The sequence below is a fragment of the Leopardus geoffroyi genome, chromosome C3 (assembly GCF_018350155.1).
Source record: "Leopardus geoffroyi isolate Oge1 chromosome C3, O.geoffroyi_Oge1_pat1.0, whole genome shotgun sequence".
Classification (NCBI taxonomy): domain Eukaryota; kingdom Metazoa; phylum Chordata; class Mammalia; order Carnivora; family Felidae; genus Leopardus; species Leopardus geoffroyi.
This window is the reverse complement of record NC_059338.1, coordinates 87,253,505-87,375,400: the sequence shown is the minus strand read 5'-3', so window position 1 is coordinate 87,375,400 and position 121,896 is coordinate 87,253,505. Positions and strand designations below refer to the sequence as shown.

General features: G+C 39.1%; 2 protein-coding genes, 1 long non-coding RNA gene and 1 pseudogene across 7 annotated transcripts; 1 reads left to right on the top strand and 3 right to left on the bottom strand.

Annotated features, from left to right (window-relative positions):
• Window positions 1–612: 612 nt before the first annotated feature.
• ATAD2 (ATPase family AAA domain containing 2) lies at window positions 613–69,749 on the bottom strand. Of its 3 annotated transcripts, XM_045453753.1 has the most exons (29): window positions 69,199–69,675; window positions 58,763–58,911; window positions 54,234–54,283; window positions 52,718–52,883; window positions 52,036–52,138; window positions 51,614–51,701; window positions 50,012–50,188; window positions 49,275–49,392; window positions 43,114–43,221; window positions 39,870–39,978; window positions 39,531–39,646; window positions 30,852–31,026; window positions 29,927–30,015; window positions 23,339–23,498; window positions 22,507–22,597; window positions 21,533–21,847; window positions 21,021–21,153; window positions 20,240–20,426; window positions 19,325–19,510; window positions 12,595–12,730; window positions 11,393–11,589; window positions 10,689–10,848; window positions 7,858–7,980; window positions 7,589–7,732; window positions 4,682–5,077; window positions 2,958–3,091; window positions 1,989–2,117; window positions 1,207–1,258; window positions 613–764 (listed from the first exon to the last, which is right to left on the bottom strand). In XM_045453753.1, exons 1-28 carry the CDS (start codon window positions 69,364–69,366, stop codon window positions 1,214–1,216), a joined length of 4,152 nt encoding a protein of 1,383 aa, XP_045309709.1. In that variant the 5' UTR covers window positions 69,367–69,675; the 3' UTR covers window positions 613–764; window positions 1,207–1,213. The 3 variants fall into 3 exon arrangements, with proteins under 3 accessions (XP_045309709.1, XP_045309708.1, XP_045309711.1); XM_045453752.1 differs by having other exon boundaries at window positions 613–1,258; window positions 69,199–69,749; XM_045453755.1 differs by lacking the exon at window positions 69,199–69,675 and adding an exon at window positions 65,910–66,032 and having other exon boundaries at window positions 613–1,258.
• LOC123585506 lies at window positions 35,523–37,306 on the bottom strand (annotated as a pseudogene).
• Window positions 69,750–79,223: 9,474 nt separating the features above from the next.
• LOC123585504 lies at window positions 79,224–80,003 on the bottom strand. The gene is made up of 2 exons (XR_006706243.1): window positions 79,909–80,003; window positions 79,224–79,549 (listed from the first exon to the last, which is right to left on the bottom strand). It is a non-coding gene; the product is annotated as an uncharacterized LOC123585504 (long non-coding RNA).
• Window positions 80,004–80,022: 19 nt separating this feature from the next.
• Window positions 80,023–100,160, top strand: NTAQ1 (N-terminal glutamine amidase 1). 3 transcript variants are annotated; one of them, XM_045453751.1, is made up of 7 exons: window positions 80,060–80,274; window positions 83,036–83,109; window positions 85,443–85,542; window positions 86,861–86,911; window positions 93,302–93,450; window positions 94,350–94,474; window positions 99,214–99,500. In XM_045453751.1, exons 2-7 carry the CDS (start codon window positions 83,036–83,038, stop codon window positions 99,321–99,323), a joined length of 609 nt encoding a protein of 202 aa, XP_045309707.1. In that variant the 5' UTR covers window positions 80,060–80,274; the 3' UTR covers window positions 99,324–99,500. The 3 variants fall into 3 exon arrangements, with proteins under 3 accessions (XP_045309705.1, XP_045309707.1, XP_045309706.1); XM_045453749.1 differs by lacking the exon at window positions 83,036–83,109 and having other exon boundaries at window positions 80,023–80,274; window positions 99,214–100,160; XM_045453750.1 differs by lacking the exons at window positions 83,036–83,109; window positions 99,214–99,500 and adding an exon at window positions 94,969–95,072.
• The last annotated feature ends 21,736 nt before the right edge of the window (window positions 100,161–121,896 follow it).

The following is a 121,896-nucleotide window of genomic DNA, read 5'->3' as shown; positions in this document are numbered from 1 at the left end:
AAAGAGAGCAAGAATATGTGTGTGCGTGTGCGTGTAGGCCTGCGCGCAAGCTGTGGGAGGGAGAGAGAAAGAGAGAGAGAGAGAGAGAGAGAAAGAGGGAGGGAGGAGGGTCTGCAATATCCCAAGCATGGTCTGCACTGACAGGGCAGAACCTGACGCGAGGCTTGATCTCACAAACCATGAGATCATAACCTGAGCCAAAATCAAGAGTCGAACGCTGAACCAACTGAACCACCCAGGTGCCCCTGAAACTGTTTTAGAATTCAGAATCTCTCATATGAGATCATTATCTCCTATTCCCCTCTAAAGAAGTTTCCAACTATTTTTACAAACTAGAATGTCTCTTTAAAAGAACAAAACAAAAGAATATGCACGGTAGTGAATAGTTTTATTGCTTTAAGAAAGAAATGTATTTTTGGTATCATTAATACAAAATTTATAATATTTATCTTTATATAATTGTATATAAAAGCTATCTATAGAATACAACCTAAACACAAACTTAGAAGGATATAAAGAGTTTTCAAATATAAAACTTTTGTTCTATTAAAAAGATATTCAACAAAGTAATTATTAATACATTTGTGTGTATAATCATAAAAATAAACCAAAAATATTTAAAATCTTTATTAACCCAAATTAGAATTATAAAAATGTTTATCTAAAAAGCATCAATTTTGACATTCATGTACAGAAGTTGTTCAAGGACCTTCCCACAAAGCCAGGACTTGAATCCTGGCTTTTAAGTAACTGGGCAAAGAAAGCTAAAGGAAAATGAGAGATGGGAATTAAAAAAAAAAAAAAGAATGGCAAAGACACAATGATTAAGTTTCTAGTCTGATACAAGAAACTATTTTTAGGAAGGAAAAAACTTAAAAGTGCTCAAAACAAAAAATATCAATGTCACTAATTACTCTTAAGTGCCATAAAACATTAGTTATCAAAATTACTTTTATTAAGAGTTGGCCACACTTCATATGCTACAGAATTACTATTACTACAGTGCCTTTTTCAATCAAACTTTCAATATTTATCAGTTATCTCTGTAATTTATCTTACACATGTACATAAATACCAAGAAAGCTTAAATATTTTATTTACTATTTTAATCTTTTCCTTAAAGATGCAGGATTTCATCTCGCACCAGTTATACGGACACAACAAAGGTGAATTAAATAGGAACTGAATATAAAGAATATTTGATACCAAGACATCATGATCTGGAACAACTGAAGTTTTCTACCTCTTGCTCCATTTTCTAGATAAAGAGTAAGAAGGAAAAATAATAATTTTCAATATGAAAAAAGCTAAAGAAACATTACATCTATTTTGTCAACCTCAAGAATATTATTAACCCATATATGATAGTGAAAATAGAAATTTAGTTCAGTATTTAGGACTATCACACAAACTGATATTACCAATGGGACTTCATTTAAATCCCTTTGAAATGAGTCTGAGATGCATTCGTCTTATGTTAAGTTCAAATAGTTATAATCAAGGCACTAGTGTATTTCTAGGTATTAATATTTCATATTTTGTAGGTACTAACGTTACATACATATTATGCTATTTAGGTACCATGTTATACTTAGTAGATATACTAATTACTAAGTATATTATATACTAGTAGCTATATTAGTAGGTACCAGTAGTGTGTATAGTATATTATCATCCAATATCTATTTTTAAAAATTAGTACCAATGCTCACTATAAAGAGTAGGTAAAGACATACAGATTGATCCATCTTAAGTCTTATCTTTAAAAGAGCTTTATATCTTCATCAATACACACACAAAATAGATTTTTTTCTAGTCTTCTAATACAATAGTTGCAATGTTTTTTGAAGAAACACAAACTAGTGAAGTGCTAGATTTCAAAAAGCACAGAACTTGGCTGTGTCTAGAAATAGTCCATAATCCACATATTAAAAAATGGTCTTTAAAAATTCTTATCATCTTATAATTCCTTATATAGATTGGTTTACCTGAATAAGTGCTGTTTTGTCATAGTCCATGCGATGCTGATAAATACATTGGCTGATTACTGCATATAAATTCTCCAACTGAAAAATATTGTATTCTCGACTTTTTTTAACAACAGTCTTCAAAAGATTCTAAAAGAAAACACGAGTGTTTATATATATGAGAGATAAATTCCATGAGACAAGATACTATATTTTTGAAGATGTGGGGAATTTTTAGCATATAAGCCAGAGTGAGGGCAGATCTAACTATTTGGTGAGATGTGGTGACACTGCTAGTGGCTCTGACAGTTAGCAACAGTTAACTCAGCATCATCGTTCTGTAATCCTGGTCTCTGCCCTGGGGAACTCCCACCTAAAAACTGTACCTGAGGAGGTGTCCAATTGCAACTTTAGCTAGAAATCTCTACGGACAAACTAAAATCTGTCAAAGAAATCTCAAAGATTAATAAGCAAAAAAGCAACATTTTTGCAGGGTATTTTATGGCACTGTAGGTACCTTATAAAGTGAAACAAAAAGAGAACATAAACGGTGAACTACCTCACTATTTCAGTTTTTTTTCTTATACAAAGGCTTTTTCATATTTGCTCAATGTTTTTTCTTATGACTGGAATGGACTCACTGGATATCTGTGATGCTTCAAGTCTGGCCCTACAAGAATATGCCATGACCCCTCAGTTAACCAAAAAAATGCCAGTAGAGTTAAGTAAAAACCAACTAAAATGCTCACTGGTGATGGCCATAAAAACAATGTATAGGATCAATAATGCAGACAAGTATGTTAAGAACTCCAATATCAATACACTAGCCATCTCTACTGCTTTTATGAAAGTTATTCCATACCACGTTCATCCTTTCATAAAAGGTCATTATTTATTGCCAAATTGATAAAATATACTATTACAAGTCATTTTTGGTGGGTTATGTTACTAATCTGCACAATGAAAGCATTACGATTTCAATTTACATACTTTTAATCGCTCCTGGTCCACAACAAGTGAGGGTGTAGGCTGGGAAAGAATTGCCAAAGCCTTTTCAACACTGATGAGTTGCTGTTGCTCTACCTGGGAACGTCTAGCTCGAGTCATTCGCAGAATGCACATTTCTAGGATGAAAAATGAACTATTATTTGGTTCACAGACATTATAATGCTTAACATAAATATTAGGCAGATTACCTAGCAGGACATATTTACTAAATACAGACACTGATTCTGGTTGATTCGCTTTACTGTAAAATATAAGATACTGCCACTTACACACTCAAAAAAAGAAAAAAAAAAAAAGGAGAGAGAAGTACTTCTCAAATTGAGTTTTTCAAAGCATCCTCAACAGGTTGAACTATACTATACTTAGATACAAGATTCATAGACTTTAAGAGCTGGAAGGGACCTCAGTAATCTAAGAATTGCAAACTACCACACATAGGCCTAATCTGCCCTACGGCTATAAATAAAATCTTATTAGAACTTATTAGAACACAACCATGCCCATTTTACATATGTATGTCAATGTTACTTTTCTAACAGAGTGGACTAGTTGTGACAGAGGCTGTATGACTATTTACTATCTGTCTCTTTATAGAAAAAGTTTGCCTATCTCCAACCTAGAATAACCTACTCACTGATGGATAGGAATAATGAGGTCAAGAGAGGTGAAGAGACTTTTCTAAGGTCAACATACCTAATTGTTGTTAAGAGCTAGGACAAGAACCCAAATCTGCTGATATGTAAACAAGTACCTGTGCCCCATTAAATAGTATCCTTTTTAAAAAGATGATAAAAGAAAAAGAAAACTCTGAATCCACATAAAACATACTGCCTCATATAGCCAGAGGACTAACACCTAAAATATCCACACTGGAAAGGCTATATCCTAGTCCATTATGCTATGGTTACTCAAACACACTAGAACTCATTTCAAGGAATTGCTTGATAAAAGGTTTCCCTACAGCCTATAAGCCACTGGGAAAAAAAAGTTTCATTAACATTATCAATACTTGTTTTTGATCAAAATGAATTTTGACTCTGTTACCCCTCTTTTTGCTTTTTAAGACTAAATAACGTTTGGCTTTTCCAAAACCCAAACAAATCTACTGCTAAAGATCCAAGAAGATTCAGACAGAAGACAATTCTAAATGAATAACTTTGGGAGCAGGATCATTACAATAAATAGAAATAATCTTGGACTTAACCTTTAAGAGAAGCAGAGGAATGATGGGGGTGAGTGATGTTCTACACCACTCAGCTAGGATCACAGAAAACGGCTTCTCTTGCTTAAAAAGAAGAGGGTATCCTGCCAGTTTTTAAAAACTGTGTAGCCAAGTACTTTGCTACATGCTTTAGATGAATTCTTTTATTCAAGTCTCAAAGTATTTCATTACCTGACTACCATCTACCCCAACTTTGCTGATGAGAAAACTGAGACTGATAGGACAAGACCTTGCCCAAGGTCACAAGCTACTAAGTAGTGGACTAGGGGTTCAATTCCAGGTCTATATGATGCCACACTATAGTTTTAGCAGTGATTTACAAGCTAAATAGCAAGTAAAGTTAATGCTAATTTGTTTCTAATTAACACCTGCATTCTGAAAGAAAAGGAAAAGGAATAAACTGAAATGGTAATCAGTCATTTAAGAACTTTGAGTGAAACATCTTTTAAAATTATAATTAGTAAGTTGCTTGAGAAAGCCTTACCTTTAGCTTCATTTTCATCAGAAATATCTATTATCTGCGAGCCAGAAGCATCTCCGTTGCAAACAATTCTATCTTTCCTCAATTCTGTGCATGCTGTAGTTTTCCCAGATTCTTCAAGTTCATGCTCAATATCACAAATACTTGAGTTATTATTCCCCAATTCTATTTTGCTTTCAGAGGCATTTTGCTGTTTCTCATTTTCTTCCACTGAGGACTCTCCTGTGTTTCCAGTCTCATTGTGGTCTACACTTGTGTCTTGATTTTCCTCTGTATCACTCTCAATTTTGTCATCTGTGACATTTTGGCTCTCATCTTTCACCTGTGAAATCCTCCTTCGTTTTGTTATGGTGCCTAAGTACCACTTTGACTTTTTGCGGATTTTCCTCTTCAACTGAGCTTCAAAGAATTTAAAGAAAAGAATAGAAGAACATTCAGCAATTTTCTAAAGTCCAAGTAAGTGGGGAAAAAATACCTCCTGATATATAAGAGGGTAGAGAGCTTGAGAAGCCACTACAGTCTTGTATGATTGGAACACAGAAACAAAGGTAGAGAGCACTGTAAGAAGGAGGCCAAAAGAGGGCAATCACCTGTCACCCTAAGGAGCTTGGATTTTACCCTGAATAATTTTTTAAAAATCTTGAATAATTTTAAGAAGGTCAATTATATGAATTGTCCAATGACTGTATTACAAAAATCATTGTGGGAGGAGTATGAAGAATGAACTGGAGGAAGGGAGGGCAAGACTAAAAATAGCCTATATTTATAGTGCCTACCATATAGTGGGAACTCTTCCAAGTTTTTTTTTTGTTTTTTTTTTTAATTTAAATCCAAGTTAGTTAACACATAGTATAGTAATGGTTTCAGGAGAATTTAATGATTCATGACTTATCTAGAACACCCAGTGCTCATCCCAACAAGGGCCCTCCTTAATGCCCATTGCCCATTTAACCCATCCCCCTACCAACACCCCTCCAGCAACCCTCAGTTTGTTCTCTGTATTTAAGGTCTTTTATGGTTTGCCTCCCTCCCTGTTTTTATCTTATTTTTCCTTCTCTTCCCCTGTGTTCATCTGTTTTGTTTATTAAATTCCACATATGAGTGAAATCATAAGATTATTTGTCTTTCTCGAACTTATTTCGCTTAGCATAATACCCTCCAGTTCCATCCATGTTGTTGCAAATGGCAAGATTTCATTCTTTTTGATTGCTGAGTAATACCTTCCAAGCTCTTTATGTGTGTACTGACTCACCGAAATTCCACTTTAACCTGATCAGGTTTGCGACCATTATCAACATCACTTTACAGCTGAAGAAACTAAAGATATACAGAGATTAAACATTCTGTCTGGGCTAGAGGCAGGATACCTACACTGAAATATTATTATGCTTGGGAGATGCATCCATACTGTGGCACACACTTCAAGTTTAGTCATTCTCACTGTTGTACAATAATTCATATTTCCCATTCTATTGTGGCTTTTTTAGTATTTATTTTTTATATATATTTTAAATGTTTATTTATTTTGAAAGAGAGTGCAAGCGGGGAAGGGGCAGAGAGAGAGGAGAGAGAGAGAGAGCCCAAGCAGGCTCCACACTGTCAGCAGAGAGCCCAATGTGGGGCTCCAACCCGCAAACCAAGAGATCATGACCTGAGCTGAAATCAAGAGTCAGCCAGGCCGCTCAAAGGACTGAGCCACCCAGGCACACCCCCATTCTATTGTTGATGGACATCTGGATTGCTCCCAGTGTTGGACTATTATGAATACTAGTTCCATGAACATTCTTATACATGTATTTTGGTGAACATAATGTATGCATTCCTGATGGGTATATAGCTAGGAATGGGTTGTTTTAAAGAAGACAAATTTCCACGTCCTCAATTTCCACACACACACACACACACACACACACACACTCAAAACTCATTTGACCAAGAGCATTCTGGTAGGTCAGCTCTCTTGCTGGTTTGCCTTTCTCATCCTCTTTTTCCCAGCTGCCTCCTCACATTTTTACAAAAGAAGGGGTTACTCTATCTCAAATCACTTACCCCAGGATAGACTAACCGGCAATACAATAAGGGAACATCCCAACCCCTGCAAAACACACACACACACACACACACACACACACACACACACACAGTTTTAAAAATTTTGTTTAAAAGCATCTGAGAGGGGCGCCTGGGTGGCGCAGTCGGTTAAGCGTCCGACTTCAGCCAGGTCACGATCTCGCGGTCCGGGAGTTCGAGCCCCGCGTCGGGCTCTGGGCTGATGGCTCAGAGCCTGGAGCCTGTTTCCGATTCTGTGTCTCCCTCTCTCTCTGCCCTTCCCCCGTTCATGCTGTGTCTCTCTCTGTCCCAAAAATAAATAAACGTTGAAAAAAAAAAAAATTAAAAAAAAAAAAATAAATAAAAAAAAAATAAAAGCATCTGAGATCTAACAAGGCACTGAGGAATTATGGCACCAGAATCTGGGAGAACAAACGAATAACTGAGAATCTAAGATCTGAGGAGAGTCAGACATTTATGGGGCTCAAAGAACAAAAACTAGAATTAAAAAGAGCCTTCCAAGGAAGGGAGGCCCTGGGAAAACCCATAGGATTTGGATTAGTGCCTGGTGGAGTTATACCCTAAGAATAAGGAGGAAAGGGACACAAACTGGAATTTACAGAAATGAAATTCAATTTCAAATCAGTCAATCCTGCAATTAGATGAAGGTGAACTGGGACTACAAGTGGTATATCACTATAAACCTGGATGTATTTCAACAATGCAAAGTTGCTTTAATACTAACAAAATCAAGGTAATTCACCACATTAATATAAATAGAGAAAACTAAAGAGAAAGTAAACCACACCAGTAGAGAATAAAGGCTAGTTTCATAAGTAAAAATTACCCAAGTGCACTTACCAGGAGTACTGCAAGCCACAGGAGTACTGGGTGTCTTTAGTTTATCATTCTGCTCTGATTCTGATCTTTTATCACCAACAGAGGTGGAATTTTGCTTTGGCATCACATGATAGTAAGATGGGGCATATTTGGAGGAGCTACAACCTTATAAGTAGACATGGAATATCAAGTCAAATGTCCAGATCTCAAAATTACACGAAGGATTAATTAAAAGAACTCAATACACTAAATGAGAAGCATCTTTTTCTGATGCGAAATCATTTTCCTACCTCTCTTCTTTCTAGATTCCTGAATTTCTTCACAAAGCTGCTCAAAGTCTTCATCAAGTTCTTCTTTAATTATTGCATAGGCAGTATCTCTTAAAGCACAGGCTCTATGCCTAATTAGACGATCTGAGAAATGAACAAAGAATATAATTTTAAAATTTCTTTTTAATAATTTACCAAAAATAAACTCAACATGTTGGGCTAAAATTGTGGGGGGGGGGGGGGGGGAGGAAGAAAAAGAAAAGAAAATCAAAATTCCTTTTTTACTTTTACCAGGAAGACTAAAAGTTACTGGAATTGTATTGTTCTGTTTTTGCTATTAATCTAATGTTCTGGATGTCAGATTTAATTCAGCAGACTAACCCCAAACAATTTTATTGCTCTGTCCTATCTAGCTCCCTGTGAAATATCAGAAAAAAATAGAAGAATCAATCAACAGCAAGACTATATAACAACAGGACAACAACAAAAACAGCAAGGAAGGCTGTATCATTAGTGAGCCAGGGATGTAAAAGAATTTTAGAAGATATAGAGACGATGTTACTGCATTGACAGAGAAACTAAACAGAAAGACAATTAAATAGCAACTCTATACAGGAAACACTGGAAAAGCCCCCTAAACTCAGAGTCCAAGCACTAAAAACTGGAATATGCTTTGAGGCAGACGGCAGGTAATAACTGAATGTAAAATTGCTCGAACACCTGGATCAATTCCCTCATAAGGCAATAGGCAATATTCACACCCAGGTTAAGAGTTGACAGCAATAGCTATAGTATCAGAAAGATTCCTCAGGGGATTTCTAATTCGGGCACAGGCAAAAGTCTAAGCACTGATTCCCCAACTACAGTAGCATGAGCATCACTTGGAACCTTGTCAGAAATGTAAATTCTCAGGCCCTACCCTACATCTACAGAATCAGAAACCATGGAGATGGGGCCCTACAAGCTGCATCTTAACAAGTCCTCTAGGAGACACTGATTGCCTGCTAAAGTTTCAACACCACTGGTCTCAAGTAATTTTAGATTGTCACGATGGATAGAAGCAGCAGCAGCAGTATGACTGCAATGAAACAGACAAAGTCCTCAGCCTTCACTGTAAATGCTTTCTTCTTTCGACAATTAAGAGGTGTTCTCAGGTTGGTAACCTGTTTCCCAGGGTTCACCTATAGAATTGTGAATTACAGTGAAATGCCTAGGGAAGATAAGGGTAAGGACTGGGAGGGGAAGAACAGAGAGCTTTTCAATTGATGAACAAACTCTCAGTAGGTCCCTGTGCTAATCAGGCCAATTTATAAACACTTCCAATTAGAAAACAGAAAGCCAATGTACTGGGGAGAGAGTTAACAGGACTATTAAACCCCCCCCCCCCAAAAAAAAAAAATTAAAAAAAAAAAGGGGCGCCTGGGTGGCATAGTCGGTTAAGCGCCCGACTTCAGCCAGGTCACGATCTCGCGGTCCGTGAGTTCGAGCCCCGCGTCAGGCTCTGGGCTGATGGCTCAGAGCCTGGAGCCTGTTTCCGATTCTGTGTCTCCCTCTCTCGCTGCCCCTCCCCCATTCATGCTCTGTCTCTCTCTGTCCCAAAAATGAATAAACGTTGAAAAAAAAAAAAACAAAACCCAAAACTATCCACTGAGGGTAAAGGACACTGGCCACAAAAGAAAAATAGGAAGCTAAGAAAAAGAAGCACCTAAGAAAGAATATTTTTGGATATGAGTAAGTTTATATCAGATATATAGATAGATATATTACATATATGAACAAGTGTCATTAAAAATTCCTTATTTTATAAATTTTATTTATTTTTTAAAGACTTTGTTTTTAAGTAATCTCTGCACCCAATGTGAGACTCAAACCCACAATCCCCAGATCAAGAGTCACATGCTCTACTGACTAAGCCAGCCAGGTGCCCTTACAAATTTTATTTTTTAATTGCCTGTGTAGGTGAGGACAGAATGGGTATATGTATAGAAAAGATCTAAAAAAGTTATCCCCAAACTTAATAGTGTCCACCTTTGGAGAGAGAAAATGGGCAACTTATTTTTCATTGAAGTGTAGTTAACTTATAATATATTAGTTTCAAGTGTACAACACGGTAATTCAATATTTATATACATTATGAAGTGATCACCATAATAAATCTAGGAGGCTTGGTTTTAAAAATATAGGGGCGCCTGGGTGGCTCAGTTGGTTAAGCGTCCGACTTCGGCTCAGGTCATGATCTCACGGTCCGTGAGTTCGAGCCCCGCGTCAGGCTCTGGGCTGACCACTCAGAGCCTGGAGCCTGTTTCAGATCCTGTGTCTCCCTCTCTCTCTGCCCTTCCCCTGTTCATGCTCTCTCTCTGTCTCAAAAATAAATAAACGTAAAAATAAACGCAAAAAATTTTAAAAAATTATTAGCAAGTATTATATATTACTTTTGTAATAAAAACTGCAATGGTCTAAACTAAGAAAATTCTTTTGAACCTTTTTTATTACAGGGTGTTTATTTTCTACTTCGAGACAGAACACTGATAAACAAATGAAAGAAGTGAGGTTGTTAGTGATTCTGTGTCTCATTACACCTCACATAACAGTTAATAAATACAGGCATTTTGGCATCAAAGAAACATGCATTCAAATTTTGCCTCTGTCACTTCCTGGTAGTATGATCCTGAATAAGTTTTCTAACCTAACTTCATTTTCCTCAACTGTAAAATGAGAATAATGCTGTATTCATTGGCATTGTGAATGTAAAATGTTTATAGTATATTACCTGGCATACAGTCAACCCTCACTAAATGTTAGCAGCCCCTGTTCCTGCCCCCTCCCTGGGGAAAAAACCCACTAATGCTTACCTCCAGGATCCCTATCCGGATTGTATTCTAAAGCATTACTACAGATCAGATCAATATCACTCAAATAGTCTTTCACAGTCAGATACTTGTGGAGATCAATTTTACTGATTACAGATGAAAGGTCCATTGGTTGCTTTATCACAGTGACATAATCAGGAACCTAAAATTCAAGCAAATCACTAAATGAACTCTGAACATAAAAACACTGGAGTCTAGTTGCTCTGCCAGGCAATACAGGGGTGAGAGAATAAATCTATAAGAAGTAACGATAATATATTAATATTAAACCTTTGACTCTATTTAAAGCTGGTTTTATTTTGTATTTACTCTTGGTCTTGGGCACCCATATCTCCAGTAATATCTTACACCTCTTTCCTTGTCCAAACGCCACCCATCCTTCAATGTCAACTTAAGATTTCACTTATTCAGCTTATTATTATTTCAGCTCATTGTAAACCGTGTAGGTTACAATAATATCATGTAGCATTAAGTCATTCTTAAATCACAAAGTTCATTGGCTACTCTCTGGAGGAAAGAAAAATGTGTTACATAGTTCTTAAGTCTCCATGTGTGTAGGACACTACTCCATATATTCCACACAAAGGAAAGAAGTTCAGAGTGTAGACAGGGAACCACATAAACTATTCAAATATTCTCTAATAATATAGTTTAGAACACATTTGATCCAAAGATTAAATCAATACCTCATCAGGGTCAACAGGTTTAGTAAATACTCTGAATCGCTTGTCAATAGCAAGCCTATGTGTAACATTTCTCAAGAAAATCCTCAGTTCTCTAAATGTATCTTCTTCTTGTTCTTCTAGTCGTTTCACTTCTTCTGCTGTCAGAGGTCTTGGCTCAGGTGGTGGTGCCACAGGGAGAACCTCCAAGGCCTGCAAAACTTCACATGAATGGAAGATTTTAGTTACTACTCTCTCATCATATCAAGGGCGACAAATAATTTGGTGCACACAGTAGCCAGGCTTTCAGGGGTTATCCTCCTTATAGACCCCAGGAATAGAGGATTTGAAACGCTAAAGTGTTACCATAATCTCTATCCCTACAACCCTTCCTACAATAATTGGTAACTTGTAATTTGGAATGCGAATTCCTAAGTCATTACCTCTTTTCCATTTTAAGATCACTTATGAGGCTATTAAAACTTTGAAAATGCATTATTTTCAGAACAAGAATATTCTACTAAAAAAAAGCTTTTTACTAGTTAATTTTTAAAGTAATAAAAAATTGTGTTATGTTTCAAATGTAACAAGTTTAATTTTGTCTAAACAGATATGTACAAGGATTAAAAAAGGAGTATGAGTGCTGCCCTAATAAACTGGCAATCTACTAAAGGAGTAAGTAACAGATAATTATCACATCTCTGTAATGTGATATTAGTATGAAAAAAGTACAGTGGGTCATAATGATAGAAAATTAATTTTGCCTAGATATGTTAAGGAGTGAAAAATGAGTTACAGTAGTAGGACAAATGGGTCCTTAGGGAGAGATAGGCAAATGGGGATAGAAGCATTACTGAAAGGGAGCAAAAGAATGAATGGAATTAGAAAAGGCAGGAATATGTTGCATGTGGTGTAAAGTTAGAGTGCTTTGCAAAGAAGGAGTGGGGGAAGGAGGGGAGAACGGAAGTGCCGAAAATGGGCTGGGGCTTTACTATGAATTCCAGCTGCAATTCTACATGGACTGGGAGTATACTAGGAAAGAAAGGCCTTGTATGCTTTAAGATCTTCAGTCTACTTTAATGGGAAGCACAGAGATTTATAAGCAGTAGAGGTATCAACCTAATAACTGGGGTTTTGAGTTTGTGTTAGAAGATGACGATGCTATTAATATTTTATTCCCACTGTCTCAGAATTATTATATATTAAACTTTGACAGAGAAACTAACCTGCTTTCTTTCTTGATACAGGAGGCTTAGCAGCTTGCTTTAGAATTAAATCTTCAAAAAATTTTGTCCGTTCTTCTTTACCAGGTAACTGGACATTAAAAATTTCTCCATAATCACGGATAAATAATTCTTGCACCTTAAAAGAGAAAATACATGCATTATATATGTGAATACACAATACTGTGTATGTATTAATCAATGCAACAGTAGGTTATTATACACATATTTTTAATAACCTGAACTATGCAATAAAGAGATGTTTTTAAAACACAGATCTTTTACGTATGCTGGAGTTACATATAAATCATGTATGCACAGATTAGCAACTAAAAAATATGGGATCTTCTTTAAAACTCAAGACTCTGAAGTTCACATGGTAACTGACATGGAAATGTTTTATTTCCAGAGTTTTGTTGAGATTAATTAATTCACTTTCACAACCCAAAGTGAGATAGGAGAAGGAGTGTTGTTCAGTAAAAATAAAGGCTATAACTTTGCATAGGGTATCTGGGTGGCTCAGTCAGTTCAGTGTCACGTGGACTCTTGATTTTGGCTCAGGTCACGATCTCAGTTTGTGAATTTGAGTCCCATGTCGGGTTCTGTGCTAACAGCACGGAACATGTTTGGGATTCTCTCTCTCCCCCTCTTCCTCTGCGCATGTGTGCTCTTTCTCTCTCTCAAAAGAAATGAATTTTTAAAAAAATTGAAAAAAAAAAAAGGCTAGTGGGACCTGGCTGACTCAGTCAGTGGAGTATGCAACTCTTGATCTTGGGGTTGTGAGTTCGAGCCCCATGTTGGGTGTAGAGAGTACTTACAAATAATAATAAAAAAAATAATAAAGGCTAGAAATTAACAAGTGCTAGTGAGGATGTGGAGAAATTAGAACCTCTGTGCTGGTATGAATGTTAAAATGGTGCAGCCATTGTGGAAAACACGGAGTTACCACGTAATCCAGTACAGAAGAATTGGGGGTAAAAAAACCACCACGCAACCTGATACTTGTATACCAATAATCATAGAGGGATTATTCATAGTAGGCAAAAAGTAGAGACAATCCAAATGTTCATCATCAGATGAATGGATAAAAATGTGATACATAAAAACAATGGCATATTACTCAGCCTTAAAAAGGAGTGAAATTTAAAAAATCTTTTAACGTTTATTTATTTTTGAGAGACAGAGTATGAGCAGGAGAGGGGCAGAGAGAGAGGAAGACACAGAATCTGAAGCAGGCTCCAGGTTCTAAGCTGTCAGGAGAGAGCCCGACGCAAGGCTTGAACCCATGAACCAAGAGATCATGACTCGGGCCAAAGTCGGACACTTAACTGGCTGAGCCACCCAGGTGCCCCAAAAGGGAGTGAAATTTTAATGCACGCTACAACACGGATAAAATCTGAAAACATGCTAAGTGAAATAAGCCAGTCACAAAAGGACAAATACCGTATTATTCCACTTACACAGATATGTAGAATAGGTAAATTCATAGAGACAGAAAGTTATTATAACAGAAGTTACTGGGGGGGTTTGGGAAGGGAGGATATGGGGAGCCACTGGTTACTGGGTATAGAGTTTGTTTGGGATGATGAAAACGTTCTGGAAATGGATATTGGTGATGGTTGTACAACACTGTGAATGTACTTAATGCAATGTACTTTGTCACTGAACTGCACACTTAAAAGGCGCTAGTGTACAGTTCAGTGACAAAGTACACTGCATATTTTACTGCCAAAAAAAGGGCAAAAGAGATCCCCAAAGGATGTTTCTAGCCAATCTCTCCCTTTCCAGTATTATTAGAGAATAATATTTATTCCTTGTGCGATGCTTATGCACTTTGTTTTGTGTATCTTTGACATCTAGAAGTTTACATTCATAGCTTTTGCATGACCTGATTCGCAGGGTCTTCCACGCTCCCATATTTATGAAAATGTTCCTAGTATGTTATATGAAACTTTCCTCCTGTTGTCCCAACGTCATTTATGAAAGGTCTCTATTTTTGTTAATTCATTTACTAAATTACTATGTAAACAAGAGTCTATCAGTGGACTATATTACATTAATTTGCCCATGCTGGCCCGAATTCCACAGTTTTAATTTTTAATTTTGTGGTATGCTTTAATATTTGATGGTCTTAGAAGCTCCTCATTGGTTTTTCAACATTTTCTTGGAAATTCAAGCACTTATTCCTTCTCTATTGAATTTTAGAATCCACCTATTTTGTTGGAATTTGTACCCTTTCCCCCTCTCTCATGGCTTGTAAGTTATATGCTGTATTTCTATTTTTTATTGTTATAACTGTTAACAGAAATACCTAAGTTTCTTTTTTCTAGCAAACTGTAAGGTTAATCAATATCTAGATATCAGACAAAAATCTGAATGTGCTTTTATTTCCTTATTCTCCATTGCTATATCCTTCTTGCCATTATATCAAGTTCAGACTAAGACCAACTTAGATTTAGTTTCACATTCCTTAAAAAATTTTTTCTATCACAATTTTGTGACAATAAGTTTTACTGTTTTCTTTGTTCACTGCTTCTTATATGCCACTTCTACAAAATAAAAATCCAAGAGAAATAATCCTTTAATAATTCTTTCAATCAAGGGTTTGAGTCATTGGTCATAGTTTCTTAGGCACTGCATATTGAAAAATATCTTTGTTTTGCTCTCTCATTCAAATGCTAACTTTGTTGGGAAGGAAATTAAGGTTTAAAATTATTTTCTTTCAAAACTTTGAAACTATAGCTCAGTTGTCTCCTTAGTAGCTAGTGTTACCAATGAGAAGGTAGAAGCCATTTGATTTTTAGTCCTTTCTAGTAGTATTTTTTCTCTCAGAAGATTTAAAAATTTTCCTCTGTACTTACATTTTCTCTTCTACATTTACTTTCCCTTCCCTATCATAAAGCCCATTAAACAGGTGTTAGACCTGAATTGATCTCCTATATTCTAACTTTTTTTCCTGATTTTTCAAATCTCTGTCGTTTTGTATCAGATAGGGTAAGAATTCCCAGTGTCACGATCTCCCATCTTGCTAATTCACTCTTTATCTGCGTCTGCTCTTTTTCAAAAGCCTCACAGAGTTTTTCCTTGGGGGTGCGGGGAGTTACTTCATTTATAACATCTCCATTTGGTTCTTTTCTACAACAGTCTGTTGGTGATACATGGATATGATTATTCATTGAGCTGTCCTTCTCAAATGCTTATTTATAAGCTCCTCTTTGCCTGCCTTTGAATTCTTGACTGTCCATAGCTGTCAAGCTATTCTAGCTTCTACTCCCAGTGATTATATGAAGAAGCTAGCCTATACTAGAAATAAAATTTACCTGTAATTTGCTTTCTGAGCACAGGGTTTTCCCATTCCTCCTGATCAGCCACAGATAGTCACTGTTCTGACACAGTAGTCTTTGGGCCCAACCTCACTGCTCTAGCTGAGGATGAACAGCTTTGCTGACTTCTGCCTGGTATGGCCAGAAGTGAAGAAAACTAATTAACTGAAAGTTGTCCAAGGGCTCTTTCAATTCCTTTCCAGCATTGCCTCAGCGCTAGAAACCATTCCCATCTTGGAAAGCAATCCTCTCATGCACATGCTTTGAACTGTGGTAACCCTCATCAATCTAATCCCCACTGCTCTTTCATGGGTTCGTGAAAGTTGCTAATCTATTCAGAACATTCCTTCTCATTTTTCCCATGCTGCTAAATTGTTAAGGGTTCACTAGTGCTCATGGATATAGGTACTCTGACTACAATTCTGAGATGGACAAGCTCCAATGTAGCTAAAAATGGTACACAGTGTTCTCATTTATTATATAGCCCAATGCTATACAGACAGTATCAGTGAACCACTAAAAACTATATAAGGCTCAAAGTGGACTTGCTTATTTATAGCCATATAAATTACATTATTCATTTTTTAAAATAAGCAATCCATGGTCCTGTGCCCACTCCACCCTACCATGCAGTGTGATACTGGGATGCTTTACTCAGTTTACAATTATATGCTTAAGAAATATTACCCCCCCAAAACAGAGAAGCTATTCTTCAAAGAAAGATCTTTAAGTGCAGAATTCCCACATTCTTGACAAAGTTATCTCAGATTAAACGGACTGCAGATTTTCAACCTCCCTACATCCATATTAAGAATGCTCAGCTATTTTGTCTTGTTATCAAGAGTATAAAATTATCTTTCAAATTTCAAAATGATTAACAATGTTTTAACTGACAGTGAGTACAATAAGCCAATGGTATAATGTGGCTACTAAATAGTAATTCTTCTTTACTTTGTTAAGCAGAACACTGCTAGAGTACTTAATTCATTCTGGGTACAGCTTTTCAAAGGGAATATAAAGACATTCAGGAGAGCGACAGAATTCTGAAGAAACTAAAAATATGTGATGTGTGGCAGAGCCTATTATCAGGCCCATGTCCTCTTCTTCTTAGGCACACTGCTCTGTCATACTTCCTAGTCTCCCTTGCTGTTAGGTACAGCCATGTGAGGTTCAGCCAATGGAATGGGAGAGAAAATGATACATATCTTTCGAATCAGGCACATAAATGGGCCACTCCTTTCAGTGGGGTGGAGTAAAAGCAGGCTGCAAAGTCACGTGATGAAACTGAGAAAGTTCTCTCAGCCTGAATGTCTGGAATGACTACATGGGAGGAGGCTAAGACCTGAATGTAGTCACCTGCATAGTAAAGCGAGTGAGAAATAAACTTCTACTGTATTAACAACCCTAAGGAATATACTGTTATCACAGAAGAAATGTTTAGTGTGAAGAAGTTTGAGTCAGAGTGGGGAGATGCAAATAAACATAATAGAGCATTCGAATACACAAAGAGTTGTCATGATGAAAACAGACTTGACAGGTTCTAGATAGCACTCAGAAAACAGATAAAGAAATGGAAGCCTCTCAAAATAAGTTGATTTTTTAGGAACCAGAGCTAACGAACTGAATAGTAAAGAAAGTGTTTCACCAAAAGTGGAATATCCACATAAAAGATCAAGTATAAAGGAAGAGTCCAGAACTAAATTAACTAAACAAGAAGCCATTAAGAGTCTATAACATACACTTAATATCTGTTTCCCAGCTTGCTCAAATTCCAGCTGAATACCTCACAATTAACTATTAAAACAGGGCCATCAGGGACATCGTTCTTGTCCTTGGATAACTCAATCTCATTTCCTTCTACTCTGCTCTCCATTCACTTGGCTCTAGCCACCCTGGTCTTCTTAAGCTATTTTTCTAACACATCAAACACACTTTTGCCTCAGGGTCTTTGCACTTGCTTTTCTTCTGCCAAGAACCTTTGTCCCTCAGATACCCCAAATGGGTTACTATTTTACCTTTTTCAGGTCTTTGCTCAAAAGTCATCTTCTTAGGCCTTACTTAAGACTATTCATTTAACACTGTGACCCTACCACACTCTCTTGGCATTGCTTAGCTAAATTTTTCTCCATAGCAATAGGTTAATATACATTTTATCTATTTATTTTTACTTTCTCAACTAAGGTGTGTGTGAGCCCTAGGAAAATAGAGAAATTTTTGTATTTTTCAATGCTATACTCCATTACCCAGAACTATGCCTGACACAGAATAAGCACTCAATAAATATCTCTTTAATAAAATATTTGAATTTATCTTCCTACTCACGTTCTAAAATATGCAAACCAATTTTGTCAAAGATATGGAAAACTCATTAAATTCAGTCATTAAAAACAAAACAAACCACAGAGAAGCCTACAATATACTTATTATGTACTCTGAGAATTGAAAGGTGGAAAAAAAAGTCTCTTCATGTATTTTACATTTCACTAGGAGACAGAGAGGCAAACATAAATATTTAATGGCAAGCAGTGATAAAAACAAAATACAGTAAGGGAAAAGAGAGTGATGGGCAGAGGAGCTAATCACTATAATTGAGAAACTGATCAGGGAAGGCCACTCTGAGGTGACACCTGGGCAGAGACCTGAGAAAAATAAAGGATCACGCCAGGCAAATATCTAGAACAGTATTTCAGGCAGAAAAAGCGTGAACTTTTGTCCATGGTAGTTGTCTAAACAGGCACTAACTTGAAAAAACAGTAATTTGGTACAAACAAAAATTCTAAATGTGCATACTCTTCAACTAAGCTACAGTTATTCCACTTTTAGGAATGGATGCTAGAAAAATCCACATAGTAATGCTCATACAAAATAAGCTCAGGGGCACCTGGGTGGCTTAGTCATTTAAGTGTCTGACTCTTGACTTTGGCTCAGGTCATGATCTCATGGTTCATGAGATCAAGACTTGTCCCTGCTTGGGATTCTCTCTCTCCGACCCTCCCCTGCTTATACTCTCTCTCTCAAAATAAACATTAAAAAAAAAAAAAAAAAAAAAAAAAAAAAAGCCCAAGGACGCTCACTCTAACAGTTCAGTAGAAACAAAAACTAAAAAACAACCAAAATACCTATGAACAAGAATCTGGATAAATTTGGGTACATCAAGACAATGGAAAAAGCCATGCTGCTTTTAAAAGGAATGAGACTGTGTATTAAAAAAAAAAAAGTGTGTGTGTATACACACACACATACACATATGTACGGCAAGTTGCAGAATAGTATGCATCATATAACCCCGTTTTTGGAACAGAAAAAGATTTATAATGCAGCCTTACTATACACACATATAAATACACCCACCATCCTTCCCAACAAGCCCATATATCATATGTACAGTGACTTTCCGCTCTACAAATTACCTCTTCTGGCAGAGCAGAATGGGGTTTGTCAGAAGTTGCAAGTAGTAAAACTGGAGCAAATGAAGGAATATTCTGTAACAATGTAATAAATGTGGCTTTCAGTGTTGGTCCAACTATTTCCCACCACAAGTGGATATGAGGAACATATACTATACTTGGTGCTGTTCTCTTAGCTTCACGAATCATCTAGTACAGAGGGAAAAAAATTATATTCAGTTAAAGAGTTAGTATGTTAGTAATGCTCGCTTTTTATTGGTCTGGAACAATGTTTAACTTCCCAGAATTATTATATAAAACCCTCAAGATTTTAAAATGCTTTCCTGTTTCGGTCTTATTTTTAAATGTTTTGTAAAAGTCTTGTAAAGTTCTAGTAAGAGGCAAAAGATTTATGCGATATGAAGAGAAATCAGAGTATTAAAAGCCTTATTTTTAGGAAAACATAATTGCTTTAAGCAATTAGGAAGAAAACAGCTTAATACATCTAGAAGACTTCTGTTAAATGCAAAAATAGAAAACTTACATTTGAAAAATTTTAATATAAAGATAGCAAAAACAGAAGCAGCAGAATATCTGAGTGCTTACCATGCAGCAGTCACTGTTTTAAATACTCTACCCACTTAATCCTCACAGCAGCCATACAAGGTAAATACTATTATTATCTCCATTTTTGCAAATGGGGGAAACAAGGCAGAGATCTAATAACTTTCCTAGGTCACACAGATATTAAATGGTACAAATGTGATTTAAACCCATACTCTTTAATGACTAAGCAATTACATATAGTTCTATTTCATAAACCTGGAGGTAGAAATCAGAAAGATAAAAAAAAAGTTCAAAACGGATAAGTAATTCTAGACTGTGTCTCTGGAAGACTGCTTCTCTTACAGCTTACTTGTCTGGGCAATAATGAATTACCTGGGCACACGTTTCTTCAGGAGATGTAGCGCTGACTCCAAAAAGAACAGGAATGTCTAAGGTATATACTGCAAATTTTTCCAAAGCGTGGATGACAGCTGGTGCCAAATGAGAACCTTGCCCAAATCCTGGCTCTCCCACTATCAATATTCTTGGTCGAAAAGACATAGGTTGATAACATGCATTTCTGAAAGAAATTAGCTGTATTTTAGAAAAAGCAAAAGTTAAAATTTTCCTCCTAAATTACCAATTTTTAACTTTCTTAAGGCAAAATTTTTGACTATATGGCTGGTCAATCTATAACAGTATGGTTCAAGTGGTCTTTGGAAAATATCAACCTCCACAGATTTTAGGACTACTTTATACAGTGTAATTTCTATTATGGTGACAACTGTAATACCAAAAAATTTTTGATATTTTAACCTAAAAAAAGAAGATCAGTTAGCATTCTTGTATTTTCTTTTTCTTTTTTTTTTTTAAATTTTTTTTTCAACGTTTATTTATTTTTGGGACAGAGAGAGACAGAGCATGAACGGGGGAGGGGCAGAGAGAGAGGGAGACACAGAATCGGAAACAGGCTCCAGGCTCTGAGCCATCAGCCCAGAGCCCGACGCGGGGCTCGAACTCGCGGACCGCGAGATCGTGACCTGGCTGAAGTCGGACGCTTAACCGACTGCGCCACCCAGGCGCCCCGCATTCTTGTATTTTCAACCACCATCTTTTAGTTTTTAGGAATTTACACACAAGAAATTATATATATTCATTTGCAAGGGAAATATACCTATTCAAATGAAGAAAATTAAAATTTTCTTTTGCCTTATTAAAGGATTTTTGAGAAAGCCCATTTTCATATACGGATGGAACATCATCATCACTGTATGCCAAGTCACTTTCTAGCAGAGGACAAGAAATATCTACAAAACAAAAAAAATTGTACATTAGTAACTTTTCTGGATTGCAAAAAGCAAGCGTTTATGTAATGCATTAGTTAGCAAATCAATGTCCATGAAATGTACAACAAAATTTAAGAATCAAAAACATTTGTGTAGATATGAATAACAAATATAAATGCACTTCAAATTCAAACAGAATTAAGGGCAATCTTTGAAGTAAGTTTCCTTCAAACATCCAGGCAAGGCAGGACTAAATTCCTTTCAAGAGGCTGTTTTCTAAAAAAAAAACCAAAAAAAACAAAAAAACAAAAAAACACAAAAAAACCAACCACAAAACATTTCTGGGATGTATAAAACATTTAGTTTTCCTGATTATTAAATGGCCGATCAAGTATCATACCTGAGTCTAAAGCTTTATTTGTTCTGATTTCTGCATGTGGAAATACTCTCTGCAGGGCTTCTAAGATCTGGTGAACAGTACTTTGTAGGAGTGGTTTCACAACAGTGGACAATGCCTGCCCAGGTGATGTCACAGCTCTTTGGGCAGCTGGTATCATCTTTTGCATGGCTACCTCAAAATCCTTAGCTGAGATGTTAATTGAAGAGAGATCCAACTGTAGTTTCTCACTAGTGGTATAAATTTGTGGGTAGCGTCGACGCAGAGCACATAAAGCGGCCTCAGAGCATATTGACTTAATATCTGCACCACAGTATCCTATCCAAGGCAACCAAAAAAAATGTTTTAAAGTAAATCATCACCCTATGAGCATGACTATGGTTAAAAGAAAATTAAAACTCAACATAGAAATATAGTAAAATATTCAGAGTAAGGATAAAATCTCTCATCCACTCAGTAAACTTGTAACAGTTAATAACCATCAACAAATCAATCAACTTTTGCAAGTGAAATGTACAAACACTAAAGGGAGCACAGTGGTCAAGAACAAGAGTTTTAAAATGACAGACTAAGTTCAAACTCCAGTTTTTCATTTACTGCACATATGATCTTTGGAGAATCATTTATGCTCTTTCAGCCATTTCTACATCTGTAAATTGGGGATAATGCTACCTGCAGGACTGATGTGAGAATTTCTCGAAATAACATATATAAAATGCTTAACAGAATGACTAGAAAATGTAAACAGCAAAAGATAGCTATTATTATTATTGTCTAACATTGTTCTCAAATTCCCCAATAGCCAATTCATCAAATATCTCTATTTAATATCCAGGATTTTTAAAGAAAACATGCCACAAATAAGAGACCAGAAACAAACAAAATCTGTATTGCTTTAAACATAACCTTGCCCAAGACTACAACTTAATTTCTGAAATGCATGCATTTTATCTTTTAATGCCTAAAGCAATGTTTACCAACACAGTTTTCTGCTAGTTCTTCTAGAAATATGTCCAGTGGTTTAGGATTCCAATCTCTTGTATGAATCTTAAGAATTTCTTTTCGAGCCTGTAAATAAGAACAATTTTAATTTTTTTATAATAAGGAGCTATTCAGATTTGAATAATTTCAATTTAAAAGTTTTATCTAAAAATCATAAAATCAATACCTACTATAACAAAAAACAGTAAAAGTAAAAAGAAAAAGATGCATTTGTAAGCATTTAAGGAATTTATGTTAAAGAAGATTCGTATTTCTAGTGCTTAAGTTCTAGGCATCATAAATGTGAATGAGAAAAATTAATAATGATGGAACTATTGTTCATTCTGGTCTATATTAAGAATTGTTTAAGAGTACTGACAGCACTACTCATGTTTTCCTCCTTGGTTCTCAAGAGATTAAGTGGCTTTAAAACAACTAGGTAGGATTGTATGGTAGTGTCCATGGCAAAAGTCAAGGCTAATAAACTGACTAAGGATTAACTGTTCATTATTAGGCTACATGCTCTGAAGCAAAATAAAGTCATATGGTAACATTCAAAGGCTATGCTCAAATTGAGAAAAATGTAAAAGTACATTTAGGGGGGCATTATTTTAATTAGAAAAAAAAAGAATTAAAAAAATCCATATTCTTTTCTTTAAATAAAATAAAACCTCCCTAAGAATACATACATTACCTCTTTGGATGTTAATCACATTTGACTTTGCTTCAGAACATACAAAACTCAAACTTCAAATTTTCACTGTGCCAAGATTTCCTATGATAAGAGCAACATAGTCTGTCAAATTCTGAATAATGTTAAATTCCTACATCTTTGTCAGGTAGGCTGAAAAGGAATTCTCTGTCAAAGCGACCAGGCCTTCGCAAAGCAGGATCGATAGAATCCAGTCTGTTGGTAGCACCAATGACCACAATTTCTCCTCTGCTGTCCAATCCATCCATAAGAGCTAGCAAGGTGGAAACAATGGAACTAAATGTAAAAATAAACGACAAGAGATTAAACATATGATGCTGAATATATTATTCCTTCTTGTGCTAAGACTTAATACATTAAACATGTGAACACATATTCTCAAAGCATGCCATTACTTCCCACAGATTTAAAAACCTTGTAAAATAACATACTAAATAGCATGTAGAGGTTAAAATCAATGAAAAACATAAATGGTTTTTAGAATGCCACTAATGGAAGACATTTCATAAAGCGTAACTTCACATAGGAACTTAAGAGTTCCTCAAAAAGGACACTTCAAAAAAAAAATACTAGATAAACTGTATCTAAAAAGTGGTCCATTGTATACACATTATCAACAAAGAATGCCCAAATAAAATAGAATATACGTAAAGCATTGAAAGAAAAAGAACTTTAATTACATTTTAATTATGGAGAGAGAATAGTAAAACAATCTCCACATCTTCATCACCCCTTTTTAATAAGTATTAATGTCCTTTCAGGGCGCCTGGGTGGCTCAGTTGGTTAAGCATCCAAGTTTGGCTCAGGTCATGATCTTACGGCTTGTGGGTTTGAGCCCGGCATCAGGCTCTGTACTGACAGCTCAGAGCCTGGGGCCTGCTTCAGATTCTGCGTCTCCCTCTCTCTCTGCCCCTCCCCTGCTCACACTTTTTCTCTCTCAAAAATAAGTAAGAATTTAAAAAAAGTTATCAGTGTCGCGTTTTTATGACTTCACCCAATTGTGTTTTTCTCCATCCAACAGATTTTTTTTTTTTCAACATTTATTTATTTTTGGGACAGAGAGAGACAGAGCATGAACGGGGGAGGGGCAGCGAGAGAGGGAGACACAGAATCGGAAACAGGCTCCAGGCTCTGAGCCATCAGCCCAGAGCCTGACGCGGGGCTCGAACTCCCGGACCGCGAGATCGTGACCTGGCTGAAGTCGGACGCTTAACCGACTGCGCCACCCAGGCGCCCCTCCATCCAACAGATTTTAAAGAAAACCCCAAAAACTTTCCACAGATCACTTAATCCATAAATATTTCATATTAAATACTTCATGTATTTATTTCTAAGATAAGGACTTTTAAAAACTCCCACAGTACTAGGATACCAATGGAAATGACAGTAATTCCTTAATATCACCTAATATTTAATTTTCCTAATTGTTTCAAAATATCTTTTCTACATTTGATGTTTTTAATTTTTTTTTTTTCAACGTTTATTTTTGGGACAGAGAGAGACAGAGCATGAACGGGGGAGGGGCAGAGAGAGAGGGAGACACAGAATCGGAAACAGGCTCCAGGCTCTGAGCCATCAGCCCAGAGCCCGATGCAGGGCTCGAACTCACGGACTGTGAGATCGTGACCTGGCTGAAGTCGGATGCTTAACCGACTGCGCCACCAAGGCGCCCCTACATTTGATGTTTTTAAGCCAAGATCCACACACCTTGGGGTCAAATGTTCCTCAATTCCTTAACAGTCCCCATTGAACCTTCTTTTTTTGCCTTCATGCCTTTTATTTGTTGGAAGAAACTGGGTCTTTGCCTTGTAAAATTTCCTTCCCACATTCTGGATTAGGCTAACTTGTTTCCTGATAGGGTCATTAACTTGTCCTATATCGTTCATATTTCCTACAAACTGGCAGTTAGATCTAGAAGCTTAATAGATGCAGGTTAAACTACTTAGGATAGCATATATGATAGGAGTATTCCATGTACTTCCTATTGTATACTCAGCAGGTACATAATACCAGTTTCTCATTTAACATCAGGGGATTGGGTTTACATGAGGGGTTATCAGCTTACTACATTCATCCTAAACTTCGCCATCAACCTTTTTACTTTACTGTTTTTGTAGCCACTTAACAATTATTGCTTAGATCAAGGTTTCTCAATCTTGGCACAAATGGCATTTGGGTCAGGTAATTATCTGTTGTACAGAGCTGTCCTTGGCACTGTAGAATGTTTAACAACATCTGTAGTTTTCACCCACTAGATGCCAGTGATACATCACTCACCTCCTCCAATTTGTCACAATCAAAAATGTCTCCAGACATTTGTCCCATGGGGGGCAAAATCTACTCTCAGTTGAAAACCACATGGCTAGATCTACTATGTCATAAGGGGTTGCAAAATGGTGATTTTCTATTTCAATAATTTCCTCTGTATTTATTACCTATGATTTCCCTATAAAGAACAATGTTACTTCATCAATTATTCTCAATCATGGCATGAATCATAGTTACAGGACAGGAAAAAGAAATGCCTGATTCATTTTGTTTATCAATTTTCAGAGTAATGAGTCACTGTTTTAGCACCCTTTGGAGTGACCAATTAAGTTTTTATTTTTTAAAAAAAGATCATTAAAAACTGACAGTTTTTATGTATTTGATGCTTTTCACTCTATTATAAGCATTATTATTTTTTAAAAAAATTTCTTTTGATGTTTTTATTTATTTTTAAGACAGAGCATGAGCAGGGGAGGGGCAGAGAGAGAGGGAGACACACAATCCAAAGCAGGCTCCAGGCTCTGAGCAGTCAGTACAGAGCCTGACGTGGGGCTCGAACTCACAGACTGTGAGATCATGACCTGAGCCGAAGTCAGACACTTAACCGACTGAGCCACCCAGGCGCCCCTATAGTCATTATTATTTTTGATGCTCTAATTATCCCATCTTGGCTAATGAAACTTTCAAAACTGACTATGTCATTCTGATATGACCCTAGTAGTTTTCAATTGCTTCTTTGCTTCCAGGCATTACAAGATATTCCAGGCTAGTCTTGCTTATTTCCAAATTCATTTCTATTATCCACCATCTCTCCTCTAAGTGCTAGTACCACATTTTGGGTGCCAGGGGTGTGAACTGCTACTGGGTTGTAGTAACTCCTAGGCATTTTTAAGTGTCCAGAGCTAGAAACTATTTTTTCTTAAAAAAATTCATCCTGAGAGGCACCTGGGCGGCTCAGTCAGTTAAGCGTCTGACTTTGGCTCAGAACATGATCTCGTGGTTCATGAGTTCAAGCTGACAGTGCAGAACCTGCTTGGGATTCTCTCTCTTTCCCCCCCCCTCTCTCTGCCCCCTCCCACTCTTACTCACTCTCAAAATAAATAAAGTTAAAAGTAAAAAAAAAAAAAAAATCAATCATCATGAATTCATCATATTGATACTCCCAATTCAAAGTAAAGATTTTTGGGTTTTAATTTATTTTATATTTATATCCTTTCTTAAGCTAAAAATCATATTTTCTACGGCATTCACATACTTCCTTGTATTCTCTTTCAATATTATTACTAACAGACAAAAATTACAGTTTAATAATGTTCAATGTGCTAACTTTTAAAAATGCTTAATTTAACAAAAATGTTTATGCTCAGATATTTTAAGTCTTTGGTTAAAAAATTGCACATTGGGGCGCCTGGGTGGCGCAGTCCATTAAGCGTCCGACTTCAGCCAGGTCACGATCTCGCGGTCCGTGAGTTCGAGCCCCGCGTCGGGCTCTGGGCTGATGACTCAGAGCCTGGAGCCTGTTTCCGATTCTGTGTCTCCCTCTCTCTCTGCCCCTCCCCCGTTCATGCTCTGTCTCTCTCTGTCCCAAAAATAAATAAACTTAAAAAAAAAAAAATTGCACATTAAGTTTCTCATATCAATATATAAGCCACCCAGTTTCCCAACACCATTTACTGAAGAGACTGTCTATATTCTTGTGTACAATATCCCTACTGCATATTCCTGCTTTTATCAGAGATTAACTGATCATATATAAGTGTGGGTTTATTTATGGGCTCTCTATCCTATTCTATTGATCTATTTTTGTGCCAGTGCTATACTGTTCTGATTACCATAGTTTTGTAGCGTATCTTGAAATCCGGGATTGTGATACCTCCATCTTTGCTCTTCCTCAGGATTGCTTTGGCAATCTTTGAAACTGGACCATTTTCTTACACAATTCACAAAAACAAACTCAAAATGGATTAAAGACCTACATGTGAGACCAGAAACCATAAAACTTCTTAAAGAAAACATAGGGAATAATCTCTTGGACACTGGCCTTATTAGCAACAGTTTTCTAGATGTGTCTTCTTAGACAAAGGAAATAAAAGCAAAGTTAAACTATTGGGACTGTATCAAAATAAAAACCTTTTGCAAAGCAAAGGAAGGTATCAACAAAACAAAAAGGCAACCTACTGAATGGGAGAAGACCTCTACAAATGATGTATCCAATAAGGCATTAATATCCAAAATATACAAAGAACTTACACAACTCAAAACCAAAAAAAAAAAAAAAAAAAAAAAATTACCAAATAATCTATTTAAAAAATGGGCAGAGCACATTCTTTGAAAGAGCAAACACTTTTCTAAAGAAGACATACAGATAGCCGAAAGACATGTGAAAAGATATTCAACTAGCCATCAGGGAAATGAAAATCAAAACCACAATAAGGTATCATCTTATATCCGTCAGAATGGTAACATCAAAAGACAAATAACAAGTGTTGGTAAAGATGTGGAGAAAAGAAGACCCTCATACACTGTTGCTGGGAATGTAAATTGTTACAGCCACTATAGAAAATAGGATGGTGGTTCTTCAATAAGTTAAAAATAAAAATACCATATAATCCACTACTGTTTATTACCCCCCCCCCCCCAAAACAAAAACGCTACCTGGAAAAGATACATGTACTTCTGTGTTTATTGCAGCATTATTTACAATAGCCAAGATATGAAAGCAACCTAACTGTCCATCAATAGATGATAGATGGGTAAAGACGATGTGCTATATATGTATACAATGGAATATCAGCCATAAAAAAGAATGGGATCTTGCCATCTGAGGCAACCTAGAGGATGTTACACTAAATGAAATAAGTCATTCAAAGACAAATAACAAATTATTTCAGTTATATGTGGAATCTAAAAACAAAACAAATAAACACCACAGAAACAGAACCATAAATATAGAACAAACTGGTAATTGCCAGAGGAAGGGAGATTGGGGGTGTGGGCAGAATGGGTGAAGATTAAGAGGTACAAACTTACAGTTATAAAGTAAGTCATGAGAATGAAAAGTGTAGCACTGGGAATATAGTGAATATTGTAATAATGCTGTATGGTGACAGATGACAACTACACTTACCTTGTATGAGCATAGCTTAATATATAGAATTGCTGAATCATTATGTTTTACACCTTAAACTAGTAACACTGTAGGTCAACTATCCTTCAATTAAATACATGTATGTACTTGAGAAGGCATGTGCTTCCCAAATTATAATTTTTGTTGCTAAAATTTCTAATTCCTTTTAGAACTATTCCAAAACATAGTACTCAATTATTTGGTTGCAAAGTAATGGTAGTATTGTTAAATATGTTTGATCCTACCAATACAATGAATACAATATGGCTGCTGATGAAATTTGTCATATATAAAAAGTCTGTATGATTACTGTAAGTTATTGCAGACACAACTATTTTTACCATAGCACTTAACATTTTGATTTACTAAGAGCAACAAATGAAATTGTATATAGTATCACGTCAAAGACCACCAGGCTACACTAAATATTGTTAGCTGTTAAGAAAATAAAAACCTATTTCTCACATTATTATGTCTTATTCCTCTTCATATTATTTATAATAAAAAACAATACTGGCATATATGAAGACATGTAAACATTTGCTTTAGAGTATCCAAAATTAATTAAGCAATTACAGATAATACTTGAGACAATTTGAAAAGAGGGTTCTGAAAAACTGAAGATGAACTAGGATTAAAATTTAGATTCAAGTTGAGGCAGTGTCACTAAGGACAAGTGCCCCCACCTTGGCAGTCAGTTTATCATAGAGGAGATGCATTCTCTCGTTCTGAAAATTAAAAAGTTGGGCTAATAACCGAATCTCAAACTAGTAGTCATGCACTAAGACATATTTTGTTTGGCCAAAGCAGTACCTTAAAAAGATCTGAATTAGTCGGCAACATTTAAAAGATATTTAACACAAAAATTTGAATATAACATTTAAGAAAGTGCAAATTTATTTTTCAAGTCTGAGTCAACTTCTGCACTTCAATAATAGGTTTGGGCTAAAAACAACTGGCTATGCTCTTATGATTAGATGCTCAGCCACACTCCAAACCATAGTCCCACTCTTACTACTGGCTTGCCTCACTCATTTCATTTGCCTTACACCTCACTAGCCAGTGGACATTTAAGTTTGTATCATGAATTAAACCTGTAACCAAGATTTTAATACTATGCTTGTGAATACCTTGCCATGCAGAACAGGTTCATTTTTCTTTTTGTACTATATATTGGGGTTCTACCAAGAAGAGGAAACTGCTGGTTTGTGAAGTATCTTTCACTATTTTAATATTCTATCCCTTATGCAGTATCAGTACAGCTCAGAATACAGGAAGAAAGACAGAAGTGCTATTAAACAAATTTTACCTGTGAATCTGATCTTGCCTGCTTGATCGTACAGGAGCCAGACCATCAATTTCATCAAAAAAAATAATGGATGGGCGCATCTGATAAGCCTAGAAAGCAGGTCCAGTGGTTGCATGTTAATATGCAAAACTTCAAATATATAGACTTAATATGAACCATTTTAATCTGTTTTCATTCTAACTTGCTTAGGAGAATTAATTTCTAATTTGTAAATCTAAACATAAATCTAAGAACTATATTTTAAGAACTTACATATCCAAAAATATCATGCAAACAACTTAATTTTTTTGCATTCTCCATTGGAATTATTCAAAATACATACTCCACTGGTCATATACCTTGGGTTTCATATAGCTATAGTTATTGGGACACACAAAATATATATTTAAAATCAACTGCTAAAACAAGACAAAGAACAGAAGACAATGACGTAGCCTTCCTCCATGTCAGGATGGGAAAACACTTAGCAAGATGCCATATTTTTTTTTTTAAAGTCTATTTCAGTTAAGTTAAAGAAACTCAGTGTGTTCTATAAAGAGATTTAAAAGCATCTGCAGCAATATGCCTTAGTAGATCAGAATGTATTATCTTACAATGTGCTGTCAATACAATCTGGGATATGAAATTGAAAGCTACTCTAGGGCAGAACTAATCTTCAACTCACATACTGAGACAACTCACTACTGTTAAGTATGAGACTACCAGCCTCTCTCTGGATATGAGACATAAGACTCCAAAGAACTTAGATCTTATTATTCCTTTCTCTTCTTCCTATAAAACTGTCTATCATAAGTCAGTATTATCTTAATAAAGAATATTTGGTCTAATTTTTCTGAAAAGTGATTAAATGCCACACCTATCTAATCCTTACATACTTACACCCGCATTGATTACAGATCTATATAGTGAAATTTTAATATCATACCTGATCAAATAGCAATCGTAGCTGTCTTTCAGACTCTCCTACCCATTTACTCAGACAATCAGCACCTTTCCTCATGAAGAATGCTACTCTTTTATCCCCTTGACTGCACTCATTGGCAAGTGCTCTAGCAACCATAGTTTTTCCAGTTCCAGGTGGGCCATAAAACAAACAACCTCTATAGAAGAATAAGTGTTATTTTAGTAATACATTAAAAAGTAGACTCTTTAAACTAAATTAGAAACCAATTTCATGAATACAAATTAGTGAATAAAGTAAGATAACTATTGTTTCAATCCACAAAGCACAACTTAAAACCTGAAAATTAATGCTGATACAAAATTAATATTGAAACTAAATAAAACCCTTTATTTGAAACATTTTCTTTTTTAAAAATTTATTTATTTATTTATTTTAAGAGAGCACGTGCACATGTGTGAGCAGGGGAGGAGCAAAGGGACAGAATCCCAAACCAGCTCCATGCTCAGCACAGAGCCCCACATGGGTCTCAATTATGACCCAAGCTAGTATCAAGAGTCAGTACTTAACTGAGCCATCCAGGTGCCCCAAAATAAATTTTCTTTTAGTCATTCATCATGCCCATCATATTACTTTACCTTGCATAGAAGTCAAGCTTAAAAAGACTTGATAGTTTACTTTTGTGACATATCAAGGGAAAGAATACATTTCATCTACAACCTTTGGTCTCAGCGTCAGTAACACAACACCAAAAGTTGTGCAAGAAAACACATTGAGAATGAACAGAAGAGAAAGTAAAGTAAAAAAGAGAGAGCTTTAAGAAATACTTGTGGTGTTTAGGTGGTAGAGATTAGGACAATGTAAATAATTTGACATCATTCTTGGTGACATCACTGTCATGGGGTAATCTATAATTTTTCATTTATTTCTAAAGTTATTCATTGCTCTTAGGATAGAATTCTTTTAAAAAAAATGGGCTATATCCATAACTCTTTTTTCAAGATTTTTAGTATTTATTTTTGAGAGAAAGAGACAGAGTGTAGTGGGGGAGGGGCAGAAAGAGAGGGAGACAAAGAATCTGAAGCAGGCTCCAGGCTCTGAGTTGTCAGCACAGAGCCTGATATGGGGCCCAAACTTGTGAACTGCGAGATCATGATCTGAGCTGAAGTTGGACGCTTAAATGACTGAGCCACCCAGGCACCCCTATACTCATAATTCTTGTTAGAAATGTAAAAAGTATATAGAAATAGAACATGTCATGGATTAAGTGCTACCAAAGTAACATGAAATAATCAATTTCAGATCACCATATAACTGCTCTTGAAAAGAAACACTAAGGATAAAAGCCATATATGAACGACCCAACGCTATTATCATCCTCAATGGGAAAAAACTGACAGCTTTCCCCCTAAGGTCAGGAACAAGACAGGGATGTCTGCTTTCGTCACTGTTATTCAACATAGTATTGGAAGTCTTAGCCTCTGCACTCAGACAACCCAGAGAAATAAAAGGCATCCAAATCAGGCAGGAGGAGGTCAAACTTTCACTCTTTGCAGACGACATGATACTCTATATGGTAAACCCAAAAGATTCCACAAAAAACCTGCTAGAATTGATTCATGAATTCAGCAAAGTTGCAGGATATAAAATCAACGCACAGAAATCGGTTGCATTCCTAATACACCAACAATGAAGCGACAGAAAGAGAAATCAAGGAATCGATCCCATTTGCAATTTACACCAAAACCCATAAAATACCTAGAAATAAATCTAACCAAAGAGGTGAAAAATCTATACACCGAAAACTACAGAAAGCTTATGAAAGAAATTGAAGACACAAAAAAATGAAAAAAGATTTCCATACTCCTGGATAGGAAGAACAAATATTGTTAAAATGTCGATACTACCTAAAGCAATCTACATATTCAATGCAATCCCTATCAAAATAACACCAGCATTCTTCACAGAGCTAGAACAAATAATCCTAAAATTTGTATGGAATCAGAAAAGACCCCGAATAGCCAAAGGAATCTTAAAAAAGAAAACCAAAGCAGGAGGCATCACAATTCCAGACTTCAAGCTATACTACAAAGCTGTAATCATCAAGACAGTATGGTACTGGCACAAGAACAGACACTCAGATCAATGGAACAGAAAGAGAACCCAGAAACGGACCCACAAACATAAGGCCAACTAATCTTTGATAAAGTAGGAAAGAATATCCAATGGAATAAAGACAGTCTCTTTAGCAAATGGTGCTGGGAAAACTGGACAGCGACATGCAGAAGAATGAACCTGGACCACTTTCTTATACCACACACAAAAATAAACTCAAAATGGATGAAAGACCTCAATGTAAGACAAGAAGCCATCAAAATCCTTGTGGAGAAAGCAGGCAAAAATCTCTTCGATCTTGACCGCAGCAACTTCTTATCGAACATCTCCAGAGGTAAGGGAAACAAAAGCAAAAATGAACTACTGGGACCTCATCAAAATAAAAAGCTTCTGCACAGCAAAGGAAACAATCAGCAAAACTAAAAGGCAACCGACAAAATGAGAGAAGATATTTAAAAATGACATATCAAATAAAGGGTTAGTATCCAACATCTACAGAGAACTGATCAAACTCAACACCCAAAAAACAAAGATTCCAGTGAAGAAATGGGCAAAAGACATGAATAGACACTTCTCCAAAGAAGACATCCAGATGGCCAACTGACACATGAAAAAATGCTCACCATCACTCATCATCAGGGAAATACAAATCAAAACCACAATGAAATACCACCTTACACCTGTCAGAATGGCTAACATTAACAACTCAGACAACATATATTGGCGAGGATGCGGAGAAAGAGAATCTCTTTTGCATTGTTGGTGGCAATGCAAGCTGGTGCAGCCACTCTGGAAAACAAGATGGAGGTTCCTCAAAAAATTAAAAATAGAACTACCCTACAACCCAGCAATTGCACTAGTAGGTATTTATCCAAGGGATATAGGTGTACTGTTTAGAAGGACACATGCACCCCCATGATTATAGCAGCACTATCAACAATAGCCAAAGTATGGAAAGAGCCCAAATGCCCATCGATGAATGAATGGATAAAGAAGATGTAGTATATATATATATAATGGAGTATTACTCGGCAATCAAAAAGAATGAAATCTTGCCATTTGCAACTACGTGGATGGAATTGGAGGGTATTATGCTAAGAGAAATTAGTCAGAGAAAGACAAAAATCATAGGACTTCACTCACATGAGGACCTTAAGAAACAAAACAGATGAACATTAAGGGAAGGGAAAAATAATATAAAAACAGGGAGGGGGACAAAACAGAAGAGACTCATAAATATGGAGAACAAACTGAGGGTTATGGGAGGGGTTGTGGGAGGGGGGATGGGCTAAATGGGTAAAGGGCACTAAGGAATCTACTCCTGAAATCATCGTTGCACTATATGCTAATTTGGATGTAAATTAAAAAAAATAAAAAACAAAACAAGTTAAAAAAAATAAATACATACATTAAAAAAAGAAAAGAAACATTAAGATTCCAGAAAAGCAGAAATGGTGGGAAAAATTTCACATGTGATGGATGAAATCTATTAGAAGTTAAGAATAAAATATAAAAGAGGGGTGCCTGGGTGGCTCAGTTGGTTCAGCATTTATTGACATTGGCTCAGGTTGTGAACTTGCGGTCGTGAGATCAAATCTCCCACTGGGCTTCGAGCTGAGTGTGGAGCCTGCTTGAGATTCTCTCTCCCTCTCTTTCTGACTCTCTACCCCTTGTGAGCATGTGCACACATGCACTCTGTCTCAAAAATAAACAGTAAAAAAGAATAAAATATAAAAAATAGTAAGAAATTGACATGATCAAATGCAGAGAGAAAAAAAAACAAAGCAACTGTTTAAACACCAAACAAATGGAATAAGTAAATGAAAATTTCAACATACAAAAACGAAGGCAGGAAAAGAATTTAAGAATGTGTGTACTGAGCTAACAATGTTATTTGTGAGGCTGTATCTTAAGAGGTAATTGAGCATTCATACAAAAAGGAAGCAATGAGATATTCATATTAACATTTGTGACAATAATAAAAAAAAATCTACATAGTCAGCAATAGCAGAATTGATTTAAAAAAATGATATATCCACATTATGGTATATTATTCAGCTATTAAAACAGAAAGAGAACCACATGAAAACAGCAGGTTAATACAATTATAAATTTATTATAAGGGGAAATGTTTGTTGTAAGGAAGGAGAAATGAGAAAACATCGGGAGAGGTTTTTTCAAATTTACTAAATTACTCTTTTTTACAGTAATGCAGTATTTTATTCCATTAATAACTAACATTTGAGAGCATTTATAATATTAATGGAACTTAATCTAAGAGAAGTTCGACTTACTTTTCTTTTTAAAATTTATTTTGAGAGACAGAGAAAGAGAATGGAAGGGGCAGAGAGACAGGGAGAGAGAAAATCCCAAGCAGACTCTGCGATGTCAGCACATGATGTGGGATCTGAACCCCCGAAGTGAGGGATCATGACCTATAGACTTACTTTTTAAGGTTTATTTATTTATTTTGAGAGGGAGGGAGAGCAGGGGAGGAGCAGAAAGAGAGGGAGAGAGAGAATCCCAGGCAGGCTCCATGCTGCCAGCACAAAGCCTGATGTGGGGCTCAAACACATGAAACTGTGAGATTATGACCTAAGCTGAAATCAAGAGTCAGATGCTCAACAAACTGAGCAACCCAGGCGCCCCTTGACTTACTTTTTTTTACATTTCAATATCAGGTATCAGTAAGAGGAAAAATATGGTCAAAATTACTATGTCAAAAACTTACAATAAACGCTTGATGTTAGTCTAAATACAATTCAGTTTTTGGCATAAAGTTCTTTGGCTGCAAGGAGAACATTTGGTTTACTTCTCTAATAGGAATATCCGCATTTAATGCTGGGATAGCTTCTTCTTGGTATTTGTTCTGCTGTTGATTTTTAGCACAGTTATTTATAATTGTATGAATGGAGTGGAGAGAGGTACTCATGATATCATGAGGTACTCTAAATAAGAGTATATAACTATAGTAATGAGGAGGCAGACAGGCAATGCGACTGCCCTGTATTTTTGAGGCCAACAGGTTAAACCTAAGGAGTTTACTCGATATTCAGGAATAAAAGCCCACACAAAATATAGTATGAAGCCAAATTGGGAGCTTAAGAAAAGAAAAAAGCCATAAATCACTCTCTGTGGCAATGGCAATGATGAATTTTCCACCATTTTCACTGTGACTTCAGACAATCTTGGGTCCCTGAAATGACCACTCAGGCCCCTCCTGACAGCTTGGCCACCTCAATGGTGAGTCCCCTGTCCAAGCACCAACAAGGAAGCTGCAGAAGGGGTTAAAGAGGGAAAACTGAGGAACAAGCTAAGTCACAATGGCACCCCTCTTCCCACTTACTAAATTACTCTAGGTGCTTCCAATGCTTCTTCTAGAAAGCAAATGCTATTATTTAATATCAGTATCTTTCTAGTTAAAAAAATTGTTTTTAATTCACCAATGTGTAACTGTGATCGATGTATGCTACATAACTTTTATAATGGAAAAGCAACAAAGCTTACCAATCTAAAAAAGTGTACTTAAATTAACATTTCTATACAGGTGATTCAGGAAAAGTTGCACAAGGAAAAAGGAATCAAGGACTAGGGTTTATAAAAGGGTGGGGGAATGTGGGTAAACAGGTGATGGGCATTAAGAAGGGCACTTTTTGAGATGAACACTGGGTGTCTTATGTAAGAGACGAATCACTGGGTTCTACTCCTGAAGCCAAGACTACACTGTATGTTCACTAACTTTAAATTTTAAAAAATGGGTTAATAAGTGAGATATAAACACTAGAAAGAAAAGGACCAAAATTGGGGCCCTGGGTGCCTCAGTCCGTTAAGCATTTGACTCTTGATTTTGGCTCAGGTCATGATATCATGGTTCAAGAGATCAAGCCCCAAGTTGGGCTCCACACTAACAGCGTGGTGCCTGTTTGGGATTCACGGTCTCCCTCTCTCTCTGCCCCTCCCTCATGCGCTCCCTCAAAACAAATAAACTAAAAACAAACAAACAAAAAATCACTGAGACCACCCTGATCCCTTTTACTACTCCACACAGGCAACTTGCTTGGATAGTTTACTTTCTGGTATTGCACAAGATGAGATGCTGCAGAAATCAAGTTAAAAACTCCATACTGGGGGCGCCTGGGTGGCGCAGTCGGTTAAGCGTCCGACTTCAGCCAGGTCACGATCTCGCGGTCCGCGAGTTCGAGCCCCGCGTCGGGCTCTGGGCTGATGGCTCAGAGCCTGGAGCCTGTTTCCGATTCTGTGTCTCCCTCTCTCTCTGCCCCTCCCCCGTTCATGCTCTGTCTCTCTCTGTCCCAAAAATAAATAAACGTTGAAAAAAAATTTAAAAAAAAAAAAAAAAAAAAAAAAAAAAAAAAAAAAAAAAAAACAACTCCATACTGAAGAGGAGACTACTAACCTTTGCTCAGGCCTACTGCTAAAATTCTGGCAGCCAAGCTCATAAGCTTCCAAGAGAAAACTGGAGGATTGGTCTCTGGGGGGAAAAAAGGCCCGACTAGATACTGACTTTGAGGACTTCTGGTAAAAGAATCAGCATCCATGGGGGCGCCTGGATGGCTCAGTGGGTTAAGCCTCCAACTTCAACTCAGGTCATGATATCATGGCTCATGGGTTCCAGCTGTGCTGACAGCTCAAAGCCTGGAGCCTGCTTTTGTCTCCCTCTCCCCCGCTCACACTCTGTCTCTCTCAAAAATAAATAAAAAGTTAAAAAAAAAAATCACCATCCACCAATCACCCTAAGGTGAGGCCTACAAATTAACAAGCCCTACTAGTGAGCTTTTAAAAATAAATTAAATATTAACAGAAAGCCAAGGATCACTAGACACAGAAAGCCCCTAAGATCAAGAGGGATGAAAACAAGAAAGAAAAAGAAAAGTACATTAATCTAGAAAGTCCAACAATCAACTGACATGAATTGAGGGAAAAGGAAAAATGGAGCAGAAAATTACTGAAGAAGTGATACAAAAAAACCTTCCCACAAACCAGACATTTTTCCAGACCGTAAAGGTATATAATAGCACAATGAAAGCAGGAGGGGAAAAAGATGCATCAGCAGAGTGTGGTTACATGACCATCCTCAAAAAGAAAATAAAAATAACCTCTTGTGCACTCTTTTTTCTTAAGATATTCCCAGATTGTACTCCATCAAAACACAGCTGTAAAAAAAGGTCGTAGGGCACCTGGTTGGCTCAGTTGGTGGAGCATGAAACTCTTGATCTTGAGTTTGTGGTTTTGAGCCCCATGTTGGGTATGTAAATTAAAAATAATTTTTTAAAAATCTTAAAAATAATACTAATACTAAAAAAGGGGTCTTAGTTGAATCCAGGAAGCAGGGAATCCAGCACTAAAAGATACATAAAGGAAATCTCATTGATGGTGATGAGAAGTCCCAAAGTTTAGTTGTGCTACAAGACTAAGAATAACCCGTATGGATGGAAGCAAGAGGACAAAAGCTCCAACAAGATGTGTCTAGAAAAATGAGGAGTCAATAAATTATTTGATATGTTTAACTATACTGAAGAGTTTTCTTTCTAGCAAACTCTGTGGATGAACTGATAATCACATATAAAATTATTTTAAAAACTCTATAAAGAGCAAAAAAAAAACCCCTTACCCACAGGCAAAGAGTATTAACGCTGAGGGGAAAGAGCAGGGTTGTAAAAAAGAGAATAGTCATGATATACTATATATGGCTCAACTGTAAAAAAAACATTTACATTTACATAATCATAAAGCACACACGGAAAATTGATTCAACACTTATATTTGTGCATAAAGAAGCTACTGGGAGCATATGAGGACAGGAAAAAAATGTGTATATATGGAGAGTGGGGAAAGCAAAAGAACCAAATAGTCACTATTCATGTTAGAAGCCTACAGAATTCTAAAACAGAAAAAAACAAAAATTACAGTATAAGCATATTATTTAAATCTATATAGGTAAATACCTAATAGCTAAAGGAGTTGAAAACAGTTGGCTCTGGAAAGTGGGAATTGAACTGGAGGAGGAAGAGTAGAGGGAGGACTACTCCCACTACCATTTTTTCCTTCGTAAGACTTACAGTACTTATGTGACTTAAAATTATGTACGGGGCGCCTGGGTGGCTCAGTCGGTTAAGTATCCGACTCTTGATCTGGGTTCTGGTCATGATCTCATGGTTCATGAGATTGGGCTCTATGCCGCCAGCATGGATCCTGCTTGGGATTCTCTCTCTCTCCATCCCTCCCCCGATTGTGCGCTCTCTCTTAAACAAAACTTTAAAAAGTATTAAAAGTATGTACATATATTACTTTGATACAGACCTGAAACAAAGTTGTAAAAGTGAAAGAAAAAACTAAAAAGTATAGGAGAAATTTCAGTAAATATATGAAAAGCATTGGAAATTATTTTTCTTTTCGTGAGGATCAATTTTGAAACCATTTTTCAAGTTAAACATTAGAAAAGTAAAAATATTCGAAGTACCCAGAAAAGCACAATAAATTACTGTAGACCTAAAAAATTTCAATGGAGAAATGTTATCTTTCTGGACAACAGTAGCACAGCCCACATTCTGGCTAAAATTATTAAATTACCTTGGAGGTTGAATTTTGAATTTTTCAAAGACTTCTGGATAAAGTAATGGAAACACCACCATCTCTTTTAGAGCTGCAATATGATTAGACAGGCCACCAATGCTATCAAATCGTACCTGATAATGGAAGGGAAACATGGACATTCTCAGATTTGGAATCAAAATTAAAATATCACTCCATTTCTATACTAGGCTCAACCTATACACAGCCAACTGAGTAACAGCATTTTAGTTGTAGCCTGAAAAAGTCTGTAAAGTTTCGGATTTAAAGAAAAATTGGTTAAACTTTAAAACTAAATTAAAACAGTATTTAAGTTCAAGCATACAACATTGTACTCACTGAAGAATCTAGTTGCATTGGATCAACATCTGCAAGACTTGCTCCAATCTTCATTCTATCTTTATAAATTCCTTTTAATTCATCTTTCCGAAAATTTAGTGGGAGGCACCTATTTTTAAAAAATTAAAAAGAAACACCCATTAGGGTGTTGGGTAGCTCGGTTGAGCATTCAACTTTTTTTGTTTGTTTGTTTATTTTTGAGAGAAAGAGAGAGAGACAGAGGGTGAACAGGGGAGGGACAGAGAGAGAGAGAGAGGGAGGGAGACACAAACCAAAACAGGCTCCAGGCTGATGTGGGGCTTGAACCCACGAACTGTAAGATCATGACCTAAGCTGAAGTCTGGAGCTTAACCGACTGAGCCACCCAGGCACCCCAAGCATCCAACTCTTGATTTTGGCTCAGGTCATGACCTCAAGGTTGTGGGATCAAGCCCATTTTAGGCTCCATTCTGGGTATGGAGCCCACTTAAGATTCTATCTCCCTCTACCACTCATGCTCTCTTTCTCTCTTAAAAAAAAAAAAAAAAAAAAAAAGAGACAAATAAATAAAAATAAAACACCTATCAGTTCACTTTCTCCCCCAAATTCTATGTCAGAATATGGACATTTTTCCTAAAAATTTAAAAACAAGTTGGGGTACTTGGGTGGCACAGTCAGCTAAGCATCTGACTCTTGGTTTCAGCCCAGGTCATGAACTTGTGGTTTGTGAGTTTTAGCCCCCACATCAGGCTCCATGTTGGCAACGTGGGGCCTGCTTGGGATTCTCTCTCCCTCTCGCTGCCTCTTGCCTGTTTGTTTTCTCTCTCTCTCAAAATAAATCAATGAACATTACAAAAAATAATTTAAAAAATTTAAAAAGTTAAATTTCAATCAGCAACTGTGAAATTATGTATTTCAACTTCATTTTCTTTATAGGTTGAGAACTTTAATGTTAGAAATATTTATACCTGAAATTTTATTATCAGAGATATACAGTCAAACGAAGTGCCAGTGTTCAAGATGCCACAGCATCATAAAGTAATTCATGGTTAGCAATTCAGACTGTATCAATATACTTTATAATGATTGTGCTTAACATATACAGAGTATTTACCACTTGTCAGGCTGTTTTAGGTGCTTTATATGTAATAGTCCATGAAATCCTCAAAACAGTCATTTATTGAGTAGCTATTATTTCTCCTATTTTAAAAGAAAACTGATGGGGTGCCTGGGTGGCTCTGACTCTTGGTTTTGGCTCAGGGCATCATCTCGCAGTTCATGAGTTTGAGCCCCGCATGCTGACAGCATGGAGCCTGCTTGGGATTCTCTCTTTGCCCCTCCTCTGCTTATGCTCTCTCTCTCAAAATGAATAAATAAACCTTAAAAAAAACCTGAGGCACAAAAAGATTAACTGAAATGCACAAAGTCACAACTGGTTAAGTGTCAGTTCCTGGACTCAAACCAAAGCAGTGTCTCCAGACCTGCAATAACTCTGCTACAGTACCTCTCAGCAAAATATTCATAGTCCACCAAGCATCTTGGATCCACATCAACCATCTCAAGCAAGAATGAATCACTACTTTCCTAACTACTTTCAAAAACAGTTACAGTAGATTATAAAAAATACACCTAGAAGTACCTGCTTGTTTTATAGATGGAGAGTGGAAACTGCTTATGTTAGAGGTTAAGACACGTTGGAATGCCTAAGAAAAGAAATACAACTAAACACAAGTAAAAGCACACCAAACTCACCCCAAGTGACAAGTCTTGTATCTCCAGACTCCACAAGGAATTTATACTGTGAAATCTAAGATGAACACGTTTTCAATAGTGGCTTTTTAAAAGGTATTTCTCAAATAACTTATTTATTTATTTATTTATTTATTTATTTATTTACATTTATTTATTTTCGACAGAGCATGAGTGGGGGAGGGGCAGAGAGTGGGAGACAAAGAATGTGAAGGAGGCTCCAGGCTCTGAGCTGTCAGTGCAGAGCCCGGTACAGGGCTTGAACCCACAAACCGTGAGATCATGACATGAGCTGAAGTTGGACGCTAACTGACTAAGTTATAATTCTTAATAGAAATATAACTGCATGATATAGAAACTACAGGATTAGATGTACATTTCTATGAATGAAGGCAAAGAAACATCAGTCTAAGTAATACAGGTTTTCGATGATCTAACTCACTGCTGCCAACAGAAATGAAATGTAAGTCAAAGATGTAATTTAAAATTTTCTATTAGATACACTAAACAAAGAAAAAGTAATAATATATTTCACTTACCCCAACATATCTAAAACATACCATCTCAATATGCAAAATAAATATTTAAAAAACTGAGATATTTTACATTCTTTCTTATACTAAGTCTTTGAAATCCAAGAATGTGTTTTTTTTTTTTTTTTTTTTTTTACAAAATTTTACAATATTTCTCAATTCAGATTAGGTACATTTCAAGTGCTTAATAGCCACATGTAACTAGTGGCTACCATACTAGGGCAGAGCTAATGTGGTAAAAGAATAGAGCTTAGGATACAAAGAATGGTTGGTTTGCATGTCCCTTCAATTATTATGTTTCTAATTGTTTCACCATGCAGTTTTTACTCTATGAGAATATTACTTTATTAGGATACTGCATTTTTTCACTCCCCTGACCACATCTGTAAAATGGGTATGATCCTTGCTATAAACTTATATATGAACTTACACGAACTTATATTACAAAAAGTTATGAAATAAGTAAACCCATTTTCCTAAAGAGTTCTATAAGGATGTATTATTATAATTATTATAAACAGAAAAAAATGTATTTGAAGTGAAAAAATTTCAAGTTTCCTCAAGTCCATGTTTGTCAAGCACCATTTGAGCTACACAATGGCTGTAAAAGAAAATGTTCTAATGTATTTTAAGTTTCAAATATAGATGTTTCAAACAAGATGGCATTCTAATTTATACATTAACTTTTTGTATAAATTTTTACATGTTTATTTATTGGGGGGGGGGGCAGAGAGAGAGGGAGAGAGAGCATCCCAAGCAGGCTCTGTGCTGTCAGTGTCGACCTGACGTGGGGCTCAATCCCATGAACTGTGAGATCATGACCTGAGCCGAAATCAAGAGCCGGATGCTTAACTGACTGAGCCACCCAGGTATCCCAAAATTTTAAATTTGGTCAAGCTGTATCTGCTCCCAAATTATTCAGCCTTCTCACCACTTAAAAAAAAATAGCTTATAGTATTAAAAAGCATCAGCAGAAGACTTACCTGTTGATAGCTCTATTGCGGCTCCTTTTTCTCCGTCTCTCAAAGTGCTGTTCATCTTCAGAAGAGGAAGATGAAGTAGAGTCACTACTGTGGATTGCATGCCTTCGCCTAAAGTAAAGAGGAAAACTGAAATCATGACGAAGGAGGGCAGGAAAAACAGAGGCATAAGATGCAAACATCAGAATTACCTAAGGATCCAAAAAGATTTATCAAAAAATTAATACATTTGCTGAAGCAATGAAGTAGGCTTTGATGGTTCAATCTTTTGGAGGGAATAAAATACATGGATAACTGAGAGGACGGTAAAGAGATAGGTGGCTGTGATAGAGCTGACAATCAAATGTTCGTTATGATAGAATACGGTCCAAGCAGAATGACTTCTTAGTCTTGATGTAAATCAGTTATCCTCAAAGAGAAAGGTGGGAAAAAGAGGATATTAAACTCTTTGGGACTATAACTTCAGAAAGCATTTTCAATATTATACCACATATAGTTTCACATTTGTAATATTATACTATACATAATTTCACCTTTTGAAATATCAATCTTAAAAGGAGAACAGGAGAATTTTTATGCAAACCAAAAAGGATCAAGAAGAGTTTAAAAAATACTAGGAATACAGTGAGAAATAAGATGACCTTTTATCTACAGTATCATCACCTGTAAATTTACAACTGTCATTTACTGCTGTGTCAATATGGATGTATTACTTAACCCATATAAGCCTTAATTTTCTCACAAAAAGGAGGTAAGGATATAATCAAATTCTTAGGCTGGTTGGTAGTACTAAATAAGACACCAAGTGCTACAAATACTGAAAAAAAATTTCAATCACTTCTACCTTTGCATTTGTTGCAAAACACCCATAGGAAAAACAAAGAATCTAGCTGGGAAAACCTTTAATCATTGGCTCAGGGTCTAGAGCTTTTCCTGAGTCAGAGTGCAATCACAGTAAGTAGATATTTCCAAAAATATTAAAGGTTCACAGTCTATTATGTCCATAACATAGGTGCAGAATCTTATACTCTGAGAATAAGTTTTTCCACTATTCACTTACCAGGATCTGAAATGTCATAAAGATGGGGGGGAGGGGAAAATGGGTGATGGGCATTGAGGAGGGCACTTGTTGGGATGAGCACTGGGTGTTGTATGTAAGCCAATTTGACAATAAATTATATTCATTAAAAAAAATGAAATGTTGTAAAGGAAATTCAGTCTCTATTTGTCCCACTTACTATGATTATTCATATGTTCTGCTATTACACATTTGACTAGGCAGTGCTGGCCCAGACACTCCTAGAGATGTTAATGTTATACATTACCTTTGTAATTCCCCCTTCACCCCAGTCTGAATTATGAAACACAAATGGCCCCACAGGTTTTGGATAAGGGGTTTCTCACAGATATTTAAATGAGAAAATAATCCTCCAATGTCCACCTCCCCAAACATGCCCAAGACTATTCTTATGATTGGCTTGAAACTAAAACTATCTAGTACAAGTGTGCAATTTTATATGAAAGACTAATTTATTTAATATTACCATTAATATTACAAAACAACTCTAACCTGGAGGCACATAATTCACATAACAGTAAGTGAATTCCGTATGTATTCACATAATGAAGACTAACTTCACAATAAAAAGGACTAACATTTATTAAATGCTTCTTGTACCAGATAGTAGATATATTATCCCACCGAATCTTAATTAAAGCTCTGGACAAGTACATATCAGCAGGCTCACTTTAGAGTTGCAGCCAATGTGACTGGCTCGTAGTTTAAATAACTTGCTTAAAATATTAGAATTAGGCAACGATGGTGTCAGAACTCAAACCTTTGTCTATTCAAAAAACCCACTTTCTATATACACTGGTAATTTCCAGTTGTTTATTTCACAAACCAAAAGAATTATAAGCAAACAACAAAACCTGTGGACTGAAATAAATTTTCCAACGTTTGATCTGAAAAGGAATTAAAAAGAAAATTTTTTTAGTGTTTATTTTTGAGACAGACAGAGTGTGAGCAGGAGTGGGGGATGGGGGGGGGGGCGGCGCAGAGAGAGATGGAAACACAGAATCCGAAGCAGGCTCTAGGCCCTGAGCTGTCAGCACAGAGCCCGACCCGGGGCCTGAACTCATGAGCTGCAAGATCATGACCTGAGCTGAAGTCGGACGCCCAACCGACTGAGCCACCCAGGCGCCCCTGAAAAGTAGGGTTTTTAAGCATTGTAGTTATAACAAAGACACAGAGCACTCAATACATGCCAAATAGTAGTTTAAATGCTTTTCGCGTATTAACTCATCTAATTCTCACATTACTGTGAGACAGCTAATATCATTCTCATTCTATGGGTCAAAAAACTGAAATGAGAGGTTAAGTAACTTGCTAAAGGTCATTAATAAGTGGTAGGGCTGGGCCTGAAACCTAGTCATGGGTCCAGGGTTTTCACAATTACTCTATACTGTAGAAAGGCCATTTTTTCAGTTTTAAAGAGATTCTAAACACCCACACCCACACTCACTCTTTATTTTTCATTTTACTAAAAATGTTTGAAATTCTGGCATAGACAAGTGCTGGACCAGCACTGTGAACTTAATCAGTGTTTAGAGTTGCCAGTTCTAGCACCTTGACACCAGGTAAGGGGCACTCTGGAATACTGGTGAAGCAACGGTACTAGGTTACCTTCAGGTTCAAAGGGATTGGGCTTGTTCCAGAAACTGCAGACTGAAACTAAAGAATAAACCTTAGATGAGTAGAGGTGAGTGATCATAAGAAAGAAAATCCTGCTTAAAGGCAGCGTTCCTGAACCTCTGTTATGGTAAGCACGCCAAAAAACCCTTGGAAGATCCTGCACTGCGGCTGCAAGGTTTTTCAACCATTTGCCATGGGTACCGAGAGCAATGCCCAAATGATTCTTTGGATGTGTGCTCTGGTCCCATGCCTAAGTAGGTGAAGTAGGACATGAATATAAACATAAGCTGGTATCTCTAAGAAAAAGTAAAAAGGCTGAGCAAAATGACCATTACGGTGTTAAAGGGGAAGAGATGTTCATATCACCTTGGTAAGAGTGTTGGGGGAAAAAAAAAGGTTTAAAGGGCTACATTCAAAAGGTCAGATAATATTAACAGTTGAGATGTGGAGAAATTGGAACATGCATACATTGCTTGTGGGAAAGTAAAATAAAGCAGCCATTCTGGAAAATAATTTAGCAATTCCCTGAAACAGTAAATATAGTTAGCATTTGATCTAGCAATTCCATTTTTAGGTACATACCTAAGAAAAGTGAACACATAAGTCCGTATAAAAAGTTGTTCACAAATGGTCATGGTAGCATTATTCACAAAAAGTAGAAACAACCCAAATATCCATCAGTTGATAAATGGATAACCAAAATATGGTATATTTATACAATGGAATCTTATTTGGCAATAAAAAAGAATGAAGTACTGATACATGCTAAACGTGGATGAACCTTAAAAATGTACCAAATGAAAGAAGTCACTCACAAAAGAGTCCACGTATATGAAATACTCAGAATAGGCAAATCTACAGAGACAGATAAAAGATTAGTGGCTGCTCAGGGCTGTGGGGGATGGAGGGACTGGAGATAACTAAAGAGTACAGGGTTTCTTTCTGAGGTTAAGAAAAATGTTCTAAAATCGTTTGTGGTTATAGCTGCACAACTGTGAAAACCCCTTGAACTGTACATTTTAAATTTTTTTTTTTCAACGTTTTTATTTTTGGGACAGAGAGAGACAGAGCATGAACGGGGGAGGGGCAGAGAGAGAGGGAGACACAGAATTGGAAACAGGCTCCAGGCTCTGAGCCATCAGCCCAGAGCCCGACGCGGGGCTCGAACTCACGGACCGCGAGATCGTGACCTGGCTGAAGTCGGACGCTTAACCGACTGCGCCACCCAGGCGCCCCGAACTGTACATTTTAAACAGGTAAACTATATGACATGTGAATTGCATCTCAATAAATCTGTTATCAAAAAGAAAAAAATTTTTACAAAGCTATCAAAACCAAAATCAGTCATTAAGTCAAATAATGTGACTCAGGGTACAATTTAAATATCTTAGTTCATACTTTAATTTAAATGTGTCAGAATGAATAAACAAACAAAAAGCAGAATCAGACCAATAAGTACAGAGAATAAGCTTGATGGTTGTCAGACGGGTGGTGGGGGGGTGGGGGTGGTAAGGGGGGATGGGCAAAATGGGTGACCAGGAGTGGAACATACAAGGCTTCCAGTAATGGAATGAGTAAGTCACAAGAGCAAAGGTACAGCATAGGGAATATATCGTCAGTACTATTTTAATACCGCTGTTATGGTGACAGATGGTAGCTACACTTGTGGTGACCAAAGCATAACAGATATAGTTGCTGAATAACTATGTTGTAAAATTGAAACTAATGTAACATCATGTGTCAACTACATGCAAATAAAAAAATAAATAAATACATAAATACATAATAAAATAACAAATAAATGTGTCAAATCTTCCACTAGTCTATGAGATCTGAGGGCAGGAATCCTGACTTAAGTCATTTTTATATCCATAGTGCTTAGTACATGGTAGTACTCAAACATTTGTTAATTGGAGAAAAAAAAAAGTCCTGCACCCAAAGAAGTATGAGACACTTTACATAAATAAACGGTAGACTCTGTGAACCAAATATGGGAACCTGAGCACCAAAGGAGCAAAAAAAAAAAAATTCCTACCTGCTGCAAGATCCATTATAGGTGGTGACTACAGAGGCAGTCATTAAATACATTACTTCCAGAAACATATACCCATTAAAAATGGAAGCAGAAATTTAATCTCAAAGTAACTGCCAGCCTTTTTCACTTCTGTTGCATCTAGTAGAGGTTTATCCTTTAAGTCAGGCAACCAAGACAGCTGCCCTGGGCCTTATGCTTAGAGGGGATTCCAGGGAACGTTACACTTTACCCCCCTTTTCTGTAGATCATTAGATTTCACTATCAAAATACTGGTCTTTAACAATATTCCAAAGGGGCCTATCAAAAGTAATGATAGTGTGGCCTCCTTTCAGGTGCAATTTATCTTGGGCAGCTCTGACAGGTTGCCCTCCTGACCCTCCATCCTTCTGGGCTCTGGTTTTATGGAAAGGGATGATGAAACAGGAAATCTAGGATATACGCTTGTGATTTTGACACTCTGAAAATGAAATTAAAAGACCTAGGGACACAAGCAATATTTCATATTTTTCCTAGAAGAATGTCAGTATTTACAAAAGTGTTGCTTTCAGTTATTAGTCTGCTTCTATGAGGAGACTTCCAAGAGCTGTTCAAATAGTTGAAGTCTCATAGGATTTCAGTCTCACCTCTGAGGAAATTAATATTAGAAAAAAGTACCATTTCCACACAAATGTTATTTTTTCCCCTGTCTCTTTAATCTTCACCACGAGCTCTCTCATTCATGAACTACTATAATGTTATTATTACCCAGAAAGTTTTAATGAATCACAAAGCCTTTTTTAACTTGGGAAAATGAGGAAATAACAAGAACTACCTCTTTGGACTTAAATATGACAGACAACCAACAAGTGTTATGATGTAGAAGGAAAAGAAACCCACAAATAATTTTAATAGTCAAAGAAAATTAATGTTTCTTACTATATGAGAAAAAAAAATTTTAAGTGGAAATAAAACCTCAGGGAAAAAACCAGATCCAGAAGAGGATGGTTAGCATCGTGAAAAGTCTAGAAAGCTATGTAACCTGGAATGTTTGTCACAGTAAGAAAATATGTCTGTGATACTATGTGAAATAGTAGACTTAACCTACACTCTAACTTAATGTGAAGATTAAATGAAACAGTCTATGTGAGATGCTTATTAACACCAAGCCAGGAATACAGTAAACACTGAAGCAAAGGTAGCTCTCTATTAGTAAAGTGTGGAACAATGGAATAAACTACCTTACCATGGTAGTTACTAACTACCTAGTAATGGAAGCAACAGCAAAAATCTAGTCAGTGGTAGCAGGGATAAGAGCACTATAGGCATAGAGAGAACTCTCCAAGATACAGGATTCTAGAATTCTATCTGGATACATCCAGTCCTAAAACTCTAGAATCCTACCCAGCACAGCCACAATTACGTTGTTATAAATCAATCAGTACTTCAGAACCAAACCTGTTCATTCGTTTACAATAAGGACTTCTTGGTCCCGCAGAAGATAATCTATATCTTGGTCTTGCAGGAGAAGCTGGGCCAGTGTAAAATATGTTGGGCTTTCTCTGGTGACGAGGTTCTAAAAAGAAGAATTATAGGTATGTGACATATTAAGTAGTTATGAAGATAGTTTTGTTCTTCATCTAAATACTTACAAAGGTGCTGCCTTCCATGAAAATACTAGTACATATCTACCACAAACTATTTTACTGTTCACGTTTAAAGTCATTTATGTCTGCAGGGTTGCTACTGAAAATTATATGAAGCACAGACACCCACCCAACCAAAACATACACTGGCCATAAACAACCATTATGATTATACTGATGCATAACAGCTGGTTATCAGCCCTGCATATATATGCTCATTAGGACTGAAACACAACTGTAACATAAATCAAAAGCAGTCTTATTTACACAAAGTGAAAAAATAAACTAAGTTGAAAGCTATAAAATCTAAAGTAAGTAAAGACAGACATGAAATTTCAAAATGGCCCAATTATTTGCTTTGGTCAAGGCTAACATCTAACTTTCTTGAAGTAATGACTTCTTGCACATTTAGGATAATTTAAGAAAGACAACAGCCATGGATATTCTACAAAATGAAAACATGAAAAATAAGAATAACAGAGGAAAAGCAGTAAAGATAAAAGTAATATAATTACATCTTCTCCTAGGACAAATATATGTAACACTTACTTTCCAATGGAGCCTGGTAATAAACAGTAGCTTTTCTCTGTCTAAGATAATATCGTTTCTGATTATCTTCTTCCCCATCTTCTTCATCTTCATCATCATCATCATCTTCTTCATCATCTTCGTCATCATCTTCCCCATCATCTTCATCTTCTTGGTCTTCACCCTCTTCAGATGATTCTACAGTTAAGAAACATTTACTTTCAGAAAACCTACCAAAATGTTAACAATTTTTAATAAAGGGGAATTGAAAGAGAAAGAAAGAGACCCTCCTTTAAAAATTTACTTCTAGATTGCTCATAGAAAGGATTCTTTTGCAGCATTAAATGAAGATTTTAAAAAATGAAGTAAATTATAGAATTAAAAATAACTAGAGGAAGGAAAAAAGGAAATAGGGAAAGATGTTTAAAGGCTACTGTCAGTAGTACCAAACTAAAGTTTATGGTATTGCTGCTGATTTCATTAATATAAGTGACTATGCTTAAGTTTCCAAGTTAACATGTTGACAAATTAAAGTATCTCCTCACTTAGCTTTTTCCTTTAATTTTTTCATTTTTACTTATTTTTAATTTTAATTTTTTAAGTAGACTTCACGCCCAGTGCAGAGCCCAACACAAGGGCCCGAACTCATGACCCTGAGGTCAAGACCTAAGCTGAGATCAAGAGTTGGATGCCCAACTGACTGAGCTACCCAGGCACCCCAACTTTTGCCTTTTAAACTTAAGTTTTAAATTCCATCCAGCCCTTCTGGCTGTCACTGAGCTACACAGAGCATAACTCAAATATCTACTTACAAAAATGTAAAACACCCTCACCAAATATTTAAAATGCATTTCAGAAAACCGGTTTTCACTCAAGAAAAGTTCTAATAAATTACAGTTGTAATTCCTAACAGAAGAGCAAAACTTAATTTTAATCACCTTTCAACTAAAATTGGTAGAGATGTGTTGTCTATAATGCATTATATAAGCAAACCAGGTTTATCTGCTTTAGATTTGTAGATTTCAAGTACTTTCCCAAACAAAACACACTATCCTTTTAAGCTTTCCCCTGCCCTCACTTTTATTTCATTTTATTTTTTCATTTTTTTTTAAATTTGAGAGCAAGAGACAGCGAAAGCGAGAGTGAGAGCGAGAGAATCTTAAGCAGGCGCCATGCTCAGCACTTGACCTGAACCGAAATTAAGAGTTAGACGCTCGGGGCGCCTGGGTGGCTCAGTCAGTTAATTGTCTGACTTCGGCTCCGGTCATGATATCGCGGTCTGGGAGTTTGAGCCCTGCGTCGGGCTCTGTGCTGACAGCTCAGAGCCTGGAGCCTGTTTCAGATTCTGTGTCTCCCTCTCTCTCTGACCCTCCCCCATTCATGCTCTGTCTCTCTCTGTCTCAAAAATAAATAAACGTTAAAAAAAAAAAATTAAAAAAGAAAAAAGACGCTCAACCGAGACACCCAAGCGCCCCTCCCGTTCTCACTTTTAAATTATGACCAATCCTTTGATCTCTCACAAAATACCAATAATGTCACAGCTTCTGAATAGAAGAGCTGAGCTATATTCTACTAAATAAAAAGTGCTGAAATTCAAACCCAGAAGTAAAACAAAAGACTAACCCACACTGCCTTCTTGATTGTCAGTTGTTTCCTCATCAGTTCTTTGAATACCTTTTTGTTTTCCTCTTGTGTACATATTAAGATTCTCCTAAAAAGGTTTAAACAGAAGCCATTAACATTTAGCATATTTATTTAAAAAATTCAGTAGGACCTTTCTATCTTGGTTAATAAAATGAAGATATTTATAGCTATAAACTGTTAAAACTCAGCAATATCTAGTAACTGATCAAACAAATGCTGAACAGTTTAAAGATGTTGAAAACAATGAATAATTTACCAAAAATGGATAGGTACTATAGAAAAAAGGTTAAATTGGAGATCACTAAATCAGCCGTGAAACAGGAGGAGATATTCTTTTTTACTGAAGTGTAGCTGACACACAATGTTGCATTAGTTTCCAGAGTGAGGAAGGATATATTTACTTCTTCTGTTTCATTAAACACTCCCAAGTCTTCAAGTTCCCTCATTCGCTGTCTACGCATCTTCTTCATGTCATCCATTTTTTGAAGTACAGCTTCAGCAGTGCTTTAAGAAAATTGACATAAATATAAGCTAAAACTGTAAAAGAGTGGTACAGTTTTAAAAGCTTGATTTTTCTCCCATTATATTTTTTAATTGCTGGGATTTTAAATATCTCTATACAAGGCACTGATTTACCTGTGTAAAAATATTCTATAATTTTTTTCCAAGAATTTATTTATTTATTTATTAAAAAAATCTTTTTTCAATGTTTATTTTATTTTTGGGACAGAGAGAGACAGAGCATGAACAGGGGAGGGGCAGAGAGAGAGGGAGACACAGAATCGGAAACAGGCTCCAGGCTCCGAGCCATCAGCCCAGAGCCTGACGCGGGGCTCGAACTCCCGGACCGCGAGATCGTGACCTGGCTGAAGTCGGACGCTTAACCGACTGCGCCACCCAGGCGCCCCTTTCCAAGAATTTAAAGATCTATATAGAATTATTCAAAGTCCTCTAATAATCTTTCTCCCTTTTGCTTTACACAGCTGAATGCATTAAACACTCAGGCTAGTTGAAATTTATGATCCTTCCCCAACAACAAATTATGCCACCTAAATCATCTTGATCTAAATAATTTTTACTTACTTTGTTATAAGTTTGTCAAACAGCACAGACTGGTTCACACTACTGTAACGACTTCGAATCCTACAACTTCGGCGAACTTCAACATCACCATTCTCTTCATGCAAGCGTTCTTTAGTTTGAACAATGTTTCTAGTCCTTAACGACCGAGTAACCGGAACCACTTTGTCTTCAAGATGTGTAAATGAAAATAAACGGAAAGATTTTAAATAATGGCATTTATAAAACAGTTCTAAAATGAACAATTGAATAGCTACACTTTCGTGTAACAAGATCATAATATCTTGAACTTACCTATCTTAAAAATATTAGGAAACAAAAAAAAAGTTACAGCATACACCTACCATACGATCCAGCCATTCCACTCCCCAGAGAAAAGGAAAGATATATAGTACAAAGATTTGTGTTCAAGGCAGGTTTCTGATAGCCCCAAACTGGAAACAACCCTAATGTCCACCAAAAGATGAATAAACACATTGTGGGAAATAACCTAAGTGTCCATCAATGGATAAATGGATAAAGAAGATTGTAAAAATACACACACATAAAAGAATACTATTCAGCCATGAGAAAGAAGAATATCCTGTTGTTTGGATATTCTTCCAAATACCCAAGGTCCATGGATGGACCTTGAGGGCATTATGCTAAGTGAAAGAAATCAGTGAAAGACAAATACTGTGTAATATCACTTAAATGTGGAATCTAAAAAAAGCCAAAATCGTAGAAACAGATTAGGATGTTGGTTACCAAGGCCTGGGAGGTGAGAGAAAAGAGGCAATGTTGGTCAGAATACAAATTTCCAGCTATAAAATAAATAAGCTCTGAGGATTTAATGTACAGTATAGAGATTTAATTAATATATATTGTATTATATACTTCAAAGTTGCTAAGAGAGTAGATCTTAAATGTTCTCACCACAAAAAAGAAATAGTAATTACATGACATGATGTTGGTGTTAAGTAAAACTATGACAGTAATCATTGTGCAATATGTAAATGTACCAAATTAACATTTGTTGTACACTTTAAACGTACACAATGTTATATGTCAATTATATCACAATAAAGCTGGGGGAAATACACAAATTGTGGTATATTCATATAACAGAATACTCAGCAAGAAAATGCAACAACAAGGATGATATTCAAAAGTAATTATACTAAAAGAAAGCCAGACAAAAAAGAGTGCATACTGCATAATTTCATTTACATAAAACTCTAGAAGATGCAAACTAAACTATAGTGATAGGAAGCAGACTGGTGATTGATCAGGAATCTTGGGGTGTGGAAAGCCTGGAGAGGAGCTGGGGGTATGATTATAAAGAGGCCTGAGGAAGTTTTTGGCAGTGATAGTCATCTTTACCATCTAATTGTGGTATGGTTTCACAGCATACATTTGTGTCAAACCAAACAAACTGTATACTTTAAATATGTACAGTTTACTGTATGTATCTCAATACATTTGTACACAAAATATGAACTACAGGTTTTAAATCTGAAATGACTTTAACATTATTTACCTTCTTTGCACTCTTCTTTTTTCTTATCAGCCTGCTGTCTGGCCAATTGCCTATATAAAAAAACATATTAAAAATTTTAAAATAATTGACATAATCTTAAATCCCATATTTTATGATAACTAAAAAATAGGGTAAAAAGTTAAATCAGCTTAGAGAATACTAAGATACGTAAAAGGCTAAAAAACACTGAAAAATAAAAATCTTTAGAATATCTATGCTCATGTATGTTTAGTTACGGCTAAACAAACTCTGAGAAGCCTGTTGTGAAATGCAATGATACATGCATGAACTCTTAAACAGAATTAATCAAAGTATCTTAGTTAAAACAAGAAATTATATCATTAACCTAAGTATTTGGGTATAACTGAACTGTAAGTATTGAGCAAAAACAAGACAACGTGTTTTATATCATAGGAATATAGTTATTGCACATCCTTGAAATATTTGTAACTATAAACAGAACTAATGTCCCTTAGTGATATGTTAATTTCCTTCTAAAAACATTTGCTGGCTACTAACTTTATGACCTGCATTATCATTCACCTGCAGAAACAGTCCCATTTATGAATCAGATATCCCACTTACAAACTGGCAGACAGAATCTACTGAGTTGGAAATTAAACACTTTCAAAGGCTTAAAAAAAACAAGTATCCTCCCCTAATATTTTTTCCAAAATCCACTGAACAAACAAAACAGTTTATCTCATTAACTTATTTTTAGGGACACAATTTTCCATACCTAGATAGCTACATGTATCAATCAACCTATATGTCAAGCTATTTGCAAGTGGGCTGGTTATACACATGGGATTTCAAATGTGACATTTTAAAATAAAGTGGAACCATCTTATCCAAAAGTTAAATCATGTGTCCTCACAACAATGTAAGTCATCATTAACTCATTATCTCTTTTGGTAAGAACCAAGAACAAAATAAAAACATTTGAGCAATCCATCAACAGGTCAGGGCTAGCTTGTTCACAGGTTCATAGACATTTCTCATAAAAGAACCCCTCCCTCCATACCATGCAGGTCTACACTTCCTATTAGTCCCTACTAAATGCTAGAACACAATGATAAAACAATGTTCTGTCCCCCTCCTCTCCTCTCCCTCCTCTTTCTCCCTTTCTCACCTCCCTTCCTCCCTCCCTCTCTTTTTTCTCTGCCTGTTGGGGAATGGGAGCACCTCTCCCCTTGCAGGGGTTGATAAACTTTTTCTTAAACAGTTAGATAGTAAATATTTTAGGCTTGTGAGTCATAGTCTCTGTCACAACTACTCACAAAAACAGTTCTATCAACGAAGCAGGAAAGCAGCCATAGAATGAATGGGCATGGCTGTGTTCCAATGAAACTATTTACAAAAACAGGTGTCTGGACTTTTCTCAACTCCTGCGAATCTGATAAAAGCTACAGATCTTTTCTACCTAGGAAACTGCATATACACATACAAGTTTATATCTTCTTTCAGAGGTTTCATATGCCCCCTGAAAACTATGATTATTGGACCATAATTAGGAACTACAGGAACAAAGAAATATAGATCCTGCCCTCAAGGTACAGTTACTCAAATCTTTCTATATTAGTCTAACAGTCTTAGTCCCCTGGTCTTTGAGCCTCAGAGAGAAAACAAAAGAGATGGAGGGACATAGAAAGAAGGAAAGAGATTACTACACTCAGGCAAACTAGCAACACAAAAAGGGTCACCCTGGTAAGAAACAGGAAACTACATGAAACAAAATTCAACAATACTGTAGGCCACTTTATCTAAGTCTTATACAAACAGATCCTGATGTTATCACTATGTAAAATAAGTCTTTGTAATAATGACCTTAATTCAGAGATTATTTAAGATAGAAATTCTTCCCCTCAGAAGGCATATAAATGGCCAATAAGCACATGAAAAGATATTCAATGTTATTAACCATCAAGGAAATGTAAATCAGAACCACAATGAGATACTTTCACACCCACTAAAACGGCTAAAACCAAAAAAAGATGGACTATGACAAGTGTTGACAAGGATGTGGAAAAACTGGAACCCTGATACACTGTTGGTGGGAATGTAAAACGGTACAGCTGCTTTAGCCAACTGTTCAGCAGTTCCCCAATGTCCCAGCAATTCACTCCTAGGTATATACCCCAAATAATCAAAACCCTATGTCCACACAAACTGAACACGAATGTTCACAGTATCATTCATAACGGCCACAAAGTAGAAACAATCCAAATGTCCATCGTGCAACGGAATCTTATTCAGGAATAAAAAGAATGGAGTGCTGATGGGTACTACAATAAAATGAACCTTCAAAACACACCAAGTGAAAGAAGCCAGACACATAAGGCCATAAATACGATTCCATTTACATAAAATGTCCAGAATAGGCAAATCCATGGAGATGGAAAATAGATTAATGGTTCCTAAGGGGCCAGTGGGGAGGGAGAAGGAAGTGGGAGATAATATAACAGGATTTCTTTCTGGGGTGGTGAAAAAGTTCTGAAATTGGACAGTAAGCGATGGTGACACAATATTGTGAATATTCTAAAACCACTGAACTATATATTTTAAAATTGTGAATTTTATGGTATGTGAATTATATCTCCATAAAGTTATTATTTAAAAACAATCTGAAAAGACAGGAATTCAATATATTTTAGAAGGAATCAAATTTAAAAATACCAAGTCACTCATCTTTAATTCTAGATTAAAAAAGTACCTATTTTAAAACATTCCTTTATACATTTTGAACATAAGGTCCAGCACAACTTGAATAAGGTACAGATTTTTTTATTCATGTTTCACAACTTGAATAAGGTACAGATTTTTTTAAAAGATAAAGACTTTAAGGACTTCCAACATTAAATTTTTTTGACTATGTACAAGCCAAACAAGACATATATTTATTTACATTTTATACAAATAAAACCATGAAACTGACCACTAACAAAAATATTAATATGAGGTTTTGCTGAAATAAAATAGCCATTTGCTGTGTGAATATGGTACAGACTGCTATCAGTTTCTCTTAAATTTGGTTTGTTGTATGTCATGACTCAATTCATCCACTTCTCTTTTTGAAGTATTCCAAACCTTCATTTCAACAGCATGTCATGACATCACATCCATGGCTTTCTCTTCAAAGCATCATTTATGTATTAAGGTCAGACTCAGTTTTTATCTCATGAGCCTGAGATAAGTCAAGCAGTACTAGTTACTGCCAACTAGTTGTAAACACAAATGTAGGGCCTGAAATTTTATGACTATTCTCTGCAAGATAGCAATTTAGATGATCCAGAATGTCAACTTTTACTTCAGATCATGAAATAAATTTTAAAATTCTCACACAGAATCCATGGGCCACTCCCCACACCCCAAGAAGACTTGAAGTTTCAGAAATACTGGGGTAGTTTAAATTGTATTTCAATCCTGTAAGTTGTACATTTCTCCCCCCACTTTAGCATCTCTGAAATTAGGGATGTGTCTTAAAATTGATGGAATGTCATAGTTTAACTTTCGGTGTTTTTTTTCTCTTTTACTGTCTCCTGAAATAATGAGTGTTTAAATTGCTGCTATCTTGGATCCCATGAAATACAGTAGCAAACATGCCATAAATAATGGATGAAAAAATGGATGCAAATTTTAAAATGTGTAATGAAAGACTATTTAAACAATAGTAGCAAAAAAATAGTAACAAAAACAAATTTAAAAGGGCATGATGTCATTTATCTGGAAAATCTGTTACATAAAATAATCAAAATAAACTTAAGAGGAGGGTTCTAGTCCTTTAAGTCATTATGAGAAATTTATGAGAAGAATTAATATATAAAACAATTATTTCATCAAAAGAAATTTATTCTAATTAGCACTTTCCCGCTCATTTATGTTAGGCCCACCAAAGTGGGAGGAAAAGTAAAGGTTTTTAGCTAATTAAATTTAAATCTGCCCCTAACCAAACAAATCCAAGTTCCCTGAATCACCCATCTAAATTCACTAAAACTAATTCCTTGAGTATTAAAATAGAATTCATGCCACCTACCTCAGGGTTCTTGAGAAATGAAATTTAAGTATGTATAAAGCATCTAGTCCCCTTAGACAAGTAAAAAAAAAAAAAAATCATGTTCTGTCTCCTATGTGACTGCTCTAGAAGCATACTAACACAAATTCATAAATAACTCAGAATTGATTTGCTTTATAGCAAGCAAACAGAAATATAATTCCTATTTTGAATAAAGGCTTTGTATAATTATGAACAAAACCACATATCATAAACAAGTTAAAATGAAAAAGTCACAAATATACTCAAATAGTCTCAAGCAACTTTGTCAGTTGCACTCACACATATCACAAATACTCTCTGTGAACAAGAAAATAAAAACAAACCTGGTACATATTAAAATTTTAATTCAATGATATTCATTTGTGGTAATTTCATTTCATCTTGATGATTGGTCAAGAATATACTTAAAAATTAAACGCAAATCCTAAGTTACTTTAAAACTATTTTGAATTGGAATTCAACCATCTTGTATTACCTTGTAAAATGCCTTCCATTAGCACGTTTCTCTGTTATTTCCATATTCTTATCAAAACTAGAATCTGAAGAATTCTGTGCATTTTTTCTCAAAGACCTTAAGGCACGCGTCCGGTGGTAGGTTTCAACTTCCTTAACTGAAGACCCATCCTTTAAGAAAAATTAAGAAAGCCATCTAAGTTTTTCTTCAAACTCTCTAGTTAAACTCCTAACAGTTTTCTTTGATTACAAGTTTTTAACAACTGCTTTTTGTGCAGAATCATTCTGCATCTCCCCAAGAAACTACAATAGTATCTAAACAATCATTTCATGATAAACAAATACCAGCAATATCTATGAAATAGCTAATATAAATTTTATTGATGGTTTGTGGCTCTATTTCATAGCAAGTACTCCAGGGAATAAAGTATATAGTTTATAACAAATGCTCCTTTTAGGCTATAGAAATAAGAAAGACCCACACACAAACCATTGCCTGTCATGCAACCACTGGCAGCAACTTTAAGATAACTGGACCATCAGAACTATAATTTGGGCTTGGATGACAAAAGGAGTTATTACCATCTCTTTCACAGTTTCACCCAGATGATGCAACACTTGAATTAAAAAATTGTTTATGTATGTTAATCTGTTACAAAAACCATAGTGCTCTACGTAACTTTATTATTGCTCAATAGACTAGAGTTTCTCTTAGTGAGCTGCTTTATGAGCTACAGAGCTTGTCATGAAGTATTCAAAAGTTCATACATATCTCTCTGAAATCATATAAAGGCTACTTTCACATAAAAATAAAAGGCCAAAGTACCTAACAAGTCTCTAATTACATGCCACACTACTCTGAAGATTGGTAATTCTAGAAAAACAGGCAGTATTTTTAAAAACCTGCAACATTAGTGTACCCCCAACCCCTTAGGCTGGCTTTACCCAGCCATTTCATTTTGTTTTATCAAGACATTTTATCATTTAATTTTGCTTTGAGCACTGGTTCACAAGTAAAATAAGGATATGTAAACCACAAGGATTTGTGTTAGAATTAGACGGGTACTTTATAAAACATTAAGTGATATGAATGGTTTGATACCACTTTTATCAGTGTACCTACATGTAAGGATGGTTGAAAAAGGAATACCTTACACTTTTAAGTAGGTGTATTATTTTTAAAATGAACAGCTACATCTTAGATGGGTATAGTATAACAAGACTTTCTAAGAAAAATTTTATGGGAATCTATTTCCAGATTCTCAGCTTCCATATGTACTTAAAAACAAAACAAAACAAAACTGATTTGCGTGAAGGCATCCTCTTCCATTTACCTTTCTCTCATTTTACAAAAGAAAGTCATGTCTCTCACTCATTCTCCATCTTACCATTGTGGACTGCCTCAAGGCCTTAAAAACCTTCCTAAAGCCAAAGAAAAACACTAGTGCAGGTGTTAAGAAAGTGAATGACAAAGCAAGGCAACAAATCCTTTGTTAGGTAAGGTAGTTTCTAATTTTCTGCTTTCAACAAAACTGAAAGGAGACCTAATCAAGCTAAGAGACCATGAAAAAAATTTTTGGGCTAGTGTTTTTCGGCATACAAGCCAGAAAGTGGCACTGCTAAAGTCCTTTCATTACTGTCTACTTACTTATATGAACAATGTTTCTCATTTCTCAGTGCTTGCATTTATAAAAACAATGAAACTAATGACAAACATGATCTTCAGCAGTAAGATTCTTCCACAGATATATGGGTGGGGGGGACTTCAACCACGTGAAATCCTAATGAAATCTTACTTTCTATGTTTAATCATTTTTAATCAAAATAGGTATGTTTTTGCTGTTTGAATCAATTGAATATTAATAGATTATATTTCTTATAGCCTTGTGATCACAAAAAAGTGTAAAACACTTCGAATTTTTACAAGTACAAAAGGACACTTAAATCACTTTTAAGTACAAACGTATATCAAGATAAAATGCTGTGGGTTAAGTGAATTGAGAATACAAATTAAAAGAGAGGAAAAAAAAGAATTAAGATAAAATTTCTGGCTGTTAAAGAATGTGTTTATGTATTTTTCTAACGTCCAAGACAAATATTAAATAACTACGATTTTTAGATTCCAGTGGATAAAAAGACCGATGTAGTAGTTTTATTTTTTTAATGTCAGCACTATAGGATGACAGAAATGATCCCCTTCCTAACTACTTAAACCAATCAGGATGGGAGAAACCTTAGATAGCAAAACCATTTTAAGGGAAACCTTTAAAAGTACAAGAGAATACAGAGAAACTCTTAGAATAAAACATGGGCAAAAACTTTCATAACATTGGATTTGACAATGATTTCTTAGATGTGACACTGAAAGTACAGATAACTAAAGAAAGTAACTAAAGTTGTAATCAAAATTACAAACTTTTGTGCCAAGGATACTATCCACAGAGTGAATGGAAACCCATGGAACAGGGGAACATATTTACAAATCCAATTAACTGACAAAGGATTGATATCCATAATATATAAAGAACTCCTATATTTTAACGACAAAAAACAATAAAAGAAATGGGAAGAAGACTTGAATAGATATTTCTCTAAAGAATATATACAAACGGCCAATAAACACAAAAAGATACCAAACTAGTCACAGAGAAACACAAAGCCAACCTACAAATGAGATGTCACTTCACACTTGCTAGGATGGCTATTATAAAAAAGAGAAAATAAGTATTGGTAAGTATGTGGAGAAATTGGAAACCCTGTACATTGGTGGTAGGGATGCAAAATGGTACAGCCACTGTGGAAAATGATATGGCAATTCCTCAAAAAATTAAACACAGAATTACCATATGATCTAGCAATCCTACTTCTGGGTATTTACTGAAAAGAAGTGAAAGCAGCCATTTGTATTCTCATATTCACAGCAGCATTATTTACAATAGCCAAAAGTAGATGCAATCCAACTGTTCAATGATGAATGGATTAAAAAACTGTGGTACTTACAGTAGAATATTATCTAGCCTTTAAAAAGGAAGTAAATTTCAATACACTGCTATAATGTGGATGAACCCGAAGACGTTAGGCTAAGTAAGATAAGTAAGTCACAAAAGGACAAATATTGTATGTTTCCTCTTATGTGAGGCTCCTAGGGTAGTCAAATTCATAGGGACAGAAAAGAATGGTAGTTCGTAGGTGCTGGGAGGAGGGAAGAATGGGGAGTTACTGTTTAATGGGTACAGAGTCTCAGTTTTAGAAGATAAAAGATTCTAGAAATGGATGGTGATCTGATGGTTGCAGAACAAAATGTACTTTAAGGCTACAAAACTGTACACTTAAAAATGGTCAAAATAGTAAATATTATGTTATCAATGTTTTATTACAATAAAAAAAGAAAGTAGTATCATCATACTCCTGAAGATAATAAAAAAGGTCTGTTTCCATAGGAAAAAGGGAGGGAGGTGCTAACTACTGGGAAAAAAGATTCCCTGAAAAACTTGGAAGACTTAATTTTGTAAGTGGTATAAGTCAATCTTTGATTTGCATAGTGAGTAGCTTCGTTCATACTCCCTAAATAAGTGCTAGGCATCAAGAAAAGCTTTCCTTAACTGTTTGGAGAAAAAACAAAACAAAACAGTTTCTTGGGGAATTACCTACATAGAGGTACATAATGGGGAGTTTTAAAATATCAGTTTTCAAAAATGTTTCTTACAAAAGCAATATAAAAATAAAAGCAATACATGCTCATTATAATTGGAAAATGAAGAAATGCACAAAGATGAAAACATCACCCTTAATTCCAGCTACCCAGGATAAATGTCAACCTTCTGGTGTATTAACTATTCTTTTCCTATGCAAACATATTCACACGATATTTAAATTGGACTATTATTTATGTTTTGTAACTTTTTTCTCGTAACACAAAACATTTCCCATGCCCTGAAATACTATTCTAAAAATCTTCTAAAATGAATGACTAGTATTCAAGCCATTACATGAATCAATTTAATAAACTGCTTAATGAATTATATTTAAATTATCTGCAATTTTTCGTGTTATAAATACTTCCAGATGGATTATCTTATAAACATCTGATTTCCTAAGGAAACTAGCACAGTTACTAAACCAAAGTCACAGTTTAATATAGCTTATCAAAATAATTCTCAAGGGGTAAGTTAAATGCCAACTGTGCATTAACATTTGATGATAGAAATGAGTACTTTCACTTTCTATTTTTGACATTTTTACAACATGTATTACTAGAAAAAAATTTTCTAAGAAGTAAAAAGCCAAGAGAAAACGTGCTGAATCTGAAAACTAAACCTGGAGATGTAGTGTCCTCATTTATTTTTTAAATCTACTTAAATAATGAGAGCACTGATAGTTCTTTAAAGTGGAGTTTTAAAAGAGGAAAAAAATATTTTGTTAAGATTTTTCAGTCTCTTATAATCTTGCAGAATCAGTAAGTTAGTTCAGGGAAGAAGCAACAACAGAACAAAAGCTTTTCCCTAAAGTAAATACAACTGCGTAATAGAAATATTCTAATATGTTTTCCCACAAAAGACCAAGCTCATCCAACCTTTAAATTCCTAACAAAAAATATGTATGTGGGTCAGTTGGTTGAGTCAATTCAAGTCTCAATCCAACCACTGAAGTGTAAACAGGATTTTTAAAATCACAGTTAAAATACTGACGTAAAATGTATTCATCTAGACATAGGACCCCTTGAAAGCTTGATCAGCATATTCTAACACACAATGGTATACATGTTATACCTAGTATAGCAGTGATATCCCTCCTAAGCTTCATCTTTTTTTTAATGTTTATTTTTGAGAGAAAGAGGGAAGGAGGGAGAGAGGGGGAGGGAGGGAGGGGGAGAGGGAGGGGGAGAGGGAGAGAGAATGTATGTGTGCACACTAGCAGGAAATGGGCACCGAGAGTGGGAGACAGAGAACCCAAAGCAGGCTCTGTGCACCATCAGCACAGAACCCAATGTGGGACTTAAACCCAAGAACCGTGAGATCATTACCCAGGGAAAAGTTGGATGCTCAACGAACTGTACCACCCAGGCACCCCTCTCCTTAGCTTCATCTTTAAATAAAGGTGTGTGGGGTCCAGTCTTCATCATGAATCTATTCCACAAGCTCCAGCAATTTGATTTCTACCTCTTCAGCTCTTAAAATAGACCTAAAACTATCTCCCAATAGCTAAATCCAATGGACTCCGCTCTACTCCACTGACTTCTATGGAGTTGATCACTCCCTTCTTTAAGTGCTTTGATCCTTTGGTTCACATGATACTTAAAAAAAAAAACAAAACACCATAATTCATTCCCTTCTCATCCTTAAAATATAGCCATTACTGCGGATCTTCTTAAATATATTTGTGTTTTGCTATGTCTTCTATTCAGCTTCAAGAATTTAAATTCAAGAATTTAACTATCACTTCTATATAGGTTGACTACCAAAGATATATAGTTCTAACTTCTCCCCAAACTCTAGCATACTCCCAAGGGTCTACTGCACACCTCTTTCGCTGGAAACACTGCCTTCCCTCTCTATCCGAATAACTCTCAGATTTCTTGCAGTATAATTTGGCATTTTTCTCTCTGTTCCTTCTAGTATCATTTTAACTTAGCCTCTAGTTTTCTCTGCTTTGGTTTATTGTGTTAATAGTGTACCAATTAGGAGCCCAAACTCTTTTTTTAAGTAGGCTTCACGCCCAGCAGAGAGCCCAGTGCAGGCCTTGAACACATGACTCTGAGATCAAGACCTGAGCTGAGATCAAGAGTCAGATGCTTAACCAACTGAGCCACCCAGGCGCCCCAAGAGTCCAAACTCTTAAAGACAGACTGTCTAGGATTGATTCTTGGCATGTCACTTAGAGCTGTACAATCTTGTCCAAGTTATATAAGGTCTTTGTGCCTTGGTTTCCATATCTGCAACGAGGATAATAATAGTTACTTGATAAGGCAAATGTATGTGTGTATATTACGTACCATGCCTGGCACGTAGCAAGTGCTATATGTAACTGGTAGCTATTAATATTATAATATTTTAACTGGTCTTCCAAACTCCAGATTTGTTGACTATAATCCATCTTTTTTTTTTTAAGTTTATTTATATATTTTGAGACAGACCATGAGCAGGGGAGGGACAGAGAGAGGAGAAAGAGAATCCCAGGTAGGCTCCACACTGAGTGTGCAAGACTTGAACTCACAAACTGTGCGATCATGACTTGAGCTGAAATCAAGGGTCAGATGCTTAACCACTGAGCTACCTAGGCACCCCAATTATAATCCATCTTAAACACTATTTTATCAGATTCCTGTTCCAAAAGTTGCAACTTCTAAGCATAAAATCAAGGGCCAGTCTTTAACAGGAACTAACAAAAATGGACTACCTACTGTTGCTTCAAAACAAGTATACTCTCTTGAATTCAGAGCAGCCATGTCATTCAATTTCAGGGTGCAACATTCATTGCAACATGTCAAAATATCCCTATTCATGCTTTGTGATACTTCACTAAGCTGTACACTTTCCATTTTTCTGTGTTGTGTTATACTTCAAGTTTTAAAAACTCTTCCATATGTTGTACATCAGTCTCATTTGCAGTACTTTTCAAACTTTTAAATAAACAGACTTTAAAAGTACCTTCTACATACCACAGCACGTTTTATTTTACCTAACATATAGAACAAAAATGTAAACACAAGCTAAAAGTAATGTATAATCATCTACCTGCTACTATCTATGAGATACTATCCCCTACTATTAGCAAGAAACAACCCTAAATTTAGTGAATCAAAGAGCCTCGGAACTGTGAAAGCACAGAAATAGGCAATGGCTAGTCTGACTCTGGGGGAAAACGAAACCACAAAAAGGGCATCTGAATGGGTGAAAATGCTAGATCTTGTGATCCAAATACGATGAAAATAAAAGCTTAAAAAACAAAAAAAAATTTAAACAAAACTTCAGAGAACACATACAAGTCAGGAGAAAAAAAACCCAGCTGAGTGAGATAATATTCAAAATGTGAATATAGAATGTGGTTTTAAATAGGTGACTATTAAGTATCTTCAGAAACTGAAAATAAGGTCAGCTTCTGAGATGAGATGAAAATACAAGTTAACAAATTAATATGAATAAATTTAATCATCTTTAAAAGTAACTTACCCTAAGAAATGATCTGTCAATAAATATGTGGCTGAAAAGACAAGAATACCTAAATACTCAGAGTGATCAAGAAATTAAGTTTCTGAAATGCACGACTGATGTCAAAAGCAACCTGTAATAGAACCAAATATATTGAATGTAAGCCCCCAAATTAGAAAATATTCCAATCACAAAGGTATGTTTCATTTTTGGTATTGGTGGGCTTTGTGAGGATGAATACATTAGCCCTTAGGACTACCCTTTTTTTTTTTTTTTTTTGAGCCAATCCCATGCTAAGTAGCCCTCAGAATATAATTTGGTCTATGGAGAATTTATAGAAGACAGGAATACTATGTCTCAAAAAGGCATAATCCCTACTAGAAATCCTGGCCTGGGGAAAAAAGTCCTTTTCATTCTACCAAATCCATCTGAGTGCTAACTGTTCAACCACCACATACCACTGATATGGCAATTATGGCATATAGTCTCTGTACATTGATGTGTTAGGTGTCCTCTGCTAGACTAAGTTCCTTCAAAGCAAGGACAGTCAACAATAAATATTTATTATGTATCTAATACACTCTAGGTTCTATTCTAGGTCCTGGGAAAACAATGCTGAACAAAAGGTCAAAACCCTGAACTGTACAGAGCTACATTCTGATTTAGCAAGACACAAAATGTTTTAAAAGTAGAAAATTAATAGAATGTATCAGAAAGTGATAAGGAAACATAAAGCAGAGTAAAGAGAGAGATGAGAGTGATCTGTAATTTTATTATTTTGTGTGTGTGTTTTTAAGTAGGCTCCATGCCCAATGTGGAGCTTGAAAGCAAGACCCTGAGATCAAGAGTTGTATGTTCCACTGACAGAGCCAGCCAAGTACCCCAAGAGTGGCTTGTAATTTTAATAAGGTGGTTAGAGTAAGCATCATTGAAAAGGTGAAATTTTAGCAAAGACTTGAAAGAGACAGGTTCTGGAGTGCCATCGCTTATCATAAAGGTGAATTTGAGCAAGTTATTTTAGTCTCTCTGCCTCAGTTCTCTCATCTGAAAAACAAAGATTATCATATCAACCTCATAAGAGGATTGAGTTAACGGTTGTGAAATTCTTGGAACACATTAAGTACTATAATTTCTGAGATTCTTTTTATTAAAAAAAATGTAAAAGGTAAAGCAATGGGTCATGCAGATATTCAGGGGAAGAGTATGCCCAACAGACGGTAGAGAAAGTATAAAGGCCCTGGTATTCAAGGAGCAAGTAGAGCAGTGCAACTGGAATACATTATTAGGTTTTGCAAAAAGGAAAATGGGAGAAGACGTCATCATAAAGAGAAAGGGGCACCCAAACTTGTAAAACTTTTAGAGATTTTTGAGCACAGAAGTGATCAACTGCTTCTGACTTTTACAAAGATCACTCTGGAAGCTATATTGAGAACTGATGGTTGTGGAAGAGGATCATTATATACTAACTAGGGTGGAAAACCAGGAGGCCAGTCAAGAATCTATTTTAGCAACCCAGGGAAGAGATAATGGCTTGGGGCTATTATGGTGACAATGGAAGAGCTGAGAAGTGGTCAGGTTCTGATTGTATTTTGAAAGTAGAGCCAACAGAATTTACCAATTTGAAATGAGGAGTCAGGAGTCTCGGGTTTTTGGCCTGAAGAACTGGAAAGATGGAGTGAGCATTAAAATGGACTGTGGTCTTAATTGCTTACTGAGTCCTAACTATCTGCCAAGTGTTCAAGTAATCTGCTTACATGCATGATCACATTTAGTCCTCACTACCCATGTGGTGAGTATCACCTCTTAACAAGTTTATAAACCTGATTATTACTAAGCTGAGATTCAAAACTAACAGTTGTCTTAAGCACCTGTATTACTTATGTTCAATACGTCATTACAATCACAGGATCTAGCACTTTCAGAAGACAATAAATATTCAGTAAGTATTTATTGAAATAATTAGATTTTCTGAACACAGGTTAGTAAGTCAAGTGACCCAAGTTCAGCGCAGAAGTGTCTGGCCTCCTCAGATCTCAAGCTCTGTCTGTGATTGAGAAACAGATCCTGAAAGTCAGGAAAAGAAAATTTTTTTTTTTCAATTCAGAATCACAACTTCAGAGATTAAACAGACTTTTTCACTCCCCTCAGTAGAGGAACAACTAGTACAGGGTGCCTACAAAAGATACGGATAACCAATTTCATACCGTGATCACTCCCTTAACTAGGTTTTGTCTCTCTCTCCCCCTTGGCCTCTGACTTTCCAGTTCCTAACCCTCTCTCTGGTGCTGTTTTTCTCGGCCCTCTGTCTACCCTCCCTCAAACAGAACTAGACTACTTCCTGCTGCCTTAAGTTTTCCAGTGTTGCTTCCTCAACTTCTCCACCCTTTCGTTAACGCTGTCTCCTCCACCTGCGCCTCCTCCAGAGGCTGCTGTAGGGGGGTGGCGGGACCCTCTCTCCTGGCCTTAAATCTACACATGGAAAATCCTATCGTACTTCAGATCTCGAAGGAGCAGCAATTCTTTCAAGGAGACTTTATTGCTCCGCCCCCTTGGAAACTTCCCCTGTAGACATCGTTTATAACTGCAGCATGATATAACAGAAAGGGAAAGAAAGGTTTTGGAGGCAGAGAGTCCAAGTTCCAATTTTAGATCTACCACTTACTGGCTACCTTCTAAAGTCCATTTTTTCGTCTGCAGGATAGATAGGCAGAACTACCCATTTTCATGGAGCTGTTACGAGGCTTAAGTGAAGAAGGTGTACGTGAAATGTTGGTCTCCGTCCCTCCATATTATGCAACCTGGTGTGATTCGCTGTGCTATTACCGAACCTCTCTGGATCGCAAATGAAGGTCAGGGAACCTGAATGACCATCCTTCTACTCCTGTGGCCCCTAAAACATCCATTGTGCAGCCAGTAGGGCGTCGGTAAACGCGTGCTGCCCTCCACAGATGCGAACCTAGGGCAGGCGCCTGGGCGATAGGTTAGGGAGATGGGTGAGATGGGGGTGGGGGCGGCCCGACAAATCAAGCTTCCAGAGGGCTTCGGTTTCCTCGTTCGCGAAATGAGGTAGTGTCGAACTGCTCAGCCCTCTTCCACACAGCCCAATCTCTTGCCCCGACCCACACCCACCGGGGCTCCGATCTTAGGAAGCCTTCCATTTTACTTGTCCTCCGCAACATTCCTAACACCCCCCCACCCCCCACCAACTGTCACCCGGACCGCACCGCCCATCCCCAAGCCCCACCCGGACAACCGGCCGCGGGCAGTCCCGCAGGCCCGGCCCCAGGGGCCCGCCCCGGCCGCTACTCACGCCCGCCGCGGTAGCGGTGACGGCGGACTGCTCAGCGGCGCGGGCCGAGCGGAGCCGCCTCCGGCCGATCTGCTCCAGGCTGAGGAACTCGTTGGACAGGTCCAAGGGGTCGGTGGTCGAGGAGGCGGAGTGGCTGTGCAGCTCTAGGCTGCTGCGGAGGACCACCATCTCCCCTCTCTCCTCGGAGGGCGTTCGCGGCGGGTGACAGGGTCCAGTCGGTCCGGCAGCCGCACAGGCTCTTCCGCGCTACGAATTCTGGCGCCACAAGCTCCGCGCCAGCGGCCGCAGCGCGCGCACCCGGAATCCCTCCGCCTCCTGTCCCGCCCACGCCCCTTCACTAAAACGGTGGACTCGAAACTTTCCCCCGATCCGCTGGGCGAAAGACTTCGGGCCGAAGTTGAGGAGGACCTGCACCGACAGTGACCTGGACATGAGCGGACGGTGGCGGGAGAAAGCTGACTTCTTTTTTTATATAGTTCCGGCTCCCTGAACTCAGCGGAGGGAGACGGTCGGTAGCGGCATGAGGTCCCGTTTGGAATTTTGGCGCGTGGATGTCGAGGGAGGGGGGTAGGGAGGCTCCTCCGGTTCTGATTGGCTGGCAGGCGTCTGGCGGCTCCTCCCAGCCCCGCCGGTCACCTGCTTTCAGCTTCCCGCCACGCAGGATTCAAATGCAAAATGCTGAGTCCTTGACTGGAGCGGGATAAAGCCCTTGGCTTAAACAGGTTTTGACTTTGATCCTTAAGAGCTTTTTACAGATAGCTTAACCAAAACAATTTACCTAGCAGAAGAAAACAGAAAGGGACCTAAAAGCTAGCCTGCAGAGTGTTAGAGTTGAGGCCGCAGATTCTCTACCCAGTGCTGCCGCATTCCAGCTTATACGCTCTTGAGTAAATTATTCCTTTGTGGGTCTTAATTTTCTCAAATGTAAATTAACTGTAATAGTAATTGTAGTAATAAGAATAATAATACCTGTGGATTTAAGATATTCTACTTTAGAACCGTGTTTGCACATAGGAAGAGCTCAATAAATGTTTGCTACTATTAAACAATTACAGAAAATGGCTTCTCTAAGATACAGCAGTTACTTGACTACTTTGAAATAGATAACATGCTGAATGATCAGAATGTGAGAGAGGAGTTCTGGTGAAACTGAAAAAAGCTTTATTGATTTGGATAACTACGTTTCCTTAATTCGACACTTATTAAATATTTATTGACAATCTATTTTGTGCCAGGCAGTATTCTAAACACCGGGGATGCAGCAGTGAATAAAAAGAACAAAAATGCCCTCGTGGAACTTAAATTCTGGTGGAAGGAAAAAGACAAGAAACTAAGTAAATGTTTGTTATTATAAGTGTTGAAATATAAAGTAGGGAAGGGCAAGGGGAGAGGGAAGCGTACAATTTTAAACAGGATGATTAAGGAGGGTGTCATGGATAAATGTAAGCAAAGACCTAAAGAAAAGGAGAAGAGAAAGGAGAGGGAGTTAGACACCAAAGAAGAAAGAGCCTTTATGAGTAGATCCTGAAGGGCTGTGGGCCTCAGCTTTAAGATTTTCTCCTTTTTATTACAAGTGACATGTAAAGACATTACAGCATTTTGAATAGAGGGGTGACCTTTTCTGACTTCTTCAAAGAATCCCTCTGGCTGCTACATGGGAAATGCAATCTTTGGGTTTATTTAAACTAAAAAAAAAAAATGTTTATCTGAACTTCCAATTTCAACTGGTGTCCTGTATTTTTATTTGCTGTATTGGGCAGCCCTCCTTAGGAGGCCACTGCCGTCGTTCAGGCAAGAGATGATGGTGACACAGACCAGTGTTAGAGCAGTGGAGGTAATTAGTTGAATTCTGGGTGTATTTGAAGTCAAGAGACAAGTGAACTTGCTGATTAATTGGATTTAGATGTGAGAGAAAGCGAGGCATCAAGGATGACTGTTTTTATTTTTTGCTTGACCTAATGGAAAGAGGACGCTGCACTTAACTGGGATGGAGAAGCAAATTTGGAGGGAATGTCAGGAATTCCTTTTGATACACGCTTAAGATAGACAAGTTATTATATATTATCTATGTTCTGTACTTAAAATTTGGCCTTTGAAAAAGTTTTCACACATATGCATTATGTTTACTACAGCATTATTTGTAATGTTGAAAAACTGAAAACGGAAAGGTCCTTCAGTGAAGCCTCAGCCTCACTTAAGAAGGATGCTATACAGGGGCATGTGGGTGGCTCAGTTGGTTAAGCCTCCGGCTGACTCGTGGTTTTGGCTCAGGTCATGATCTCACAGTTCATGAGATGGAACCCCACATAGGGCGCTGTGCTGACAGCAAGGAGCCTGCTTGGGATTCTCTCTCTCCCTCTCTCTCTGCCCGTCTCCTGCTTGTGCTGTCTCTATCTGTCTGAAAAATAAGTAAACACTAAAAAAAAAAAAAAAAAAAAAAAAAAAAAAGGATGCTATGCAGTCATTAAAATTATGTAACTCTGTTAATTTAATTCTATAAAAAGTTGGGCACAGTGCATTATAGCTTGCTAAGAAACTACAAAGAAGCATCATACGGTTCCATCTTTAAGAAAGTATGTGCGTGGGGGGTGGGGGTGCCTGGCTGGTTCAGTCGGAACATGCAACTCTTTATTTTTTTTTAAATTTTTTAATGTTTATTTATTTTTGAGAGAGAGAGAAAGAGACAGAGCATGAGCGGGGGAGTAGCAGAGAGAGAGGGAGACACAGAATCCAAAACAGGCTCCAGACTGCGCTGTCAGCACAGAGCCTGACTCAAGGCTCGAACTCACAAACCGCGAGATCATGACCTGAGCCGAAGCCAGATGCTCAACTGACTGAGCCACCTGGAACATGCAACTCTTGACCTTCGGGCCCCATGTTGGGTATGGAGATTACTTAAAAATAAAATCTTAAAATGTGTGTGTATGTTTGTGTTGTATTCGCATTGGAATAAACACCAGAATAAACTATAACAAAATGTTAATGGTTAATTTCTGGATGGTAATACTATGGTTGTTGTATAGTTTGCACTTTTCTCAATTTTTCTGATTTTGCAGTAAATATGTGTCACTTTTATAATAGAAAAAACGTTTTAAAGTGATTGTTTACCCAATATAAATGGAAGAGAAAAGAATATTTAGAGTAGCATGGTCTATCCTTATGTGCACTTCTCTTTATGCATGTTATACCTCAATAAAAATGTATAAAAAGAACTTCCACCCGAGAGGCATATATGCATTTGTGATTGTGTTAGATATCATCAGATTGACCTCCACAGAAATTATAGCAGTCATTTTAGTTCTTTTAAAATAAGTAAAGGGGCACTTGGGTGGGTCAGTCCATTAAGTGTCTGACTCTTGATTTCAACTCAGGACATGATCTCACAGTTTGTGAGTTTGGGCCTCTCATTGGGCTCTCTGTGCTGACAGTGCAAAGCCTGCTTGAGATTCTGTTTCCCTCTTTCTCTGCCCCTCCCCTGCTCTCTCTCAAAAATAAACAAACATTTAAAAGATTTATAATAAAATAAGGCATAGAAATTTAGAACACCAAGAGATAGAGACAGCTAAAGGGTTTTCTCTGTTCCTTTATTCTCTCTCCAACAATATTAAGAATAACCACACTTGCTTCAGCCTTTGGCTGGTGTAGTCAGTTGAACTGTGTACCCCAAAAGGATATGTCCAAGCCCTAAACTCCAACACCTGTAAATGTGACCTTATATGGAAGTAAGGTCTTTGCAGATGTAATTAAGGACTTTGAAATGAGATCATCCTGGTTTATGGTAGACCCTAAACACAGTGACTGGTATCCATTGTGAGAGAAAGGAGAGGGGTGTTTGACACATAAACACACACATAGAAGAAGAGAATGTGAAGATAGAGATAGAAATTGGAATGATGCATCTCTAAGCCAATGAATGCTAAAGATTTCCAGCAACCACCAGAAGCTAGGAGAGTGATACAGAACAGATTCTCCCCCAGAGCCTCCAGAAGGAACCAACCTTTCTGACACCTTGATAGCAGGCTTCTGGCCTCCTGAGAATTAATTTCTGGGTTTTCTTTTTTTTTTTTTTTTTTCTTTTTTTAAATGTTTTACTTATTTTTGAGAGAGAGAGAGAGAGACAGAGTATGAGTTGGGGAGGGGCAGAGAGAGGGAGATACAGAATCCGAAGCAGAGCTCTAGGCTCTGAGCTGTCAAAACAGAGCCCAACGCGGGTCTCAAACTCCTGAACTGCAAGGTCATGCCCTGAGCTGAAGTCAGACACTTAACTGACTGAGCCACCCAGGTGCCCCTCTTTCCTTTTTCTTTTTAAAGCCACTTAGTTTGTAGTAATTTGTTACAGCAGCCTTAGAAAACTTATGGGTTGGTCTGGAATTGGTCTTTGGCAGGTGATATTTCTTTCCTTTTAATTTTAGCTATTGTAGAAAGGAATTACTTGATTTAGGAAAAAAGGGGCAGTGGAAACATGTTCTTTCCCACAGCCCCAGACTGCTTACAGAGGATCAAGTGTTTTTACCTCACATGTGAAAGAAAAGAGGGCTGAGGTAAGAGCTAAGCATAATTCCATTACCTCATTTTCAAATGACGTTATAGGTGGGTCCCTTTCTGTTCTTTGGTAATAAAGTTACAAAGTAAACACCAACTTGGACAGGGATTTCTTTCAGGAATGTTGTAAATGTGACCTTACCTAATTCAATAGCTAATCTCATTGATTTCTATTAAAAGAAAAAAACATTAATCACATAGAGCGTGTGGGGGGGGTCATAGTTGCCATTTGCCATTTTTTAACTACTCTGAATTTAAACAGACACATCCACATCTATTTCAGAGATTTTGAGTGGGTCTGGGTTAGTTAGGGTCCCACCTCCTTTTATGGAAATCCTACGGGGACAGATATTTCATTTCCCTGTTAACCTGGCAACTAGGACTCAGGCATGTGACCTCAGCTCAGTCAATGGACGGCTCCCACCTCAAACCTTCATTGCCTCTTGAAGGAGTGACCCAAAGATGCAAGGGCAGAGATTATTCATGCAGCAGCAGATGGTACAGAGACAGTGGCATTAATGGTGGCATCGTAACCAGCCGATTCTTGGAATTTTGGAGAATTAGATCAGCGTGACCTGGCTGTGCTTCCTCTCCTCCAAGCCCTGCCCAACCTCCCTCTTTCCTATCCTTCCAGTAAATTTGATTTCTTGTTTCAGTTAGCTAGAGATGATTTCTGTCATGTGCAAACAAGAACTCCGTCTGGTATAGAGGCTTCGAGTCAGACGGTAAAATTTTACCTGTGGTTTCCTACAATGGACACTGATGAAAAGAATATTGGGAGGCCATGTGAGACACCCCTTTCAGATCTGGGGGATAGAGGGTTGGGAGAGTGGGTATGCAGGCACAGGAAGTGAGCTGGGAAGAGATCTCATAATTTTGTGATGTGGTTTTCAGACTTTTTCTCTTTATCAGCATCCCCTGAATATACTTCAACTTCTCAGTTTTCCCACCTAAGGTGTGGTACACAGCCCTGAGTCTAACATCACAGGCACGGGCTGGGCCTTGCAGAGGGCCCTGGGATTACTGCCTCCTTCCCACCCCATTCTAAGTAAGATGAGTGAGTAAATAGTAGTATTGCATTCCAACCCAGCCCAGCTCCTCACCCCTAATGGCGAGGTGCCCCCCCTTTCCAGCTCCCCCTGTATATTGCCACCTTAGTTAGCACTTTATATTGAAATGGTCCCTTTAACACAGGAAAGTAGTAATCAGAAAAAATAACAATGGGAACTCCAGGGGTGGGTTTTTCTGCCTATTTCTTTTTTAAGTTTATTTATTTACTTTGAGAGACAGCGCAAGCAGGGGAGGAGCAGAGAGAAGGAGAGACAGAATCCTAAGCAGGCTCCGTGCCATCAGCGCATAGCCTGATGCGGGCTCAAACTCATGAACCGTGAGATCATGACCTGGGCCAAGATCAGGAGTCAGATGCTTAATCGATTGTGCCACCCAGCGCTTTTTATTTTATTTTATTTTATTTTATTTTATTTTATTTTAATTTTTTTTCAGGGGCCTTTTTTAAAAAATAATACTCAATGTAAAAAAATGTGATATTTAAGTATAGGTGTATTTCTTTCTCTTACTAAAAAAAATTTTTAATGTTTATTTATTTTTGAGAGAAAGAGAGAGCATGAGCAGGGAGGGGCAGAGAGACAGGGAGACCCAGAAACTGAAGCAGGCTCCAGGCTCCAAGCTGTCAGCACAGAGCCCTACATAGGACTCCAGCTCAGGAACTGCAAGTTATGACCTGAGCCAAAGTCAGATGCTCAACTGCCTAAGCCACCCAGGTGCCCCTAGGCCTATTTCTTAAAAGCAAAACAGCAACATAGGGGCACCTGGGTGGCTCAGTCAGTTAAGTGTCTTTTTTTTTTTTTAAGTTTATTTACTTATTTTGAGAGAGAGCACAAGCGGGGTAAGGGCAGAGGGAGAGAATCCCAAGCGACTGCCAGCACAGAGCCTGACATGGGGCTTGAACCCATGAACCCTGAGATCATGACTTGGCTTAGCCAACTGAGCCACCCAGGTGCTCCATCTCTTGAATTGGGCTCAGGTGATGATCTTACAGTTCGTGAGATTGAGTCTTCCATCAGGCTCTGCGCTGACAGCAGGGAGCCTTCTTAGGATTTTCTCTCTCCCTCTCATTCCGCCCCTCCCCACTTTGTGGGTTGGGTGTGCATTCTTTCTCTCGCTCTCTAAATAAACAAACATTGAAAAAATAAAAGCAATATAGTGACATGCATCGAGAGACCTGGAAAATATTTAAAGCCATTGGCCCAGGAATACCACTTCTAGGACTCCATCCTAATGTTATCCGAGGCATATACCAAGATTTATGTACAAAAATGATAAGTGCAGCTTTATTTACAATAGGATCTGAAAACTAAATATACAAAAGTAGGGGAAAAGTTAAATGAACCATAGTCTGTCCATGCAGCTCTTTGTGTTGAAAAATTAGACTTTTAAGACTTTATTTATTGACTTAAATTTTTTAGAGAGAAAAAAATGGAAGGGGGCGAGGAAGAGACTCTTAAGCAGGCTCCATGCTAAGTGTGGAGCCCAACATGGGCCTCGATCCTGTGATGCCGGGATCATGAACTGAGCTGAAATCAAGAGTCGGTTGCTCAACTGACTGAGCCACCCAGGCACCCCAAGACTTTATTTAAAAAAATTTGTTATTACAAAGTAATACAGTGGGACAACATGGGGCTTAGGGGCACCAACCCCAGTGCAGCAAAAAATCTGCATATAACTTTTGACTCCTACAAAACATAACTAATTGTCTTCTGTTGACCAGAAGACTTACTGATAATATAAAGTCAGTTAACACTTATGTTGTTTATTATAGTACTATATACTGTATTCTTATGATAAAGTAAGAGAAAAGAAAATGTTAATTAAGAAAACCGTAAGAGAAAATACATTTGCGGTACTGTAAAAACTGCGTATAAGTGGACCCACGCAGTTCAAACTTACGTTGTTCAAGGGTCAACTGCACATGTAAAAACGTCGAAGCAGCACAGAAATGTAAAAAATAAAGGTACAAGTTGCTCTGTGCGATTGCTATGAGGAAAAGGGAGTTTTCTCTTTCCACTGGGGTTGCCAAGCCTGGAAAATATGAATATGGGGCTGCCAGTGGCCGTCCTCCCCACAGCAGGAAGTGAAGTCACCTCAGGATGGAGCCCAGCACTGAGAAGCACACTGTGAGGAAAGAAGACCTGGGGAAGTGGATTCTGCTTCCGGTCCCTTGAGACCCTGGTTTCTGCAGCTCATCTTTGGACTCTGAGAGCCACTTCAGTGTCCCTCCCATTAAACAAGCTAATAAACAGCCTTTCTGCCTTGACTCCTATCTGAATGAGTCATGACTGATACTGGGCCAGCTGCTTTGTTAGAATCAAATTATATGGTTTATGCTATAATTCTAGTCTAATGATCAATTAATTCTTTCAACAGCATGAGATGAGGTCCATTTGGCATGAAATGGGCTTGGTAAACCACTAAAGGCCCCTAAATTATCACCTCTTCTTCATGGTCACAATTCATCCTGGGAATAGGCATCAAGTTCACAGAGTACGGCATCTGGAATACATATTTTTCCTTTTTATGAAACTCAAGACAGCAAGTATTCATATTTAGTCTTATGTCATCTCCTCCAACATATTTTCTCCAAGATCCATAATAAAGGCTTTGGGGTCATAATCTAGAGTGCTTTCGGTATGCTGGGATGTATCTCATCTGGGTCCAAAGATTTGTAACCCTGAAGAGTTGTAACCCTTGCAAGGCAAATTGGTGCTTTCTGCCACTGCACCTATCTTTAATTTCCTCTCACCGCTGTTTCCCTTATTCTTTACAGCCTGAGGGTCATTTTCTTTGATAAAGAAGAGAGAAAACACAATCAAAATAGACTGTTGGTTTTCTTTCACTTACATGGTCCCTTATCACAAGGTCCCAGGTGATAGTATTATCTTTCTTTTTCTTTTCTTCTAGCTCTTAATATTGAGGATTAAAAATACCTCCTCCCCCAATTTAAAAAACTCCTTTTGTGGTTAAACCTCAATGTATCATGTGCTGCCTGCTTCTTGATCTCCCCTTTCACATCTGTGGCCCTCTTATACTTTCCTTTGTTCTGTGTCCTTTTCTGTAAAACGCAGCCCTTTGGTATCCTTATTTCATTGGGTTTTGGGTTCTTTGAGTGCACTCTTATTTCTTCCTCATCTAGATCATTGGAGTTTACAGGTCAGAATCTAGTTCTAAGCATTAGAACCTTATTCCTCTGAAACCATATTGCTTTTTTATAGTCTCTACTATGAAATCACATGAATTTTAAAAATGATCTATATTTTTAATCAAAAAGTTCTTACTTATAAGAGAAAGTTTGAAGCATATAGAAGCATAAAGAAAGCACATTGTAGCAGAGACTCCTGGCTCTTCTTTACCCCCTTCTCTATTGTTTGCCCAGCAACTCAGACTTCTCTGCTATCTGGTAGGCAACCCAAGCCTTCTCCAACCGGGTGCATTCCCCTTTCAAATTTATCTTTCTTGAGTACTTGTCCTCAGCCCTAGGTACCAAAGTTTCCTTATGTCTTTTGGTTTCACTTTTATCATAGTTAATTCTTGAAATTCAACTTCCCTTAAGTAGAGAAGAGGGTAGAGGGAGCAATCACCAACCAGTGGTGTAGGGATACCTTAGGACTCTGGGAGCCAGCTGGGGTAGAAGGCTCTCAGAGTGCGTAGGGAGAATGGAAGGGTTGTTGTCTTGAGTTTCATAAAAAGGGAGGCTTGGTGAAGGACTGATTGCTCAGCATGTGACCAACCATACTAGCCACAGGTAACTGTGCATAGGCCATGAAGGGCTTCTCTAAGAAGTATGGGCAAGTGGCTGCCTGCAGGCCTCACAGGGGAGGGGTCTGGTTTCTGTGTCAAGAGGGCTGCAGGAAGGTTATTGCCAAACTAAAGCTGTAAGGTCACAGAGGCCTGAGCCCAAGGCTGGGGCAGACTCCACTGGATGTTCTCAGGACCACACTCCACAAACTCTTCTACCCTCCCAGAAACTGCAGAAAGCTTCTTCCTCCAGCACACTTTACTGAGAAGGCTTACCTTGGTGCCTACTTTAAAGGAGAAATGCTTAAAGGAATTCTGTTATTTATCATAGAGCCTATATTGAAGGGTGTATTCAGAGCAGAGAGGCAATAAATTGATGACTTACCAAGGACTTATGCTCAAAGTCTTTAGGATTTATGTATGGGCTTTTGGACTCATGAGACTGGAAAAACCTGACTGCACATGGCCTATAAACCAACTAAGAATTTCAGTTTTCATAATGGGAAGTACCCTGATCAGTTACATATGTTCATTACAAATATAAGACCATTCAGAAGGCTATTAAGTATAAAGTGATAAACTCATCATAAACACTGTTTTAATAATGTGGTGCCTTTCCTTCTAGATTGCCAGCAAACATGATTAACACAAAATGAATGCCATAGGAACTCTTTAAATTTTTTAAAACTTACTCTATCAAGGGATCAACATATCTTCTGAGTCAATACACATAGTTCTCCTATTAAAATCAAATGTTACAACACGGTGAGATTTGGGGGTGCTATTCCTCTCTAAAACCGTCCGATGCGGACATATTTGGAATTAACTCCCCCTCCTTCCCCGGCCTTTCGCGGCTTCTAGGATAAAACTGCTAAAGGTTCGTTTTTCACATACACGGTTCTCTCATTTCACTTGCTTTTCCGCATCTCCTCTGGTTCCTCCACAGCCGGCAACCTCAACCCTGGGTTGGAAGAGAGTTTCACATGCCTCCGGGACACTGTTGAAGCCGAGTTCAGGATAGGGCGATTTGCAAACTCCACGCCCTCCCCGGACTCCTGCAAGACACCCGCAGGCGACCTCTGTCCTCCCCAGCTGACCGGATCCTCAGGGTTACGGGCCCCCAGAGCTCGCCCGGCTCCGCCCCTATGGACCCGAGCTCCCCAAAGGCCGCTCGCCCTTGCTCCACCCACCTGCTCTGGCCCCGCCTACCCGGAATTACACAATCCTCCGGGTCCCGGCATCCGCCCACTGGATATCCACGCCTTTCATCAGCCCCCCGCCCCCGGGATCCTCCCACTTCGCTCTAGCTCCACCCTCCCGTAAGAGCTCGGCGTTTCCCGCCCGGGCTCCGCCTACCGGTATCTGCAAAACCCGCGTAGCCGCGGGCTCCATCCACCCGGAACTTGCACCTCCCACCTCAGCACTGCGCGCCCGGAACCTGCGTCGCTCGCTCCGCCCAGACTCCGCCTACCCAACCTTGGCTCCACCACCCGGGAACTGCACCAGCTGCCCCGGGCTCCGCCCCGAAAACCCTCGCGGCCTGGCGTGCGCCGGCTCCTCCCCCGAACCCTGCACACGGGGCTGGTCCAGTGGGTCCGCCTCTGGCCTGTCCCCTGGCCGAAACCAGCCTGCCATGGAGGGGGATGTCCCCGCCGCTGCAGCCGCCTGCTACCAGCCGGCCAGCCCCCCGCGGGACGCCTGTGTCTACAACAGCTGCTACTGGTGAGGGGGCGCGGGTGCAGCCCCCGGCGTCTCCCTGGCTCTCTGGGTCTTGGCGTCGCAGCCAGGCCCCGCCTCCTCCCGGCTCCTCCCCGGGGGCTCTGGGCCTGGACTGGCGGGTTTTCTGGCTTGGGGGATGAAGGGAGAGGGAATGGCAGCCCTCGTCTCTTGAGTGGAGTGTAGACTTTGGATGGTGGGGGTGGGGTGGGCGGAATTCCCAGGAATGGTAGGGTCGGTGGTGCATTACTAATGCCGGCTCTTTTCGCTTGGCCGTTTCTCAGCGGATCTCAGGGTTTGGGGGCCTGGAAGGGGAGGTGGAGGCAGAGGGTGGAGCGTAGAGAATCTTTGCAAATTACTCCGCTCAAGCCTTTGTAGTTTCACACTGATGGGAAAGTCATTTTAATTTTGGAAGAGAGTGGAAGAACGGAGATTTTGCAATAACTTTCCCAAGGTCATTAGCTAATAGCATCCAGGAATTCAGTTCAGGCCTTCTTGTAACCAGAAACCATGAGCTTAACCACCGTGTTGTCGTTATCACACCCGTTACATTTACATAGCATTTGCTACATGCCAAAACATTGTTTTGTTTATGTAAACTGATTCATTTGAGTCCCACAATTATCCTAGGAGGTAGCTACTATTGTTACCCCGTTTTAAAGATGAGAACACCCAGGCACAGAGGGGCGCAACTAATTTGCCTAAGGCCACATATCTTGTGAGTGAAGGAATGGGGGTTTACCTGCAGGGTTCGGCTCTGGAGTCCACACACTATACCCCTATTCTAGGCCACCTGTGTGGCTGAATCACCACTCCTACCTTTGTCTTTTCCACTCCCACACCTATCCTTACCTTCCCTGAGTAATGACTTCTTCCCCAACTTCCAGTCTCTGCAAAAGAAACCTTAGGGCCATCTAAAATTACCTTTCCCTCCTTTAGCTGGTCATCAAACCGCCATCACCAAGAGTTTAGCGTTCGTTCAGCTCTGACTGCATGTCAGGGCCAATGCTAAATGTTTCCCTCCATGGCTAGGAGATAAGTTTTATCATTTACCTCATTTTGCTAATGAAAAGACTGAGCCACAGAGAGGCTGTGTCCAAGATCATACATCTAGCAAGAGACAGTGCTGAAACTGGAACTTCTGTAATAGAGGAGTCCATGCTTCTTCCATATATATATATATATATATATATATATATATATATATATATATATAGGTTTATTTTTGAGAAAATGCACATGCAAGCAGGGTAGGGGCAGAGAGAGAGAGGGAGACAGAGAATCCGAAGCAGGCTTGAAGCTGTCAGCACAGAGCCCAATGCAGGACCCGAACCCACGAACAGTGATCTCATGACCTGAGCTGAAGTCAGACACTTATCCAACTGAGCCACTCAGGAACCCCCAGGAGTCCATGCTTCTTAGTTACTGCACTTTGTTTCTGTCTTACCTCTCACCTAAATCCTGTTCTTGTCCCTAATGCCCACTCATTGTTTTATGTATTCAGTCAGTAAATGTTTTTTAGGCAATTGGATTGTGTGATGCACCATTTTAGGCCCTTGGAATACAGCAATGAACAGAGTAGACAAATTCCCTGGTAAGATCTCATGGTTCTTCTGTTTTGGTTCAGGGAAAGCAAGCAAAGCCAAGTAAACCATATTTGGGTGGTGGTAAGTGTTACTAGAAAAATAAAGCTAGGTAAGAGACAGTGATTCACTATTTCATAATGGATATTTAAGGAAAGCATTGTTGATAAGGAGGTATTTGAGCAGAGATCTGAAGGAAAAAAGGGTGGGGGCTTTGTGCATTTTGAAGAAAATCATGGCAGGCGGGGGAGCAGTTGGTGCAAAGGCTCTGGGAAGAAAGTGTGCAGGAGTATTCTAGGAACAAGATGTCTGGCACAATTGGAGTGGAGCCATCTGGTGGAAGAATGGTAGGGGGTGGGCTTCTCTTCAGTAAATTTCTCCTTTAAGTTCCTTTAGCCATTGGCCCCGGGCCCTCCTTGGCTATCAGGGGCCTGTTCAGGTCCTTCCTTACAGGCCTCTGCCCAGATCTCTCCTATCCCCTCAGGTCCTGAACCTTAGCGGGCTTCACACTGCTGAAAGCCTTTCTAAATTCAGATGAGCCCTAGATCGCCTAGGAGCTTGTAAAGCATGCACGTCATAGGGCTCCACTCTAGAGAGTCTGGATGTGTGAACTCTACAGTGGAGGAGTCTTAACGCTGGTTCATTGATCCCATTTTGAAGAATACAGGCATAGACGATTTTGTCTCCTGAGCATTGCAAGTCCTTTAAGATCTGGTCACCATGTGTTTCTCCAAACCCATTTTGAACCTGCCTACTGGGCTCTACTCCAGGGTTTCTCAGCCAGGGCTTTGTCGACATTTTGAGCTTGCTAATGTTGTGAGGGGGCTGTCCTGTGTATTGGAGAGTGTATAGCAGCATCCCTGGCCTCCACCCACTAGATGCCTGTAGCACCCTCCCGCAATTTGTGACAACCAAAAATGTCTCCAGATAGTGCCAGATGTTCCCTGGGGAGCAAAACTGCCGCTGGTTGAGAAGCGGTGTTCTACCCTGTCAGAACCTTTCAGGTAGGTTCTGCCATGAAACCTTGAAATAAATGCCTCTTCTCTGCTTCAGTTAGCTTCTGTCAATTGTTACTTATCTGTTAAGACTCAGCTTAATGCTGATAGTGGTAACCAATATTTGTATGGCACTAGGTTCTTTACAGAGCACATCTGATTCTGTTGTGATTGTTTTGTATTCTTCAGATGTTGGCTGAGTGCCTGCTGTGCCCCAGGGGTCCTTTCCTTCTGCCTGCTTCTCTGATCTCAGCCCATCACCGGTAACCCTTGCAGAATCTTATTTTAATGCTGCTCTGTTAGACTTTCTGCTACCAAAATAATCATCTAGTAGGTTGGAACATTATTATCACCATCCCCCCCCCCGCCCGTTTTTAAAACCAGTTAGATGGATGCTAGGGCTCACACCCAGTCTGCGCTCTTCCTGTTCCAACAGCAACTCCCAGCATTTCCAAGTATAAGGCCTGCCTTTTTTATTTTCATTTATTTAATTAAAAAAAAATTTTTTTTTACTGTTTGTTTATTTTTGAAAGAGAGAGAGAGTGCGAGCAGGGGAGGAGTAGAGAGAGAGAGAGAGAGAGAGGGAGACAGAATCCGAAGCAGGCTCCAGGCTCTGAGCTGTCAGCACAGAGCCTGATGCGGAGCTTGAACCCACGAACTGAGAGATCATGACCTGAGCTGAAGTCAGATACTCAACCGACTGACCCACCCAGGTGCCCCAAGGCCCTCCTTTTTTAAATGTCAGATGTTTCTTGAGATCCTCCTACATGATATTAATTGTACTTTTGGAAAAAAAAAATTGATGATAAAAAAGGACTATAGGTTCAATAACTCTTAACATTTAATTTTTTTTTTCCTCCGTGTAACATTTACACATATTTGAAAAATAAAAGACAAAGTATGTCCAGCCGTATACGTATTCAGGCTGCCAACAGTTCTTGGGGTATACATGGATTCTCGAAGTCTTTGTGTTAATTCTTTGCCCATCCTTGGGACTGGGAGTGGGGGAACAAACAAGGAGAAACCACTGACCTATACCTCCCCAATCTTCCTGTGTGCCTCAAAATTAATGACTCCCTCTTCTATGCATCTTTTATGGCCATCTATGATGCTTGCTTATTTATGGATCTGTATGTCTCCTCTCACTGTCTGTGAGCTCTAATTTATCATTATATCCTCCAAGCACTTAGCACAGTGCTTTTTACATCACAGGCTCTTGAAGATGTTTGTGAGCAACTCCAGAATTTCTGCAGGCTGGACAAACAAATGTCTTCTGAAAACTTGGTCTTAGAACATCCAGGTTTAAGAAAATTTAGTTAATACATGGTTTATGTCATATCGAAACAGTACATTTTTGTTATTCCATACTACATATCCTATGGAAGTAGTGAGTGGCAATCTCCTGTTTTTACCTCTATCACTACTTTTTCTGTGAGATTTCTTAGGTATTTTAGAAAAAAACAAAATCATAGGAAAAAAAACACACTCAGCTTTAGTACTTTACATGTAGTTGTATGGAGCGTTGAGACAGGTAGACAAGGTCAAAACTGTGAATTGAAAGTTTGTATTGCCATAAAATGGTGGCATTCATCAGTGCCATTCATGCCTGCCTTCATTTTCAGGTAGCATGGTGTAGGTGTTTGGAAATTAGGCTTTGACAGATTGAGTCACAAGTATGAGCTGAGTACTGATGTAGCTCACTTTGAACAAAGGTGCTGTGTGGCTTATTAGGAAAAGATAGCAATCCTGAGGCTGAGCTATGAATACCGACAACAATGACTGTTTTTGTCTGTGTGGGCGTGTGCCTGTGGCCATCAGGATGGCTTGGTTTCATGCACTGGGCATTGATTTACTTAGGTGGTTCTGACTACTGCTTTAAATATCTGAAGACCTGTCACGTAGAAAAGAGATTCACCTGGGGCAGAAGTATAAGAAGATGGGGTTCAGCACAGTATGAGAAAGAACTTTGTAAAAGTCAGGGCCTGACTTGTACCAGAGGGCCGCAGGGAATACCACTCACAGAGTCTCCCTCCGAAAGAATTCCTAAGCATATCACATAGCTGCCCCTGGTCTTTTCTAGCCGGAAGCCCACCTACCCAGAACACTCATCCTGCCCCATTCCTAAGGGGAGCAGTGAACCAGTGTTAACTAAGATTTGTCAAGTGTTTATAATGTGATGTGATTATCCCCATTTTACAGATGAGAAAAGCAGATACTCAGGTGAAGATGTCTAAAGTTTCTTACCTCGTAAGTGGCAGAAAATTCCATAAGTGGAATCCACTTGTATCTCAAGTCCCTGGACCCAAAACTTGTGGAGTATCAATGCAGCATTTTATCAGTTATAAAATGCCTCCATGTCCAGAGCAGTGCTGGGGCAGGTAATGAGCACTGTGTTAGCAGAGAGGTCAGCACACAGTTAGGTAACACCTTGTTGAGGGTGTTTCAGAGGAGGCTCAAACATCAGCCCTTTGCTGGATGAAATGGTGTTTAAAATCTCTTCCAACTGTTTTATGTCCTCGTCAGTCTTCTGTTCAAATTTGAATGACACGGAGTGTTATTGTTTAATCATATTGATCAAACTATTATTTTGTTTTAGTGAAGAAAATATTTGGAAGCTTTGTGAATACATCAAAAACCATGACCAGTATCCTTTAGAAGAGTGCTACGCTGTCTTCATATCTAATGAGAGGAAGATGGTAAGTTGATGAGTGATTGCAGAAAGAGAACAAGAGATTTAGAATGACAGTAGAAAGTCAATATAGTATGGGGTTAGCACCATCCTAAAATCTGCTCTATAAAATACAGCAACATTTTAAAGTTTGTTTTTGGAGAGAAAGAGACAGTGCTAGCTGGGGAGAGGAGCAGGAGAGGGAGACAGAATCTTAAGCAGGTTCTGTGCTGAGCATGGGCTTTGATCTCATGAGCATGAGATCATGACTGAGCTGAAATAAAGAGTTGGAACCTTAACCAGCTCAGCCACCCATCTGCCCCTAACATTTATTTTTGAATGAGATATTTTTTCCTTTCAGAGCACAGTTGAATTAGAAAAGTTTAATCACTTATTTGTAGGTCAAGAAATAGATGATGGTATATTTACATAGATTAAATCCCTTTAGGTATTAGGTTAGAGCTTTTAAAATTGCTGAGACTAGAGCCACATACTGTCAGGTTTGTCTCTGGAGTTTAAATAAACTAATGGTAAACTTACATGAGGTATTAAAAAAGCAAGCCTTTAAAAAAATAAAGGAAGCCCTTAATATTTTGTGAAGTATTTTTTTTTTTTTTAAGATCTGATTTTTTTTTAAATTTTTTTTTTTCAACGTTTATTTATTTTTGGGACAGAGAGAGACAGAGCATGACTGGGGGAGGGGCAGAGAGAGAGCGAGACACAGAATCGGAAACAGGCTCCAGGCTCTGAGCCATCAGCCCAGAGCCCGACGCGGGGCTCGAACTCCCGGACCGCGAGATCGTGACCTGGCTGAAGTCGGACGCCCAACCGACTGCGCCACCCAGGCGCCCCTAAGATCTGATTTTTTAAGTAATCCCTGTACCCAGTGTGGGGCTCGAACTCACAACCTCGAGATCAAGAGTCACACGTACTACCATTTGAGCCAGCCAGGAGCTCCATAAAGCACTTCTGTAAGCATCATTTCATTTGATGCTAATGGAAACATGGTGAAGTAGGCAGGGTTCAGATAGTTGGCTCCATTTTATAGATGAGGAAATAGAGACTCATGGAGGTCCCATGAATAATGAGGGGAAAGCAAGACTTGAATCTGCCGGCCTTCTGATTCCCAGTTGAGGCCTCTTTCTGCTTTCCAAAGAACATCAGATAATTAATTTTTTGCGTTTTCATTGTTAAAGACACTTGGAAGGATTTAGATTTCTTCTTCATTCATTCTTTTACCTTGATTGTTTGTTGCTTGGACATATTTTTAATTTATGTATTGCTTTAAAGAATTCAGTAGTGGTTTAACTGCAGTTGTGGCTTATGAAATTGATTGTATTTTATAGATACCTATCTGGAAACAACAAGCAAGACCTGGAGATGGACCTGTGATCTGGGTAAGATGGTCAATACAGAAGCCTCTGGTGCATTAGTACTTGTAATCCCTGAGTGGTTTGGTAAAGCAGAAGTGACAGGGCGGTAGAGACTGGCTCTGATAATTATTAATAATTGACCTTTTGGGAATAGATGTTATTTTGTCTAAGGTAGTACTTATAGACATGTTTTCATTTAATTTTATTATTATAGGAAAGATTTTATTTATGTATTTTTTTAAATTTATTTATTTATTTTGAGAGAGAGAGAGAGAGGGAGAGGAAGGGAGGTAGGAAGGGGCAAAGAGAGGGGGAAAGAGAGAATCCCGGGCAGGCTCCACACTTTCAGCAGGAGCTCTATGTATCGCTTGAACTTATGAATCATGTGATCATGACCTCAGCTGAAATCCAGAGCTAGATGCTTAATCAACTGAGCCACCCAGGCGCCCCTATAGGCAGATATATTTGTGGTCTCCTAGACCCTTATTCATTATACTGGAAGGAACTTTAGCAGTATCTGGTTCAGCTGCACTTTAGAATTATCTGCATATTGTGTTAAAACCATAGGTTTCTGGGGGCGCCTGGGTGGCTCAGTTGGTTAAGTGTCCAACTTCAGCTCAGGTCATTATCTCTTGGCTCATGGGTTCGAGCCCCACATCGGGCTCTGTGCTGACAGCTCATCCTGGAGCCTGCTTCAGATTCTGTCTCTGTCTCTCTCTGCCCCTCCCCTGCTCGTGCTCTGTCTCTCTGTCTCTCTCAAATATAAATAAACAAAATTTTTAAAAATGTACGTTTCTGATTTAGTTGATCTAGATAGAGAAGGGTTCAGGAGTTAGTGTTCTTAGCAGACTCCTGAGTGACCATGCATGACTAGCATTTGAAAAACCCAGATTTACTCCAACCGTTTCATTTTTCAGGTGAAGAAATGAGCCCAGAGGCCAAAGTGAGAAGCTCGAGGTTATCTAGCTGATCAGTGGCAGGACTAGGTCTTAGGCCCAGGCCCTTTATAGAACACATCTATGTGTTACATTAACCTATCCCCTGAAGAATTGATGGGGCTAGTAACGTGAAGATAAAATAAAAGAAAAGCTTGTTTCTGATACTTATTTAAAATAAGATATTGTTCAAATTGGCATCATTTTCCTTTATTTAACTTGTATTTACTGAGTGCCTGTTATATGCCAGGCACAAGATAGGCCAAAATCCCTGGCCTCACAGAGCTCACATTCTTACCTCCTTCACCAGCAGGTGACTTGCTGCTCTAACATTAAAGCCAAAATCCAGTTTTGGCCCAGTTAATCCAGTTAAGGCCCAACTGGGGTTGAACCCCAGTACTGCCACTGGTGGCTGTGTGAGCTGGACATGTTACTTGCCTTCCTTGTGCAACGTCCTCCTCTGGTTAGTGGGGTAGTGAGTCTTTTAAGTGAGATAATGCGTGTGAAGCATTATGCTGGCACGGGGTATGGTGTCTGGTTCTGGTGCTCGAGAAGTGTTAGCTTCCCTCGTTAGCAACGATGGCTACAGGACCCCTGTTGTGCACTGTCCATCGGCCCTAGAGGTCGTCTCCATCGCTGAACCACTCAGCTGATTTTGAGTCACGGTCTTCTCCTTTTAGACAAACTTGAAGAGAAAGGGCCTGTGGTCATGTCCCCCTAACCCAGCATCTCACAGCAGCCCAGGGTGGGGACTCCTCTTGCAAGAAGCCCCCCCCCCCCAACATCCTCTGGCAGATGCATCTTTGCTGCAAGGCTGTCTTGTTGTAGGAAGTGGGTAGGCGGCCCTGAGTGGGTGGAGACACCCAGTCCCAAGAAGCGGATCACCTTCTATGTGGGTTTCCCTCCCCGAGCCCAGCTTGGTCTTTTCCGGGCATCTGGGCAAGCGCTGAACCCAACTCAGAGAGTGAGGCTGCTCCCGCTTGATCTGTATTCCTTGACTCCACGTCTGTGCTTATAAAGGCGACTTGGAGGGGCGCCTGGGTGGCGCAGTCGGTTAAGCGTCCGACTTCAGCCAGGTCACGATCTCGTGGTCTGTGAGTTCGAGCCCCGCGTCAGGCTCTGGGCTGATGGCTCGGAGCCTGGAGCCTGTTTCCGATTCTGTGTCTCCCTCTCTCTCTGCCCCTCCCCCGTTCATGCTCTGTCTCTCTCTGTCCCAAAAATAAATAAACGTTGAAAAAAAAAAAATTAAAAAAAAAAAATAAAGGCGACTTGGAGTTGAGGCCTACTTTCCTTCTCAAGTTCATCAGCCATCTGGGATGTAGGAATATGGACCCAAACTAAGTGAGAGATTGTGGGTATTCATTGCTTATACGTTTCCACAAATTGTACTTTGTTGCTGGAACACTGTCCCCTCAGGCAGGACTCAACAGTGGCAGCCTTTCCTCAGTGAAACTCTTCCTTGGCTGTTGGGCCCCCCTCCCCTCTGTTTCTTGGTTGGCTTTTATAAATTTTTTTTTTTTTTTTTAATTTGAGAGAGAGAGAGAGCTGGGGAGGGGGGCAGAGGGAGAGAGAGAGAGAGAGAGAGAGAGAGAGAGAGAGAGAATCTTAAGCAGGCTCCATGCTCAGCATAGAGCCTGACATGGGGCTCAGTCCCATGACCATGGGATCATGACCTGAACCAAAACCAAGAGTCAGACGCTCAACCGACTGAGCCACCCAGATGCCCCCCTCTTGGTTAGCTTTTAAAAAGTTTTTACTTACATAATCTCCTTAATTGTCTCAGCAACACTGAGGTAGACACTGCACTTAGCTCCATTTTATAAAAGAGGAAGAGGAGGGGCCAAAGGTTGACCAGAATGTCTTCGCCTACAAGGCTCCCTGCTGTCTGCCATCATCACACTGTCCCTCCGGTAGCACTTGGCTGTTTCACACTCTGCTGCGGGGACTCCTCAGGGTCAGGACTTCCCTTTCTCATCTTTGCATCTTTGATATTTTAGTAGCACTGTTAACTACAAGTAAAAGGGAGTATGCACTTCAAAACCCCTGTAATACGAGGTAGAAGATGTCAAGAGAGAAACAGATTTGGGACAAGGCCAGAGACTGCTTCTGGCAGGAAGTAGGAGACTCATGGGAAGTGAGCATGTGAGCGGGCACTCGAGGGATGGATATGGGGAGAGAGGTGAAAAGGTTGCTGCAGAAGGATGGGAATAACACATACACAGCCAGGTGTAGGCTGGAAGGTGGGTTGCTCCTACTTTATTTCTCTGGAGGGCAGGATGCATTAAGGGGAGTGCAGGGCAGAAGCGTCCATTTCTGATGCTATTTCTGCTTTATGAAGATAGCATTGGAGCCAAAGGAAGCTCTTAGGCTTTGATGGCACAGCATCTCCAGTCTTAATTAATCCCCCCCTCCCCTCCATAGGGTCGATAAAACAACGTTTGAGAAAGTGCTCTTTAAGCTCCGAAGTACTAGAAATATAAGGTGGTGTTACTTATGTGGTACTAATGTGATTGAGCTTTTTATCTCCCAGTGCTGTTCTCTGTGAGAGCGCTTTTCTTTCAAGGGACTCAGAGCATCAGACTGCCCTCCTGCCCCTCGATAACTTCCCTGACATCCCTTCTAGCCATTAACTGGTGTTGGACAGTGCCCACCATCTGGGAGTGAGGCCACAGAGGAGAAGCTGCCTTCATCTTTCCCCTAAATGGCTACAGATTAGGGCTTGGCTGATTTAACAACATCGTATAGTCCTTCTTTCCCATTCTAGGCTAGCCCAAGCCATCCCCTTGGTTAAGTTTGGAGGATATCCTTGCACACTTTTTCCTCAATGCGTATACATGCATGTGTACTTCAGAATGTACATGTGTATATATACACAGAACTTTTTATTTTATTAAAATCCAAGTTAACATATAGTATAATAATGATTTCAGGAGTAGAATTTAGTGATTCATCTCTTACATGTAACACCCGCTGCTCATCCCAAGTGTCCTCCTTAATGCCCATCCCCCCACCGACCTCCCTTCCAGAAACCCTGTTCTCTGTACTTAAGAGTCTCTTATGGTTTGCCTCCCTCTCTGTTTTTATCTTATTTTTCTTTCCCTTCCCCTATGTTCATCTGTTTTGTTTCTTAAGTTCTACATAAGAATGAGATCATGTATTTATCTTTCTCTAACTTATTTCCCTTAGCATAATACCCTCTAGTTCTGTCTACATTGTTGCAGATGGCAAGATTTCGTTCTTTTTGATCACCAAGTAATACTCCATTGTATATGTATACCATATCTTCTTTATGCATTCCCCAGTCGATGGACATTTGGGTTCTTTCCATACTTTGGCTATTGTTGATAGTGCTGCTGTAAACATGGGAGTACATGTGCCTCTTCAAATCAGCGTTTTCTATATCCTTTGGGTAAATTCCTAGTAGTACAATTGCTGGGTCATAGAGTAACCCTATTTTTAATATTTTGAGGAACATCCATACTGTTTTCCAGAGTGGCTGTACCAGTTTGGATTGCCACCAGCAGTGCAAAAGGGTTCCCCTTTCTCTGCATCCTTGCCAACATCTGCTGTTTCCTGAGTTGTTAATTTTAGCCATTCTGACAGGTGTGAAGTGGTATCTCATTATGGTTTTGATTTCTGTTTCCCTGATGGTGAGTGATGTTGAGCATCTGCATTCTTTCATGTATCTGTTAGCCATCTGGATGTGCTCTTTGGAAAAGTGTCTATTCATGTCTTTTGCCCATTTCTTCAGTGGATTATTTGTTTTTGGGTGTTGAGCTGGATAAGTTCTTTATAGATTTTGGATACTAGCCCTTCATCCAATATGTCATTTACAAATATCTTCTCCCATTCTACTGGTGGCCTTTTAGTTTTATTGATTGTTTCCTTCACTGTGCAGAAGCTTTTTATTTTGATGAGGTCCCAATAGTTCATTTTTGCTTTTGTCTGCCTTGCCCCCAGAGACATGTCTAGTAAGAAGAAGAACCTTGCTCATCTGAGGTCAAAAGGTTGTTGCCTGTTTTTTTTCTCCTCTAGGATTTTGATGGTTTCCTGTCTTATATTTAGGTCTTTCATCCATTTTGAATTTATTTTTGTATACACATAGCTTTTAAAAAATAATATGTAGTACATATTTGCAGTTTATTTTTCCTATCCAACTATGTAACATACCCTTTTCTCCATTTTCTTTTTTTTTTAATTTTTAATTTTTTTTAACGTTTATTTATTTTTGAGATAGAGAGAGACAGAGCATGAATGGGGGAGGGTCAGAGAGAGAGGGATACACAGAATCTGAAACAGGCTCCAGGCTCTGAGCTGTCAGCACAGAGCCCGACGTGGGGCTCGAACTCACGGATTGCGAGATCATGACCTGAGCCAAAGCCGGACGCTCAACCAACTGAGCCACCCAGGCGCCCCCCCCCCCCACCTTTTTCAAAATTATTTTTATTTTATTTTTGAGAGACAAGAGAGCATGAGTGGGGGAGGGGCAGAGAGAGAAGGAGACACAGAATCCAAAGCAGGCTCCAGGCTCTGAGCTGTCAGCACAGAGCCTGACATGGGGCTTGAAGTCACAAACTGTGAGATCATGACCCAAGCTGAAGTCGGACCCTCAACTGACTGAGCCACCCAGGCACCCCCACTTTTTTTCCATTTTCTACATAAATTTACCTAAATCTTTTTAATTTTTTTTTTTTTCAATGTTTATTTATTTTTGGGACAGAGAGAGACAGAGCATGAACGGGGGAGGGGCAGAGAGAGAGGGAGACACAGAATCGGAAACAGGCTCCAGGCTCTGAGCCATCAGCCCAGAGCCCGACGCGGGGCTCGAACTCACGGACCGCGAGATCGTGACCTGGCTGAAGTCGGACGCCCAACCGACTGCGCCACCCAGGCGCCCCTACCTAAATCTTTTTAGTAGCTGCGTTGTGGTTTATTTCTCTCTAGTGGACTTTTGACTGTTTCTGAATTTTCACTATTATAAACAGTGCTGCAGAGATTTTCTTTGCATATATACCTTTACATGCATAGGCCATTTTATCTGTTGGATGGATTCCTAGAGGTAAACTTGCTAGGTCAAAGGGTATACATTTAATATATATGAACATTTTCAGTACTTATTTAAGTGTTCCCTATCACCAGGTGTTTAGTCTTTTTTTAGGGATTAGCATTTGCTTTATTTTGCTATTATAAGAAGAACTGTGTTAGTTTTGTATTCACTTTTAATGGTTTTATATATATATATACACATATATATAATGCATTTTATGTTTTATATATATTTGTATATAGTATATCTTATATATATATTTTATATGTACCATTTTAATGGTTTTATATATATGTATATATAAAAATATATATATAAAATATATATAAATATATTACATATAAAACATAAAATCCATCATTACTGTAACCTGTAACACTGTATTCACGATGGTGAAGTAACTTGGTTAACTTCAGCAACTTTTATTTCTAGGATTACCATGTTGTCCTGCTTCATGTTTCAAGTGGTGGACAGAGCTTCATTTATGATCTTGACACTGTCCTGCCCTTTCCCTGTCCTTTTGACACTTATGTGGAAGATGCATTTAAGTCTGATGAGGACATCCATCCACAGTTTAGAAGGTGAGGAGATTTAGGATGGATTTACCTACTTTCTGAAGTTAAACCTTGACAGTTGTATGGAGTGTGTGTGTGAGATTTTGTGGGTTTTTTTTGGCATTTGTTTTGCACAGATCACTTGTTTTTGGCATCACTATTGAGTTGATACTTGAAAATGATGTGCTACTCAGAAGATTCAAAGTGTTTTGAAGTTTTAAAGGTTGTCCAACATATAAAAGTTGACATCTTCTAAAAATGTGTGTGATGAGATCCCAGGTGTCTTCTGAAAGCCAGTTTGGGGATTTCTCTCGTGTGTGTGTGTGTTTGTGGGTATGTGTGGGTGTGTGGGGTGTGGCCTTAATGATGACACAATTGAGAGGTCTGTGATGGTGGTGCCTAAAGGTTATGCCCTTTGTCCCTGGCATACAATCGAGTAAATAAAGACAACTGGATGTATTTCTGTGCCTGTGTAGTTTTTTTATTTCAGCTGATCCTTTCTTGTGGCTTCTTTAACAGGTTGTAAAGCTGCATCTATATTTGTGTATTACTGGTAGTACAAAAATGCCTGGGTACTTTCGTGTATGTCATTGAAAATGAGTCTGTATAAAAATTGAGTTAGAGGGGCGCCTGGGTGGCTCAGTCGGTTAAGCGTCCGACTTCAGCTCAGGTCACGATCTCGCGATCTCGTGGTCCGTGAGTTCGAGCCCCGCGTTGGGCTCTGGGCTGATGGCTCAAAGCCTGGAGCCTGCTTCCGATTCTGTGTCTCCCTCTCTCTCTGCCCCTCCCCCGTTCATGCTCTGTCTCTCTCTGTCTCAAAAATAAATAAACGTTGAAAATAAAAAAAAAATAAAAATAAAAAAAAATTGAGTTAGAATTTCACTGGGAAACCTTGCTAATGTAAACGAATGTTGCTTTATTTGCAGGAAATTTCGAGTGATCCGTGCAGATTCGTATTTAAAGAACTTTGCTTCTGACCGATCTCACATGAAAGATTCCAGTGGGAACTGGAGAGAACCTCCTCCATCATATCCCTGCATCGAAACTGGAGGTGAGCCAAAAGTGCCTCCTCAGAGAGGTTTCCGGTCACCATGCACATCAGCATCGCCCCTTAACCAAGGACCAAAATTGTGTGTTGGTATTTGTATGAAACTCCCTGAGTCGTAAGAAGATGAGAGGGAGCATAGATGTGCGTATCTGTTAGATTCAGGAATCGAAGCCCAGAGAATGGGACTGGAAGGCACAAGACCTAACAGCAGAGGGGAGGTGTGCAGAGCAGAACCATGATACTTGCACACCGCCAGGGTGCTGGTTGGTCTGCTGCCAGGACGCTGGGCTTCCGGAGGTCTGTGGGCTTGTCCTTCAACACTGGAGCTAGTAGCACCTTGCCTTGGTGGGGTTTTCTGTTAAGGTGACAGCAGCCCCTAGGGCATCCTTGCGGTATGTGAGATGTCATTTCCCTGGCTCTCTGATAAGACCTGCAGTAGAAGGAAGGGAGAGCCAGCAGATTTTCTTGTACCACTCATCTCCTTTATGTGCTTTTAGGCATCAGTCCAGTTAATAATTTTCTGAGATTTAAGGAGATAAAGAGTTCTTCACCCTGTTCCTGTTGTTTGGCGTTGGCACGAGCTTGAAACATTGTAAGTAATTCGCACTGTCGCCATTTCTTGCGGAGGCCATCCCATCCCGTGGATGAGCCTTCTGTGTGAAATGCTCTGTCAGCTGTGCAGCGTGCCAGAAAAATAGGGCAGTAGCATTCGGAGCTCAGCAAGGAAGAAAGTAAATATAGTTGGTGTATCTGAACACCAAAAGAGGATTCGACTGATGTTTGAGGCCCTCTGTGAAAGGCCGTTAGGATTTTAAAAATTTATCTCAGAGCTGCTTTTCGGTCCGCCAGCCAGCTTCCTAGTCTGGGCGTCAGAAATGGGATCGCTCCTGGGTTGGGAGAGGGCATCACAGGTCTTCCTTCTAGTCTCGGACAGCCTGTCATATAGGCTGTGGTCTGGGACAGTGTGCCTTCAGCCACCCCCCGTTTCTCTTCTAGACGTGAGCACCGATGCAGAGCCAGCCCATGGCAGGCACTCAGTAAACACCAGCCCGCCAGCCTGAGCCTCTTCCGGTCATTCCTTTCGGTTTCAATGACTGCTGCCCAGTAGATGCTATTTTGTGCTGGCCGCTTTACGTATTAGCTTAGTTTTTACCACAACGCAGGCCAACTTTAATTTCCTCACTTGATAGATGCATGCATTTAAGTGCATTAAGGTTAAGTGAGCCCTTTGCCTCCGATGCACAGCTGGGGAGGATGAGGAGGGGGATGGTGGTATCTCTTTCTGCCCTGTGTGTAGTTAGTTCATCAGGGACCTCCTGAACTTGGGGTGGAAACAAAAGAATCTGCTCTGAAGTGTGGGGTAAACTGACTGGTTTTTCATGTCATAATTTAACCACACCGTGATGTTCTGTCAGGTGGTAAATTAATTACTTCAAATCCTGTGTTTATCAAAGGAATGTATTTGAAGTTAGGATAAGTGAGATTTACGTGTAGCTAATTGGTAGTGTTTTATAAAAAATCAGGATAAAAAATGGTTCAAGAAAATATCCAACTTTGGAGTGTTTATGTGGCTCAGTTAAGCATCTGACTGCGGCTCAGGTCATGATCTCTCGGTTTGTGGGTTCGAGCCCCACATCGGGCTCTGGTGACAGCTCGGAGCCTGGAGCCCACTTCAGATTCTGTGTCTCCCTCTCTCATGTGTGTGCACACACTTTCTCTCTGTCTCTCAGAAAAAAATTAACATTAAAAAAAATTTTTTTTTTAAAGAAAGTGCCAAATTTTAATGCATGTTTTAGGTACTTTAATATATATCAGCTTCACTCAGAACCCTGAGTTTAGTTGTGGAATTAACTCTTATGACTTAAAGTTTAGTACATTTGATATGTAGAATATTGGGATAATATGTTTAATAATTTCGGTGGCCATGTGTCTGCAAGATCGCTGTTTTCTTTAAAAAAAATTTTTTTTTAATGGTTGTTTATTTTTGAGAGAGAGAGAGAGAGAGAGCGTGAACAGGGGAGGGGGCAGAGAGAGAGGGAGACACAGAATCCGAAGCAGGCTCCAGGCTCTGAACTGTCAGCACAGAACCCAGCCCGATGTGGGGCTCGAACTCACGAGCCATGGGATCATGACCTGAGCCAAAGTTGGATGCTTAACCAACTGAACCACCAGATGCCCCATCTTTTTTTTTTTTTTTTTTAAGTTTATTTATTTTGAGACAGAGTACATGGGGGGAGGGGCAGAGAAAGGAGGAGAGAGAAAATCCCAAGTAGGCTTTGCACTGTCAGTGCAGAGTGCAGGGTTCGAACCCAGGAACTGTGAGATGACCTGAGCTGAAATCAAGAGTTGAGTGGTTAACTGACTGAGCCACCCACACACCCCAAGACCGCCATTTTCAACTCCGTGTTTAATGTATTTTAAAGAAAAGATCTCTTTTTTTTTTCTGATGAGAAGGAAACTGAAATTCACGGTCATATAGCCTTGCCCTGAAGAGTCAGTTCCAGCACTAGCCACTGATGTCTCAGTTTTAAAAGACATTTTCTTAGGCTGGACTATAGAGTACACCAAATTTCCCCCTTTCTTTCTAAGTCCTTTCCTGCCTCTGGTCCACATACACTTCTCATCCTCCCGCTTCCAAATGTATGGTAACACTGGCTACTTTGAGCCAAGCTGGAGGACCGGTGTTAAGTAAACAAACAGAAATGTTGTAGTGCCTCGTGGGGAGATTAAAGGCAGATGTTTATTTGTTTTGCCTTGATCTTTAAAAAATTTTTATTTTTGGGGTGCCTGGGTGGCTCAGTCAGTTAAGCGGACGACTTCGGCTCAGGTCCGTGAGTTCGAGCCCCGCGTCGGGCACTGTGCTGACAGCTCAGAGCCTGGAGCCTGCTTCGGATTCTGTGTCTCCCTCTCTCTGACCCTCCCCCGTTCATGCTCTGTCTCAAAAATAAATAAACGTTAAAAAAATTAAAAAAAATTTTTTTTTAATTTGTTTTTATACATTGATCTTGTACATAATGAATGGTTGCAGATAGTAGTCATTTTTTTCTCTGATGACATTAAAAAGTCTTAGAAAACAAAACAAAAAAAGGGAGGGAGGGGAAAAACTCTTAGAAAACAAATACAGATTTTTTTAAAAGTAGTCTGTTAAAAAAGTTCGCAGACTTACTGGGCTCTAATAGAGTTTGACACCTACCCAGGTCAGCAACAACTTCCGCCCCATCTCACCTGACAGATGCCTGTCTTACCTTTATTTCCAGTTGCGTTCCTAGCTGTCTGAGGACTTCAACAAAAGTTGTTTATTTAGCTTTTTTATTATAAGGGTGTTAGCGAATCTGTTTCTAGTTTTCTATATCCTAAGTGCTTGCTTTCATTTTTAAAGATACATTGTAAAGATACCATTTAATGGTTTCATATATATACATATATTTATTATAAGGGTGTTAGCGAATCTGTTTCTAGTTTTCTATATCCTAAGTGCTTGCTTTCATTTTTAAAGATGCTTACATTTTTAAAGATGCTTTCATTTGTAAAGATATCTTTACATTTTAAAGATAAAATCTAGTAACGTATACTAGATTTACATGTTTTTCTTCTTTCGGTTCTTTAAAGACGTCTCTCTTGTTTTCTGCATGCACAGGCTCTGATCTCTTATTCATTACTCTGAATGTAGTGTGTCTTTTTTTCTCTGAATATTTTTTAAGGTTTTTCTCTTTATCTCTGGTTTTTAGCAATTTGACTATGATGGACTAGTGTAGTCTCCTTTAGGCTTATTCCACTTGAGGTTTTTTTTTTTTTTTTTTTTTAAGATCTTTAGATTGATGGATTTATAGTTTTCATCAAATTTGAGAACATTTGGCCATTATTTCCTCACATTTTTTCTGACCCCCTTTTAAGTTTGTGTCCTTCAGCTACACATTGGTTAGATGGCTTGGTATTATTCTCAGGGGTCAGTAGGTCTGGTTGTTTTTTTCATACATTTTATGTATGTGCTTCATTTTGAATAATTCTTTTATTTTGTTGCAAATTCATTGTTCTTTTTTTTAAAAATTTTTAAGTTTGTTTATTTAGAGAGAGACAGCATGGGTGGGAGAGAGGGAGAGGGAGAGAGAATCCCAAACAGGCTCCGCACCATCAACACAGAGCCTGATACAGGGCTTGAACTCACGAAACCATGAGATCGTGACCCAAGCCAAAACCGAGAGTCAGATGCTTAACCGACTGAGCCATCCAGGCATCCTGCTCTTATCTTCTGCATTAACTACTTTGTTGTTAACTTCATCCAGCACATTCTTTTCATTTTACATATTTTATTTTTTTTATGTCTAGACATTCCATTTTGGACTGATTTAATACCTTTCATTTCTCTCTCTCTTCATTATGCTCCTGTTTTTCTCCAGCCCTTTGAACATAACCCAGGATATTACATTTAGTTGTCCCGTCTCCTTAGTCCCCTTCAATCCCTGGCAATTTCTTTGTTTTGTTTTGTTTTCTTTCCTTTTACAACTTTTACACTTTTGAAGAGTCAGTTATTTGTAGACTGTCCCTCACTTTGGGTTTCTGTGATGTTTTGTCATAATTAGATTGAGGTTATGCATTTGAGACAAGAATACCACAGAAGTGATGTTGAACCCTTCTCCATCTGGATAATTGTCCCTTCTTTTGGTCTTCTGGGTTGTTGTATTGCTGTTAAGCCAATAAACCAATTGTGTTTTCAGTGAACATTTCTTTCATGTATTTTTTAGATTCCAAAATGAACCTGAATGATTTTATCAGCATGGATCCTGAGGTAGGATGGGGAGCTGTCTACTCCCTGTCTGAATTTGTACATCGGTTTGGCAGTCAGAACTACTGAAAGGGACATCTGGATGTAAACTATGGAGAAATTCTAGGACATGAACAGTCCATCTCTTCATTTGGGACAGCAAACACTATGGTACATTTGGCTTGGAATTATATTTTCTCCTTTTAATTCAGTTGAGTTGAAACATGAATGAACAAAAAAATTAATAAAAATAATTTTTTTGAGGGGCGCCTGGGTGGCTCAGTTGGTTAAGCTTCCGACTTTGGCTTAGGTCGTGATCTCATGGTTCGTGAGTTTGAGCCCCGCGTCGGGCTCTGTGCTGACAGCTCAGACCCTGGAGCCTGCTTTGGATTCTGTGTCTCCCTCTCTCTCTCTCTGCCTCCCCTCCCCCACTCATGCTTTTTCTCTCTCTCTCTTTCTCTCTCTCTCTCAAAAATAAATAAACATTAAAAAAACTTTTAAAAATAATAATTTTTTTGATATGTCAGATTGAAACTTGATGCAGTGTCTATTTGCTAAGAAATTCCAATGCTCATTTGTTAAAACATGTGACGACTCATGCCAGTCATTCCTTCTGTTATGATATAGATGCGTGTATTTCGTGTCAGTTTTGGATGTTTGGTTTCTCTCCCATTGCCCTGTCAGCTCCTTGAGGGCAGGGCGGTGGCTCATTGTTCTATGAACCTCTAATGCCCAGCAGGTGCCCATAAAATGTTTGCTGGTGATTGTGCTGCTGCTTGAAGAGGGCTGATACTGTGAGCTGAATCAGCAATAAGTATTAGTCTTTTTGGACTACGATGTTCTTCAGAAAAGACTGCAGCCCTCTCAGGCTTGAGTGTTACTTGGCCTATTTATCCATGTTTTTAAATAAAATTGATTTAAAAGTAATTTTGAAGATTTTGTGTTGATGATCTGAGATAACCAAGAGTGTCTCACTTGTAGATCGGGACCATTGCTTTAAAATACATGCATCAATCTCCCTTCTTGAAGATGTTTTGGAAATTGGCTTTCATCGTATAATTCCACATAAAAGATGTTTGGCATTAAACTGGCATGGCATATAGCACCAACTTGCATGCGTGTCTTTATGATTCTACTATAACAATGAGTGATTTCTTAAATTTTTTTTTTTTAACGTTTATTTATTTTTGAGACAGAGAGAGACAGAGCATGAACAGGGGAGGGGCAGAGAGAGAGGGAGACACAGAATCTGAAACAGGCTCCAGGCTCTGAGCTGTTAGAACAGAGCCCGACGCGGGGCTTGAACTCATAGACCGTGAGATCATGACCTGAGCCGAAGTCGGACGCTTAACCGACAAAGCCACCCAGGTGCCCCAATGAGTGATTTCTTAAAGCAAGGATTTTGGTCTTAGACGAGTTTGCTGCTTATTGAGAAACTTTCATTTAATGTAGATCTTCTGCCTTGTGCTGTGGAGGGACAGCTCAGTTGTCACGAATCAGTCAGAGGAAATGTCATGTATCCGTTTGGTACAGCTGACCAGGAGGATTCTGGGAGAAAGTGAATGAACTTTTGGTAAGAGGAATGCAAACACAACCTCAAGTTATTTTATAATTTAGAACCAATTATAGACCTCGCACTTACATATCTTTGTTTGACTTTTCGATGGTCACTTAAAAAGCATATGGCTAAAATGAGGATGATAAATTTTGGTAGCTCTATGATGGAACTACTTTGTCTTGAGCAGAGAATTTCAGAGGGACCAAAGATTGTAATCGGATTTACAAATTGCATTTTTGGAGGGTTTTGTTTTGTTTTGTTTTGTTTGCCAATTTATGAGCAGGTTTCCAATCTGGTATTCATAGTTGTGTCTAGTACAGACCAATCAGACAATGTGTGTGTGTAAGTTTAAACTTCCCAGCCACGTTTGTCTTGAAATTGAAAACCCCTTCTAGCCAGTGTGGGGAGCAAGGCTTGCAGTTTTAAGCCTGTTAAAATGTCCAGTGGTCATAATTTTGAGTTGTTAGAAGGAATAGAGAACATTTGTTGTCTTTCCTACTTACCACTCCTCACTTCTACAGCTCCCTTTGGGAAATTCATCTTTGTACATTTCATGTAGTCCTTGTGGCCTGTAAATGCAGATATATAGCTTAAGCTGGGCCAGGCTTGGAGCCCACTCTGGACAAGTCTAATGACCTGTCACAGTGTTCTCTGGATTTGCTGTATTGATGTCCAGAGAGAAAAAAATCTCTCCCTGAGGAGTGCTAAACTAGGGGCCTGGGAGCTTAGGGCATCCTGACTGCCTCCGAAGGGCCCAACTGCAGAATGCAGCCCAGCAGAGTTGAGAGCAGAGCAGGAGCCCTGAGGGCATTTCGGAGCGCCTGGATCTTTCCGTGCTTCAAGTCGGCCACAACTTTTGAACTTCCCAGTTACGTAAACTAGTGGATTCCTTTTTCTCTTCAGCTTGTGTGAGTTGGATGGCCATTAGTTTTAACTGGAAGGTGAGTTCCCTTTCTTTTTTTTTTTTTTTAATTTTTTTTTTCAACGTTTATTTATTTTTGGGACAGAGAGAGACAGAGCATGAACGGGGGAGGGGCAGAGAGAGAGGGAGACACAGAATCGGAAACAGGCTCCAGGCTCTGAGCCATCAGCCCAGAGCCTGACGCGGGGCTCGAACTCACGGACCGCGAGATCGTGACCTGGCTGAAGTCGGACGCTTAACCGACTGCGCCACCCAGGCACCCCGGTGAGTTCCCTTTCAAGACTTTTCTTGAAAACTGTCAGGAACTGTATTTTTGTCTTTCTATGCTTAATGTTTCTCTGAGGTCAGATTAGCTTTTCATTACACTCAACATGTGAGAGAGAACTAAATAAAATACTGATAAATTCTGTCTGTTTGGAAAGAGGAACTTTCAAGAACAGGGGAATTTTTTTTTTTTTTTTTTAATTTTTTTTCAACGTTTATTTATTTTTGGGACAGAGAGAGACAGAGCATGAACGGGGGAGGGGCAGAGAGAGAGGGAGATACAGAATCAGAAACAGGCTCCAGGCTCTGAGCCATCAGCCCAGAGCCCGACACGGGGCTCGAACTCCCGGACCGCGAGATCGTGACCTGGCTGAAGTCGGACGCCTAACCGACTGCGCCACCCAGGCGCCCCGAGAACAGGGGAATTTGTAAGAATTTGTAGAATTTGTAAGTTGACTATGAAAATAAGAGAAATAAGGCATCTCTGAGAATCTGACATGAGATGGAGCAGGGAGGCACCATAGAAAATGGCTCCTAGGTCAGTAGAACTGACTGTCTGATTGGAGATAGACTTTTAAGCAAGACTATATCTTTCAGAAGAGGGGTTGGTTTGCACTGGAAGTAAAAACCTGTTTTGTGTATGTGGTTTTCTCAGTTTAATTTTTATTTAAAAAAATAGGTGGCACATGCACATTGTACAAATTCAAAATATATAAAAGTGCATAGTAAAAAGTCCTCTGTGCTTCAGTCTTCTGATTTCTCTATCCAGAAACAGCTCATTTTCAGTTTCTTTTATATTCTTTCAGGAATTTTTATGTCCATGTATGCATGTAGGTATTATATATTAAGTTCCGGTTTTTTTCCTCCCCACAAGTGGCACCAGTCTAAACATTTTTCTGCATTTTACTTTTTAAAGTTAATACACTTGGATATTTTCTAATCAGTACATGTTGAACTTCCTCATTCTTTTTAAAGGTTGCATTGTATTGCGTGGTATGCACGGCCCATGATTTCCCAGTCCTTTTAAAGTTGTTTTTAGTCTTTTGGTATGACAAAACTGCTTGACAGAATATTGTTTTGTTTATGTGTCTTTCTAACAGTTGTCGAGATAAATTTTGAAAGTGTAGACTGCTAGTTGTCCCATAGTATGCATGCTCCTTTTTTTTTTTTCCTAAAGAAGGGAATAGCAAATACTATCTATAAAGGGCCAAATAGTAAATACTTTAGACTTTGCATGCCATAAGGTCTTTGCCATAACTGCTCAACTCTGCCTTTGTAACTGGAAAGCAGCCATAGACAGTATGTAAATGAATGGATATGTTTGGCTGTGCTTCAGTTAAACTCTGTTTATAAAGCCAGGGGACTCAAGGATTTGACTGTTGGGCTATAATTTGCTGTCCCTTGTTCTAGAGTAAGCGTTGTAGCTGGTGTGTGGCTGCTTTGCCAGGGACTGCAGTTCCCAGTCTCCTTTGCAGCTAGCTGTGGCCACGTGATCAGGTTCTCACCATTGGATTGTAAGGGGCTGACTTGTGAAACACTGCCTACCCAGTCCGTCACACCTTTCCCCCCTACTGATGAATGGTTGAGGACTAGAATGATCTCAGAAGCTGTCCATTGAGGATAGCAGTGGCCAAGTGGCTCCTACTGGATGATGAGGACTGGAGGTTGGAAGGATCTCAGGTGGCAGTTGAAAATGTGAGGCATGCCTCCCCATTGCTCCCCCTTCGCCGTGCACTCTGGCCCTCCCTCCGCCATCCTCTTGAAAGCCCTGTCTTTGGGGAATGAAAAGAGGGAGCTGTCCATCGGGGCCCAGCATGGCTCCATGGGAACCTTGGAGGGAGCTGGCCTTGGGCAGAAGGAGATCAGCAGTCTGACAAAGGTTGGAGTTTTGGTGGTTGAATGGTTGGCTCAGAGCATCGGAGCAGCAGTGTGATGTAGCCTGAGGCTGTGGCTCTGCTTCTCTGAACCCCTGTTTCACCATGACTTTGAAGTAGAAAATGACCTTACATGGGACTCACAAGCTAGTGGGAGCTTGAGTACACGCCACTTGTAATGGTGAGCACCCCTGATGGGTCGCAGAAATTCCTAGTGGAGAATGCTTTTCTAAAAAGCTGGACTTAGTGAAGATGTGTTGAATTTGTCAAGGTTTGGGATTACTATAAATGTAATGGGTTTGTACTTGTGATTGGAAGCCTGGGACGTACCAGACACATCCCATTAAGGGAAGAAGTCATACTCATTTGCCTTCAATAAGTTTTGGAGAACAGAGTTAGAAGTTACAAGGAGGTAGTTTCCCTTCCTCTGTCCCTGCCTCCTTCTCTCCATCTTCCCTCCATCCATCCATCCGTCCGTCCGTCCGTCCATCCATTTACTCCAGGTCTATTGCATGCCTACCACTTGCAAACTTGGGCCGTGACAAACGAGACAGAACTGTCTAAAAGAAGACAGATGCAGAGTGCTCATGTTAAGGGACAGAGGGCTGCCACACCCCTCTCATTAGCAAGTAAGCGGAGAGCCAGCCTTTGTGGAGCCTGTTCCACAGAAATCTTTTGGTAAAGACTTGGCACTTAGAAGATTGCACTTGAACAAATATGTAAGCCAAACTGAAGAACTGTCCTGTAATTACTTAAAAGGGCCTTAAGGAAGGAAGTGTCTATTGTAGTACAGATGGTATAGAACCATAAAATTTGGAAATATATAAAGACCCTAGGATCAGAGAGAAACATTGAGCCTGGACCACAATTATTCACTTAGTAACCCCTGGTTAGGGGTTATCATCAGTTCTCTAGCGAGGACTTGCTGAAGACTCATATTAGCACCTGCTGCTTCTTCCGTGTGGTTGGATGTAGGTGTACGTGTTGAGTATATAGTACTCATTCTGGAAGTTAACGACGGTCTTTGCAAGCAAGTCCTGTCACCATAGAACACTTGAGATAAAGAAGCTCTCCAGTTGTAACTGCAGTGAGTATCCTGGTTAAGTACTGGAGCTATTACAGTCCAGTGTCCCATGCTCACAGGGGACAAGGCGGGCTAAGTAGTCCCCCGTATGAAATTCTCTTGCCGTGTGAGGCACGTGGTGGATGCTCAATAAACATTTCCTGAAGGAACAAATGTATGTTTCTGAGGCTCTCTACATGTGTTTCTGTTAGCAGTGTTCATTATAAAGTCAATGAAATGGTATGTAGTTGTGTACCCAGAACATTGTAGCCAGTTGATTAGATTGAATTTGGTGTGGGACACACAACTTTATCACCTGAGTCATTTTCTCTTGATGAAGAAATGACAAGAATGCTCTGTGGGTATTCTTTTGTCCTATGTCCCTCTGTGCTCCCCCACCAGTCTTGTTTACACAGTCTATGCCATTTCTGAGAGCATTCAGAAGTATTCCCAACTAATTAGAATATTCTGTCAAGAGATCTCTTTCCCTGTGTGCCACTGCCGAAGAACTTAGAGAGAAGGGATGATATTCCTGTATTTCATACTGGTTGAAACCAGAGGGTAAATTTAGCCTGTTGTAATATAGCAAGGGTGCTGTAGTCTGAATGTTTGTGTCCCTCTCCCTCCCCCCAAATCCATATTCCCCCCCCATGTTCATGAATTTTATTTATTTATATTTATTTTTTTATTTCAGTAATAGAATTTAGTGATTTATCACTTAACATGTAACACCTAGTGCTCATCCCAACAAGTGTCCTCCTTAATGCCCATCGTCCATTTAGCCCATCCCACCCCTGCACCCAGCAACCCTCAGTTTTCTGTATTTAAGGGTCTTGTACGGTTTGTCTCCCTCTCTGTTTTCATTTTATTTTTCCTTCTATTCCCCTATGTTCATCTGTTTTGTTTCTTAAATTCCACATAGGAGTGAAATCATACATTTGTCTTTCTCTGACTGACTTATTTCACTTAGCATAACACTGTAGTTCTATCCATGTTGTTACAAATGGCAAGATTTCATTCTTTTTGCTCTCCAATACTCCATTGGGTGTGTGTGTGTGTGTGTATAAATATATATAAAAATATATCAAAATATATATAAAAAAATATATATATACACACACCACATCTTCTTTATCCATTCATCAATCGATGGACATTTGGGCTCTTTCCATACTTTGGCTACTTATTGTTGATAGTGCTGCTATAAACATTTGGGGTGCATGTGCCCCTTCGAATCAGCATTTTTCTATCCTTTGGTAAATACCTACTCGTGCAGTTGCTGGGTCCTAGGGTAGTTCTATTTTTAATTTTTGAGGAACCTCCATACTATTTTCCAGAGTATTGAAACTGGCTGCACCAGTTTGGATTCCCAGCATCAGGGCAAAGGGTTCTCCTTTCTCCGAATCCTCACCAACATCTGCTGTTTCCTGAGTTGTTAATTTTAGCTATTCTGACATGTGTAAAGGTGGTATCTCATTGTGATTTTGATTTGATTTGTATTGTGGATTTGATTTGATCACCACTGATGATGAGTGATAATGAGTATCTTTTCATGTGTCTGTTAGCCATCTGGATGTCTTCTGTGGAAAAGTGTCCGTTCATGTCTTCTGCCTATATGTTAAAATCCTAACCCACAAAGGTGATGGTATTAGGAGGTGGGGGCCTTTGGGAGATGATTGGTTCATGAGGGTGGAGCTCTCGTGATCTCAGTTATTAGCACTTCTATGAAAGAGATCCCATAAGTGTCCCTGGCCCCTTCTCATATGAGGACACGATAAGTGTGCAACCTATAACCTCTACCTGACCATCTAGGCACCCTGATTGGACTTCTAGTATCTAGAACTGTGAGCAGTAAGTCCTTGTTATTTTTAAGCTGCTCAGTCTGTAGTATTTTGCTCCTGAAATGATTAAGCCTGAAATGATTAAGACCAAGAATTCCTAACCTGGAGTCCCAGCACATATTGTTTGTGGCTATATGAGCACATTTTTTCTGGAGAGAGGACCAATAGCTTCTATTGCCTATTTATTCATTTAAAAATATTCATTAGTATTTTTACTTACTGAGAGGTCACTCTCTGCCAGGCTCCCGGTTAGATGCTGTAACCAAAACCAGAATAGCACCTACCTTCCTGTAGGCTACTGGCTGATGGTGGAGACTGACGTCAATCAAAGAATTATGTAAATGACCAGTTACAACGTGCAACGTGATGTCAAGGAGAGGCATTAGTTCCGTATGGACATATAATGGGAGAAATAGCCGGTTAAAAGGGGGTGGGGAGCCTTCCTGGAGGAAATGCTTCATCCGTTCAACAGATAGCTCCTACTCTGTGCCAGGCACTGTTCCTGCCCCTGTGATTCAGCAGTGAAGAACACAAAGCTCCTGTGCTCATAGAGCTGACATTCTGGTGGAGAAGACAGACAGAGAACATATACTATGTGTGGAAGGATGGATGCTATTTATTGAGTTTGGGAGCAGTTTGGGGGAGGGAGATCAGGGGTTTCATTGTGGACATGTTAAATTTGAGATGCCAGTTGGATGTCTAAGGAGAGGTCAAATAGGAGTTGGATAAAGGAGTCTGGGGTTCAGGGGAGAGGTTCAGGCTGAGAATATACAATTGGGAGACATCAGATGGCATTTAAAGGCATAGGGCTCTATGAGATCATGGAGTCACTGAGTATAGATGGGGAAGAGGTCTGGGGACTTAGCCCTGGGGGTTTTTACATTTAGACATCAGGAGACAAGGAGGCACCAGAAAGGGGACAGAAAGGATGGGTTGGGGGAGGAGGAGAAAGCAAGGAAAATCCAGAGGAGATGTGATTCCAAAGGAAGAGAAGAATCAGTGACGTTGGATGTTACCAATCAGTCGAGTAAGCTGAGGACTGAGGGGACTGTTGACTTTGGCAACATGGAGGTCTTCAGAGCAATTTCAGTGGCATGATGGGGATGGAAGGAATTGAATGGAATCAGGAGAGAACAGGAGGAAGGAGGCAGAGTACTGTGGGAAAGGGAGCAGAGAAATGGGGCAGTGCTGAGCTGGGATGGGGGTCAAGGGAGAGACTGCTGTGTCCCTGGCCCTTGTGCAATTCTTCTTTTATGAACAGAGGAAACATTTCTACCCCTCCAAAGAGAGCTCTGCTGACGTCAGAGACCTGTGCTTCAGGTCTGCTTCCTCTCCCGCAGGGCTAACACGACTGAGCTTTCGATCTGGGGGTTATTCCCTTTGACTAGATCTGTCCCTTGGCTCATACAATCTTTCTTGAGCATTGGCATGGAGGAAAGAATGCTGGAGGGCCTGTGGGGGTATTTCATCCAGGCCAGCGAGAAGCCTTGGGCACTAGCCCTAATAAGACCCCCTGCTTTTTTATCTTGTCTCCCTCCCACCTTGTAATACATTCTCCACAAAGCAGCCAGAGTGGTGTTTTAAGAATGTAAACCAGAGGGGGCGCCTGGGTGGCTCAGTCGGTTAAGCATCCAACTTCAGCTCAGGTCATGATCTCACAGTTTGTGCATTCAAGCCCCACATCGGGCTCTGAGCCTGGAACCTGCTTTGGAATCTGTGACTCGCACTCTCTCTGTCCCTCTTTGACTCACGCTCTGTCTCTGAAGAAATAAATACATATTAAAAAAAAAAAAAAAAGAATATAAACCACAGCATCTCACTCCCAGGCTTTAAAACAACAAGCAACCACCACCACTACTCTCCAATGGCTTCAACATGAACTTAAGATAAAATCCACTGCCCTTTCTGAGGCCCTCAAGGCCATGTGTGGTCTGGACTGTGGCTGCCTCTGTGATTCCAGGTCCATGACTCCCTGGTCCATTCCCCATCCTGCTGCCCCAAGAGGTTTCTGTTGCAGAGCGTGCTGAGCTCATTCCTTCCAGAAGGTCCTTACGTTCTGTTTGCCCAGACTTGCCCCTTCTTTCCAGTAACTTCTCTGGGCTGACTGCTCCCTGTCATCTAGGTCCTAGCTCCAAGTCTGCTAATTCAAGTTGCTTGACTCATCAAGGTCACGTTGCTTCATTACTTCTCTCCTTCATAGCAGTTGTCACTAATGCAAATGACCGTGTGTATATATTTATTTAAAAGCCAGTTTCCTATCTCCTTCCACCAGACTGTGAGCTCTAGTTCTGCCTTATTCACGCTCCCATGTCTGACCCTGTAGGTACTCAGCAAGTATTCTTCAACTGTTTCAAGAAGGAGCAATTCCTGTTATCAATGGAGTCAGGAACGTCAAGCCCCCCAACCACCGGGTCTCTAGATAATGCCAGAAAAATGCTGCTAAATTCTGGCTGTTTGGATTCCTCGCTCTGACTACGTTCTGTTCCCTTTTTAGATGACGCTGTCCTTTTCCACGTGGCTTTCTTTCCCAGACTCTCAGCCCTGGCCTTCCTCTTTCACTTCTTGGTCTGGACGGCGCATCACCAATGAGTTCTGCAGGTGGCCAGGACCGTCGTGAGGTGATTTATTAGCGTCAGCCACATTCTCAGTGGGCTTGTCACTCCAGCCTCCTATTACAAATGTACGTGGAAAACACCTTGTCTTGTGTCTGACCGTGACAGTGGGGTTCAGGTGATGTTGTTCCCCTTTCTTCCGAGCTGACCACACAGCCTGACACCAGAATGGACCATCTCATTCACACTCTCAGCCAAGAAGAATGGGACTTTGGCTGTGAGCTATGGCAGGCGTCTGTTGGGGCCAGGCTTTTAATAACATTCATTTGTTATCAAGGGAGCAGTTGTAGCTGAATTTCACTTAGAGTCAACAGGCAGTCTTTCCTGAGGTTTCCATGGGGACCTGGTGTTTTAGAGCAATTTCTGGGAAGAACATTGGAAAAAAATTGAGGGACAAAATGTTAGTACACTCACACTGTTCTGTCACACACTGTTTCTAGAACCATGGGCGATAGAGAAGTCACTTCCCACTCAAGGCCCACAGGGTGCACAGCTGTGTGTGGTCTCTTTAAGGCCAGGTGTAGAAGATGCGTAGTTCTTGCACTCAGAATATAAGAAAAATCAGGTTTCAGTTCCTAGTCCCCAGTACAGCTGTGCTTTTTGTTCCTCACTTGCTGTGTTACCTTGGGGAAGCCACTTAACATCTCTGGGACTTGGATGCTACGCTTAAGAAGGTTACTTTCTGAGATTATGTGTGTGTGTGACAGAGACAGAGATACAAAGAATGTTTCATACTCTGAAAGGTAAAGTGTTTTAAATTGTTAACTAACACGTTGCATGGCTAGTATGTACAGTATATATTTTTTCTTAATGTCATTTTAAAGTGATTCTTTTACTTTCCCATTCTCTTAGCTCTGTCACTTAAATGACTTTGCCATCTATTGGACTTCTGTGCGTCATGGAAGCTTAAATCAATTTGGTTCGACCTCTATGGAGGGTAATCTGGATGGATATATATTTATTTATTTAATTTATTTTTTAAATTTACATCCAAGTTAGTTCGCATGTACTGCAACAATGATTTCAGGAGTAGATTTTTTAATGCCCCTTACCCATTTAGCCCATCCCCCCTCCCACAACCCCTCCAGTAACCCTCTGTTTGTTCTCCATATTTAAGAGTCTCATGTTTTGTCCCCCTCCCTGTTTTTATATTATGTTTGTTTCCCTTCCCTTATGTTCATCTGTTTTGTATCTTAAAGTTCTCATATGAGTGAAGTCATATGATATTTGTCTTTTCTCTGATTGACTAATTTTGCTTAGCATAATACCCTCTAGTTCCATCCATGTAGTTGCAAATGGCAAGATTTCATTCTTTTTTATTGCCAAGTAATACTCCATTGTATATATCTATACCACATCTTCTTTATCCATTCATCCATCGATGGGTGTTTGGGCTCTTTCCATACTGTGGCTATTGTTGATAGTGCTGCTATAAACATTGGGGTGCATGTGTCCCTTCGAAACAGCATACCTGTATCCCTTGGATAAATACCTACTAGTGCAACTGCTGGGTCGTAGGGTAGTTCTATTTTTAATTTTTGAGGAACCTCCATCCTGTTTTCCAGAGTGGCCGCACCAGTTTGCATTCCCACCCGCAGTGCAAAAGAGATCCTCTTTCTCCGCATCCTCGCCAACATCTGTTGTTGCCTGAGTTGTTAATGTTAGCCATTCTGACAGGTGTGAGGTGGTATCTCATTGTGGTTTTGATTTGTATTTCCCTGATGATGAGAGATGTTGAGCATGTTTTTCATGTGTCGGTTGGTCATCTGGATGTCTTCTTTGGAGAAGTGTCTATTCATGTCTTTTGCCCATTTCTTCACTGGAATCTTTGTTTTTTGGGTGTTGAGTTTGAGAAGTTCTCTATAGATTTTGGATACTAACCCTTTATCTGATATGTCGTTGCAAATATCTTCTCCCATTCCGTCGGTTGCCTTTTAGTTTTGCTGATTGTTTCCTTCGCTGTGCAGAAGCTTTTTATTTTGATGAGGTCCCAATAGTTCATTTTTGCTTTTGTTTCCCTTGCCTCCAGAGATGTGTTAAGTACGAAGTTGCTGTGGCCAAGGTCAGAGAGGTTTTTGCCTACTTTCACCTCGAGGATTTTGATGGCTTCCTGTACATTTAGGTCTTTCATCCGTTTTGAGTGTATTTTTGTGTATGGTGTAAGAAAATGGTCCAGGTTCATTTTTCTGCATGTTGCTGTCCAGTTTTCTCAGCGCCGTTTGCTGAAGAGACTGTCTTTATTCCATTGAATATTCTTTCTTGCTTTGTTAAAGATTAGTTGTCCATATGCTTGTGGGTCCCTTACTGGGTTCTCTGTTTTGTTCCTTTTATCTGAGTGTCTGTTCTTGTGCCAGTACCATACTGTCTTGATGATTACAGCTTTGTAATACAGCTTGAAGTCTGGGATTGTGATGCCTCCTGTTTGGTTTTCTTTTTCAAGGTTGCTTTGGCTATTCGCGGTCTTTTCTGAGTCCATACAAATTTTAGGATTATTTGTTCCTGCTCTGTGAAGAATGCTGGTGTTATTTTGATAGGGATTGCATTGAATATGTGGATTGTTTTGGGTAGTATGGACATTTTAATGATATTTGTTCTTCCTATCCAGGAGCATGGAATATTTTTCCATTTTTTTTGTCTTCTTCAGTTTCTTTCATAAGCTTTCTATATTTTTCAGTGTATAGATTTTTCACCTCTTTGGTTAGATTTATTTCTAGGTATTTTATGGGTTTTGGTGCAATTGTGAATGGGATCGATTCTTTGATTTCCCTTTCTGTTGCTTCATTATTGGTGTATAGGAATGCAATAGATTTCTGTGTATTGATTTTATATCCTGCAACTTTGCTGAATTCATGAATCAATTCTAGCAGTTTTTTTGTGGAATCTTTTGGGTTTTCCATATACAGTATCATGTCATCTTCTAAGAGTGAAAGTATGACCTCCTCCTGGCTGATTTGGATGCCTTTCATTTCTCTGTGTTGTCTGAGTGCAGAGGCTAAGACTTCCAATACTGTGTTGAATAACAGTGGCGAGAGTGGACATCCCTGTCTTGTTCCTGACCTTAGGGGGAAAGCTGTCAGTTTTTCCTCATTGAGGATGATATTAGCGTTGGGTCTTTCATATATGGATTTTATGATCTTGAGGTATGATCCTTCTATCCCTACTTTCTTAAAGGTTTTTATCAAGAAAGGATGCTGTATTTTGTCAAATGCTTTCTCTGCATCTATTGAGAAGATCTTGTGGTTCTTATCCTTTCTTTTATTGATTTGATGTATCAGAATGATTATTTTGTGGATATTGAACCAGCCTTGCATCCCAGGTATAAATCCCACTTGGTTGTGGTGAATAATTTTTTTTAACATATTGTTGGATCTGGTTGGCTAATATTTTGTTGAGGATTTTTGCCTCCGTGTTCATCAGGGAAATTGGTCTATAGTTCTCTTTTTTAGTGGGGTCTTTGTCTGGTTTTGGAATCAAGGTAATGCTGTCTTCATAGAAAGAGTTTGGAAGTTTTCCTTTCATTTCTATTTTTGGGACAGCTTCAAGAGAATACGTATTAACTCTTCCTTAAATGTTTGGTAGAATTCCCCTGGAATTCTGTCCCTGGACTCTTGTGTTTTGCGAGATTTTTGATTACTAATTTGATTTCTTGACCAGTTATGGGTCTGTTCAAATTTTCTATTTCTTCCTGTTTCAGTTCTGGTAGTTTATATGTTTCTAGGAATTTGTTCATTTCTTCCAGATTGCCCATTTTATTGGTGTATAATTGCTCATAATATTCTCTTATTATTGTTTTTATTTCTGCTCTGTTGGTTGTGATCTTTCCTCTTTCATTCTTGATTTTATTTATTTGGGTCCTTTCCTTTTTCTTTTTGATCAAACTGACTAGTGGTTTATGAATTTGTTAATTCTTTCAAAGAACCAGATTCTGGTTTTATTGATCTATTGTTTTTTGTTTTTGTTTTTGTTTTTCTGGTTTTGATAGCATTGATTTCTGCTCTATTCTTTATTATTTCCTGTCTTCTGATGGTTTTGGGTTTTATTTGTTGTTCTTTTTCCAGCCTTTTAAGGTGTAAGGTTAGGTTTTGTATCTGAGACCTTTACTCCTTCTTTAGAAAGGCCTGGATTGCTATATACTTCCCTCTTATGACCACCTTTACTGCGTCCCAGAGGTTTTGGGCTGTGCTGTTATCATTTTCATTCGCTTCCGTGTACTTTTTAATTTCCTCTTTAACTTCTTGGTTGGCCCATTCATTCTTTAGTAGGATGTTCTTTAGTCTCCAAGTATTTGTTATCTTTCCAAATTTTTTCTTGTGGTTGATTTCAAGTTTCATAGCGTTGTGGTCTGAAAATATGAATGGTATGATCTCAATCTTTTTGTACTTGTTGAGGGCTGATTTGTGTCCCAGTACGTGATCTATTCTGGAGAATGTTCCATGTGTACTGGAGAAGAATGTGTATTCCGCTCCTTTAGGATGAAATGTTCTGAGTATATCTGTTAAGTCCACCTGGTCCAGTGTGTCATTCAAAGCCATTGTTTCCTTGTTGGTTTTCTGTTTCGATGGTCTGTCCATTGTTGTAAGTGGGGTGTTGAAGTCCCCTACTATTATGGTATTATTATTAATGAATTTCTTTATGTTTGTGTTTAATTGATTTATATATTTGGGTGCTTATACATTTGGAGCATGAATGTTTACAATTGTTAGGTCTTGGTGGATAGACCCCTTAATTATGATATAATTCCCTTCTTCATCTCTTGTTACAGTCTTTATTTTAAAGTCTAGATTGTCTGGTATAAGTATGGCTACTCTGGCTTTCTTTGTTGACCATTAGCATGATAGATGGTTCTCCATCCCCTTACTTTCAATCTGAAGGTGTCTAGGTCTAAAGTGGGTCTCTTGTAAACAACATTTAGATGGATCTTGTTTTTTTTACTCCATTCTGTTACCCTATGTATTTTGATTGGAGCATTTAGTCCATTGATGTGTAGCATGAGTACTGAAAGATATGAGTTTATTGCCATTATGTTTCTTGTAGAGTTAGAGTTTCTGGTGGTATTCTCTGGTCCTTTCTAGTCTTTGTTGCTTTTGGGTTTTTTTGTTTGTTTGTTTGTTTTTTTGTCTTTTCTCTCATCAGAGAGTCCCCCTTAAAATTTCTTGCAGGGCTGGTTTTGTGCTCATGAACTCCTTTAATTTGTTTGTCTGGGAAACTTTTGATCTCTCCTTCTATTTTGAATGATAGCCTTGCTGGATAAAGAATTCTTGGCTGCATATTTTTCTCATTCGGCACATTGAATATATCTTGCCACTCCTTTCTGGCTTGCCAAGTGTCTGGGGATAGGTCTGCTGCAAACCTGATCTGTCTTCCCTTGTAGGTTAAGGACTTTTTTTCCCTTGCTGCTTTCATGATTGTTTCCTTGCTTGAGTATTTTGTGAATTTGACTATGATAATGCCTTGTTGATGGTCGGTTTTTGTTGAATCTTATTGGAGTCCTCTGTGCTTCCTGGATTTTGATATCTGTGTCTTTCCCCAGGTTAGGAAAGTTTTCAGCTATGATTTGCTCATATGACCCTTCTACCCCTTTTTCTCTCTCTTCATCTTCTAGGACCGCTATGATTCTGGTGTTCCTTTTTAACGAGTCACTCATTTCTCTAATTCTTAAATTGTGCTCTTTTGCCTTAGTCTCCCTCATTTTTTTGTGCTTCATTAGTCTCCTTAAATTTCTCCTCTATATTGCTGATTTACTGTTCTGCCTTATCCATCCTTGCCACCATGGCATCCATTCAAGATTGCAGCTCAGTTATAGCATTTTTTATTTCATCCCCACTAGGTCTTACTTCTTTTATCTCCACATAAAGGATTCTAATCTATTTTTGACCCAAGCTAGTGTTCTTATTATCATGGTTCTAAATTCTAGTTCAGACACTTTGCTTGTATCTGTGTTGATTAAGTCCCTGGCTGTTGTTTCTTCCTGCTCTTTCTTTTGGGGTGAATTCCTTCATTTCATCAATTAGAAGGAAGAAAAGGAATTAATAAGATAAAAATACAGATAATAAAATTAAAATTAGAAAATTAAAAACAACACACACACACATACAGAAATCAGTTACACGATCCTAGATCCTATGTGTGTTTTGGTCTGGTTATTGAAAGGAGCTTGATAGGGGCGCCTGGGTGGCGCAGTCGGTTAAGCGTCCGACTTCAGCCAGGTCACGATCTCGCGGTCCGTGAGTTCGAGCCCCGCGTCGGGCTCTGGGCTGATGGCTCAGAGCCTGGAGCCTGTTTCCGATTCTGTGTCTCCCTCTCTCTCTGCCCCTCCCCCGTTCATGCTCTGTCTCTCTCTGTCCCCAAAATAAATAAACGTTGAAAAAAAAAAATTAAAAAAAAAAAAAAAAAAAAGAAAGGAGCTTGATAGATGAGAGAAAAAGGCGTGGGGGGGGGGGAGGAAAAATAAAGAAAAACTAGAAAAAGAAAAAAAAGGAAAATGTTTGAAAATTTGAATGAATACATTGAAAATGAATACAGTGAAATAGAATGAAATGATGGAAGTGAAATAAAATTTGAAAAATTTACAAAAGAATTAAAAATGTAGAAAAAATAAAAATATTTTTAATAAAAATTGAAAATAAAAATAATTTTTTTCTATTTCTGTATTCAAGAAAAAGAAATGAAAAAGGAAAAATGAAGGAATATTGAATAGATGGACCAGCGAACAGACTGAAATATGATAGAAATTACATCATTTTCCCCTGGAAGTCTATGAAGCGTGTTATAGTCCATAAACTAAGCAGGGGAGATTTGTGGTGTTCCTGAAAAGTGAGATTGGCCCAGTTGGGCAGGGTTTAGCGTAACGGCTCTGTTCTCCACTAGATGGCTCTGCTTAGCTTACTGGGGTAGATTGTTCTGGCGCTTGTAGGTGTGTATGCACATGCGTGGGAGGGGTGAAAATGGCGTCAGTCTCTAGTATTGGAACTCTCCCTGACCAGCAATCGCACACCCATCCTTCTTCTCTGGCTTCCATCCGTTCCCCGCTTTTACACCGTCTGTGACCAAGCCGTCAGGTTGCCAGGCAGCACCTCCCTCCTGAGTTTTATTTCAGACGCGGCTGCGTTTCCCGACCCCTCACTTCTGAGGGACCGCGGCTTTGACCCGCTCAGATCCTCTGCAGGAGGGTCTCACCAGGACCGGCCGGATGCCGGCCGCACCCAGGAACATTCGGGACTGTGCTGCTGCCTTCGCCCAGAGACTGCGGCCGGGCGCCAGCCTGCCCCAGAAAAAGTTCATGTGATCGTGTAGCGGCAGCATTTTAGGGATTATGGAAAATCACAACACGCATCTGGCACCGGGCTTCACCCTTAATGACTTTGTTCCAGCACCAGCGAATGTGGTTCTCGGGTCTGCTGGTACCGGGTGGCTGCACAGCCTCTACTAAATGTCTTTCCAGCTGTGGAACTGCTTGTCCCCATGTGGCCCAAGGACCTCCCGGACCCCACTCTGTTCCTGGGGATTCACCCTTCCCATCAGACCACCACCAGGTATCGAGCTGCAGAGTTTCAAATTCTGCCTTCTCCCTGTTTATAGAGTCTTAATGGAATTTACACCCTCTCCTTTCTCCTTTCTCCTTTCTCCCTTTAGTTCAGTCCCTGTGGCTGTTTCCACTTTTCCACTTTCTCTCCAGCTGCGTTTGGGGGGGGGGTGCTTTTCCCATATCCCCCCCCCCCCCATCTTCATCCTCTCTCCACAGGCAAAAACAGCTCCCTGCCCTCCGCGGCTTCTCTCTCCTCAGTTCACCTCTCTGCGCTGAGTACCTGCTGAGTTCTGTGGTTCAGGTTGTGCAGATTGTTGTGTTAATCCTAAAATCAGTTTTCTAGGTGTGCAGGATGGTTTAGTGTTGATCTGGATGTATTTCATGGATGCGAGTTGCAAAAAAAACTTCCATGCTGTTCTGCCATCTTTGATATATATATATATATATATTTTAATATTTATTTAGTTTGAGAGAGAAAGAGTGTGTGGGGGAGGGAGGGGCACAGAGAGAGGGAGACAGAGAATCCCAAGCAGCCTCCATACTATCAGCGCAGAGCCTGATGCGGGACTCGATCTCACAAAATGTGAGATCATGACCTGAGCCAATATCAAGCGCAGGATGCTCGACCAACTGAGCCACCCAGGTGCCCCCGGATATTTATCTTTAAAAATGACCCATGAATATACTCTTTGACTTAGGAAATTCTCAGGTGGGAACTTATTTTCCAGGTATACTACAGTTATGTAAGAGACGGATAAACAAAGTTATTCGTTGTGGCATGTGAATAACAATGCAAGATTGGAAACCACCTGTAGGCTTGTTCATTTGCTGGGGACTGATGGAATGAATTATAATGCCGCTGCAGAGGAAAATATTATGAAGCTGAGAGAATCAATGAGGAACTTGTTCTTTAAGCTGAGTGGTGATGTTTTTATTTATTTATTTTGAGAGAGAGCACAAGTGGGGGAGGAACAGAGAGAGAGGGAGAGAGCGAGAATCTCAGGTAGGCTCTGCACTGTTAGTGCATAGCCCGATATGGGGCTTGAACCCACGAACTGTGAGATCATGCCCCTGTGTCGAAGTTGCACGCTCAACCAACTAAGCCACTCGGGTGCCCCATATTATTTTATATGAACTTACATTCTTTGCAGTACTTATTTAGTAAAGTTAAGTTTAAAAAGCAAAGGAAATGATGTGTATTAAGAGAGAAAAATACATATGTATTTGCTAGTATTTGTACAGATTATCTACAAGAATATCCAGTGTCCAAAAGAAACTGATAATATTGGTTGCCTGTGGAGAGGACAACCAGGTGGCTGGGTCAGGCAGTGAGGGAAACTTCATCGTGTATCCTTTTCTGTTTTTAAGAGTTGTTATCTCTCTGAATATATTGCTTGTTAGAAATAGATTTAAAATTAAAAAAAAAAAAGGTGGTGCCTGGGTGGCTCAGTTGGTTAAGCGTCGACTTTGGCTCTGGTCATGATCTCGCGGTTTATGGGTTCAAGCCCTGCGAAGGGCTCTGTGCTGACAGCTCAGAGCCTACAGCCTGCTTCAGATTCTGTGTCTCCCTCTCTCTCTGCCCCTCCTCCCGCTCATGCTCTGTTTCTGTCTCTCAAAAATAAATAAACATTAAAAATCCCACACAACTTTCCCCTCACACGTTTACCCACGTAACTTTTGTTTTGTCTTGTTAAACAAACATACCTTTTAACAGGTAGCAGCTTCAGGTACTCTCTGTAGTGAAAGTTACTTTAACCAATAGCTGGAAAAATCAGGATGTGTGGTGCATACTTACAGAGCTCGAAGGTAGTGTTTGCACGAGGAGAGCCTGAGGAATGAGGAAACAAGCCCCGAGTGTTCTTCCGTTATACAGCTCTTAGCCTCCTGGTCTACAGCTCTAACCTTTGATTTTGCCGCCTCAAATGCAGGTGAGGTCGCTAAGCAGCTAAGGAGCCGTTTGCATGCTGGTAAGGCATGTGTTTCTGGGCCGTATGTGGCTTTGAGCTGCACTTTGGGTACAGAAAGGCTCAGGAGGCCCATGAGCTCACGCAAAGAGAAAAAAAATCTCAGTAGTTTTCTCGTTTTAAGAATCTTGACACCTAGAGGAAAGCCATAATGATAGCTAACATTTACTGGGCACTCATTTTGTACCCGGCATTGCTCAAAGCTACCTATAGTGCATAAAGTTATTATCTTTACAACACGCCTATGAAGTAGGAATTGTTATTATCCCCATTTTTCAGATGAGGCAACAGACATGGGAAACTTGCCCAAAGTAGCACAGTTAATACGTGGAGGAATGTGATTGGACTTAGGGTCTGACTCCAGAATTATACCTCATAAAATGAATGCAGGTACATTAGAAGAAATCCAAAGGCAAAATTAGGGCACTGTTCTTGGAGAAGTGGGGTGAATTCTAGAATTGAGAACCTGAGGAAGTAACGGGGTGGCCTATCTTGGGCACGTGGGGTGCCTTGACTACTAGAGAGCCTTGAACCACAAGATGAGCTTTAGGGTTTAATCCTGTTGAAGAAAAGAGGCTGTGGTGGCAAGCTCTTGAGCAGGAAAAGGCTGTGGGAAAACCAGCATTTTGCGCAAGTGTCCTTTGACTGTAGTTGGCAGGTTGGGGTTGGCAGAGGAGGGAGAGGGGAGCCCGGAGGGGAGAGACTTCTGCAGACAAACTAATGGCGTCAGGACTAGGGACGGTGCTGTGGACGTGGGAGGATGGATCTGGGCAGTTTCTTTCTGAGGATTTGGTAGGGTTTGTACTAGTGGAAGGTTGAAAAGGAAGCAAGGAGAGAATAACACGGTTAGCATGTTCTCATGCAGGGATGGGTCATCGAGGAGGTCCTTTATCCCTATTTTTACATTCTGGTTCATTCAATGCTTCTGCCAGGAACTCTGCTCAGGGCTTTCGTGGTCTATCACTTGTCTGCCTGAACAGTTCTTCTGGAAGGCATGGCAGATGTTGCCAATCCCCACCTCGCCTATAGTACCCAGCTCTCCCTTAGTCTTCTTTACTAAGGGAGGCACATAACCCTCCACAAGAGGCTTTCCCTGGTGCTAACAGGCTTGGCCGGAAGTGTGGAAGAGTTAATATGCCCCAGAGTAGGCTGTAGCAGCTGATGTGCGAGAGTTGGTGGAGGAATGCTTCGACTTTCTCATTCCTCAGAGGCTACCATTCTTGTGTGAGGTGCTGCGGGTCTCCTGGGGTCCCGAGCAGAGTTGGTCTCCAGCTGCCCACATGGCATGCCTGCTTGGCACCTGCTCAGAAACCTGCTTCCTTGCCTCTCCTGACCCACCTCCCCACTCCTTGCTGGTGCTTCCCAGGATCCCCTCTCAGATAAAGCACTTACACCCTAATCCCTGTCTCAAGGTCTACTTTGGGGGAACCCAACCCAAGGCAGTTTACAGATGATACTATCTAGGTCCAGAGAAGTGATTTCACTTGTTCAAGTTCACACATCAAATCTGTAGCAAATCTGGGGTTTTAATCCAGGTCTCCTGAGTCCAGCGGGTTCCTGATCTTATTGTCTGCTAGACCATGTTTAGTATTTGCTATAATGCCTCCCTGTTTTTGCTTTGTTTTGTTTTTTAACATAGCTGGCTTTGCTACTAGAGTCTGGCCTAGTAGACTCTAGTATACACTCATAAAAGGCAGGAGCTATGGTCTTGGTAATTTTGTACCCAAGACCAGCCAGAACTGTGTCTTTCAGAGACTAGATGCTCCATGAGGATTTGTTGAAGAGATAGACCAAGAGGTAGAGGGCAGAAGAAAGAAGAGTAGGCAGTGGAGTGCATGACCTTGGGGAACAAAAAAGAGATTCTCCTGGCATCTTGACATGGGACATGAGAGTAACTTACCTTGGAGGGAGACCCTGATTGGATTGTCAGAAGCAGAAGATGGAGAGGAGGCATAACGGTGAGCAGAAAAATTGGTGGAGAACTCAACGTGTCCGTTTTCTTAAATATCACTTATGAGGAAATGTAACTGGTGAAATAGTTCTTTTCAGTGCATGTATCCCTGAAAAGGAGTTTTTTAAGTTTTTAAAAGTTTTTTTTATTATTTTTAAAAATCTAATACTTTATTTTTCATAATTTACATCCAAGTTAGTTAACACATGGTGCAACAATGATTTCGGGAGTAGATTCCTGAAGCCCCTTACCCATTTTGCCCATCCCCCCTCCCACAACCCCTCCAGCAACCCTCAGTTCTTCATATTTAAGAATCTCTTATGTTTTGTCCCCCTCCCTGTTTTTATATTATTTTTGCTTCCCTTCTCTTATGTTCATCTGTTTTGTATCTTAAAGTCCTCATATGAGTGAAGTCATATTTGTCTTTTTCTGACTAATTTCACTTAGCATAACACCCTCTAGTTCCATCCATGTAGTTGCAAATGGCAAGATTTCATTCTTTTTGATTGCCAAGTAATACTCCATTGTATATATCTATACCACATCTTCTTTATCCATTCATCCATCGATGGGCGTTTGGGCTCTTTCCATACTGTGGCTATTGTTGATAGTGCTGCTATAAACATTGGGGTGCATGTGTCCCTTCGAAACAGCATACCTGTATCCCTTGGATAAATACCTACTAGTGCAACTGCTGGGTCGTAGGGTAGTTCTATTTTTAATTTTTGAGGAACCTCCATCCTGTTTTCCAGAGTGGCCGCACCAGTTTGCATTCCCACCAGCAGTGCAAAAGAGATCCTCTTTCTCCGCATCCTCGCCAACATCTGTTGTTGCCTGAGTTGTTAATGTTAGCCATTCTGACAGGTGTGAGGTGGTATCTCATTGTGGTTTTGATTTGTATTTCCCTGATGATGAGAGATGTTGAGCATGTTTTTCATGTGTCGGTTGGTCATCTGGATGTCTTCTTTGGAGAAGTGTCTATTCATGTCTTTTGCCCATTTCTTCACTGGAATCTTTGTTTTTTGGGTGTTGAGTTTCAGAAGTTCTTTATAGATTTTGGATACTAACCCTTTATCTGATATGTCGTTG

Excerpts from the sequence above, each read along its gene's own strand:
- ATAD2 (XM_045453752.1), bottom strand. The coding sequence starts at position 69,366 with ATGGTGGTCCTCCGCAGCAGCCTAGAGCTGCACAGCCACTCCGCCTCC. Across the intron at positions 52,884-54,233 it reads AAAAGAAGAGTGCAAAGAAG|ACAAAGTGGTTCCGGTTACT; the intron begins GTAAATAATGTT and ends CACATCTTGAAG. Across the intron at positions 21,154-21,532 it reads AAATAAAGCTTTAGACTCAG|ATATTTCTTGTCCTCTGCTA; the intron begins GTATGATACTTG and ends TTTGTTTTGTAG.
- NTAQ1 (XM_045453749.1), top strand. The coding sequence starts at position 80,186 with ATGGAGGGGGATGTCCCCGCCGCTGCAGCCGCCTGCTACCAGCCGGCC. Across the intron at positions 93,451-94,349 it reads ATCCATCCACAGTTTAGAAG|GAAATTTCGAGTGATCCGTG; the intron begins GTGAGGAGATTT and ends CTTTATTTGCAG. Across the intron at positions 94,475-99,213 it reads TCCCTGCATCGAAACTGGAG|ATTCCAAAATGAACCTGAAT; the intron begins GTGAGCCAAAAG and ends TGTATTTTTTAG.